The sequence below is a fragment of the Phyllostomus hastatus genome, unplaced genomic scaffold (genome assembly GCF_019186645.2).
Source record: "Phyllostomus hastatus isolate PE091 unplaced genomic scaffold, TTU_PhHast_1.1 phas_contig_86, whole genome shotgun sequence".
Taxonomy (NCBI): domain Eukaryota; kingdom Metazoa; phylum Chordata; class Mammalia; order Chiroptera; family Phyllostomidae; genus Phyllostomus; species Phyllostomus hastatus.
The window spans coordinates 76433181-76577359 of record NW_025333977.1 but is presented as its reverse complement, the minus strand read 5'-3'; the positions used below and the strand labels follow the sequence as shown (position 1 = coordinate 76577359).

At 38.1% G+C, this 144179-nt stretch overlaps 1 protein-coding gene across 1 annotated transcript; it reads left to right on the top strand.

The window, feature by feature from the left end:
• The first annotated feature begins 37187 nt into the window (after positions 1-37187).
• Positions 37188-111784, top strand: IFT57 (intraflagellar transport 57). Its single transcript, XM_045851374.1, has 11 exons — positions 37188-37499; positions 39911-40073; positions 40956-41074; positions 52190-52280; positions 56268-56336; positions 81309-81431; positions 106123-106194; positions 106963-107094; positions 108628-108690; positions 110363-110429; positions 111405-111784. Exons 1-11 carry the CDS (start codon positions 37288-37290, stop codon positions 111581-111583), a joined length of 1290 nt encoding a protein of 429 aa, XP_045707330.1. The 5' UTR covers positions 37188-37287; the 3' UTR covers positions 111584-111784.
• The last annotated feature ends 32395 nt before the right edge of the window (positions 111785-144179 follow it).

Sequence of the window (144179 nt, the reverse complement as noted above, 5' to 3'; positions counted from 1 at the left end):
GAATACTGTTACCACTGGAACAATTCGGGCACTTAAAAAATAACAGTAAGAACATATACAAGAAAAAGAGATTTGAATGGTTATTGCTAAGTTTTATTAGGAACTATAGAGGGGAAATGAGGCACTGCAGATTAGTTAGAAAGTTCCAAACCAAGTGGGAGAACTGGAGGGCCCATGTAGGAGCTTACAACGAATACTTTATGTTCTTCAGATGGAGAGCAAATACAAATGAGCGAAAACTGCAAACCTGATAGCCATGGTTTGAAAGGTTCAAAGACTATTGAAAGCTCATTGATGACAGGGTCTGCTACGGAGAGGACATGGCTGTGTTTGGGAAAGCATGGCAGAAGTGTGTCTGGATGCTTGTTCCTGAGGGCTGTGGCTCTGTGGACACCCTGAACCAGAGCCCAGAGCCCAGAAAGGTGGCAGCCTCCCTATTAAGGATAACAATGATCTTATACAGAAAGATAGTTTGAAGAGCTCTTCTTCACAGGATATCAGGAGTCCACATCAAGAAATGTCCCCCTTTTTGTCTCCTCGTTTTCAGACTGATTAATAGAGTTAATTCCCAGTGTAAGCCAGCTGGGGTTATGCCAGGCTTCTTAAGAGAGGATAGAGTTTAGATCCCAAAGGAGCTACAAGAATTAGCTAGCTTATACTGGCAGGAACAAGGGGAGTATACATCATAATAGATTATGAGGATGTTTAAGCAAGCATTCCAGACTGGATAAATGAAGGTTTATTGACCTGGCACACTTAATGGGATATGGCAAGGACCCTAGGATTGGAGTAAACACATTGCTAGGATGGTTCTTAGAAACCTAGGGTAGTGCTGATCCACACTTAGCAAAATAAAAGTAAATTCCTGACTTGCAGAGACACTGGATAAAGGGATTAAAAGAGAAAAAGGGAATAAAAGAGATGTGGGCTTGCTGGATTGGGTATATGAGGCCAGAATAGCTGCCACAGCATTATGTTCCACAGGAGGGCCCAGAAAATACTGTATTCAGCAGAGTCATTAGGAGCATGCTGCAGAGTGGGGTTCCAGCATCTCTAAGGAGTCCAGTGATTGCTCTCCTCATCAGGCCAGAGCCAGTAAGAGTACAAAAGGCTGTGTCTCCTTATATTCTTTGTCTCCTAATAACAGTGGGATTAATGGGGGACAGCAGAGGACAGGTCATCATGCTTAAATGCTGTAAACCAGAGGGCTAAAATTACCTTATAACAACCAGCAAGTTTGGAGGAGCAGCTAGGCTTGGGCTTCAGGGAGTTGCAGCCTATCTAGGAACAAAATAGACTATCAGTTTGTGAGAGCACTGCTTAATACTCATAAACAAAAAGCAAGAATGGAAGAGCAGAAGGGTTAAAGTGGTTTCCCATTTAAAACTTACATATTTTACTTAGTTCTTGCACTTGAACAATTTTAAGATCTGAAATTCATTGACTAAAGGGGAGGCTGAGCCCTCAGAGGAAGAAACTTTACAAAGCCATGGCAGGTATCTACTGTCATGATTCCATTAGTCCTTTCCCAACAAGACTGATGCCCATTTACATAGAAGGGGAACACCCAGGCATATCAAGGACTTCTGAAAATAGGTTCTTAATTGACATGGATACCCACAGAACAGAATCAAGGCTCCACTGTTAAAGCTGAGCATGAGAAGACCAGGTAATGAATGGATTCCACTGATTTACAACAGTAGATCCATCTGGTCTACAGAATGATATAGTCATCATTTTCCTAGTCCTCAAATGTTAATTAGGACTGATATACTTGCCAGTTAGCACAACCCTCACATTGAGTCCTTCTCCTATTAGTAGGGGATATCACAGTGGGGAAGACCAAGTGGAAGTTTCTGAAATATCCTCACTCCAGATATGATAGTACATATAAAACCATATCACATTCCAAATAAGATACGAGGATGGTAGTCCCTATCACATCTCCATTTAATATGCCACTCAGGTCCTAGGGAAACTGACTGGATCCTGGAAAATGAATGCAGACCACTGCAAGCTCAACCAACTAGTGGCCTCTGTCACAGCCACTGTGCTGAATGTGGTAGCATTGCTAGAGCAGATGAATAAGGCCTCAAGTACACGGTATGCAACCATGGATTTAATAGATATTTTCCATCCCAGTCAGGAATGAGAATCAGGAAACCTGCATTTACACAGAACAGACAAAAATCCTTTACAATCATGCCTTGAGGACAATTAATTCTCTAGCCCTCTGTCATAATACAGTCCAAAGAGATATGGACTGTCAGCTAGTAGTCATATCAGTTACAACCCTAGGACCAACTACAGTGACAAAGCTACGGTTATTCCCACCAACATCCTCCTCTGAGTCCCCACTCAGGAAGAGATGCCCATGGGAACCCTGAATGAGTGGCTTGCTGACTTTGTGAGAATGAATGAATAGTGCAAGTGTGGGCTGGGACAGCAATGAAATGTTCCATTAGGACCTCCTGTACAAAAAAAGCCTGCCACAAGGAATGCAGTTAGTGGACAACCTCCAAAGACTTGTGCTTCTGAGTTGTACAAGTGTACAAGGACACAATCTCCCAGGCAGACTGTGTCCAGTCACTTTGGTATAAGGTCCTGGCCATTTGTCCCAACATGGGACTTCCTTAAAGACAATCTTTGCTGTCGAGCTCCCTAATGGGTTGACCAAATGACTTTCTCTGAGATTTACCTCAGTTTGAGGTGCTTCTTTCTCCATTCCCCTTCTTTCTTATCTTTTACCAGTACCAGACCTGCATAAAGCTCTCACAACCTGACCACTCCTCTCTGTCTGTCTTTTATATTTCACAGGCTTATTGCTTCCAATAAAGCTCTTGCAATCTAACTTCTCGACATCTGTTTTTCCAGATATCCTGAATTAATAGAATTATCTTTATTTTATTGTTTAATTATATGTTATTGATTATGCTAATACAGTTGTCCCAATCCATCCCCCCTTTGCACCCCTCCACTCAATACCCCCTATTCCCTCAGGCGATCCCAACACCATTGTTCATGAACATGGGCAATGTGTATAAGTTCTTTGGCTACTCCATTTCCTATACTGTATTTACATCCCTATGGCTATTCTGTACACTTTATTCATACTTCTTAATCCCATCACCTCATTACCCATTCCCTTACACATTCCTCCTCTATGGCAACCATCAAAAACACTATGTATCCATGGTTCTGTCTCTGTACTTCTTGTACACTGAATTTAGTTTTTAGATTCAAGTGTTGATAGATATATATTTATTGCGATTTTATTGTTCATAGTTTTAAACTTCTTTTTCTTAAATAAGTCCCTTTAACATTTCATATAATAATGGTTTTGTGTGATGATGAACTCCTTTAGTTTTATCTTGTTTGGGAAGCTCTGTATCTGCCCTTCAATTCCAAATGATAGCTTTGCTGGGTAGAGCAATCTTGGATATAGGTCCCTGCTTCTCATGACTTTAAATATTTCTTGCCAATCCCTCCTAGCCTGCACAGTTTCTTTTGAGAAATCAGCTGACATTCTTATGGGAGCTCCCCTGCAGGTAACTAACAGCTTTTCTCTGACTGCTTTTAAGATTCCCTCTTTATCTTTAACCTTTGGCTTATAACTATAATGTGCCTTGGAGTGGACCTCTACATCCATCTTATGTGGGATTCTCTGTGCTTCTTGGACTTGCATGTCTATTTCCTTCACCAAATTAGGGAAGTTTTCTTTCACTATTTTTTCAAATAGATTTCCAATTTCTTTCTTTTTCTCTTTTCCTTCTGGCACCCCTATGGTGCAAACAATGGAATTCTTTAAGTGGTCCCAGGGGCTAATTACATTATACTCATTTTTTTTTGGATTCGTTTTGCTGCTTTGGATTTTGATTAGTTGTTTTTTTCTTCCTTATGTTCCAAACCATTTATTTGATTCTTGGCTTCATTGGCTCTACTGTTGTTTCACTGTAAGTTGTTCTTTACTTCAGTTTGTGTATCCTTCATTTCTGGCTGGATCTTTCTTATGCTGCTGAAGTCTTCACTAACTTCCTTGAGCACCCTTGTAACCAGTGTTTTGAACTCTGCTTCTGATGGATTGCTTATCTCTGTTTTGTCTAGTTCTTTTTCTGGAGTTGTGATCTGTTCTTTTATTTGGCTCATGTTCCTTTGTCTCCTCATTTTGTCAACCTCCCTGTGTTTGTTTCTATGTATTAGGTAGAGCTGCTATGACTCTCTCTTATCATGGCCTAATGTAGTAGGTGTCCTGTAAGGTCTAGTGGCACGGCCTCCCCTCTCACCCAAACTGGATACTCAAGGTGTGCCCTTCATGTGGGCTGAGTACACCATTTTCTTGTAGTTGAGCCTTGGTTGCTGTTGGCAGGTCAATGGGAGGGATTTACCCAGGCTAGTCAGCTGCAAGGACTGGCTGTGACCATTGACCACCAACCTCTGCCCTCCATGGGGGATAAGCTGTGCAAGGACAGGGTGGTGGTGCTCCAGTGTGGCCTGTAGCTGTGCACTGGGTGTACAGGTCAAGGTCAGCCCTCACTTGTGTTCTACCTGGAGCTACCTTGTATGAGCTATAAAGCAATCTTAGATGGCTGCTACTTTTGCTGAGTTTGGAGGTTCCCAGACAAAGCCAGGCTGTGAACCTAGGCTGACTGCTGCTAGTGCTGCACCTGGGCCCACTTAGCAAGAGGTACAGGGGCTGAGGGCTCACTGAGATCTGATGTTGCTCGTTTGAAAGGATTTGGTAAGTTTTGAATCGTGAGCCAAGATCAGCCATTCATATGGAAAAGCTACTGTTAACAATTGTAAGTTGGGTGGGATGGATCCTGGGCATCTACAGGACAAGGCAGCAAGTATAGCCATATTGATGGAATATCAGATATGGCACCGGCCTGCCAGCTCTGCAGTTCTGCCCACCTTCCCACCTGGGAGAAAGCTGTTCCCCAGCTCCCATCTTGATGCCAGACACTTTGGTTCCTCCCCGTATGCCATTGATGCCTTTCAGTCTGTTACCCCAGTGCTACAGCTCAGAGGGAGTGAGTCTGTGTAACTTCGTGTGTGGGTTCTTTAAGAGGAACTGCTTGGGACTCTAGAAGTTTCTTTCACCAGCTAATTTCCTACAGTGTTTTTGCAGCTAGAAGTCATGAGGACTTCTCTTCCCAGCACTGAAACCCTGGGCCATGGGTCCTGGTGTGAGGCAGGACTCCTCATTCCTGAGATATCCTTCCTGAATTTTTATCTCCCATACATGGATGTGGGACCAGCCCATTCTGTGTCTCCACCACTCCTACCAGGGTGGATGGATGTGTGTGTGTTTGTTTTTTTTTAATTTCATAGTTGTCAGACTTCCATTCAATTCAATTTCTGCTGGTTCTGAGTGATGGTTGTTCTATAATTTAGTTGCAATTTTGATGTTGTTGAGGAGGTGAGCCATATTTACTTATGCCACCATCATGCAATGCAATCATCTTTACATCTGATGGTATCACATCCAATACAGTTTCTATTGTTACTAAATATATTTAGCTATTTTCTGTTGAAGCTGAACTAATTATGAAATATTGTCATTTTCTCCTCTTCATATCCTTATCTACTGATTTAACATTCTTATACCAGCAACTGATGATTGCCCTTACCTAATGAAAGAAAATGTCATCATTCTTTTTCTATATTTCTATACTTTGAGAAGTGCCCATATGAGAACAGACATTTTGCACATGTTCATACCATATCCTGACTTTGTTATTGGTGGGTTTTATTTTAAAAGTGAAAATAATACCAAAATGGACATGCATAATTACTCTAAGACTCTCCAATAGAACCCATTCTCTTACCAGAAGCCAAACCAGTTTCAGTGGTTGAAGTCTGGGTCCCACGAAGAACAATGCTAACTTGTCAATAAACATAATGATAAAGACACACACACATACCCTGATCACTGGTATGTTTTTGGAGTTCATTAATAGCTCAGTAGATTGTGACTTCAAAATGTTATAGAAACACAAAGATTTTTATACCAAAAAAGTTGCTGTCATCAAGATAGAGGTCTATATATAATAAAAAAAAGGTGCCAATAGTAGGTCACCACACTAAATGGATTATTTGACTGAAATTAAAATGCAAATGCCTTCTTATGTAACAGAAAGGAAAAATCCAGAGAAGTTATAGAAGTCCATAATAGAAACATAAAATTTGCCCTTAAATTCTAGGCAAAATGGAAATTGTCAAGTTCTAAAATTAATCAGGAATCCTCCTGTCAAATCCAGGAGGGATGCCTGGTGTCATCAAATATCTTCAAATGGACCTTGCCTAACTGCTTCATGATACAATTTATTATTGGAACAGACTGCCTCTGATATTAAATATTAATGGGAAAACTTTTCTAGAATAAGAGAGGATATGCCCAGTTCATGCCCCATTTATAATTAACATAATGCTGAAAATACTGTAAAGGTGATACAGACCAAAACCATGAATGACAGAATTGGTTAAGCATCTCCAAATGCTGCCTCACAGGTGAATATGGGGTGGGGCAAACATAGGTTTACAGTTGAGTACACAAAAGAGTTTATTATTTTATTATTTTTTAATTATTGTACTGTTTTCCATACAATTATAAACCTACTTTTTCCTTACCCTGTGTAGTCTGTAGCCTGGTTTTGTATGACCCAGGAACTAAGAATGTTTTTTACATGTTTAAAGGGTTGTAAAAGAAAGTGGGGGAAGAGGAGAAGTAGAAGAAAAAGTAGGAGGAGGAGGACATGGGGAAAGAAGAGGAGGAAGTGTCAGAGGATAAAGATATTTTTAAAAAACATAATAGAAATCATATATGGACTGCAAAGCCTAAATATTCACTATCTGGTCCTATAAAGGAAAAGCTTGTCAACCCTGCTCTACATACAGAATTCATATGGTGACCTACATTTCTCTAATGCCATCACCTCCAATCATCTGCCAATCCTATGAAACTTGTTCTCTGGCACCCAGTGGACAGGAGGGTTTATGAGGAGCTTGAGTCTTCTTGATGCCAAATCAGTAGTGTGGTTAATCTGGTGTCATCTTCACCCTCCCTAACCTATCCAAATGTCTTTACTATCTTCATCCACCTGTTATGCCTTGCAATGCTGGATGGGTCTGAATCCTATTAACAAACTCTAAATATGAAACTGACATCAGCTCCCTCAAACTTTATAGAAGAGTCTGCTGCCTATCCCAACCCCCAGGGGACAGGAGCATTGTACATTTCTCTATTCCTCAAAATATGTACTACAATACATTAATGTCTAAAATTACTCAAGGATCCCTTGAAAGGACAAATCCTCAAACCTGCTGACTGGAAGTCCAAGCCCTTCCCAATTCCTTAAAAATTTCTGATCTTGCAAGCATATGTTGAGAAAAGACAGGGTATTACCAACTTATTGTTTATATCATTGTGAAAGGGTCAGGCAAGAAGGCAAACCATGTGAAGTATGTCCTCAGGATGGCCACAATTGTAGCAAAGGGTAAGAGAGATACTCGATATATTAGTTTTAGATAGTGTTTTAATTTTTTGTATTCATTTAATGGCACTTTAACATGCTATATTTGGTAACTGACTTAGAATATTAGACCTTAAAAGAAAATGAACCAATTAGCTGTCTTCTCCTTCTGAGTAACACAGGGGAATATAGTCCAGTGGCAGCAGGAGCTCACAGCTACCAGTTACATTAATTACTCATTTTAGAGAGAAGAACACTTGGATCATTACACATATAAGTGCTTAGAAAAGGAGGTGTCACCATAACAAAATTCTCAGGTTATTCGGTTTAGGGATTAGGTAGCAGGAAAATTTTGCAGGCTGGAAGAATAACAATGCATGTTAAACAGTTGTGAAAAATTTGGTAACATTGTAACCTGTGGCACTTTGGAAGGTATAAAACATATACGCTTTTACATTTGCATTTCTGAGGGAAGAGGTTGAAAAGAGAATTTCAATTACCACTGGTTATATTTGTCAACAAAAACAAATAGACCAAGTCAGCAAAGAGCTAGATGGTGTGCAAGCAAGAATGAAAGGGAACAGAAAAAATTCAGAAAGTCTAAGACTTGCAAGGTTGAGAGAGACACTGCTTCTTACCCCCAGTTAGTACAAGATAAAAAATGGATAGACTTTTTAGCAGAAAAGAAAAATAAGGCATACTTTTTAGCAGAAAAGAAAAATAAGGCATATTAGAATTCAGCCTAATAGCAAGAACCAAATCAAAGGCATGGCTGTAACTTAAAAATTCTGAATAGTTTAAGTTATCTCACAGCACAGATTTATTGTGATTAAGGTTATAGTACCCACTAATCAGGGGTGTCCAACCTGTTGCCTGTGGGCTGCATGGGTTGACTATGAATGCAGCCCAACACAAAATCCTATTAAACATTGTGAGATTTTTCTTTAATTACGTGTTGCAATGTATTTAATGTGTGGCCAAGATAACTCTTTTTCCAATGTGGCTCAGAGACTCAAAACGTTGGACACCCCTATTACATCATTTTAAGAGGAAAAAAATGGCTCGTTGAAGAGAGATAAAGGCTATGATTCTCCCACCAAATCCTTGTAGGTTCAAGCTAGGCACTTAAATAACCTTAGCCCAGCTAAGTTTAACCAAACAAATGAGAACCCAAAGAACCGTGTCGGCATAGTCCAAAGAACCACAAGACTAGGCCAAAATTTGGTGACTTTTTGAAACTTAAAATGATCTGTGGGCCCTCAAGAACAAGCTTAGAAATGCTCTCAAGCCCTAAGGAGGATATATTCTCCAAAACTGTTCCCATTTGGGAAGATAAGGGAGAAAGAAAAATCACCCCAAGGCTGATGTGAAGGACCTTGGAAAGGGATAGACTTGGAAGTCCAAGTCCTTCCCAAGAAGCAGAATTGAGTCTGACTTAGGAACTTCCTCTACCCACAGAATAAAGGACCCTCACCACAGGACCCTATTCCCAGGGTGGTTTTAAAATTGCTGTTGACTCCAAGTGTCTCATTCTTCCCAATCAGAACATTGTTTATCTCAGTTATCCTTTCCTTATTCCACCAAAGTACATTGGGTGTGTGAGAAACTAACAACTTGTCATCTTAATTCATAGGTTTCAGGTAATGAAGAATCACACTTGGACCTGATATAAAGAATTTTATTTACCACTCAGAGATGCTGGCATTTGAGTTTATTGCACTCCCTATGAAACCGGAAAAGACACTGGAGTTTGGGCTGCTGTCACTATCAAACCCAGTAAGCAGAGACAAGCACTGAATTTTTATGGGCGCTTTATTCAGATGGCCAGCGATCTGAGAAGATGGTGGGATCATACCCTAACAGACTATCTTGTCTTTTCTTTCTAGGCCAAGGTATTTATAGCAGGAAATAAACAAGGTGTGGTAAGGGGTTTTGAAATTTAGGGAAAAGTTAATTGGATTAAAAAAACTATTTCAGCATTCTCACCCTGGGTGGTGGGCTTAAGCTGTGCCCTAGGCGGTGGTCTTTAGCTGTGTCCTGGGTGGTGGTCATCTCACCCCGGAGTATGATGGCTCAGATATCATCTTGAATTGCTTGCAGTCCTCCTGAGGAACCAAGGTAGAACTGCTTATGGTCTCCTGGAGTCAGGGTGGGTCCTACCTTCAGTTCCTAGAACAAAAGCTTTTACATGAATTGATTACTAAGCTTACTAGCTACTACTTAAATTAAAATTTGCCAACTCTTAAGTCCCCTATCACCTGGAAGTGACTTTTGGGTTGTATCTACCAAGGAAGGTCAAAGTGTTTGAGCTATAGGAAAAAAAAAAGTGATGACCTGCATATTTGGTGGCCAGAAAGGCAGATATTCATGATTTTTGCTAACTATTTGCATCTCTCTTTCTGGTACAATGACTGGACTGTACTTCCTGGCCTCCTTGGAAATGGGTAAGACCCCATGACCACTCCTAACCAATGAGTTGGGAACAACAGGGGTCACTCCCAAGCCAAGCATTTGATAGTGTTAGACCCTCCAGAATTCTCTCTTTCCTTTTGTCTTAGCAACCAGCAACACTCAATGTGGTGACTGATCCATCAGTCCCTGAGCGACTGTGGCAAGCAGAACTGCATGGCTGATCCACATTTGACACATTCATTTCTCAAGGAGGCATGCTGCCTGGTTTTAAGCTTCAAAGATATGGGGGATGTTTAGCATTGCAACATAATCTAATCTATCTTGGCTGATAAAAGAACCAATAGGGAGGTTGGAGGGCAAGGTAATGGGCACAGTTTTCTTCTTGGCATACTATTCAATATCACCAAAAGATATGAAATTATGGGCTTCTAATTTTAGGGCCTGGATATTAAAAGTACTTAAATAAGTTCCTCCAAAGAAGTTTTCAGGACATGAGATTGAGTAAAAATACATATCTAGAGTATATGATACAGAGATAGGAACTACATGGGGGAAAAAATCTGTGTGCACGTGCTCTCTCTCTCTCTATACACACACACACACACACACAATGTATACGTGTGTGTGTGTATATATATATATATATATGGGGAGGCTCTGCCTGCAGGGCCCCCCAATCTGCCATGGATGAGAATAAGTCTACCAAGACATGATCTGCTTGGGGAAGAAAGGTGGCTGATCTCTCAAAGGAGAAGGGCCGGGAGCCTTTTCCTCAATAGGCTTTTATTGGGTTCAATTTGTATAGGAATACAGGTGAAGCTCATCAATCATTGTCAGGCAGTAATGATCAAATAGATAACATTCAAAGAACTATGAGGGCTTATCCTGAGTCAGGGTCAGCTAGCTAAAGGGCCATAAAACTTTTGGGGAAACAAACTCATACTGTGCTTGGACCCTTATCTTTTAAATTGAAGGTATTAGCAAAGCAAGTTTCATGGGATTTTATGCATTCTTTTTCAGGCCTGATTGCCCTGGGGAACCGGCTCTTTCCAGCACAGAGCTGCACCCACCTGCAGCATTGTTTCAGGCTTAGGTCAGGAGGAGAAGTAAGACAGCCAAGAGATTGGGAGACTTCTTGCAGACCGAATGAGGACTTGGGCTTTGTCAAAGCCAAGGGGCGAGGGTTCTTCAACCCCTTTAGCTGTAGGCCCCAAGTCCTTCCCTGAGGGCCCCTTCATGATCATAGCTGTCTTAGGTCGTCCCTCCCTTGAGGAATCCTACCAGTCACTGGCTAACCAGTCATCCGCCTGGGGCCAAGCAGGGTGAAGTAAAAGGGGGCAGAGCCGGTGCCACTACCAGGAAGATAACCTTTGTCTCCTTAGTGGCTTATGGTCTCGAGGTCTCTTACTCAGCTGTAGCCATGGGGGATTACAGCTTCTGAAACCAGACAGGGAGGTTCCCAACATCCCATACTGTATTTATGGAAGAGAAAAACACAGGCTAGACAGTATATAACAAAATGTTCCAACTCATTAGTAATCAAAGAATGTAAATTAAGAAAAGATATGACTTTATACCTATTAGTCTGAAGGAGAAAGCTAGATAATTTTCAAGTATTGGCAAGAATGTGGAAATATGGGAATCCTCAAGAATTGTTAATGGGAAAGTGACTAATAAAGTCTTTCCAGAAGATAACTGGTTATAACACAGTCAAATTAAAAATTCACAAAACTAGTTCACAGTGTAAAAGATATAAAACAGAGGATCTGGCACAAATAACACCCCCTTATTACAAAATCTTTTATTACAAAATCATAAGCATGTAATTCTGTAACAATATCACACTCAAACACACCATATAAACTTTAGGTGAAATGTTCAAATTAAGACTATAAATTATTACATCCACATTATTACCTACCAACCACACTCAAGCAGGCCTTACTTCTGCCAGACACTATAGAAAAAAATACCCAGAGTGAGACAAACTATCTCTGTAAGTTAATATATGTATGCAGAACAATATGCATTTTAGAAGGACATAGACATAAGTATAAACATTTTCTCAATTAGAATGTTTGTCAATGTCAACAGAGGGCAGTGGGAGTAAAGAATCAAGATAAATGGAAATAGTAAAGGCCTTAATGGTAATGATCCACAAACTGATTTACGTCACCATCTACACTAGAAATCTTTCCCCAAATAAGTAACTTTGTTACTTTCCTCATCCCAACTGAAAGTGGGTTATGACAGTGGATCAAATAATTTTTTCAGTAATTGGCAAATGGCCAGTGACTTTAAGCCTTAGGAAGATACCCTGAGACATTCAAGATCCTTTGAGCACCAATACTTGTCAATGACCATAATGGAACCATTTAATAACCTTTAAACAGCTGTATGCTAATAAATGTTTACAAGTTGGTTCTAGGATGGGGGAATAGGAGCTCATCTTGCAAGGTTTGCTGAGTTCTGTGATGTAAATGTTCCCTCACAGCTGATTCCAAACTATCAACCATTTAACAAACAGATGGCAAAACTCCTGTAAATTTAACAATTGGTCCTAATGAGCTGGTACACTGCCTTTGAGACTCCAGAATTAAAGCACAAGACCCACTGGTTTAAACATAGATCTTGCCAGGCGTGGTGCATAAACACTTGAAGGTTTTCTGTCCACAATCTCTTAAAAAGTAACTCATTTTACTGAATCTCCAGTCTGAGCTAAGAGGAATTTGTACCATCTTTCAATTTGAAGTTTTAATTATTACAGAAAAAAAGAACTCAAGTAATTAATGGGGATCTAGCTATAGCTAGACCTGAATCAAAAGGCTACAGTTTTGGTGGTATATTCTGTTCCTACTTAGGGGTAATTCTTCCCACTTGGACAAAAGACCTTCAGTCAGGTTGGGAGATACAGGGTTCCTGGACCTACCATTTCACAAAGACTTTCTATTTTTCCCGAAACATACATATCTTTCACCTAATGAACCTGCGCAACTATTTAACAGCATGAGAAAACCAATCTATTCCAACATCCAATTTTCTCCTTGTTCCTCTTTTCAGCAGATACTATTTTTCAACAGAGGTAAAAAAATTACATAATTTCTCGGGATCCCTGTTTCCCCTACTATGTGAGCACTGAACAAGAAGAATGCAACGTCCTCTGACTTTTTATGAAGATTAGACTTGGAAGTATCAATAGTGCCCTTGGCACACGATACATGCTTGCATATTGGTTTCCTTTTCTTCTTGGTGCCTGTGTCCTAATCCAGTTTTGTGCACTAATAACCAACAACAAATCAGGAGCAAAATGAGTGTCTGACCAAGCTTTCTTCTTTGCTTACAGTCAGTGTAGTCCTGAAGGGCATTTTTGCACCCACCTTTGCAATATCTGACATTTATCATTTCAACTCAGCTTGAAAACTCCCATTTCATGAAACACACGATGGCCTCTCCAGTCTCCAGGAAATCGTTACAGAAACTGTTTGTTCAGACTTCACTCTATAGGTTCCAGTAGCTGAAATGCACAATACTGCTCATAAAAGGGCCCAAACCATACACTTAGTTGAGGTTCTCAGCAAGGCAGGTACTATAGCCTAGCATACATCTTGGAAACATGGGAACATTTTTGCTTATCTGATGACTGGGGACAGAGACATGGAATCTCAGGCATCTGGTGGTTAGGGCCCAAGAGATGTTAAATATTCTAAAACACACGGGACAATCTCACAAGGGAAGTAGCTTCCTGAACAACTTTTTAATATCCCAGGGTGCCAGACTCACTACAAGTATAAATTAATAATACTTTAGTCGATGAGATACTGAAAAGATTTTACATATATTTATACAAAAAGTCAACATAATTTAAGAGGGAAAAGCTTAATGGGATAAAGACTATTTAAAAAACTATTGAATATTTGACTTTTCTTGACTTTCCATCCACTCAATACTGTATAGCATTTTCCAGTGTGCATTATTCAAAAGGGTGTCAGTGCAGAGGTGCAATTACAGTGCTGCAAAAATGACAAGGCAGACTGCAGCCACAAAATAGTTCTGGGATTCCTTTTGAGATATTTGATGTCAAATATTACTAAGTTAGCAGAACATATGGGCCTCACTACATTTCATTATAAAAAATGTATTTTAAATTTCACATTACTACCATGTTACATTATTTTTATAGTAGAAAGATAAAAACTTATGTTGTCAAAATAGCATTGTAATTATTTGGGGGTTGCCTGTTCTCAGCTCTTACTACAATATTGTCCCTAACCGGTCATCACAGTTTCTCTACAGCCTCTCATTTCATAGTTCCTTTCCCAATCCTTCCTAGAGTCCCTATTGCTTATTGAAGAACATGGCCTCCCAGGGCTTTCTAGCTACAACTGAACATATCCTCCAACATGTAATAGAATTTCAAAATAGAAGGCGATTGACACTTTGTTGCTATCATATCCTATGTCATAATACAGGAAATGTTAACACCATACTTGTAATGTTGAGCTCCTGTGCAAGAATCACATATCCCCCATTGTTTTCACTTCAATAATCTGTCATTTATTTTGGCATGTTATTCTATCTTCAAGTGGGGTTGTTCCCTCTCATCATATACAAAAGCATGCTCTCTCTCTCTTTCTCTCTTTTAGAAAAGAGAGGAAGGGAGAGACTGCCTGAGACTTCTGCTCAAAATGGTAACATAGGTAAACATGGCTCGCATCCTCTCATAACCAAATCAAAGTTACAACTATGCCACAGAACAACTATCACTCAGTACTGTTAGAAATTGAGCTGAATGGAAGTCTGACAACTACAGAATTAAAGAAACCACATCCATCTAGGCTGGCAGGAGTAACACAGACATGAAATGGGCTTGTCACACATCCACATGTGGTGGATCAAAATTCAGGAGGGATATCTTGGGATTGAGGAGTCTCAGCCCCACACCAGGACCCCCATACCAGAGTTCAAGTACCAGGAATATAAGTCCCCATAACTTCTGGTTGCAAAAACCAATGGGGATTGAGTCAGTTGAAGAAACTTCTAGAGTTCATGCAGTTCCTCTTAAAGAAACCACACACAGATTTACTCAGTCTCACTCCCTCTGAGCTTCAAGCACAAGTGGCATACAGGGAGGAAATGAGGTGTCTGAAATCAAGGCAAAAATGAGGGGACAGCTTTCACCCTGATAGAAAGGCAGGCAGAGGTCACTGTCCCTTGTCTGAACTCTCCCACACGGAGCCACACAGCCAGCAGGTGGGTGCCATGTCTGAGACTTCATCAACCTGGCTAACACTGTTTGGCCCTGCCCTGGAGATCTCCTGAGACTCTGTCCCTTCCAACGTATGGGCCCACAAAAGTTGTCAACAGTGACTCTTCCATATGAACGGTTGTTCTTGGCTCATGACTCAAACCATACTACATTCTCTCAAACAAGCAACAGCCAAACTCAGTGAGTCCCCAGGTCCCATATCTCTTGCTAAGCAGCTCAAAGCCTGGCACTAGCAATAGCCAGCCTAGGTTCACAGCCTGGCTTTGTCTGGGAACCTAACCTCCAAACCCAGCAAAAGTAGCAGCCATCTAAGATTGCTTTATAGCTCATACAAGGTAGCTCCAGGTAGAACACAAGTGAGGGCTGACCTTGGCCTGTACACCCAGTGCACAGCTACAGACCACACTGGAGCACCACCACCCTGTCCTTGCACAGCTTATCCCCCATGGAGGGCAGAGGTTGGTGGTCAATGGTCACAGCCAGTCCTTGCAGCTGACTAGCCTGGGTAAATCCCTCCCATTGACCTGCCAACAGCAACCAAGGCTCAACTACAAGAAAACGGTGTACTCAGCCCACATGAAGGGCACACCTTGAGTATCCAGTTTGGGTGAGAGGGGAGGCCGTGCCACTAGACCCTACAGAACACCTACTACATTAGGCCATGATAAGGGAGTCATAGCAGTTTTACCTAATACATAGAAACAAACACAGGGAGGTTGACAAAATGAGGAGACAAAGGAACATGAGCCAAATAAAAGAGCAGATCACAACTCCAGAAAAAGAACTAGACAAAACAGAGATAAGCAATCCATCAGAAGCAGAGTTCAAAACACTGGTTACAAGGATGCTCAAGGAAGTTAGTGAGGATCTCAACTGCATAAAGATCCAGCCAGAAATGAAGGATACACAAACTGAAATAAAGAACAACTTACAGTGAAACAACAGTAGAGCCAATGAAGCCAAGAACCAAATAAATGGTTTGGAACATAAGGAAGAAAAAAACAACTAATCAAAATCCAAAGCAGCAAAACGAATCCAAAAAAAATGAGTATAGTGTAATTAGCCCCTGGGACCACTTAAATAATTCCATTGTTTGTACCATAGGGGTGCCAGAAGGAAAAGAGAAAAAGAAAGAAATTGGAAATCTATTTGAAAAAATAATGAAAGAAAACTTCCCTAATTTGGTGAAGGAAATAGACATGCAAGTCCAAGAAGCACAGAGAATCCCACATAAGATGGATGTAGAGGTCCACTCCAAGGCACATTATAGTTATAAGCCAAAGGTTAAAGATAAAGAGGGAATCTTAAAAGCAGTCAGAGAAAAGCTGTTAGTTACCTGCAGGGGAGCTCCCATAAGAATGTCAGCTGATTTCTCAAAAGAAACTTTGCAGGCCAGGAGGGATTGGCAAGTCATGAGAAGCAGGGACCTATATCCAAGATTGCTCTACCCAGCAAAGCTATCATTTAGAATTGAAGTGCAGATACAGAGCTTTTCAGACAAGATAAAACTAAAGGAGTTCATCATCACCAAGCCTTTATTATATAAAATGTAAAAGGGACTTATTTAAGAAAAAAACAGAATATCAAAACTATGAACAATAAAATGGCAATACATACATACCTATCAACACTTGAATGTAAAAAACAAATTCAGTATACAAGAAGAACAGAGAGAGAACCATGGGTACACAGAGTGTTTTGATGGTTGCCAGATGGGAGAGGGTGAAGGAGAATGGGTGAGGAGGTGAGGAGATTAACAACTACTGATAGGTAGTTACAGAATAGCCACAGGGATGTAAGGTATAGCATAGGAAATGAAGCAGCCAAAGAACTTATATCCATGAACCATGGATATGAACAATGGTGTGACAATTGCCTGAGGGAGTGGGGGGTGCAGGGTGTAGAAGGGGCATAGGAGGAAAATTGGGACAACTGTAATAGCATAATCAATAAAACTTTAAAAGATTTTAAAAAGAAAGACCAGAAGAGAGAGAAACATCAATTGTTTGCCTCCAGTATGTGCCCTGACCAGGAGCTGAATCCGCAACTTTTATTCATGGGACGACACTCTCACCATTTGAGCCACATCAGCCAGGGTAAGCTCTCTTTCTCTTGTACATAAGTGCAGTACTAGACTTTATTCTAGTGTCTACTCTTATCACTGCTTCAATTTCCCTGTATGTCTTATATCAAATGACTCTGATCTTCTCACTTACTTATAGAAGAAGGTCTTAATACTTAACTATTTCATTATCTTTTAATGTAGTTATGACTGAATACTTTACATGATGCAATATATAATTAAAAAAAATTTTAAAATTATTCTTTAAGTAACAGGGCTTTATATTGATTTTTAAAAGTAGTTAATTACAGCACTGAATAATTTCATTTTAGCATAGACAGGAAAGTGTTGTAAATATCTGTTGTAAGGACAGGTGGGCTCTGATAAGGCTATGAACCATGAATCTAAGGGAATGTTTACAAAACTGGGTTCTCCTGGGTCTTCAAATTCCTTAGCAGTGAGGCCACTCTTCATTCTGTGAGGAGGAGACAACATCAATGGTTAGTAGCGTCTTTGAACAGTATCGTTGTTTTTAATTAATTCACCTGCATTGTAAAATAACCTACCTTCCAGTAAATTTTTGGAAAGAAAAGTATTTGATTGCTACACATCTGTTATAATGGCTAAAATTTTAAAAACTGACAAAATTGACGATACTAATTTCTGGTAAGGATACAGAGCAACAAGAACTCTCAACCACTGTGATGGGAACACAACAAGATGCAGTCCTTTAGAAGACAGTATGTTACTTTCTCATCATACAATTCAGCAATCACCTAGATATTTACTCAACAGATTTGAAAATGTAGGTCCACACAAAAATGTGCTCATGAATGCATACCGAACCTTTACTCATAGTCACAAAAAAACTGAAAACAACCAAGGTGTGCCTAAATAAGTGAATGGATAAACAGGCTGTGTACATTCATTCAATGGAATATTAGTCAGCTATAAAAAGGAAATGAGCTATCAAAATAAGAAAAGATTAATCTTAAATGCATATTACAAAGTGAAAGAAGACAGTCTAAAACGGCTACATAATGTATGATTCCAATTATATAACATTCTGGAAAAGACACAACTATATGGGTGATAAAGAGGTCAGTGGTTGACAGGGAGGAGGAGGAAGAGGGAAGGCTGAATAGGTGAGGTACATGCATTCTGTACTACAACGTAATTGTGGATACATGAAATTATGCATTTGGTAAAGCCCATAGAACTACATAGCACAAAGAGTAACTCATACTCCATACAAATTTAAAAACAATCACTCGGAAAGTCTGGGGATTCCCAGATGGAATGCAAAGTGACAAAACAATCTAATTGTACCTCAAATGTATAAAACAACTTCATTGAAGGGTGGAGAGGAAAAGGTACTGATTTCAATACCTCTGGAAATGAGCAGACAGAGTTTCTGACATTAAAGCAAAAGAAAGTGTAAATAAGGTTGTACTCTAATTAATAAAGTTGTTTCCCACTGGAGTAAAGATGAATAATTCTGCTACACCATGCATGTATACTGGAACTGGACAATTAAGTGAGTAGATGCCCATGATGGATGCCAGATTTCCCACTGTAGGGAATTTATAGACATGCAAAGGGAGGAAGCTAGAATAACTCATATGTTAATGGATTAGAGTCGGAGACATCACTATAAACTCAGATTTAACTTAATACAGATCTAGATGGTTAGATATAAAATATTTATAGATATGTACATGAAAATTTTAATGTGACACGTATTTCCACACTCTGTAGGCTGAGAAGCCTAAAATCAGTGACACTCCAGTAACAAATACAACTAGTACCCAGATCCCTGATTTCTAACACAATTCTCCAATAAAAGATTGACAGAATGAAAACTTATGTTTACATAAAAACCTGAAGAGTAATGTTCATAGCTGCTTTGTTTGTAATAGTCAAAAATAGGAAACAACCCTGATATTCTTGAGAGTGAATAAACAAACTGGTATATCTAGACCATAGAATACCACTCAGCAGCAAAAAGGAACTAACCAGTCATAAATTCATCAATCTGAATGATTCTCCAGAGAATTATGCTGAGTTTAAAAAGCCAAACCTATTTATATAATATTCTTGAAATGACAACTTGTATAAACAGACTACAGTTTAGTAGTTACCAGGGGTTATGTGGATAGAGAGGGAGGTGGACGTGGCTACAAAAGGTCAGCATGAGGGGTCTTTGTGCTCACCTATCTCATCTGTATCAATGTGAGTATCCTGGTGATATTGTATCATACTTTTGCAAAATGTTACCATTAGAGTTTACTAGGTAAAGGGTACATAGGATCTCTGCATCACTTCTTAAAATTGCATGTGAATCCACAATTATGTCAAAATAAAAAAAGTCTAAATTACAAATGTAATTGAAGGGCTGAGTAATGAAGTTTTATTGTATATTCAAATAATCCTGTTGGGGGCTGCTATATCATATAAGTGCTGTGGAAAAAGCATGGTAGCATTCACTATGTAACGGAGAGATTATGTGCTTTAGGCAAATATAGCTCAAACATAGTTGTGTGGCCTTGGACAATCTAAGCTTCTGTGTACTCATATATAAAATACCAGATTTCTTTTGAGGCTAAAGGAGATAGTGTATAAATTAGATGCATAAAACACAGTGTACTTCATATCCTTGGCACTATGCCTAGCACACAGTAAGTACTCAACTGCTAGCTAACATGAAGGAGAATCAGAAGTTTATGTAGCAAGCAACTGTTTCCTCTGTCCCTGTATTGTACTTGATAAGCGATTATTAAACAGATTCTGAAACAACATGTGAAAGTGATAGAGAACTCCAAAAAACAGTCCATCCATTAATAGAAGTACATGCATGATTTAAAAAATGGTCTAATAACAACTTTTCCTTATTTTTAAAGTAGCATATAATTATAGAGTCTTTGGAAAATTAACAAAGAAACAGATAATGCAATCATTACAAAATAATTTTTGTTAATATGATGATTAATCTTATTTTTGTTTGCATATATTTTTAGAATACTGGTATTATGCTTTGTATGCAAGTTTTCAAAACTCCTTTCTGACTACATAAGTATTTTCCCATGTCATTAAACATTTAAAAATATTTTTATGCTGCCTAAATTAGAGCCCAATATACAATGGAATATTTACTATATTAATAATAGACATGTCAGTTGATTCCATTTTTTCCTATTGTAGAAACTAGTAGAAATGCCATAAAACTGAGTTGACTATTGGTATAGGAATGTTTCCTACAGAGGGGATATTGAAAAAAAAACCTCTTGAATTGTCTGACAAATACTTCTGAAAAGATGGAGTAGGATTTTTAAGAAGCTACTTTTCTGGAAGAAAGTATTTGCTTCCCTTGAATTAATTTAACTCTGACTAACATAAATAATACTTTTTGAAGTAGAAGTAATAGAAACTTGGGGAGAAAGTGAAAACACCTCAGAATCTATTTCAGCCAAAGAAAAGAGCATCAAGTACATTGTGAAAAGTATGCCAAATATTAGGAAGGCTTATTTCAAAGCATTCAGAGAATAAATACCGGAAAATCTATCACTGTGAAGGACAGTTCAGGCCTAATGGGAGACTCAAACTAATCTCTGAATCATTTGGGAGGTAACAGAGGAAAGAAAAAGAGAAACATACATAAATTCAACAACTCAGATTACAGTTTCAGGGGACAGGCATATAATCAAAAACAGTAAAGGATTGTATCAGGAAGTCAAATTAAATTTGCAAAAGAAGAAAGCAATAAAGATAGGATAGACTCCACTGCTTGAGGATGATTTTTAAAAGAATCATTTGGATTAAAGAGGCCGAACTGTTTAATTTTGGTCTTATTTCTTATTCATAAAAGAAAAAAACTTCAATGTAAAGTAGAATAGTATTAATAGGAAGTTGAAGCCCAAGATGGATGGAGTGAAGTGATAACCAAGGGAGGAAAATTCACATTGCAAAATGTCACAGCATAGTGTGGTTAATTTGACAGGTGATATTTTGTGAAAAAGAAAGACGGTAGTACTGAATTTTAATCCATGGAAACCTGATTGAAGATGGAAGCAGTAACTTTCCTGGGAGGCTGATATAACTACTAGCTGCACTTCAGGTTCAACTGTGGAGATTGAATACATAGATGTACAGGCTGCATGAAATCACACTAAGTCAGAATGTCCCTGGTGAGGGATGGGTGTCTTATAGCGGCTGCTTAATTGCTGTTCAGTAACTAGTTTTTAATATAGAAGAATCATGTAGACCACATATTTAAGAAGATATCTCATCAGATGTTAGTTTTGGTACCTAAAAGGATTACTCCTCTCCCTGGCTGGGTTGCTCAATAGGTTGGAGCATTGTCCCATATACCAAAAGGTTGTCGGTTTGATCCCTGGCCAGGGCACATTTGGAAGGCGACTGATAGATATTTCTCTCACACAATGATGTTTCTCTCTCTCTCTCTCTCTCTCTCTCTCAAATCCTCAGGTGAGGATTTTTAAAAATAATAATAAAATAAAATAAACCTATCCTTGGGTGAGAATTAAAAATAATAAAATAAAATAAAGTATTAATCTTCAGTTATTTACCTTGACTTTATAGCCAGAAACTACCAATGATATATAGGTATCACAAAATACATCTCTTATTGATGTATATTGAATAATTATGTTCTCTTAAGACTCCTGTAAGTTTAATTAACTTCTCAAGCTGAAAGAATCTTCTCTTTAGTTTTGAAGCATTAATTGAGGTCACTTTCCCTTTCTCCAAACTCTTAGAATTGGTCTCTAATCAGCATATAGCTACATCAAATCTTTTTGGAGTCGTGATACTCTTCACTATTTTTTTCAGTTTTTAACTCAGTAGGGTTTATGCTAAAGCAAAGTTGAAGAGCAATCTCCCATCTCCACAGGTGTATTCTCTCTTCTGTCAGGCCTGCGGGAAGTGAGATGGGGAGAGCAGGGAGAAAGCAGTCCACTTTGCTCTACAAAAACCAAAGGGAATGCAAAAAAGATAAAGGTATAATCCTACCAATCTTCAAGAAAGACAGGCCCAGATTTACTAATTAGACTCTATACAATTCAAAGTAAACCTACCTCTTTATCAAATCAAAGATGAAAAGCCCAGATTGTCAGGAAAGCTGGTTTTCTAATTTCAATGGGTCTTTCTTTTCTCTTAAAAATTCTATAAATTCAAGTCACCAAGCTATGAAGATTGCAATAGGCAAAATAAAAGTTATAAATAAATGGTATTGCTGCACAGGAATGAAATAAAGATTTGATATTTACTGATAAGTAAAAGCCAAGTTTCCAATAAGGATTTCATTCATAATATAGCTTTGTATTGAGCTTTAGCCAGTCCCTGAGCCAATTTATTTTAAATGGTGGATTTTCTTATCTTTCCAACCCATTTTAGTTTGGAAAAATTGCCTTTATACTGACACCTCTGAGTTCTCCAAATAATATCACAAATTAGCTAGCTCCTCATGTATAAATCACATAGAGATTAAACAAACTCAAGAGTAATTTGACACACAGCCATAGTTGTATTTTGGTTTGATCTCATTCATTTCCCTCTTGCTTCTTCTGTTATTTTGCATTCAACCACTGTGCAGATAGAGTTGGAATACTTTATTTTATTATCTAATATTTTCATTTAATTTTTGGTAATATTTTTAAAGTAGGAAAAGGCTGAAGAATTGTTCTGAAAGTCCTTCAGGACAAAGTGCTGTCATTCCTCCTAATTCTCTTATAGTTTTGTTACAGAGATAAACATATTCATGGGAATAGACTGAGGGTATCCTTAAGAAGTCATTCATTACTTAATAAGGTCATTTTATTGCCTTTTGTTAAGAAGTCAGTTTCCTAATTTCAGGTTTAAAAGGCCATTTCAGGAAACAAGTTAGGATTTTATTATTTTGGAATTACACATCAGACTTTTCACTTGAAAGAATCCTGAAATAGTTCCCTATAGTTTATATGGATGTTGTTATCCAAATAAACTCATCAACCTGAATTTAATTCAGATGAGGAATAAAAGAAAACTCTTATACTACAACTCAAACCACATGAACTTGTAATTTTATTGCCCTACATTGTAACTATTTTATGTTAGTTTTGCTCCCAAAGTAGGTTTCAGGAAGGAATAGGTAATTGGATGCCTAGTCAGCACCTGTGTGCCAGGTGCAGGGGAACAAGAAGACTGAAACAGAAGTAAACAAGCAATTGCAATACAAATTGAAGAGTGTTATAAGGATAAATCCAGAAAGCTAGCAATGGCAATAAATCAAGCTGCAGGTTTTCAACCACCTTCTTTACAGAAACCATTTGACCAGTTGTGGTGGCTTAAAAAAAATGGCTAAAAAATTATGTTACTCTTCTCATCATAAGGTGTTGGGGGGGGGCGGTGTTGTTCCCTCCTCATAAGACTGGGTGGGCTTCTGGATGCTTTGAGCAATCCAGTACAGCAGAGGTTGGGTTATAAGAGGAAAGGTGGTCCTTGTTCACTGGAACGCTAACATTTGGAGCCCCAAGTCACCATGTGAGCAGTCTGACTACCCAAGAGTCATGTTGCAGAGGGGCCAGGATGCAGGGAGAGCCATGGTTCAGCACTCTGGCCTGCCCTGATCCTCACATCCTCCTGGTACAGGTGCCTGTTAGGAGTGAAAAACCTACTGTGATTGGTTATTTCTTTTCGGGTAGTTAACACTGTATACGTTTACTTATTTGTAGCTGATTGGCTAGGAAGCTGTAAGGCCATATGAAGAAAACTTAAGTTTCCTTTAATGTCAGAGTCAGCATTTTAGAGAAGTCAGGACAGTTTAAATTTTTGTTATGTGACTATGAATGTTTAGTTCAGGGGTGTATTCAAATTGTGGTCTCCAATTTGTTTTTTAACAGTACAAACGTAACAGAATGGTGTCAAGCTGCTGAGTTTTGGTGTATGTTGTTACGCATCAATAGTAACCAGAACACTGACTAAGCTGTGGTGGTCATGACAATGAGCCAAACTGACCAAAGGTTCCAACTGCTGCTATCTGAAAACCCAGTGCAGACACAAGGCTTCGGAAGGGCTGCTTCCAGGCCATGGCTGATTCCTATAGGAGACAAGGGACTCCTCGGATGGTTTGCCTTGGTTTGAGGACTTGATGGCCTTGTTGAGTGTCCCTTGAACTGTAACCACAAGCTTCCACTCACACTTCCTTCTATCTCTTCCTTGCTCAGGTCAGATTTGCCCATGTGTCAGCTCTTCTAGTCTGTTCCAGCTCCCTCATCATTTTTTACCCTACAGGCATTTTCTCTAATAAAATTATTTTATGTTTGGCAGTCTTGGTTTCTTATTCTCAGAGAACTCAAACAAATACCAGTGGTACCAGGAACGGTCTGAAAAACAGGCAGCAAAATGGGGAGTTAGTACTGGCTCACCTGCTACCAGGCAAACTGAGGACTCCGTCCTCTTTGGTAGGTAGAACACACACAGTTCTGGCAAAAGGTAATGACAAAATTGCTAGATTTCATGACCACTCACGTGTGTGTTCCCAATGGCCTTTGTGAATGGTGTACTCTCTGGACAACATTCCAGTGGGGGGTGAATATTGTGACATGTGAATATTGGCATTTGAAAAATATGATGAAAACAATGCTTACAAAGATAGGGGACCTGGCTGGTTAGCACCAAGTTGTATGGACACCCTGCAGAGGGATAATAGCCAATGAGGGCTATAAACAAACAGAAGATAAATATGAGGGCCAGAAAGCCTACGGAATAGCTGACAAAGAGGCCCATTTCCTGCTGAGAGGCCAGGCACAGTTGAACAATAGACTGAAGACTTGGTTGTTCAAGTCCCAGAGGTCCTGAAACATTTTAATTCTCAGCCAAGGAAGGTCAGTTGTGTGAAGGTCAGGGCCCTGGTGGGGAAAACCTGGAACCCTGAAACAGGATAGGGACATCTACTAGATGTCCTGAGGATATTGACTCTGTAAACTTCTAGACTCTCAAGGACTGCAAAAGTAGCATACCCTTTCCCAGTACGAACTAGCATTTCTGCAGCATCTCCCAGCACTGCAGGAGTTTTACCCTGATAAGGCAACACATGATACCCAGGAAGACCATCCCTACTACCTCTCTCCTGGCTGTGAGGCCAATAACTAGTGTTAAATCCCAGCTTAACACAGCTGGGGACATGCTGAGCCTTATAAGGAAGGAAAGGACTATGCACCTAAGGAATTATATAAATGAGCTGTCATGTATCAGCAGGAGTCAGGAAATTACTCCTGGAGGTGGATTTTGAAAGTGCTTGATCAATGGGACAGAATGTACAACTGAATAATCCTGAATTCATTGACTTGGAGATACTTTATTAGGCCCCAGGGTTTAACACCCTAGCAAAGACCCTAGAGGATAGGTAAACTCACAGCTGGGGTAACTCTTAGAAGCCTGGCTAACTCTCAATACAGCAGAAATGTCAAGTTGCCCTAGCAGAAGGCACATGAAAGAATTAAGTAGCTAAGGGAAGTGGGAATGTGGTGTGGATATATAAGGCCAGAAGCCCCACCAGAAGATTATGTTCCACAGGAGGAACACCATTCTCCAAGGCCATTGGGATGCACTGGTGAGAAGGGTACCAGCACCACTAAGGTGTTATATGATTGCTTTCTTCCCCAGACCAAGGATGTTGATACTAGAAGCAGACACATAGCTGGAATGGTTAATATCCTTGGAGATGATGGGGCATTGGAGTAATAGAGGCCAGATGGCAGCACCTGTCTGTCAGGAGCCAGGAGGCTATAATTGCCATGCCTAGAAAGGCCAGAGGGAAGTCAAGGTTGCCTGACCCACAGGGAATTGTAGAGATGGTTAATACAGCATGGTGTCTCTAGGGGCAAAACAGATGGGCAGCTAACAAGGGTGGTGTTGTTTAACATCACAACCAAAGAAAGAATGAAGGAGAAGGATGCTGAGAATGGTTGTCCAATCACTTGCTCAGTTCCCAGACCAGAACAAATTTTTACATCTGTAACTCATTAACTAAAGAAGGGGTTGGGGCCATAGGAGGAAAGACTCTGCTACACTATGGCAAGTATGTTCTATGACAACACTGTGTCTGGATACGTGATTTAAACTGATACACTTGGCAGCTGGGGCAACTCCACATTATGCCCCTGGACTCTGCAGTAAGAGCTATCATAATGGGAACAATCAAATGAAAACCTCCGAAACTGCCTCCAACAGGAGAGTAAATAAAATACATTATCAAATCCTGTGGAAAGGTGCAACAAAGACAAGTACCAGCATTAAATACTGGAAGGATGTAGCAATGGTGACCCCTATCATATCTTCACTTAATTTAATATTCTGGCCTCTTTAAAATCCAGGAGGATCCTGGAGAATTACTGTAGACTATCACAATGTCAGCCAAGATGTATCCTAATTGTAGCTACTATACCAGGCATAGTATTGTTGATAGAGCAAATTAATATAGCATCAGGTATACAATAATACAGCATTAATCTAGTGAATACATTCTATTCAGTCCCAACCCAGAAAGAGGATCAGAAACAGTTTCCATCCATATGGATGGATGACAGTATCCATTTATAATCTTCTGTCAGGGCTATGTTAACTCTTTTGTCCTCTGTTAGCCCAAAGAGATCTACACCTTTGGCACATCCCACAGAACGTCATACCTGTCTATCACATCCATGATATAATGGTGATTGATCAGAAGCAAGAGCAGGTTAACATGCTGGAGGCCTTGGTAAGTTGCATGCATGCTGGGACAGCCACAATTTAGATGTCAGTCCCTTTGGTGAAGCTTTGAGAATCCAGTGATCAGCGGTGTGCTGGGACATGCTCCAAAGTGAAAGATGAATAACTGTTATCTTGCACTCCTTATACAATAAAGGAAGTAAAGCATTTGGAAGGCCTCTGGAGGTGATATATTCCAAACCTGGGCATATTTATCCCACTCATATACTGGGTGTCATAAAGGCTTTGAGTGGGGTGCTGAGACTGCATGGCAATGTAGACTGAGCTCTTCCATCCCTTTATTCTTCACTTGGGGTCAGTCTTGCACCCCAGCCTTTGCAAGCTCCCTTCCCATTTTCCATCCCAGGCATGTAACCTAATACAATTCTGCATATCTAACCCCATTTTGGCCTCTGATTCTTGTAAGACTTGTACTAACACAAGTGCTTTGGAGAAGAGTTACCTAAAGAAAATATTACCGTCTTTAAAGAGGCTCTAGAGGAAACAAAAGAGAAGAACCAAATTTGTAAAGTAAGTAGAGAGAGAATGCTTACATAGGGTAAGAAAAAATGAAAAAGTATATGTGGCCATTCTTATTATTCTTCCCTCTCCAGTTTCAAGTAAGTAGAAACCAGGACACTGTCCGGTGTGAGCAAGTGTTACTCATAGGTGTCATTAGCATGACTTTGGTGGTGTTGACTACAAAGCCAGACAAAGGTATGAGAAATACAGAATTCAACCAGCCATTATTAAGATATCATTAAGAACTGTGGCTCCACCAGACAGGAAGACTGTTAAATAGGTATTTCAACCAGGTAGTTAGAATTAGTGAAGGAAGTTAGTTACTACCAGGTAAAGAGTTGCAGTCTCAAATCATGGTTACATAATTTAACTAACTTTATTTAATTTAGTAATTTAAGAGTCAACCAACCTAATCTGAAAACTATGGACTCAATATTCTCCTTATTGTAGTGACTATAAAAAGGTATCAACATGTCTGTTCCCATGTTGGAAAGAACCATCCTGGTCATAGGGAGCCACACGATTTTCTGTTCTTATCAGACATTTCTATACTAAAAGGGATCAGAATGTGCCATTTTGGCATAAGAATTTTTTTGGGCTGAAGACAATTGAGAAATAGCAGATATCCCCCACCCTGCAAAAAACACCTCTGTCCTCTTTTCAGCCAGAACTGCCATCTCCCAGTAATTCACCAAAATGACAAATACAAAGGGAAAGAGGAGAGACCCCCACTGTATGTTCTCCAGGCCCTTTTGGGAAACAGAGTTGTGCCTTTGGCCACATACGTGCGAACCTACAAGAAAGGTGATATTGTAGACATCAAGGGAGCGGGCAGTGTTCAAGAAGGAACGTCCCTCCAAAGTTCTTGTGGCAGAACCGGAAGGGTCTACAGTGTCACCCAGCATGCAGTGGGCATCCTTGTAATGTACTGAGCATGCTACGAGCCGAGATAGCTTCCTGAAACATGTGAAGGAAGTGATCAGTAAAAGAAGCAAGCCCAAGAGAAAGGTACCTGCACCCCCCAGAGAGGCACACTGTGTGAGAACCAACGGAAAGGGGCCTGAGCTGCTGGAGCCCATTCCCTATACATTGATGACATGATAAGTATACAAGAAATAAAAGACCTCTATACTGTTTTAAAAAACAAATAACTCTCTGCCCTCCCTCACATTTGTTTAAAATCAAACTTAGACTCTTAATCACCAGAGACTCTTGCCTGCCCAGAGACAGCACTGAGAGAAACCTATATAATATGCCTTCCCCAAACAATCTTTATCTTCCATTAGTTTCTCCTATATATTTACCTCAGAAGCCTAAAACCCTTTTCCTTTGTCTTATCACTACTCTACAAATGTATTGTTCTTAAGATGCTATGGTATATAAGCCCAAGTCCTAATCACCCTTTTGAGTGACTATGCATCACTGAGTATGCCTCCCATATAATCTCTCTGCAGTTGTTAATAAAGTGTTTTTCTCTTGTTAATCTGCCTTTTGTCAGTTTAATTTGCAGGGCCCCAGCTAGAAAATGTATAAAGTGTTTTGGGGTTTTTTTTTCAATTTCAGCAGGTCGGATACTTTATCCTGGTCATTATTTACTGACCCAGGAACCTTATCTCACTGGCAATAAAATAATTCCCTTAGTAGAGGCAGATATACCAGGAAATTAGTGAAAGTTATACTCCAAGGAGCCTCACTTGCATTGTCCTTTCACAGGCCCTGTAGCTGATTTTGCATTCAAAATTTTATATTTCTTCTTATTAAAAAGGACCCCCATGCCTAATTGAGTAAGTGCCAGGTCCCCCAAAGCCTGGGTCTATCCCTAGAGGTTTGTATAGCAGGATAAAAAAAAATTGGATGTTCTCTCAAATGATGTGTGTTGGGGAGGGGGTCCATATATGAATGTCGGGTAGGCCAATGATGTGTCCATATTTGCATTTTAGAAAGATTACTCTGGGAACAATGTAGATAAAAGTACAAAAGAGGACCAGATCTGTAGGGAAAACTCTAAGGAAGCTGTCACTGTACTCCAAGAGAAAAGGCCATTTTCTTTTTATCTCATAAAATGACTTGGTGTTTTCTTTGAAAGAGCAAGATCCTCTGGGGCAGTTCTAATTTTACTTACAGAAGTTCCCACCTCCCATTTTGGAAGTATTGTTCTTCCTCCAAGAGGCTGAAGAGATTCAAATCTTTTACAGTGTAATAATCTGTCCTTGCCTTCAGAAAGTAAAATATGGAATTTTCATACTCAACAGTGCTAATTTACTAGCATAAGAAAAATAGCAAGAGTTTGTTTTAAAATTTTCTGTCAAATTAAAAAATGAAAAGAGAACAATTTTTCAGAGTCCTTTTTACCCCAAAAAGAGATTCAGATAGAGTACATGCTATCCCTGGAGGGTAAACTCAATATTACAAAACGTATCCTAAGAGTACATGTTTTAACATTACATACATTCAGAGTTCTTCTGGAGGAACAAATATAATCAAGAAGATTGAGAGAATTAGAGAGGTGGTTGTTCTACATGAGAATAAATCTTATTTTAAAGCCATGCAAACAAAAATAATTTAACAGGCATGAGAATAAGCAAACAGAAGTTTGTTAAAGGTTGAAGTCTGGAAATGGTCCAGATAAGTATAAACATTTCACATTTATAGGGAAAGAATGTGCTGGTGGATAGTTAGTCACTTTTTCACAGCACCATACAGTGAAAGGAAAACCATCAATTCCTAGTCTCAGGGGGGACAGTGGGGACGATTTTCCCTTCTTCATGTGGGCTTAAGTCAACCACACTGTCTATGTACCAACAATTGTCTACTCTTCCTCAGAAAGTTACTTTGACAAATCCACACTCTGCCTTGGGATACTGGGGAGAATAAATCAAACTTTCACACAAAGTTTATGAATATTCCTCTGACCTCTGAAGCCACAATTTCAAAAAATGTATACAGGGCATACAGATCAAGCACAAAGACTTACTGAAAATGGCAATTTATTATGAAGTAGTAAAACAAGTTTTTAATTTATGCTCTTGATTTAGGACTATATTAGGGTGAATGTAATAAACACATTCTATCAAATTCTTAGTAGATGGCCCTCAGGTGCATATTCTTCTTCAGACTCTAGAAATATCTGACTATATATAAGGTCTGTCTGGAAAAATTCCAATCATTGTCAATATAATGAGAATGGTTTGTGCCATTCTCATCAATATAACCTGGCAGCTAACAAGAGTGGACTGGAATGTGCATTTGTGAACAATGATGACTTCACTGTCCTAGTCAGTGGGGGTGGTAGATGCTGTTGATACACAGCACATGTATTGTGTGGGCATTGCATTCAAAATGATTGAGTGATGAACTGCATCAAATTTTGCACTAAGCTTGAACATTGCTCTGTCAAAACTATTTGGGTGACTTACAAAGCTGCAGCGATGGGCAACTGATGATTGGCAGCTTCATGACAACAACCTGCCTGCTCATGAATCATGTCCTGTGTAGAGTTTTTTGGTGAAACATCCAACCACCCATAGGTGACTCAGCCCTGCTACAGCCCAGATTTGGGACCCTGTAACTTCTGGCTTTTCCCAAAACTGAAATCACCTTTGAAAGGGAAGAGATTTCAGACCGTTGATGAGATTCAGGGAATATATGACAGGGCAGCTTATGGCAATTGGGAGAGCTGTGTGAGGTCCCAAGGTGCCTACTTTGAAGGGGACTGAGGTGTCATTGTCCTCTGTACAATGTTTCTTGTATCTTTTTCAGTAAATGTTTTTCATAATATGTGGCTGGACACTTTATGGGCAGATCTGCTATGCAGACCCCTTGCTAAAGTTCCTAGGCAGAGAGATTTATTTAGCTCATGCCCCTGCATACTATGCAGAAAGCTAAGGGGAATCAGCCCTACATTTGATATAAAGAAGAGGAACCAACATCTTTGCTCTGAATCTTGGCTTTCCAGGCAAGAGACCTACCTTAATACAATAATATTGGTTCTCCTACTAATTTCCCCTAATTTTCCCAACCCTTCAGGCCCTCGGAGAACAAGGGGACCCAAGAAAGAGAATGTTATCAAGACTATGGGGGTACAGAAGAGGCACAAGCAACTCTGTCTTATGTAAGGGTAGGATAAAAGAAATCTAGAGAGCCTTCTTCCAAACACACTCTACTTCTCTACATCCTAGGTTGGACTTGCAGTTTACATGTATATCCTGCATTAGAATATATTTGAGCACAGACACCAGGCTCAAGCATAGTGCTGAACACATTAAATAGATTTAAATATTAGCTATGCAAAAAAAGTCTAGAAACTATTATGTGGCTGTCAAAAGCAAAACACTGATCTCCAAATCTATTAGTTTGGGCTTTCGCATTCACACTTTCAGAAAGAAAATAAGTTCTCTCATTGTCAAAATCTCACTAGATGCAAACAAAGGCAGGATGGTTTCCTTGTTCTATTCATGAAGCACAATGTAAGTATGGAGTACAAAATCATTTCCACTAAATAGCTAGGAATAAAAACAAGACATTTGAATTTAATGTTTTATTACCATGTAATGGTTTGGGCAACAAGTTCCAAAGCCTCAAGATAAGGTGCCAATAAGCATTTGGGTAACAGGCTGTCAGAAAGCCTGGTATACTGTGCTCTGAGATGCAAGGCTGTATCAGGAAAGTGTTTCATTGAGCAGATTTTGCTTTTGTTAGGTTCTAGGAAGCCCCATTAAAAAATCTTTTTCTTGTAACATTTATTGTTTACTTTCCATCTTGAATTTAATTCTCCTTTGGGGGGAAAATGCCATCCCAGACAGTGAAATAAATTGAATTTTTTGGTAATCTAGACCTTAAAGAATAAACCTATTTCTATTTAATCTTCAAAAGTCTGACAAATAAGATCAATTCTTGTTAGTACCTGATATGTATCAAATCAAAGTGTTACTAACATACAAGATGGAACAGACCTCATCCAGAAACTGGACTAAAGGTTTCAATATTTGCAGGTACTTATCTGCTATTTCCCCATCTGACATTTTGTGCAGTAACTGATGAATGGTTTATACTTTTACCAAACTTACTTTTTTTCCAAAAAGCTTATTTGAAGATCACCTTCATTACTTCAGCATACATCCCACATAAAGAAGTTTGGAAGTACTGCAGTTTAATGTCAGCTATTGTAGTGAAAGCTGCTGGTGCCCACCCAGATCCCTTTTTACCAGGCTGAGGTACCAGTTCCTCAGCTGCTATGAATACTGGCTGCTCAGTGTTCACAGCTGTATCCATCTCCCAGAAATTACCATTGGCCAACAGAAGCCACCTCACACAGAGCCATCCCACAGCCAATGACCAAGTCAGATGGGGAATAAGGGCTAGCTTTCTTTGTGGTGCCATCAGTGCTTCAGAGAACATCTCATGGTGCCCATCATGAAGTTCTGTTGAATTTCCTTCCTAATATCTATCATTTTTTTCACCATTCCAATTGCCACTATCCCAGTTAAGGACCATATCTCACCTGACTATTCAAATTGCCTTCTGAATCAATTTCCACATTATAGTCCTTTCTCTACAATACTGTCAGAACACACTAAGATACAAATTTAATAATCTTCCACTCTCCTCCCCAACTCACACACCCCTACTTGAAACCCTTCAATAACCATCTGGATCACTTACCAGTGGCAGTAAACTGAATTCAGCTCACACATGCACTTGGCTTCTCTCCTTTTTCAAAAAATGAGACCATGAAGCAAAGCAAAGCCTTGAAATAAGTACAATATAATTAGATGGCATTTATCTGCCATGAGTACTAGTTAGCTAAAGCAATTAACTATAATCTTAGTGGAGTTAGAAGACTTCCATTAGTAGAGAGGAACTACAAAACAAAGTAAACCCAGGAGAATGGGTTACAAAACCACTTTCCTTTCTAAGTTAAGGGGTTTGTTATAGCAAGTTAAGACTTAGTGGGTCTTATTAGTGTTTTTGGCAAGAATCTCTTCTACCTCTGGTCCAGGAATCTCTTGGTACATTGGATGGAAAACTTCACAGGTTCAGGTTGGGATGGTGATTGGTGTCCAGGTGGGTGACTACATTTTAATCCTGGAAAATTGTAACACTAAGTACAGTAATGATACAGTTGAACCCATAGTAGTCATAATTATGTTAAAGAATAATTGGTGCATATTTGATACTTAGCTATCTAATGTTTGAAAATTTGACCTATTAAAGAAGCAGACTGACTTGGAATACTTTATAATATGTAACTGAGTAACTGATTCGTTTTATATTGAGCTCTATGTTTACAAACAATGTTCGAATACTTAATAGAATTTACTCCTCTCTCCTCCCACCTTTTTTTTTAAGTCTTATATTAAGGAGACTAACAGCATCTGGAATGGTTTGTCAACAATATTAAAACAATTATAATAACCTTATGAACAGTTTAAAACCTCTATAGGAATTTAACTTGTAAATCCCACCCCCCAGCCCAAACTTGACTGTAACAACCTTACAACAGTTAAAAGTTTAATAAGCTTTTAACATAAAAAGAAAAGAACAAGGTTTCTCAAGTTTGAACTTCAGTATTTTAATAAATCAAATATCTTTAACAACTAAAGTAGCACCTGAAATAATATTTTCTGGGTAGAAATGTTACCCTCAAGAATGTTAGAATCTTACATTGATGTACAAATCTAGGTTTAAATCCTTACAAAATCATGACACATGACAACACTGGGCCGAATTCTTGCAATGGCAAAAATGTCCCCTCCTTGAGATGGTGCATAAATTTTCTAGTTCACCATAGTCACTCCCCACACCTCCCCACCCCCACCCACATGAGGGCAGTTACTCATTTACCTTTACATTCCTAGTCCTCATAAAGGCATTTGCAATGCATTTGAATCTAGTACAGTGATTCTCAACCAGCGGTAATAATGTCCCCAGGGGCCAGTTGGCAATGCCTGGAGATATTTTTGGTTGTTACAACTATGGATGGGTGCTATGGGCATCTAGTGGGTAAAGGCCAGGAATGCTGTTAAACATCCTACAATGCACAGAATAGACCCTAGCAACAAAAATTATTTAGCCTAAAATATCAATAGTGCTAATGTTAAGTAATGCTCATATAGAAAAACACATCTAAAATCCTTCAACATGGCACAGAGATCTTGCAATGACCTTCTACCTTTGTGTCCTGGAGAGTAATCCACTGGTATTTTATGGGTCACAAATAACTTCTTTTTTTATTGTTTATAGCACCCTCATTTGTACCTAAGTTCTTAAATCTGGTGAGTTTCTTTTCTTCAAAATGTGTTCTTTATTTCCTTCAAGAAATTCTTCCCTTTAAAATAATCTGTTTTGTTTCCTTCTAAATATCCTACCAGTATTTCACATTTATGTCTTCAATCCATCTGGAATTTATGTGCTTGAACTCAGAGATGACATTTGGTTTCCACACAAATAATCCATAGTTCTACTACTAACTAATAATACTAACTAAGGTCTTCTACTACTAATAATTCTCTAATAACTGATAACACCAACTTTGTCATATACTGATTTTTCATGTAAATTTTCATCTGTTTCTAGGCTATTTTCTGTTTATTCCTGTGATGTCATTCTAAGTTATACTTCTATCAGGAAAATTACCATATGACATGATTCCTTCCTCATGCTCCTTTAAATTTACTCTTACATATGAATTTCAGTAACAGCCCTCTTGGAATTTTAGTTGAAATTGCACTGAATTTACAGATCAGCTAAAGATAACTGACTTTTCTCACTCATGAACATTGTTTCCCTACTTGGATTTTTCCATGACTTTCAGGGAAGTTAAACACTTTCTCCACAATGATGACAGACTTATTCCTGGATGCTATATATGGTTTGTTTTGAGTTTTCTGTTTTTCTAGTAACTTTAATTTGTATTTCATATACAGCACACTTGCTGAGGTATCTTAACAGCTTGTCTGTAGATTTTCTTGTATTTTTACTTAATCTTATCACCTACAATATTTTCTTCTCCAATATTTATTCCTAATTTTTTGTCTCAGTGTACTGGCTCTGATCTCTAGTTCAATTTCAGAGTGCATGTCTTCACCTTATTCATGGCTTTATAAGGCATTGCCTCTATGCTTCACATTTAAATGACTTTTTTCTTTCTATATTTTTGGCAGATACTTTTTATTAGGTTAAGGAAGTTTTATTCAGTTAGTGGTTTTCTAAGTTTTTAATATACCAAATGTATGGTACTAAGCCATTTATAACAAAAAAAAGCAGCTTTCTTCTTTAAGCCTGTCCAGACTTCTTGGAGAACTTGTCCTTATATTTGGAAATGCAGCTGGAAAGCCTTCCTCCATCTTTGATTTGTAGTAGGCAAACAACATTATTTATTTAAAAAGTAATTCTCAATGACCTTCCCCTTTGGGTTGTTTCTATACAAATCAGTTATTTTATGTATTATTTCCTTTCCTTGGTAAATAGAAAAGTATTTGCCTGTCTTTTTTTTTCACTTTGATACCTTTGTTAGTATCAAAAATAAGTTAGGTCTAAACTGATAATGAAATGTGCTCGTCTGCCCATTTTTCTAACAAAAACCAAAAGATATTACAGATAAACTTCAAACCGGTTATGTAAAAAAATATGACTCTTCTACATTGCTTAGTAGCAGATATGAAATCAGAGATCCTTCAAAAATTACATTATAAACACAAACACATGCTCAACCTCTTACCCTAAGTTTTCTTCTCCCAGGAAACTTCCATGCAACTATCACTTACCTCATTTTTTATGTAGCTGTTACGTAAACCTCTTAATACACAAGACTTTTTTTTTTTTGGAAAGTCTGTGTTTTGTTTCCTTCCTTGCATTTTCCAGGTCAATAGCTGCAGAGCACAGTAATAATACTGTCTTTAGCCACACTATAGCGCAGGCAAATAAATCCTTCCAGATTGTCACCTTTGTTTTGATTTTAACAAGGAACCCCAAAACGTTATACTACATGTAATGGGCATGAAACAGATTATGAGCAGGATGTGAGTAGAATTCTTTTTTATGAGGCAGAACAGATCCTTCCCAATGCCTCCTTTTTGCTCATCCTCTACCATTCTTTTCCCCCACACCTTCCAAACAAACAACACCTTTTGTAGCCCTGGCGTAATAACAGGAAATTATAATACTTCTACTCCTATAGTAATACTGTTAAATCAAACACAGCATTTCCTAATCAAAGACTAAGTTTCAGGGGGACAAAAAGACCCTCCCTTTAGAAAGTTGCTGAGGTAAGGGGAAACCTCAGGATATTGACTGTCTTTACAACTGTGAAAACTTTCAAATTTGCGAAAAAAGATAAAAAGAAATCAGTAGGCTAGCGTAGCCTTCAATACTGCTCGTCTTCCTTCTTCCTTACTCTTGGAGGTTGCTAACAGCTGACTCAGAGGTCCCACTCAGGTGCCCCTAACAACCAACGGACCCAGCCCACCTCCGGTCAAAGACAAGCAGCGCACCCTCCTCCGCCTTTAAGCGGCGGCGGTAGGAGGGGCGGCCCAAGAGGGGCACGGGACGCCACGCCTCCAGGGTGGGCGGGGCTGTATCCCCTGAGGCAGGGGAAGGGGCGGGAACTATGACGTAATCCAAAAAGCCAGATCTGGTTGGAGGAAATTCTGGAGAGATTGGGGCGGGAAGGAGGCGGAGTCTAGTTTCCCTGGTGACCGGTTGCCTGGCGGTCGCCTGGTAACCGGTCGCGGCAGTCCTGGCAGTGGCAAAGCAGGGCGCGTAAATCTGGGGGCTGGACCCCACGTTGGGCTCTTTCTGTTTGTTCCGCGATGGCGGCCGCGGCGGCAGTGGTCACGCTGTCGGGTTTAGAGGATGGGGTGTCTCGGTCCCGTGGCGAAGGGGCTGGGGAGGTAGTCGTGGAGCGTGGCCCCGGCGCGGCCTACCACATGTTCGTAGTGATGGAGGACCTGGTGGAGAAGCTGAAGTTGCTCCGCTATGAGGAGGAACTCCTACGGAAGAACAACCTGAAGCCCCCGTCCAGGTGGGTGCACTAGTCCTCGGAGCCCGGGTGCCGGCTGAGCCCTGGGAAGATGCTTTCCTCCTGCCTCTCGGGGAACGCCGAGGGCGGGTTAGCAAGCACTTGCCTCCATCTACCTGTCCAGGAAAGGCCACTTGGCGACCGAGGGCTGCAGTGGAGCTCACAGAGTTTTGTCTTGGTATTTTAGTAAAGAGAATGAACTTTTGAAACAGCAGAAAGCACTGGAAGACAGCTTCCCTGGTCTTTAAAGCACTAACGCACTCACACAAATCACACACTTTTTTTCCCTTCTAATTATAAAAGTAATAAAATACTTATTGTAGAGAACTCAGAAAAGTACAAGAGAATGTGTAGAAAAATACTAAAATCACCCATAACCTTATTCCTAAAGATGAATGTCATTATCATTTTAGATTTATCTTCCAGTTTTTGTTTTCCTCTGCAAGAACCCGCTCCAGCATCAGGTAACCCTGGGTATCTCGGACCTTGCAGAGCACTTTATATGAAGTTAGTAAACTTGTTGACTAATTGCTATGTTTCAAAGGACTTTTGCCTTTGCAATAACAGTACTCAGATAAATTGAGAAATGGAAAAGACAAATGAAGTGACAACTGCTGGAATTGTTTGTATCATAGAACCTAAAGTTCTGCTCCTCTGGTGTGGAAAAGTTCATCATATCCCAAAGCCAGTGCCTCTTCTGTTGTTTGCTGTGTCGTGTAAGAAACAATGTAGGTTAAAAATCTGTAGTACTTTCTCTGGTTATAGCTAGGCTCAAATAGTTTCCCTCCACGGTTTTGATCTTATTCCCTGTTCTCTTTTTGTGACTTGAATTATAATATATGTAGGCTTTATGTAACTTGTCCATGTTGTTAAGTCAGTCCACAATAGGAGAAAAGTTAGAGGAGAAAGTAGTGTTGCTTGATCCATGATAGAAATTGCAGGATTGGGAGTTACTGCTTAAATGAACTGATCAGAATAATATAAACAAACAACATTTTCTATGTTAAAAAATGCATTTTTTCTAAATACATTTTTCAAATTAAAAGAAAATGACCTAAAGATTCTACTTATATAGCTTCTGTACTATTTCATCAGGAGCTTGGTAGAATACTTTGGATCATGGGTTTGGATGGAGATATCTTAGTTTAATGGTTTTTAAAGTGTGGTCATCAGCATCACCTGGAAACTTATTAAAAATGCAATCACAGGTCCCTTCCCTGGTCTACTGTATCAGAAATTCTATGGGTGGGACCTGGAAGTCTATCTTTTAACAAAACTACCAAGTGATTCTGATGCTTGCTGAAGTTTGAGATCCAATGTCATAGGTCTACAGAATGTGTCAGTATCCATTCCTCTGTCCTGGAGTTCTTAGTCATTAAGGAAAAGATAAGTTGTTATCACTATGTGCTTAAAGGGTTGTGAACATATACCTACAAGGACTTCATGGCCTTTATTTTGTCCCAGATTTCTGCTACCTTCCAGGACATTTATACTTATCCTGCAGGGAAAAACATGGGAAACATGGAGTGCTGATTTTTATTTAAAAATAGCTATGGCTATAATTATAAACATGATAATGGCTACACATAAAAGAGCAAAATAAAGTCTTTAATCAAACTGAATTGAATGTTATATTACTAGCAAATTTTATTCCTAACAAGTTTAGGTAAAAATCATATTCATCCTTCCTGATAGGACTATTTTTAGTAGCCTAGGGGATTTAGCAAAGGTCAACAAATGCAAATATTTGTTATACTGGGGGTGTGATATTCAGTAGTTCTCAATCCTGGCTGTATCTTAGATCTATCTAGGAAGATTTTGAAACATACTCATACTGGGGCTTCACTCCCAGAAGTTCTTATTTACTTCATGAGGGAAGAAATGTTGATCAGGTGGCAATAGTTTGATGAGTTCCTCAGGTGATTCAAATATGCAGCCAAGATGAGAACAACTGTTTAACATAGCTGATAGACTATAAACAGTAAGTAAAGATACCAGTGACTTTGTAAAAAAAATGTAAAGATGCATAATGAAAAATCAATACGGTCTTTTCTCTAACTTTTGAGAGTCTCAAATCCAAATTACCACTTTTAGAAAGTACTTTCTTATTTCTGATGCATAAATTATTTTGGCAAGAGTTTATATGCTCAGTTTTTTAACATATCCTGCATTTTCCAGGTGTAAGGTCTTTGATCTAATATTTCCTGTACAGTACTTATTGCCCTAATCCTGTTGATTAAAAACTTTCATGTGAGTGCTGCGGATTAGTAGAAACTTCAAACAGTGAATTATCAATGTCTTGTTGCTTTGAAGCTATTTTTACAAAAAGTCTTTTGGCAATTTTGGACTTAACTCTCAGTTACTATAGACTTTGCAATGCTTCATATTTCACCCTCCCCTCTTGTTTTGAACAGACACTATTTTGCACTGCCTACCAACCCTGGTGAACAGTTCTACATGTTTTGCACTCTTGCTGCTTGGTTGATTAACAAAGCAGGACGGCCCTTTGAGCAGCCTCAGGAATATGATGACCCTAATGCAACAATATCTAACATATTATCTGAGCTTCGATCATTTGTAAGTGTAAATAGCTCTCTTCTTTCTGTATGCTCTCAAGTTATGAATTTTAATATTGCTAATTAAACAACAGAAGTGCTAGCCTTTTAGATGAATCCACTGTTAATAACTATCTTTACATATATACACACATACACTTATACACACACATACATATATATATAAATATATATATATATTTATATATAAAACTACAATTATATCTGGGTTTATTTTAAGGTAAAACCTCAGAATGGTTGATATTTAACAATAATGCCACTTATAAAAATGCTTAGTGTACATTCTTTATATCCCAAACTAATACTTTTCTTAATCTTGATCTATTTCAGAGGTAAATTTGTGCATACTTAGTTTTCCTTCTTAAAAATGATATAAAAAAACTACAAAGCTGAAACACTATGTTGAAAGAGAACTTTGATTTAATACTTTCATGTGTGCCTGTTCCTGGGTACTTTTTATTTTTTATTTTTTCTGGAGATAGGCAGTAAGAATTTTTTGACACACATATTATGTATGTTTGACAAGCGAATCACTCTGTCCTTCATATGGTTATTTGAAAATACGATACCAAGCTAGTAGTTTTATTGGTTTTTACCCTAACAATATCAACAATTTGCTCTGCTGTCATGACATGTTATTTCTTTTTAACTTGATACTTTTGACAATAAAATGTCTTTATTTTCCATTTTCTTTAGCTTTTTATGCATCAATGAATTAAAAAAACTAGAGATAGACTTTTAAGAAGCAATGTAATTACTGTTATTTTAAATCTTATTTGAAAAGTAGAGAAGTGAATTTATTTAGCAGTACTTTGATTAAAATATTTTGACATTGGAATATAAATAACAAATAATAATACTATGTTTATCTTTTGTATTTCAGGGGAGAACTGCAGATTTCCCTCCTTCAAAATTAAAGTCAGGTTGTGGAGAGCATGTATGCTATGTTCTTGACTGTTTAGCTGAAGAAGCATTAAAATATATTGGTTTCACTTGGAAAAGGTAAAAATTACCCAACAATAGTAGTTTTATGTGTATAGCTTTTTCCTATATGGGTATGGAGCTATTTAATTGAACAGATAGGAAGTATTTCTTCTTGACTTTTCTAAACCGGAAGTACCACAAGTGATTAGAAAAGCCAGTATGGACAAAATTAGAATATCTGGGATCTTCAGAGCCAGTTTTGATATTAATCATCCCTTTCCAGTTCAAATATATAATTACTAAAAGTTAAATGGTGTTTATCCTTGTCAATTAGGAAATTTTTTAAAAGTCTGTTTGTGTATATGTATATATTTATATACACAAACATAATCTATACACGCAGATAACTGATAGCTGCAGATTTAAGGAAAAAAATGGAAAAATGGGATTTTTTTCCTTTGCTTAAAGTGACTGGGCAAGAAGAATACTGAAGAAGCCTGCTGACACTCTCTTAGACATTGTTCATTGCTTTCTTATCTGACTTGACAATGCCATGTTTATATTTCTATTATTTATCAAATGTGTTAAAGTCATTTGTTTACAGGTCTGGTTTTCTTGCTAGAAGTTATGAAATCTTACTGTGCACTCTGGCTGTTAGCATAGTATATTGGTGTATTATAGATGCTCAATAGATGGATGAAGAAATAAAGTATTCAGAAACTATTAATTTATGTAGGTTATATAGGTTATAATTAGAAAATACAAATTTGGTCCTTTGAAGATTGAGATTATTGATAGGCTGGAGACTGTAGAAGGTTTTATTCAGGTAAAACATGAGCAATAGTGATTTTGGTTAGAACTAGCTTCAGCAAATAGTTTAATGTGTATTCAGCTACATTCTCCCAGGTACATTATATATTCTGCATTAATAGGAACTTTTAAAAACTTACTTGACTTGGGAATGTGGTTGAACCATAAGAAATTACTGTTATTCGCTTATTTTAAACTAAAAAATGGCAATGTTAATGCTTCAACAAAAACATTACCACTTGTATGATATATAAAGAATGACTATGTAATCTACATTATTTCTTTATTAGATTCCAAGAAGTTACGTGTTGTGTTCCTCCATTGAGCACTTTTTGAAAGTATGAAATCTATTGCCCAGTATATTCTAAAGTCAACAGAAGCTATTGGTTTTCCAACCATAATTCAATTTTGTACTTCCTTTGCTTCTGGGCACATCTTATTCTTGGCCCTGTATTGTGATGTGGATAGTGTATAAGGACTGTATAGTATACATATGGAAAAGAAAAGGGGGAGAAATTGAAAATAGGCAGTAGAGAATATATCAGCTAGGTAATATGTAAATTATATAGAATTTACATATTTATAGATTATTTTATATATTTAAATCTAACAAAATAAATGCTAGATTTATTTTTATATAGATATTATCATGAGATATTATCTAATTCTAATTAATAAAAACGTAGGAAATTTATTCTTTTTTTCCCATTGCCATTTAGTCCCTTTGTACTCTCCTGCCTCCCACAATCAGCACACTGTTGTTCATGTCCATGCGTCCTTTTCCTTTTTGCTTGATCCTTCTATCCCCTAATTTCTCCACCAGAGCTGTCGTCTTGCTATCTATGAGTCGGTCTCTATTTTGCTTGTTAGTTCACTCTGTTCGTTAGATGCCACGTGTAAGTGAAATCATGTGGTATTTGTCTTTCTCTGACTGGCTTATTTCACTTAGCATAATGCTCTCCAGGTTTTTACAGTCGAGTAGTATTCCATTGTGTAAATGTCCCATAGTTGTTTCAGCCACTCATCTATTGAATGGACACTTTGGCAGCTACCAAACCTTGGCAGTTGAAAATAATGCTATAATGAACAAACAGTGCTTATGTACTTTCGAATTAGTGTTTTGGGTTTGGGTAAAAAGGCAGATCCATTTTTCATTTTTTGAGGTTTCTCTGTACTGCTTTCCACAGTGGTTGCACCAATCTACATTGCTACCAATGGTGCAAAAGGGTTCCCCATTCTCCACATCCTCACCAGCACTTGTTGTTTGTTTATTTATTGAGGATAGCCATCTGACAGGTGTGAGATAATATCTCACTGTGTTTTTAATTTTCATTTCTCTGATGATTAATGACATTGAGCATCTTTATTATCTATTTGGCATCTGTATGTCCTCTTTGGAGAAGTGTCTATTCAGGTCATTTGCCCATTTTTTAATTGGATTGTTTGATTTTTTGGTGTTGAGTTTTGTAAGTTCTTTATATTTTGGGCCCTGACTGGTGTAGCTCAGTGGATTGAGCACGGGCTGTGAACCAAAGGGTTATCAGTTCGATTCCCCGTCAGGGCACATGTCTGGGTTGTGGGCCAGGTCCCAGTGGGGGCCATGTGAGAGGCAATCACACATTGCTGTTTATCTCCCTTTCTTTCTCACTCCCTTCCTCTCTCTCTAAAAAAATAAAATCTTTAAAAATTTTTGGATAGTAACCTCTTATCATATGTATTGACAAGTATGTTCTCCCATTTTGTGAGTTGTCTTTTTATTTTGTTGATGGTTTCCTTTGCTGTGCAAAACCTTTTTAGTTTGATGTGGTCCCATTGTTTATTTTTTCTTTTGTTTCCCTTGCATAGGCAGATATAGCTGATAAAATATTGCTACAAGCAATATCCAAGATTTTACTGCCTATGTTTTCTTCTAGGATTTTTATGGTTTTGGGTCTAATATTTAAGTCTTTATTCCATGTTGAATTTATTCTTGTGTGTACTGTAAGAAGGTGGTCTAGTTTCATTTTTCTGCATGTATCTACCCAATTTTCCCAACACCATTTATTGAGTAAACTATCTTTAGCTCATTTTATGTGCTTGCTTCTCTGTCAAATATTAATTGACTATACAGGTGTGGGTTTATTTCTGGCCTCTATATTCTGTTCCATTGATATGTGTCTGTTTTTATGCCAATATCATGCTGATTTGATTACGGTGGCCTTATAGTGTAATTTGATATGGGTAGTGTAATTCCTCCAACTTTGTTCTTCTTCTCAGGATACTGTTGCTATGCAGGTCCATTTGTGGTTCCATATAAATTTTTGAGATATTTGTTCTAGTTCTGTGAAATACATCGTTGGAATCTTGATAGGAATTTTGCTGAATCTATAGATTGCTTTGGGTAGTACAGACATTTTAATGATGTTAGTTCTTCCTATCCATGAAGATAGTATGTACTTCCACTTATTTGTATCTTCTTCAATTTCTTTCTTTAGTGTCTTAGAATTTTTTGAGTACAGGTCTTTTTCATCCTTGATTAGATTTATATCTAGGTATTTTATTCCTTTTGAAGCAATTGTGAATGGGATTGTTTTCTTAAATTCTCTTTTTGTTCATTATGGGCATGTAAAAATGCAACGGATTTCTGGATATTAATTTTGTATCCTGCTACTTTGCTGAATTAAGTCATGAGTTCTGGTAGTTTCTTTGTGTAATCATTGGGGTTCTCTATATATAATACCATGAAATCTACAAATAAAGACAGTTTTACTTCTTCCTTTCCAATTTGGATGCCTTTTATTTCTTCTTCTTGTCTGAATGATATGGCTAAGATTTGTAGTAGTATGTTGAGTAAGAGAGGTAAAAGTAGACATCGCTGTCTTGTGCCCAGTCTTAAGGGGAATGCTTGTAGTTTTTGCCCACTGAGTATGATGCTGTCAGTGGGTTTGTCATATATGGCCTTTATTATGTTTAGGTATATTCCCTCTATTCCTGCTTTGCTGATGGTTTTTATCATAAATGGGTGCTAGATTTTATCAAATGCTTTTTCTGTATCTATTAATATGATCATGTGGTTTTTGTCCTTCATTTTGTTTATGTGGTGAATCACATTTATTGATTTGCAAATGTACCAACCTTGAATTCCCAGAATAAATCACACTTGATCATGGTGTATGATCTTTTGATGTATTGCTGTATTTGGTTTGCTAATATCTTGTTGAGGATTTTAGCATCTATGTTCATCAGGGATATTGGCCTATAATTTTCTTTTTTTGTAGTTTTGGTATCTGGTTTTGGAATTAGGATACTGCTGGTCTCATAAAATGAGCTTGGGAGCCTTCCTTCTTCTTAAATTTTTTGAGTAGTTTGAGAAGGAGAGGTGTTAGTTCTTCTCAGAAAGTTTGGTAAAATTCACCTGTGAAGCCATCCAGTCCAGGGCTTTTGTTTGTTGGGAATTTTTTGATTACTGCTTCACTTTCACTAGGTATAATCTGTCTCATCAGATTCTCTGATTCTTCCTGATTTAGTTTTATAAGATTATATGTTTCTAGGATTTATCCATTTCTTCAGGTTGTCCAGTTTGTTGGCATTTAGTTGTTCATGTTATTTTCTTACAATCCTTTGTATTTCTTTGGTGTCAGTTGTTATTTCACCTCTTTAATTTCTGGTTTTATTTATTAGGGTCCTCTCTCTTTTTCTTGATGTGTCTGGTTAAAGTATTGTCAATCTTGTTTATCTTTTCAGAGATCCAGCTCTTGGATTAATTGATCTTTTGTATCTTTTTTTTAAGTCTCTATTTCATTTATTTCTGTTCTGATCTTTGTATTTCCTTCCTTCAACTCACTTTGGGCTTTGTTCTTTTTCTAGTTCCTTTATATGTAAAGTTGGATTGTTTATTTAAACTTTTTGTTGTTTTTTTGAGATAGGCCTATAATGTTATGAATTTCCATCTTTGGATTGTTTTCCCAGTGTCCCACCAATTTTGGATTGTTGTGTCCTCGTTTTCATTTGTTTCATGGTATCTTTGATTTCTTCCTTGATCTCATTGTTGACTCATTCATTGGTTATAACATGTTATTTAGTTTCCATGTCTTTGTGTGTTTTTCAGTGTTCTTGTTATTGATTTCTAGTTTCATAGCACTGTGGTCAGAGAAAATGGTTGAAATGATTTCAGTCTTTTTAAATTTATTGTGACTTGATTTGTGTCCTAACATGTGGTCTATCCTAGAAAATGTTCCATGTGTACTTAAAAAGTATATGTATTCTGCTGCTTTGGGGTAAAATGCTCTGAAGACATCAATTAAATCCATTTGATCTAGTATGTTGTTTAAGGTTGCTGTCTCCTTGTTGACTTTCTGTCTAGAAGATCTATCCGTTGAAGTCAATGTGATATTAAAATCCCTGACTATCACTGTATTTATGTTACTCTCTCTTTTTGTGTCATTTAAGATTTGTTTCACATATTTAGGTGCCCCTATGTTTGATGCATAAATGTTTACTAGAGTTATATCCTTTTCTTGGATTCTTCCCTTTATCATTATGTAGTGTCTTTCTTTGTCTCTTCCTATAGCCTTGGTTTTAAAGTCTATTTTGTTGGATATAAGTACTGCTACCCCAGCTTTTTTTTTTCCATTTGCATGAAATATCTTTGTCCATCCCTTTAGTTTTAGTATGTGTGTATCTTTCAACCTGAGATGGGTCTTTGGAAGGCGGCATGTATACAGGTCTTGTTTTCTTATCCATTCAACTGCCCTCTGTCTTTTAATTGAAGCATTTACGCCGTTTATATTTAAGGCGATTATTGATAGATATATATTTAAACTATTTTCCTCTTTTTTCTTCTTTTTTTGTTTTCTTCATCTTCATCTTAAAGCAAGCTTTTTAACATTTGTGGCAGTACTACTGGTTTAGAATTAACAAACTCCTGTAGCTTTTTCTTGTCTGGGAAGCTCTGTATTTCTCCTTCAATTTTAAATGATAGCCTTACTGTGTAAAGTAGCCTTGTTTGTTGGTCCTTACTTTTCATCACTTTGAATATTTCATGCTAGTCCCTTCTGATCTGAAATGTTTCTGTTGAGATATTGGGTGACAGTCTAATCCACAGGTGGCAAACACAAGGCCTGTGGGCTGAATCTGGCCCTCCACTTTGTTTTATCCGGCCCAGCACCTTGTTTATACCCGCAGCAGCATCGAGCTCTCACTTAACTGTTAAGGAGTAGTTACATTTATACAGTCCTAAAATTACATTCAGCCCTTTGAAGACAACCACAAGGCTGATGTGTGGCCCCTGGTGAAAATGAGCTTGACACCCCTGGTCTAATTGGAGCTTCCTGCTTTTCTCTTGTACCTTTTAGGATTCTCTCCTTGTCTTTAAACTTTGTCATTTTAATTATGATTCTTGGTGTGGACCTCTTTGGATCCATTGTATTTGGAACCCTGTGTTTCCTGAATTTGTGTGTCTTTTTACTTCACCAGACTAGAATTTGGTCATTATCACTGTCCTTCTGGTATTCCCAGGATGTGGATGTTATTATGCTTCATGTTGTCCCAAATGTTTATTGAGCTCTCCTCATTTTTTTTAATTCTTTTTTCTTTTTGCTGCTGTGCCTGGGTGTTTTTTTCTGTCTTTTCTTCCAAAAGCTGATATAGTCCTCTGCTTTATCTGATTTACTGTTCCTTCCAGTCTATTATTTATCTTAGATATTCCATTCTTTCTTTATTTCTGACTGGTCTTTTTTTTATGGTTTCTATGTCTTTTTTTTTTTTCATGCTGGTGAGTATTCCTTATAATCATTACTCTAAACTCTCTATCTGATAAATGGGTTGCCTCCATTTCATTTAGTTCTTCTCTAGAATTCTCTTGTTCTTTCATCTGGGGCCTGTTTTTTTTTTCTTTTTCTTTCTTTTGTCTTCCCATTTTGGCTGCTTCTTTCTATTTATTTCTATTAGGTAGATCTGCACAGACTCTGGTGCAGACCTAGCCAGATGCTGACTGTGAGTGGCCTTGGGCAACTTCTTTGAAGCTATCAGTGATCCATAGTTTGTGGCTCCCTCTGCTGGGCCTGTTTGTGTGCTGAAAGAACCAGGCTGTGCACCAAGGCCTGCTTTTACCAGTACCTGGACCAGGGGAGGGTCAGAGCTCCCAGAGATCTGCCTCAGTTGTTATACTTAATCACTGAGATAACAACTTCCAGCTATATTCAGCAGCTTGTGGAGTCACAAGGAGGTGCTATTGCTTCCCTTCAGGCTGATGCCACTTGGAGGAGATTGTTCTGCCTGAGAAAGAGCTTATGCAGTATGTGGGATGACTCAGCACAGGGATCCTGGTGGCTCTTCCTCCAGTTCTCTCCCCAGAACTACCAACCCCAGACTCTCATGCATCACTAGTTCACTCTGCCCTCTGTCTGCCAGGGCCCAGGGTAAATGGCTGCAAATGAAATTTTGTGCATTAGCCCTTTAAGAGGCTCTCTGCTGCTCTAGCCATCTCACTCTGGCATACAGAAACCCTGCTGCTTTTCACAGCCAGATGTTATTTAGGTTCCTTTCCCAGTTCTGGTGCGGTAGGATGGGGACCCCACACTTCTCAGGGGAACCCCAAGCCACTGCAATATCCCTTCACAACTTCAGCTGTTGCCAGTGGGAGCCCAGCCAGCCCTCTCAAATCTCCCCCTCAGTCATGTTGTGGTGATGTAGTTTCTTCTGCCCATGGTTATAAGGCTTCTTTCCAGCTAATGTTCAATTGGTTATTTAAGATGATTTCTCTACAGATTGGTTGTAATTCCAGTTGGGTCCTGGGAGTAATTCTGTGCAACTTCCACTTGATCCTCCATCATCTTGTCCAATGTCAGAGATTTTTCTCTCCCTTCCTTCCTCCCTCCCCCTTTCTTTCCTTTCTTCTTTCTTTCTTTCTTTCTTTCTTTCTTTCTTTCTTTCTTTCTTTCTTTCTTTCTTTCATTCATTTCTACTCATCCTTATGCTACTACTTAACTTTGTGCTTTTTTAAAAGATTTTATTTTTAGAGAGAGGGGAATGGAAGGAGAAAGAGAGGGAGAGAAATAGCAATGTGTCGTTGTCTCTTGCTCACCCCCTACTGAGGACCTGGCAGGCAACCTAGGCATGTGGCCTGACTTGGAATCAAACCAGCAGCCCTTTGGTTCACAGGCCTGTGCTAATCCTCTGAGCCACACCAGCCAGGGCTGGAAATTTATTCTTTAAAAAAATTGATTTGGTTTGCATTAGTGTTCTTTCTTAATATTGAATGTTGATTTTCATATTTTGTTAACTCAGGTATGGGTGTTTTAAACAAGTTTCCAGAAATAAATTAAATACTTCTGGTATTTTTAATATGAGAAATATATATTCTTAATATTTTTTAAAATATATTTTATTGATTATGCTATTACAGTTGTCCCATTCCCCCCCCCTTTATTCCCTTTCTCCTGCACACATCCTCCCACCCATATTCCCGCCTTTAGTTCATGTCCATGGGTCATACATATAAGTTCTTTGGCTTCTACATTTCCCATACTGTTCCTAACCTCCCCTGTCTATTTTCTACCTACCATTTATGCTACTTATTCTCTGTACCTTTTCTCCCTCCTTCCCCCTCCCACTCCCACACTGATAACCCTCCATGTGATCTCCACTTCTGTGATTCTGTTCCTGTTCTAGTTGTTTGCTTAGTTCCTTTTTTTTGTTTTTGTTTTTGTTTTAGGTTTGGTTGTTAATAACTGTGAGTTTGTTGTCATTTTACTGTTCATGTTTTTGATCTTCTTTTTCTTGGATAAGTCCCTTTAACATTTTATATAATAAGGACTTGGTGATGATGAACTCCTTTAACTTCACCTTATTTGGGAAACACTTTATCTGTCCTTCCATTCTAAATGATAGCTTTGCTGGATAGAGTAATCTTGGATGTAGGTCCTAACCTTTCATGGCTTCAAATATTTCTTTCCAGCTCCTTCTTATGTGCAATGTTTCTTATCAGAAATTAGCTGATGGTCTTATGGGAACTCCTTTGTAGGTAACTGTCTCCATTTCTCTTGCTGCTTTTAAGATTCTGTCCTTCTCTTTAATCTTGGGTAATGTAATTATGATGTGCCTTTGTGTGTGCTTCCTTGTGTCTGACTTCTTTGGGACTCTCTGAGCTTCCTGTCTAGACTTCCTGGAAGTATATTTCCTTTACCAGATTGGAGAAGTTTTCCTTTATTATTTTTTCAAATAAATTATCCATTCCTTGCTCTTCCTCTTCTCCTTCTGACACCCCTATGATTCAGATGTTGGAATATTTAAAGATGTCCTGGAGGTTCCTAAGCCTCTCCTCGTTTTTTTGAATTCTTATTTCCTCATTCTGTTCTGGTTGAATGTTTCTTCCTTCTGGTCCAAACCATTGATTTGAGTCCTGGTTTCCTTCTCATCACTATTGGTTCCCTGTATGTTTTCCTTTATTTCATTTAGCATAGCCTTCATTTTTCCCTCTAATTTGCCATCATATTCAACCAGTCGTATGAGCATCCTGATTGCCAGTGTTTTGAACTATGCACCTGATAGGTTGGCTATCTCTTCATCACTTAGTTGTATTTTTTCTGGAGTTTTGATCTGTTCTTTCATTTGGGCCTTTTTTTTTTTTTTTGTCTCAGTGTGCCTGTTATGTAGTGAGGGGCAGAGTCTTAGATGTTCACCAGGGCGGGGCAACCCAAGTCACTGTGTTGTGACGCTGTATGTGGGGGAGAGGTCTGAGAGGGAACAGTGCCTCCTGCTCCACTCTCTGCCAGTTTCCAGTCACTTTACTTTACCCACAAGCAAATTGGGTGTTTCTGGTGTTGATTCCCGGGTGGGTAGGTTTGTATACATTCTAGGACCCTGTGGGTCTCTCCGATGGACTCTCCTGTGAGGCTGGGAGTTTCTTCCACTGCCTCAATACCCACAGGTGTTTTCAGTCAGAGGCTTTGAGTCTTTATGTCACCACTCTGTAACCCTGGGTTGCTCAGTTTATTTCACTCCTCAGTTGTTCCTCTCAGTTTATCTGCGTGAGAATGTGGGTCCACCCTATCCGAAATCTGCCTTGCCCTCCCCAGTCCTCCAGCCACTGCCTTGCCACCCGTCCTCACCCCATCTGGCTGCCTGTCTCTATCCCTCTTACTCATCTGGATGAATGTTTCTTCTTTAACTCCTTGAGTGTCGGACTTCCATACAGTTTGATTTTCTGTCAGTTCTGTTTTTTTGTTTTTAAATTTGTCATTGTCCTTCATTTGGTTGTGCAAGGAGGTAACGGTGTGTCTACCTGCATCTCTATCTTGGCCAGAAGACCACATGTTCTTAATCTTGATGGAGAAATGATTGTTCAATACTTAGTGTTAGGACCTCTGATTAGATTTTGGTAATTAGAATAAAGTTGGAGCTCTTCTTCTTACTTCTACAGAAATAAATTTCAGATTGATCAAAGATATAAATATGAAAAATGAAACTGTAGTAGTACTAAAAAGCCAAAGGGGTATGGGATATGTTGTATGATGTTAAAATTATGATGGATGCACGAAAAGGTTGTAAAATCAATGTAATAAAAATTGTAACAGTCCTGAATAGCCAAGATTATAAGTAATAAACTAGGAAATTATTTTTAACACAGGTTAGGCCAATTAGTTTTCTTAATATACAGAAGGCCAAAGAATGTAAATAGTCATTTTCCTGAAAAAGAAACACAGATAACTATTTAAAACATGAAAAGGTATTCAGTCAATTCCATGTGAAGGAAATACAGTTAAAACCAAAATTAAAAATTTTCATGTAAATGATTGGCAGACATTAAAGTTTGTATACCATATTGGTGAATATGTGGAAATGGAGTCAGTGTTGTTGGAAGTGTAACATAATAGAAGTTAGTTTTGGCAATATCTAGCAAAACAATAAAATGTACAAAGTTCTTGAACCAGCCATTGTAATGTTATACATAATGATAAATATTCAGTGATGACCTCTGTAATATTGTCTAGTAAAAATACTAGAAATAACCTCAATGTTCAGCCATAGGTTACTAGTTAAGTAATAGCATGATATTGTTGTTAAATGTAATGCATGCAGGTGATAAAGAGGGGAGAGATGTATGTATAGGTACTTAAATGTGGTCTATTAGTAAATGAAGAAAGTATATAGGGTAATATGCATGATATTAGCCTACTTATGTAAATTCATTCTTTAAATTTGGAGATAAATATTTTTGCTTCTTTATACAGAAAGTTTTAAGAATACATGAAACAGTTAACTGATTATCGAAGAGGGATGGAATAGGACAAGATCTGTTGTAGAGGAGATCCTTAATATTCACATCATATATACTTTTTTGTCCTACTAAAATGATTTGTTTTGTTTTCAACTGTAATCTCATATTAAGCTTTATTCTCTTAGACCAACATATCCAGTGGAAGAATTAGAAGAAGAAACTATTCCAGAAGATGATGCAGAATTAATGTTAAATAAAGTGGATGAAGAATTTGTGGTATGAGTATTACTGAATTTATTGTTGATTTTGACCTCTGGATTTTTTCCTTCTTTTAATTCTCCCAGACTTCCATTTTCTGGAATATTATTTATTGCATTATTCTAGAGATGAAAAGTTTTTAGAGTACCTACCATGTTCAGTTGTTAAACCTTCAGTTGAGTTAGTGCTCGTGTTCTATATATAATGATTGAGGTTTGGATTTTAGCAGAGATTCTTTAATTGTGGACAGGAGGTAGTAGATTACTACTTATATGAGCAAACATTTTATTAACAACTATTCATGACCTTAAATAGTCATAAATAATAAATAATTTAAAACAGAATAATAGAATTTAGGATTAAGGCATTCTGCTTCATAAGAACACCATTCATTTCTCAGGAACTACATTATGCTTCCAAACTGAGGATAAATACTAATTTTAAAACTTAAAAATTTTAAATGCAGGAACTTTAAAAATACTTGTAAACATCAGTATTATTTAAATTGTTTGGCAACATCTGAGCATTTTCCCGTTCTTAACGTTCTATCAATAGTGTAACTGTAAATGATCAAGTCTCAACAACAGATTAGACTAGTCAAATGGCAGAAACAGAGAGCTCTTTCTCAGAACCAGAGATGGATTAACCGTGGTGTTTTAGGAAGTATTGCTATGATCTGAAATCAAAATGACAGTGTATTTTACTCTCATAAGTCAGTTAAATTTTCCAGGTGATTTTAAAAATTAATGTAGAATAAGTACTATATTTCAGCTTAAAGTAATTTATTAAACTACTATATGATACAAAGACATTAATCACTACATTGTTTTATAGCAAGTACTGAAAATAACCATTAAGGAACTTACGCTATATTCAAGTAGTAGTGTATGGTATATCCATGAAAAATTGTTTTTTTAATAGTTGTTTGTAAGAAGTACACAGTTACATCTATAAGTTACAAGGGTGTAATGTACAACATAGAGAATATAGTGAATAATATCATAAATATATATGGTGACAGATGATTCCTAGACTTAATATGGTGATCACTTCCTAAGATATATGTTGAATCACTATGTCATTCATCTGAAACTAATATAATATTGTATGTCAACTATAATTAAAAATACATTTTAAAAAACTGACTGCCCCCCTACACCAAATATATACCACTGGGTACATATTGTCAAATTACTAGGTTTTAAAGTCATGGGAAATGAAATATTTCTTCATAGAATGACTATGCCACAAACCAAATATACATTTTTCTAATAAATAAATACTATTTAAGTGAAATAAAATTGTTGACAGAAAAATGTTAGTGACATGGGCATGGTAACATACTATATGCATAAACTCAGCTATGTAAAATGTTCAAAGAAAGAAAAATAATGTTAATATGTTAACATTAGTTATATATAGGTAGCAGGATTATGAATAATTGTTTTCTTTCCTATGCTTTGTATTTTCAAAATATTTAACATGTTTTACTGAAGGAAAAACACCATTGTAAAACAAATCAATTTAAAAGATTCTTTTTTGACAGAATATATATTTAAAGTTAAGGTAAAAATACATTCATTCATTCTATGTGTGTTTATTGAGCACCTGTTATGTAGCAGACAGTGGGTAAGACCCTGGTGGTACACAAGCTCTGAGGCAGAAAGGAACTTAGCATGATCAAGGAACTGAGAAAAAACCCTTGTGGTCAGATCTCCTGAGTGAGGAGGAAGGTGGCTTAAGATGAACTGGGAAGATAGGCCAGGTACTTACCATTTGGGGCATTTTAGGAATTTAGACATTATTCTTTGTGTAATAGATCTTTCCATTCAGGCTCAGAAAATTTTAAGATCTCACATTTTCCTAGGTGTTACTTCATTTTTTTTACTCAGATATATTTCTCATCTTGTCTTGATAATAGCTGTTTATTAGTTACTAGTTTATTGACAGATACCTGGTCCCAATGCATCAACATTTAGCTTTAAAGAGATATAACTTGAAACTGCCAGTTCAGAAAAAAAGTATAAAAACATACTAGTCAGAAAAATAACCCTATGAGGGCAGAAACAATTTTGTGCTTTTTTTTCATCTCCAGCTTATTGTTCAGGGCATGGTGCACAGTAGGTGTTTATTAAATATTTGGCCACAAAATCATCTGTCAGCATATTGCTGTGTAATTTTAGAAATTATAGCTAATTTTTTTCTGAGAACCTTTTAAAGTTGAAAGCAGCATTATGAGGCATGTAAATTAGAGAAATAAACTAGAAAGCAGTCTCATCACACATTTCTTCCCAACTGTGAGGTAAACACCTTCTACTCTCATAACACCAAACTCAAAGACCTTCCTCAAAAGGTTGCCTCTGAAGCTATTAGTTCCCTTAGTCATGTCTCAGGAGGTTTTTTCCTTCCTTTCTTTTCTTATTGTCATTATATTCTGAGGAGTCTTCTTACCTCTCCCATTGCTCAGGCTAAGGAGAACTGGATCTCCCATGATCAATGCTAAAAAGCATTTGGATGATTAGATATTACTTCGTTTTGTTGCCACAGTTTGTGGAGTGGCTCAAGGGTGGATGATAAAGATAATTTCTGACAAAGTTCTGCTATAATCATCTAGAAACTAGAAACCTTCAGTTTTAGACTGGCCAAATCATGATAGGATACAGTAACTGTCAAAAAAAAAGTAAGTATTGGTTCTGACAGAATATTCTCACCTGCTGTATTTAATCATGTCCTTAGTAATTGGCAGTAACAGAAGTATGAGGGTGCATATAAGGCAAAGAAATGATAGGAAATTGTTGAGTGCCTTCTAAATTACTGAGATTAGAATTCTCAATTTATTTTAAAACTTTTTTCCTCTAAGTCTGTTTATATTCAAATTCCTTTTGAATGCTCTCTTAATAATGTTTAGTAACTTAAATACTTATCCTAGTACCTACTATGAAAGCTTTTTGCCTATTAATGTTCAATCCAGTACAATTCAACAAGTATTTTATTGATCACCTATGTAAACAGTACTCATTAGGTTATTGCAAAAGCATTATAAACTTGTCTCTTCTCCCATGAGCATTTTTAGTCATTGACGTTTCAATCATTTACTCTCCTTGTTAAGTAGACTGTCATTAGTGCAAACACAGAATAGACCGAGCTACTTTTCAAATGTATGCATCTGCATATAGGCTTAGGATTTAAGATGTAAACAGATCAGTTTTGTCTGCAGTTCTATGCCCCACTGCCCTCTCCCTAAAAAAGTAAACATTAGCATAGTTCTCACATCTTGATCTAGTGGCCCCACCACCAGAGATTCTGAGTAGATCTAGGATGGAGCCATAGACTTTGCATTCTTACAGGCTCCCATGTCATGCTGATGATGTTCATCTTAAAACGACTTGGACTCTACCTGAACTGCTTTTTTAGATAGTTAATATCTAAGACACAAAGTTAATGTCTTAAATTATATATTTCATATCTTTAAATAGATTTGATATTTGCTATCTTTAAGTAGATTTAGGAACCATGGGCCAGGCACTACTGGTGACTTAACTTATTAGTTGATTAAACTTCAACATATAAGGTGAAATATCAAAAATATTCATTAATGTGATTGGTCTGTGGAGTATTCTGTCTGTCAACTTCTCATTTTTGTCTATTTTAGTCATGTTATTCAAAATTTGTTAACTTTTTCCACTATTTTAGATATGCTACTTGGGACTGTTTCTTGTTTTTTTGTTTATTTATCTGTAGATTTACAGTAATTGCACCTCCCTCCTTCCCTTCCCCACACCACCTTCTTTCAGTGACTGCTAAAAAAAGGCCTATTTTAAATGGCACCATCAAAACCTCAGAAAACAGATGAGCTGCTAATAAGTTTACACACATTACTAGGCTTTCAAATACCCTTTCCTGCATTAGTCTCTATATAGAACTTGTATATGTGAAAGTTGGAAATACATTTTTAAATGGTACCTTTTATAATTATTAACTTTTAAAACTCTTTATTTTTCTAAGGAAGAAGAGACAGACAATGAAGAAAACTTTATTGATCTTAATGTTTTAAAAGCCCAGACCTATCACTTGGTAAGTGGCATGGTATATACACAGGACCAACAAGCAATCGGTACACCTTTTCTGCTGGAAATTGAAACAAGTACCAACCATTGTTGGCCATTGCTTAGTGTGTCATTTGAAAAGTTGATTTCAAACTGCTTTTCTAGATATAAAATAAAATAGCAAATATAAAAATCCAAGGGTGCAAGTAGGGCAGTTAGCCTCCTGTCTATACCATGAAAATTAACACAGTGCTTCTCTGTAAACTGAAAATAATTTATTTGCCTTATGTCAGGGGTATTAAACTCATTTTCACTGGGGACCACATTAGTTTCATGGTTGACTCCAAAGGCCTGAATGTCATTTTAGGACTGTATACATGTAACTACTCCTTAACCTAGGAGCAAGGTGCTCTACATTTGGCCCTTTGAAAGCAGCTGCAAAGCTGAGGTGCCCCCCCCCCCCAGTGAAAATGAGTTTCACACCCGTGCCTTATGTCATTTTTTATTGTGGAAACACATACAAGGTCTGTCCAGAAAAGGTCCAGCCATTGTTAATATAACAAGAACAGTTTGTGCAGCATTGATGTAACTTTGCAGCCAAAGAGAGTGGATTAGAATATGCACAAGTAAACAATGACAACTTCACTGTACTAGTCACTGGGGGTGGTAGACGCCATTGAGTGAGCATGTGTACTGTGTTGCCATGGCATTAAAGTGACTGAGTGAGTAGAGCATGAATCTGCATCAATTTTGCATTCAGCTTGAACATTACTCCACTGAAACTATTCAGATGATTCAGAAGGCCTTCGGGGATGATGCAGTGTGTGCAGTGTGAACAAAAATGCACAAACACCTCAAAGATGGTCAAAAATCTGTTGAAAGTGATCCATGTTCTAGAAAGCCTGCAACAAGCAGAACACCTGAGAATGTTGAACGTATATGGCCTTCAGTCAACAAAGATTGGCGACTGACAGTGCAAGAACTTGAAACTGATCTAGGAATTCAAAAGCTACTGTTTCTGAGATTTTGACACAGGATCATGGCCTGAAACATGTCATGGCAAAATTTGTTCTGTGGCTTCTGCTACCAGAGCAGAAGGAACATCATGCAGTTGCTAATGACTTGATTCAAACTATTACCAATGAAAAAGATTTTCTCAAGAAGGTCATAACAAGAGATGAATTGTGGTCTACAGCTGTGATCCAGAAACAAAGGTTCAGTCATCCTAGTGGAAGTCGCCTGGTTCTCCACACCCAAACCAGACTCAGCGAAGTTGCAACAAGATCAAGATCACGTTAACTGTGTTTTTTGATTAGGAAGGTGTTGTCATCACAAGTTCGCCCCTGTTGGCCAGACAATAAGTAGTACAACCTCAATGTTCTTCGTCAGTTGAGAGATGCAATACAATGAAAATGGCCACAGATATGGGAAACGAGTGATTGGCAGGGTCATCACAACAATGTACCTGTTCATGCATCACATCTCATATAGATTTTTTTGGCAAAACATCAAATCACCCAGGTGACTCAACCCCTCTACAGCTCAAATTTGGTGCCCTCTGACTTCCGGCTTTTCCCAAGCTAAAACCACCTTTCAAAGGGAAGAGATTTCAGGACTTTGATGAAATTCAGGAAACTACAACAGGGCAGCAGATGGTGATTCCAACAAAGGATTTTGTAGAATGTTTTAAACAGTGGAAGAGACCCCGGAGAACTGTGTGAGGTCCCAAGGTACCTACTTTGAAGGGAACTGAGGTGTCATTGTCCTATGTACAGTGTTTCTTGTATCTTGGGTCTTCTTCAATAAATGTCTCTATCTTTTGTACTACATGGCTAGATACTTTCTGTACAGACCTCAGTATATTATTTGATTTCAACTTATTTTTCTTAATAATGGGCTAGTGCTGAAGTGTTCAGTGGTCTTGATCATGGGATAATGGCAATTGGTAATTAAATTAAATGATAATTCTCTGAAATAAATGGATTAAGATTGGTATGTGGATAGACAGGCATTGCTATAAGTCAGTTTTTGCTGTTTCAATTAGGAAATACAGTATTTTGCCATGTAATATGTTCCCATGTATCATACACCCCAATTTTTTACCCAAACTTACAGGAAAAAAATCTTTCTTTTCAATTTTCTAATTCAATTTTTATTTATTTATATTTAGATACTTGTTTTTTGTATTATAAAGGAATTTTATAACTTTTTGTATTATAATAGAATTTTAAAGGAGTTATACTTTTAACACATAAGCATAGATAAAAATTAAAAACATTTATATACTACCCATTTGTAATGTACACCCTATTTTTCTTTCACTCAAAAGTTTGGCCAAAAAAAATGTGCATTATACACAGCAAAATACAGTAAATCTAGTCCATAGAAGAGAACCCACTGAATGAGATATTTCCCAAGTTAATATGGGAAATATTTTTTGTATTTTTTTATATATGTGATATTTCAACAAGGTGGTACCTATTGCATGCTCAAAAATACATGCAGTAAATAATATTTGTATTTTTTTTTTGCTCTAAACTTTTCAAATGAGTTTGAATATAGTTTTGAGTTCATATCATAAAGACTTCGCCGGCCACCCCACCCCAGGATAATCTTTTCATTTATCACTTCCTCCTTTAGTATTTTTAGTCAGCATTAGTTACTATCAATGATATATGTACTTTTTCTGCCCACTTGAGGTACAATATAACTAAATAATACAGCTAACTTGCCTGAATCTGTGAGTTGACTCGAATACTTTTAATACTTAATAGGTGTCTGAACTTGCACAGGTTTCCATGCTTCTTGTACTTATCTTTCTCATCTGTAAAATGAGGATTAAAATATTCCCTTTTCACAGGGTTTTTACAGATTAAAAGAGTTACTATGTGTATAGTGTTTAGAATGATATCTGGCATCTAAAAAGTTCTGAAAAAGTATTGGCAGAAACCAAAACCATATCTCTCCCCAATTTCCCCTCTCTCATAACAGAGATAACTATCATTTTTTATTGTCTTCATAATGTAACACAGAAGATACTGAATAAATAATTCTTAAATGAATGAATATTTTTTATTGCTCAATTGAAAATTTTATCAGGAGAGAGGATCCAAGATGGAGGCATAGGTGGTCGCATTGTACCTCCTCGCGCAACCAAAACTAAGGACAACAAGAATTTACAAACAAAAAACAACCAGAACAGAGAGAAATGAACCGAACGGAAATCTGAATACCATAAATCCAGTCCGGTAAGGAGGGGTGGAATCAGAGGCCTACAGAGAGGGGTCGAGGGGTACCGGCAGGAAAAATCAGTGGCTAGCAGACATGTGCACGCAGGGCGCAGACCGCAGACTGAAGCTGATGGACTGGTGGCAAACGCTGGGCACGGGAGGCAACCAGCAGACCCAGTGAGGCGCGCAAGGCAGCTGGCTGTCCACAGCCGCACTTTCGTGTGCAGAACTTAGCGAAAACGAGTGGCGCAACACAGACGGCGCATCCCAGGGACCCAGCGCTGGGAAACAAAGCCTGAAGGCACCGATTGAAAACACCTGTGGAAGTTGAGGCTGGGCGATTCTCTCAGCCTCACAGGAGGCTCCTTGGAGAAACCCACAGAGTCTGAGAGAGTGCACAAGCCCACCCGCCCGGGAGCCAGCACCAGAGGGGACCAGTTTGCTTGTGGGAAGCGGCAAGGGGGACTGGAGTCCTGGTGAGAGCGGAGCAGGCGCCATTGTTCCCTCTCAGACCCCGCCCCCACATACAACGTCACAACCCAGTGACTGAGGTGACCCACCCTGGTGAACACCTAAGGCTCCTCCCCTCATATGTAACAGGTGCAACCTGACTAAAGGAAAAAAATAAAATTAAATTAAAAAGATGGCTCAAACAGAGTTAAAAGTCCTAGAGCCATTTTTTTTAAGTGACCGAGAAATAGCCAACCTATCAGATGCACAGTTCAAAGTACTGGTGATCAGGATGCTCACAGAATTGGTGGACTTTGGTCATAAATTAGATGAAAAAATGCAGATTACAATAAGTGAAATGAAAAATACACATGGAACCAATAGTGATGGAAAAAAAACTGGGTTTCAAATCAATAGAAGGGAACAGAAGGAGGAAAGGAACAACCAAACAGAAAAGAATGAAGAAACAAGAATTCAAAAAAATGAGGAGAGGCTTAGGGACCTCCAGGACACCTTTAAACATTCCAATATCCGAATTATAGGGGTACCAGAAGGGGAAGAGGAAACACAACAAGTGGAAAAGTTATTTGAACAAATAATAAAGGAGAACTTCCCCAATATGGCAAGGGAAATAGACTTCCAGGAAGTCCAGGAAGCTCAGAGAGTTCCAAAGAGGTTGGACCCAAGGAGGAACACACCAAGGCACATCATAATTACATTGCCCAAGATAAAAATGAAGGAGAGAATTCTAGAAGCAGCAAGAGATAAGGGGACAGTTACCTACAAAGGAGTTCCCATCAGAATGTCAGCTGATTTCTCAAAAGAGACCTTGCAGGCAAGAAGGGGCTGGAAAGAAATATTCCAAGTCATGAAAGGCAAGGACCTACATCCAAGAATACTCTATCCAGCAAAGCTTTCATTTAGAATGGAAGGGGAAATAAAGTGCTTCTCAGATAAGGCCAAGTTAAAGGAGTTCATCATCACCAAGCCCTTATTATATGAAATGTTAAAGAGACTTATCGAAGGAAAAGAAGATAAAAAATATGGACAGTAAAAAAAGACATCAAACTCAGAGTTAGTAACAAGCACACCTAAAACAAAAGCAAACTAAGCAAACAAAGAGAACAGGAGTGGAACCACAGAAATGGAGATCACATGGAGGGTTTGCAACAGGGAAGTGGGAGGAGGAGAAGGGGTGAAAAGATATAGAGAATAAGTAGCATAGACAATAGGTAGAAAATAGGGGGAGGGCAGGAATGGTATGGGAAATGTAGAAGTGAAAGAACTTATGACACATGGACATGAACTAAAGAGGGGGAATGTGGGTGGGAGGGGGTGGGCAGGGGGGAGGGGAGTGAAGGGGGAGAATGGGACAACTGTAATAGCATAATCAATAAAATATATTTAAAAATTTTTTATCAGAATAGTATGTTAACATTTACATCTAAAGAAACTCCAATTGTAACAATACACTTACAGATTGCTTTATAGTTTTCAAAGTAGTTTATTTACTAATTTTTTAATTGTTATTCTATTATAGTTTTCCCAATTTTTCCCCCTTTGCCCTCCTCTGCCCATCCCACCCCCTGCTCCCACAGTCAATTCCCATGCTGTTGTCCATGTCCATGGGTCATTCATGTTCTTTGGCTAGTCCCTTTCCCTATCCACTATTTTCCTCCCTCCCCTCTTCCCTCATTAACTACCCATCTGTTTCATATTTCCATGCCTCTGATTCTATTTTGCTCATTAGTTTATTTTGTTCATTAGATTCCTCTTATAGATGAAATCATATGGTATTAGTCTTTCACCAACTGGCCTATTTCACTTAGCATAATGTTCTGCAGTTCCATCCATGCTGTCATGAAAGGTAGGAGCTCCTTCTTTCTTTCTGCTGCATGGTATTCCATTATGTCAATGTACCATAGTTTTTTGATCCATTCATTTATTGTTAGGCGCCTAGTCTCTTTCCAGCACTTAGCTATTGTAAATGGCTATTGTAAATGGCTGTAAGTTCTTTTGAATTAGTGTTTCAGGATTCTTAGAGTATGATCCCAGCAGCAGAATCACTGAGTCAAAAGTTAGGTCCATTTTTAGCTTTTTGAGGAAATTCCATACTGTTGTCCATAGTGGTGCGCCAGTCTGCACTCCCACCAACAGTGCACTAGGGTTCCCTTTTCTTCACATCCTTGCCAGCACTTGTTTGTTGATTTATTAATGATGGCCATTCTGACAGGTGTGAGGTGATATCTTATTGTGGCTTTAATTTGCATCTCTCTGATGGCCAATGATGTTGAGCATTTTTTCATGTGTCTCTGAGCCATCTGTATGTCCTCCTTATAAAAGTGTGTATTTAAGACCTTTCCCATTTTTTAATTGGATTGTTTGTCTTTCTGGTGTTGAGCCAGGTGAGTTCTTATGTATTTTGGAAACTGAACCTTTGTCTGATATATCATTGGCAAATATGTTCTCCCATATGTTAGGTTCCCTTTTCATTTTTATGATTGTTTCTTTAGGCGTGCAGAAGCTTTTTAATTTAATGTATTCCCTTTTGCTTATTTTCTTTCCTTTAGTTCCCTTGCCCTAAAAGATATATCAGCAAAAATATTGCTACGTGGGATATCTGAGATTTTACTGCCTGTGTTTTCCTCTAGGACTTTTATGGTGTCACGACTTATATTTAAGTCTTTTATCCATTTTGAGTTTATTCTGGTTTATGGTGTAAGTTGGTAGTCTGGTGTCATTTTTTTTTTTTTTTTTGCATGTACCAGCCCAGTTCTCCTAACATCATTTATTAAAGAGGTTATTTTTAGTACATTGTATGCTCATGCCCCCTTCGTCAAATATTAATTGACCATGGAGACATGGCTTTATTTCTAGGCTCTCTGTTCTGTTCCATTGATCTATGTTTCTGTTCTTATGCCAGTACCAGACTGTTTTGATTATAGAGGCCCTAGGTATACTTTGATATCAGGTATTGTCATCCCTCCTACTTTGTTATTCTTTCTTAAGGTTGCTGAGGCTATTTGGGAACTTTTTTAGTTCCATATAAATTTTTGAAATACTTGTTCTAGATCTGTGAAACATGCCTTTAGTATTTTAGTAGGAATTGTATTGAATCTGTAGATTACTATGGGTAGTATGGACATTTTAATTATGTTACTTCTTCCAATCCATGAACACAGTTTGTGCTTCCATTTATTTGTATCTTCCTCAATTTTTGTCATCAGTATTCTATACTTTTCTGAGTACAGATCTTTTGCCTTCTTGGTTAGATTTATTCCTTGGTTAGGTTTGTTCCTAGGTACTTTATTTTTCTTCCTTTTTTTATAGTTTTTTTTTAAGATTTTATTTATTTTTAGAGAGAGGGGAAGGGAGAGAGAAAGAGAGGGAGAGAAACATCAATGTGTGGTTGCCCCCACGTGCCTCCCCACCGGGGACCTAGCCTGCAATCCAGGCATGTGCCTTGACTGGGAATCAAACCAGCAACCCTTTGCTTCACAGTCCAGTTCTCAATCCACTGAGCCACACCAGCCAGGGCTACTTTATTTTTCTTGTTGCTATAGTTAATGGGATTTTTTTCCCTAGTTTCTCTTTCTGATATTTCAATGTTGGTGTACAAAAATGCCCTTGATTTTTAATATTGACTTTGTATACTGCTATTTTGCCAAATTTATTTATTAGGTCAAGTCGTTTTTTGGTGGAGAGTATAGGATTTTTTATGTAGACTAGCATGTTATCTGCAGATGAGTTTTACTTCCTCCTTTCCAATTTGGATGCCTTTTTTTCTTTTTCTTGTCTGGTCACTGTGGGTAGAACTTCCAGTACTATGTTGAATAAGAGTGACGAAAGCAGATACTCATGTCTTGTTCCTGATCTTAAGGGGAAAGCTTTTTAGTTTTTGCCCATTGACCATGATGTTGGCTGTAGGTCTCTCATATATGGCCTTTATTATGTTGAGGTATGCTCCCTCTACCTCCACTTTGTTGTTTGTTTGTTCTTTAATCATAAATCAGTTCTGGATTTTTATCAAATGCTTTTCAACATCTGTTGATATGATCATGGGGTTGTTGTCCTTTATTTTGTCTTTGTGATGTGTTATATTTATTGATTTGTGAATATTGTATCATCATTGCATCCTTGGGATGAATCCCACTTCATCATGGTGTATGACCTTTTTAATGTATTGTTGTATCTGGATTGCCAATATTTTGTTGAGGATTCTGGCATCTACATTCATCAGAGGTATTGGCCTGTAGTTTTCTTTCTTTGTTGTATCTTTACCTAATTTTGGAATTAGGATGATACTGGCCTCATAAAAGAGTTTGGGAGTCTTTCCTGTGCTTGAATTTTTTTGAATAGTTTGAGAAGGATAGGGGTTAGTTCTCCTTTAAATGTTTGGTTAAATTTGCCTCAGAAGCCATCTGGTCCAGGGCTTTTGTGTGCCTGGAGTTTCTTGATTACTGCTTCAATTTCACTAATTAGTTTTCATCTCTTCAGGCTTTCTGCTTCTTCCTGATTCAGTTTTAGAAGATGGTATGTTTCTAGAAATTTGTTCATTTCTCCCAGGTTGTCCAATTTCTTGGCATATAGTTGTTCATAGTAATTTCTTACAATTCTCTATATTTCTGTGGTATCAGTTGTAACTTCTCCTCTTTTGTTTTTAATGTTATCTATTTGGGTCCTTTCTCTTTTTTTCTTGATGAGTCTGGTCAAAGGTTTGTCAGTTTTGTTTATCTTTTCTAGCTCTTGGATTCACTGATCCTTTGAATTGTTTTTTTAGTCTCTATGTCATTTAATTCTCTTATCTTGATTATTTATTTTCTTCTACTCACTGAGCCCTTGTTTGTTGTTCTTCTAGTTCTTGTAGATACAGGATTAGGTTGCTTATTTGTATCTTCTTTAGGTAGGCCTGTGTTGCTATGAACTTTCCTCTCAGGACTGCCTTTACTGGGTCTGATAGTTTTGGGGGTTGTTGTGTGTTTGTTTTCATTTGTTTCCAGATACTTTTTGATTTCTTCCTTGATCTTATTGTTAACCCATTCATTATTTAATAGCATGTTATTCAGTCTCCTTGAATTTGAATGTTTTTGAGTTATTTTTTTCTTGAGGTTGGTTTCTACTTTCAAGCCATTGTGATCCAAGAAGATGCTTGATATGATTTTAATTTTCTTGAGTTTGTTGAGGTTTGTTTTGTGTTCTACCATGTGGTCTATCTGAAAATGTCCCATGTGCATTTGAAAAGAATGTATATGTTGCTTCTTTGGGATGAAAGGTTCTGTATATAATCAATTCCATTTGACCAACAGTGTCATTCAGTGATACAATATTCTTACAATTCTTTATATTCTTTGCTTGAAAGATCTATCCATTGTTGACAGTGGGGTGTTAAAATCCCCTATGATGTCCTATGATGACTATGGTGCTGTTGATATCTTTCTTGAAGTCCTCCAAGATATTCCTTTTATATTTAGGTACTCCTATGTTGTGTGCATATATATTTATAAGGGTTATATCCTCTTGTTGGACTACTCCCTTGAATATTATGTAATGACCTTCTTTGTCTCTTGTTATGGCCTTTGTTTGAAGTCTATTTTTTCTAATGTAAGTATTGCTACCTCAGCTTTTCTTTCATGTCAATTTGCTTACAATATATTTTTCTATCCCTTCACTTTCAGCCTGTGTAGATTTTTTGTTCTGAGGTAGTATCTTTTAGAAAGCTTATATATTGATAGTGTTTTCTTATCCACTCAGCTATCCTGTGTCTTTTGATTGGAGCATTTAATCCATTCGCATTTAAGGTTATTATTCATAGGTACTTATTCATTGTCATTTTTTCCCTTTGTACCTGTGTTCCTCTCTCTCTCTTTTTCTTCATCTTCTTAAAACAGTCCCTTTAGCATGTCTTCCCATTCTGGTTTGATGGAGTTGTACTCCATTAGCCATTTTTTTTTTTGTCTGGGAATCTCCTTATTTCCCCTTCATTTTAATTGAGAGCCTTGCTGGGTAAATTAGCCTTTGTTGCAGGCCTTTGCTTTTCATTACTTGGATTATTTCATGCCATTCCCTTCTGGCTTTTACTGTTTCTGTTGAGAAATCAGCTGATAGCCTTAGTAGAGCTCTTTTATATGTTACTAGCTGTTTCTTCCTTTTTGCCTTTAAGATTCTCTCTTTGTCTTTAAATTTTACCATTTTAATTATGATATGCCTTAGAATGGGCCTCTTTCAGTTCATCATGATTGGGATCTTCTGTGCTTCCCGGACTTGCATGACTTTTTCCCTCACCAAGTTAGGGAAGTTTTCAGCCATTTTTCACTTGATCTTATCCAAAAGACCTAGAAGTGATAGCCATTACTTTTTCAAACAGATTTTCTATCCCTTCCTCCTTTTCTTCTCCCTCTGTTTTCCTATGATGCATATATGATTATGCTTCATATTATCCTGCAGCTCCCTTAAACTATCTTTTTTTGGTCTTTGTTTGTTTTGTTGCTCTGCCTAGGTATTTTTTTTTCCTACCCAGTCTTCCAACTTGCTGATTTAATCTTTTGCTTCATCTAGCCTGCTTTTAATTCCTTCTAGTGTATTCTTTAGTTCAGATATAGTATTCTGTATTTCCTCCTGGTTCTTATTCATAATTTCTATGTCCTTTTTCATGCTGATGTAGTTTCCACTAAGTTCCTTGTAGTTTCCATAGAGTTCCTTGTAGTTCTCCCTGAGTTTCTTGAGCATCCTTATAACCATTATTTTGAATTCTATGTCTGATAGATTGCTTGCCTCAATTTCATTTAGCACCCTTTTGAGGTATTTCTTCTTTTCTTTCAGTTGGGGGTGATTTCTTTATCTCCCTATTTTAGGTGGCTTTTTGTGTCTGTGTATTAGATTGATCTGCTTTGACTCCCTGTCTTTGTGGTGTGGCCTTCTGTGGTAGGAGACCTGTGGCACTCAGTGGTACAGTCTCCTTGATCTCCTGAGTTGGATGCTCTTGGGACGCCCTTTATGCCATTTATGTGGGCTCTCTTATTGTAATTGGATTTTGGTTTTTGTCCCATGATTCTTTGGTGGGCTCTTCTCTATGGCTGCCTGACTGAGAGTCACACCACGCACAACTTCTTATATACTGTTGTAGAGGTGCAGATGGTGCAGAGCATCCTCTATACTCCTTGGCTTCAAAAATTTGTATCAGCTGAGATGCTGTTGATTGTTCAGGTCACTTTTCGAAAGATAGCTGAAAGTTCATGCTGGGGGCACAAGCAAGTGGGCTCAGCTTCCACCTACTTGGCTGCTATCTTCTGAATCATTCAAGGTACTTTAAAACACATATTTCACTGACCTTGTAGGGTAGTTAGATAGACGTTATCTCCATTTCACATATACAAAAACTGAAAATTATAACCTTAGGACAGTTACTCTTTTAAAAAGCTAACAAATTAGAAAAGCTAAATTTGAACTCAGTTTCTTCAAACTCTCAAGTGTATTGTTTTTCCCCCCTTTACGTTGCAACAAGAGCTCAACAGGGTAAGTATGGTTTGATTCCTGACTTAAGCAAGGACATAGTGGCACTTGGTATTCGTGTGTGTGTGTGTGTGTGTGTGTGTGTGTGTTGAAGATGATGATGAGAAAGTTCTCCTAAAGTATGAGGGAGAAAAGAAAAGTAGAGATTCATACATAGTTATTCTCAGGAAGAAACTGGCATTTGTGTTATTTATTCTTATACTGATGACATAAAGGCTACCTGGAATTCACTTTGGACCAAGTAGTTTTGAGTGTTGGGAACAAAGTAATTTAATTTGCCTCTACCACTACTCTTAAGTCCCTATTAGTCCTAATTTCAATTTTTCACTTCAATTAAGCTACATAAGGAAAGGTTTTCCCTCTACCTGAACCTTGATAAATTAATTGTCTATGTATTATACTCTTTGGATAAAGATTATAAAACGTATATCCTTTCAAACTAAGACTATGGTTGCATTTTCACAAGAGGAAGTCTGAAAACCAGGTGTTTGTGAGTGGTCAGCCATGAAATACTAATGAGACAGAAAACCCCTTCATAGTTTAAAAAGTGTGGCAAGCTTTTGATGTTGCCCATAAAGGCATCTGCCTGAGACAGCTGTATCTGACCCTAGCTTATGATGGCTCAGGTTGCTCTTTCTCCAAGACAGAATTGCTGCTAGGTTAGTAACATAGATCTCAGATTTTATGTTACATGCAGCAGGTGGACTCACAATGCAGAAGAAATATTATTTTAGTAAAGTTGAATGTGATGAAGTCTTCACTAGAACAGGAATGATATGGACTGTCTAGGAAATTGATGTACTAAATGTACTCGTGCATGTGACTGTGCCGGCCCTGCAATGTATGGGTTACAGTAGTCCCTCTCCACCTGTGGTTTTGAAATAATAGATGCTGCTCCAGTCATTCTCTAGTCCCTCACCCTGCTTTATTTTTCTTCACAGGCCCTGGCATTATATTAATTTCTGATTTGTTTATTGTCTATTCGAACTACTAGAATGCAAACTCAAGAGTGGCAGCTTTTTAACTGCCTTTTCACCTGTGCCTGGTGTTTAGAAAGTGCTCAATATTGAAAAATACTGGATGAATACAAATATGCATGAATGCTATTTTGTATTTAGAATTTTATAGGCAAGCTGTAGTTTAATCTTCATGGAAAAAAGAAACCTCTTAATAATAATTTTAAGAAAAACCTACTTATATTCCTTTCTTTCATTAAAGTGAAGTCTGGACCCTGGAAAGTATGCTTTTAAGTATCATGATAATTCCAGAAAATGGGTATGCACAGGCATTTTTCTGAGATTTGTAGAAAATGGAGCAAGAGAGAATGTAAATGAAAAAGATGTATTGCAGATTGTGTTCTCTGGAAGTAGACACTGAGACAGAGTTTGGGGCGCGAGACATTTACTGTGATAGGAAGCAGGGAGGCAGTGGCATTGGGCCAAGGAAGAAGTCTAGCTGTGATTTGGGCCTGACAAACCCTAGGCCAATCTGGTAAGGAACTCTGGAGCAAGTGTTGCCTTCTTGGCTCAGTGGAGACTGCTCTAGGAAAGACATAGCTCGTAGGAAGGACAAGGTGGCTGTCTGCAAGTGAGGCAGAGCCTGAGGGGGCTGATGGCAGGAAGCTTTTTGCTGGCCACCTTTCCTGCAGCTGAGCAGGAAGTTCTTCCTTGAGAGGTGACCTGATGGTCTGTCTTCCTGACTTCCACAACATATTTAAAGCCTGTAACTGCTAATTTTAGCAATTTAAAGGGAGTGTGTGGCCATTGACTAAACTTCGTACTGTCTCCCTAACTGGATCCAGTTAGGAAGACACAGGCTTGTCTTCCTACTGGAAGCATTGACACAGCAGCGATGTGTCATGAATGTTGGAAACTGTGTCCTAAGAAAGTAGTTCCTTCCACCAATGGCGAATGCTTATAGTGATGAAATTGGTTTGTTTTGGAAGCAGGTGGTTTTCAGAACATTTATTTACTTTAAAAACTACAAGGTGGGGCAAAGGTAGGTTTACAGTTTTTTTGTTTGGAAATTAATACAATAATTAGTAAATAATAATACAACAATGAACTCTATGTTTTGCATACTCACAACTGTAAACCTACTTTTGCCCCACCTTGTATATTTAAAGCCATTCTCACTGTGTGCTTTCCCCCTCTTAACTCTCTTATCCCAGTTATGGTTTTACCAAATCTAGTTTTCAAGAAGATAATTCCTACAATTAGTAAGAGATTGTTTTATGTTCCAAATTTCATTTTCAGGTTAGTTATTCAAATTTCGATACAGCTTTTCTTAGAAGGAAAAAAATTATGGGTGGATATAAGGCTTTAAGGCTAGCCCACAAATTTTTACATTCTCTCTGTTCCTCTGATTCCTGGATGTTTTTGAAGTGTGAAATTTAGCCAAAGCCTCTCTCAGAGTGATCTTGGGGGAGGACACTGGTGCTGTATTAAAGTTCTGACAGTTGGGTGGGGCCCCTGATGGGTAGGGTGTCATAGAATGTTCAGAGATGTAAGGGGTGGGGGTAGGAAAGGGAGGACCTGGTGGCAAGGTGTTAGGGGGTGTTCTAGTCATTTCTGTTTCTATCTTGAGTGTGTCTACTGGAAACTGCCTGCATGTTTGTGGAAGTGATGCTGTGATTATGAGTGGTCTTTGTAGCTCCCCTCCATTCTGAAGCTCAATAGAATCACAGCAACAGTGTTCTGGCAGCATAACACAGATGCGTCATTCTCCTCCCCCAGTGAAAAAAGATGGGAGGGAAGCTGTGCACTCCCTGAATTCTATTTTTAAATGCCCATCACTTCATTTCAAAACATTTTTTAAGCATGCCATAGATACCATTCTTCCTTGAGGTGCTAAATTTGAGGTTTTAGAAACCAACTCCTGAGTTAGACAGCATAAAACCAACTATCTCAAAAGATTTGAACACAGTCAGTTTTTAATTACTTAGCAAAAATTTATTGTACCAAGAATGAGAGAATTTTTAGCTTAAAAAAGCAAAAGCTGTAAGGAAGTAAAAATCTGGGCTTAGATAAAGGTGTCATCATGGCAGGTCTGCAATGCTGTAATCAAAAGGGGGAAGAAGATGGATACTTTGGTTAATATCTTAAATACTTTAAATTTTCTTCATTTTACATATTACTTACAATTCTTAACAAAATGTCTTTTCCAAGTAATATAGGGGGAAAATACTGTTCTACAATATAACTTGCCCCATGTTACCACTGGTTCCGATTCCTGCTTGAGGAAAATGTTTTTTCTCCTCCTTTCCTAAAACATTTGAATGTTGGTCCTACTTTCTGTATTGGGACTATGAAAAGTCTATTATTTCACAGGAGAAACAATGAAAACACCACATGTTTAAGTGTGATGGAACACACACTGACTGAGTAAATGCTTTTATTTTCCTGGTAATTAACCTGCACCACCCTATCAGTTTTATATCTGGAGATGAATAGGAAGTGTAGGTTAGAGAAGAAAGCTGTACTGCTTCCTGCACAGAGGAGGCTCAAACAGCAGTTCTTGCTGGGTGTTAAAGAGAATTTTGCTTGATCTTTGTATAGTTTTGAACCTACACTTGAAATAAGATAGATCCTTATTTTCATCCTGGTATTATTGTGAGCCTATCAAGAAGTAGGGCAAGGACTTTTCAAGGTCCCTTCCAAATCTGAATCCATAACTTCAAAGTAGTTGCTGTGGCTGAAATAGCAGCCATAGGTAAAATCCAGACTGCACAGCTAGCCACATCACAATAGCAAATTAACCTCTCTGTGACTCTGCTTTCTTCTTTGTAAAATAGGGACACAATCCTTCCCAAGGTTGTTTTGAGATAACCATAACAACTTGTGCACAGCACCTAGCATGATGCTGGCATAGATTATGCCCTTGATGCATTTCTTAAAAATTTTTCACCATTCTTGGAGACTGGGATTAGTTACATTATTTATTATGTGCTGTATAGCAGAACAGAATAAAGAAGCCCTCATCTCTCAATACTTATTAGTTTTTAGGTTGCCATGAGTATTTTTGAGTAAGAAGCTTTGATGTAAATTAGTAAGCCCTGGTGATGTCATGGTTTTATTTCATAATCAGTAACATGGATTGTTATTGAAGACCCACTAGAGTGAATCTGCTGTCACATAAGGTCTCCCCTACAGAAATAACTAAGGATAATTTGAAGAAAAGTGATATAATGATTTTTCCAGCAATTATTTAAGAGTTATCATTTTATAAATAGATAGGTTATATTTCCTGAATCAACACAGTAGATATTTCTTATGTAATTTAATATACTAGATGGGTAACCAGACTATGTGCTTCTTTCAGTTCTTTATAAACCTATAATCTTGAAGCCCATGCATACCTGTTGCCACCCACCCCTACCAGTGTCAGTGCTTTGAATATGTGCCTGGTGGATGATTCATGTCCTCCATCCAGGACATCTAGTTAGTCACTGAGACCTGTGGATGCAGCCTTTACAATACCTCTCATACCCATCCCTTCAGCTGTCTGTCAGAGTCAGGCCCTCTTCCTCTCTGTCTGGACTGTGTGACAGTAACAGTCCTAAATGGTCTTTGGTCCTTATCCTTTAATCCCACCCCACCCTTTTTAAAAATAGTTTTACTATACTCTTCTATCTTACCAAAACATGACTTTTATCAGGTCATTCTGACTTCAGTAACTTTTGATAGCTTTTCAGTGTCTACAGGTTCATTTAGATAGATTATAAAATGGTAACTCTTACGTCTGGCCTTCAAGATCCTTCGCAGTTGGGTAACTGTTCACATAGCCAACCTTATGGTTTTCCACTGGTATAACTTTGTTCCAGGTAAACAGGTCCTCTCAGTTTCCAAACAACTCATGACCACATCGGCTTCCATCCATCATCCTCTTTTCCTTTGTCTTTTCTCTAAAATGCCTTGCCATCATCTTTCTACCTGACTTATAATGCTCAAGTTTTAGCTCAAATTCTGCCTCTTAAGTGATGTCTTACTTTATCACCCAACCCGTTTTAATTCTATGACCCACAAATTTTCATAAAACATCACTAGAATGTTCTTTTGTAAGGATTTTTATCATCTTATTCCCTCTTCCTAGAACAAAACAGTACCTGGCATATAGTAGGCACTAAATAAAGATCTTTTGGATAACAAAGTCATTGTACCTTGCTTGCAGCTCTTCTTTGCCTCCCCTCTGGCTTCGAGGACAATATTCACATTCTTTAGCCTAGCTATTAAGGCATTTCACAAGCTATTCAACTCTTTTTATTTTTCTATCCAGTTTCTCCTTTCTAAACCCTAGTCTCTCTGTGGTCTTCACAAGCCATGCTTATACGTATTTTATTGTTTTTGCTTATGATGCTTTCCTGCCTATAAATTATTGGCTTGTCTCTTTTCTAGTTATTTATATTCCGTGAATTTTTATGAGGTTAAACTGAAGCCTCACATTGCCATTAAAACACACTTCTGTCTTACTCAAACACCTATAGCATTTACCACCTGTAGTTTTTGGAAGTGAATCAAACTTATAATATTACCTGCTTTTATTGGAAAAAGTACAAAGAGATATGAAAATTTCTCCTAATCTCAGCATCCAGATGTGAACATTCTATCCCTTTATGCATAATTGTTCTAAGATTATGTAAGATGCTAATAATTAGTGAATCTGATGAAGGATGTGGGATTTTTTGTGCTATTTGTGTAATTTTTGTCAGTCTGAAAAAATTAAAAATAAATGAATGAAGTAATACAGAATTCACAATCCAAATATGTAGTGATATTAATATATGAAGCAATGCAAATCAGTGAGGAAAACTGAACTATTCAATTAAATGGTGAGAGGATAACAAGCTATTCATTTGGAGAAAAAAGGTGGACTCTTCCCTCATATCTTACACAGAAATAAAACCCCTGTGGATCAACAAATTAAAGAATGATGAGACACAAAAACAAAAACATGAGCGACAAGTGTTACTGTCATGGGTTGAAATGGGCATGATAAAGCATGACAAGAAACCTAAACACTGTAAAAGAAAAATTCTTATAAATCTGAATAACATAAAAATTGAAACCTTGTATATGTAGGGGTGAGTTGGGGTGGGGAACACCATAAAGTTAAAAGACAAGTGATAAACAAGGGGAATATAGTTGTAACCTATTGGACAAAGGATCAGTAGGCATACAGTAAGATGTTTCAGAGTTTGTGCTCTAGAGTAACATTGCCTGGGCCCTGACACTTACTAATGATGTGACATTGGGAAAATTCCCTAACTACTTTTGAGCTCACTTTATTCAATTGCAAAAATGGGAATAAGACACCCTGGGAATAATAACACCCTATGGTGTTATGATTGTGCATCTAACCCACGCTTGGCGTATAATGATGATAAGAATAACTGCTGTAATGTATGGGCAGCTAGCTTTGTATTAGGCACTGTGCAAGTCTTTTAAATGCATCATCTAACGTAATTCTCAGAGCAACTGTTCCATTGAGCGGTAACTGTCATTATCCCTATTTTACAGACAAAAACCCTGAAATTTAGGGAGGTTAAGTAACTTGACCGATGGCTAGTAAGTGACAGAGGTGGGGTTTGAGCAGAGATGGGACTCATCCTCTTACCCTTTACACCATAATGTGGCGATTTTCAATCCAACTTAGTTCCCTTTTCCTTGAGTCTTGGGACTACATATTCAATCTTGACAGTTAATTGGACGTTCATGCCCCTTTCAGAAGGTATATGAATTGAGCTCTTAAGAGGTATTTGGGCACTGATATATCCAAGAAGTTGCCATCTCAAAGAAAAGAAGTTTTATAGAAAGTCAGGCCATAAAGAATTAAACTTATTTTGCATAATCTATATCACCAAGATAATGTCTATAGTAGTTTCTCCATATATACTTCTTAGAGTACTTTCTTTTGGTTTTATTTTGAGAAAAGTAAAAGTTCAGAGATGATTTTACCTTACCACAGAATGTACATTAAAGTAGCTAAAGTAGTAGCAAAGTTAGGTGTCTGATATATTAAATAGAAATAATACTGGAAGTTGAAGTCTCATTCAACAATAATTTGACATTCTCATTCAAAAATAATTATTGGAAAATTAATTTTGTGTGAATTTGGGGAGGTTTTTTTTTTTTTTTTACTTTTTAAAAAATTTGACCCTGGCTGGCGTAGCTCAGTGGATTGAGCGCGGGCTGCGAACCAAAGTGTCTCAGGTTCGATTCCCAGCCAGGGTACATGCCTGGGTTGCTGGCCATAACCCCCAGCAACCTCACATTGATGTTTCTCTTTCTCTCTCTATCTCCCTCCCTTCCCTCTCTAAAAATAAATAAATAAAATCTTTAAAAAAATTTGTAGGAGTATAATTTTTGCAAATCTTAGTTCACATTATAAGTCAGGATACAATTTTTTGATAATCTTAAGATTGAACTTAAAAAATGAACTTCATACAAGGGGAGACCTCCAAAAACCCAGAATTATCTTCTGGAGGGTGGGTCCTTTGTTGTACAACAGGCTTCCCCCACTGGGTGAATGTTCCAGGAACCCATCTGTATCAATCTACCAGCTGGTGTTGTGAGAGTGTGTGTTGCGCTTCAGTGAATTTTTTTTTAAAGATTTTTAAAATTTATTTTTAGAGAAAGGGGAAGGGGAGGGAGAAAGTAAGGGGGAGAAACATCAGTTTGTGGTTGCCTCTCACATGCCACATTTTGGGCTGCAACCCAGGCATGTGTCCTGATTGGGAATTGAACTGTTGACCCTGTAGTTCACAGGCCAGCACTCAATCCACTGAACCACAGCAGCCAGGCTGAAGACTTGGTGTATTTTCCCATTTCATGATGGGTGATTTACAAGCACACCTGCCCACATGGGGCTGAGTGTTCAGTAGTTTTTGACCAAAAAATATCATGACCCCCATGTCCCACCCTTCCTATTCAACCAATCTCACCCCCAGCGACTTTTTGTTTGTTTGTTTGTTTCCCTGATGAAAAAAGACCTCAAAGGTAAACGTTTTACTGATGTGGAAGAGGTGAAACAAAAAAACAGCAGAAGCACTAAAAGGCATCAAAATTGGCAAGTTCAAAAACTGTTTTGAGCAGTGGAAAAAATGTCTTGATAGGTGTATGGCATCAAATGGAGAGCACTTTGAAGGTGACTGAAGTTTAAACATGTAAGAGTACATACACAATCTTTTATAAATAAATGCTGGTTTTGGGGGGATGTATTTATTTTAGTAGATTATAGCCAAGGTTTAATTTAGTTATTCAGAACAAATGTGAAAATACTTTTTGTATGGTATTAAACATTTTTCTTTATAGTAATGTGTTAAATCATGTAAAACCTAATTTGGAAAGATTGAATGAATCACACTCATGAGTTACGCTCCTTTAATCATGAAGTAGAATTGACTTGTAGGGACATGAAAGGATTTAACTCTCTGCCTTAACTATGATTTGTTCAAGTCATTGGATTTTGAGGGAACACTCTCCTTGATTAAAATAACTTATTATTTATCCCTCTAGCTTTTCGTTTATTGATAGATGGTAAAGAAAGAGGAGCACTAGATACCCTTAAGAGAAACACCTGTTGATTAAGGTAGCACCATCCATATTATATTTACTACTTAGTTTTTTGTCCATCTAGCCTATCTTGAACAAAGCATCAAATGAGGAAAGGTCTAAAAAACAATGCCTGTGAGCAACCAAAATAAATATAACCACTTCCATTTTTTAAAATGTTTATGAAGAATCTCAACCTCACACCCTCTGCCCCCAGTGCTCTCACTTTTTTCCTCCTGGATTCTTAATTTACCTAAATTCTAACAAGCCTGGGTGTTAGGGTTCTAAACCCACAGCTCTTTAGGAAGAGGAAGAGTTACTCTGCAGGCAAGCAAGGAAACATCCAAAGGTGATCCCTTGGCATCTTGGTAACAGGAAAAGCTACTGGAACACTTTAAAAGCAGACAAGAATGGAAAAAGTTGTAGCCATCTGGTGTCATTTAGTGTGAGATCAGTCATACTTAGATTTCTGAGCCCTGAGGATGTCATTGTATTACAGAATGGTACAGCAAGAGACATCAAAAAAAGGTGGTATTATGGTCAGTAAATGTCGGCCTTTACCAGCGTCCAGTATCCAGTCTGACAGTGATGCCTCATCCTTTCAAGACACGGGATTTGACTTGGTAGTTGAAAACAAGCATCTCCACTTACGCTTGCTTCATTGCTGGTTTAGTACTGGGATCGTCTGGCCCTCTCTTCATATCCCATTTTCACTTGTAAGTCTGTGAATTCAGTTTCTGCCCTGGACATTGTGATCTAAGTTCTACTGGCCAGGTTCCCACCTGAACTTGTGATCTCTCCTTAACTTCTAATTTGGGGCCTCCATGTCCAAGCAAATGTCTTCTCATGGATGCTTGAGCCTTTGAGCTTCACTCTTGGATTCGTCCATGCAGCCGTGTATGTTCCTTTTTCTAGACAAGGTGTTTCTCAGTGATCAAGGGAAGTATTATAGGGTATTCATAATTAGACAAGTTTTGGAAATACTTTCATTTACATATTCACACACACACAGACCCAGAACATAGTATTTCTTCAGATGTTTAATCATCCCATTGATTACCTGGGAAAAGGAGGGATTACTTACTAGAAAGAATTCTGAGCAGACTATTAACACCACATGTTTGTTCCTTGAACAGGCTTTCGTGGTATGTCCCTCTATGGAAGTCCAGGATTGTTAAGGAATGGTTTAGACTGGTATCTTTCGTTTTCCCTTTGGCAATGTCAGAGTCAGTTCTCATGAGTCTCTTTTATCGTAGGACCAATTTTTACCCCCATTAACTAGCCTCAGACTCTTCCTAATCGGCTGTAAACTCTTTGCAGACTTGGATTAAATCCTTTTATCTTTCCACACTGAGCACAATACCTGGATTCTCACCTCACATCTTATGGAAGCTAAACAAATGGCTTATTGGTAAACTAATTAATTGTAAATGAGACTTCTGGATAGCCTGTGTATTATTGAGCTTCTAATTGTTTTTTCAGCAGCATTAACTGAAAAACACAATTTCCCAAGAGCTATGCTTTATCTTAGTTAATCTTGTCTCAGAGAGGGACTATGTCATGATGAGAGAAAATTTTGATTAAATGGAAACAACAGTTTATTTCTCTTTTACTAATAGCTCCACATAAAATACCATTTGTTAAATAGAGAAACAATGGGAAAGGAAAGTTTTTCTCAAAGTACTATAACCAAGGCATGGTATAGTTTTAAAATAATTTGTACTCTGTATATAGAGCCTGCTCAGTTAATGTATCCACTTATTGGGCCTTTGGAAATTTTGAGTGAGGACCGAGGTTATGAAATAGATGTGTAAACATGGAAGTAGAAAGAGACTCTATAGTTTGAATGAGTTAATGCTGCTCTATCAAGCCTAATGTTCTCTTTTTGCCTTGTCTTCATTTAGTAACTGGGCCATTTCCCCCAGTATATTGACTGTGGCCCAGGAGTAAGTGAAAACTTTTGAGCATTAAAACATTTTAGAACATTAGGAATAGGAGTTAGCAAATCATCGCTTAAGGGGACCAAATAATAAGCTAAGAAGGATAAATGCAACTTACTGAAGGGCCCTGAATAAAAACAAATAGCTTATGCACTGAGATACCTTAATGGAGTGTTTGATCTCCATGTACCCTACTCTTAGATTATGAGTCTGATTCAAACAGGGCCACTGCTAACCCATCTGCATTTGAGAAAGTTAGAGAAATGTGCCCTTCTTTGAGTAAAAGTTTTGAGTATGTTATGTACAACTTGAACACCTCTATGTTCAGGCCTGAAGAAAGTGAGAATCTGCATGGGTACCCTCTCTGGCCTAATTTGGGGATTGCTACTCCACCCTCCTGTAAGGAATGACACAGAAGGATGAGTGGGAAAGAGGGGACAGGATTGTGAGTATTGCTAAGGAGTTAATCAGTAGCATCCAGCTTCAAGTCACCCAAACAGTGGTTCCATAAATCAGATTTATTTTTAAATCAGTGACCAGCATATCTACCTTCTGTTAAGATTCATGCAGAACTGCTGCTCAGAGGATATGCCCCTTTGGCTCTGCCTGGCTCTGTGCAATTGGAATATGGGGGCTCATAACTGCAGGAACAAACTCATGTGTATACCACCCACATGCCCCAAATGTCAGGGCTCACGTACCACTAGCAACGCATACATCCTCCCACTCTCAACCCCATAAGTCTTCCTTGTTTTCTGTGGAAAGTGAGCTAGTCACAATTGGGCCTACTAGAGCCAGAACAAGTAAAGGGATGTACCATAAGTTGCATTACCTGGCTCCTCCAAGTATATGCGTGTTAAGGGTGTCCATGTGGAGTTGCATGACAAAGAGCTTTTGCCATGACTCTAGGTTTTAACTGGAAGACCCAGTATCTCTTTTCCTGCCATCACATACATTCATATAACTTCACGTATGTCTACTTTGTGAATGCTGCCGTCCTTTCCTAGCTGTGGTGTTCTTATGCTACCCTGGATTCAATTTGTAGGGATTCACATAGTATTCTAATAAGTACTCAAAAGAATGCAATGTTTCTCTATTCAAAGGAGTGCTGGAATGTTTAAAAGATTATCTCGAACATTTTTACTTAGAATTTCCACATTTTACTTCTCTTAAATTAACACTTATATTTTTTTAATACTCTGGTTGTTTAAATAGTATGTAACAATGAATTCAGACCACATATTATAAAATATAAAAGCATGTATTAGTTGTCCGTCTTTAATTGTGTGATTAGAACTATAAAGACCCCTGAGTTTCTGAACAAAAAGCAATATATGTTCCTTTTAAGGCTCTAAGTCCACTCAGGACTTGCTAATGTGAGCTAGGAGGTGGGAGAAGAAAGGCTTTATGTCAGCAGTGCCCTGGAGACTCAATTGGGAGTGAGTTCAAAGCTCCTAAAGACCTCAGGCTCCCTTTAAAATACAAATGCCAATATAAGGTTATTCTTTTTCTATTTATTTATTTTTTTATTTTTAATCATTGTAAGGTTATTCTTGTACTTAGTGTTAGACTAAATTGGAGAGATTAGTCAATGAGCGTTCATCTAAGAAAATGTCTTTTAATGATGTAAGTTAACATTGAAAATATAATTTACCATGAGGTTGTTTATACAGTGTATAGTCTTTTATTTTTAAATTTTATATTATGGAATATTTTAAACATGTACCAAATTAGAGAGAACATGGTAATGAACCCTTATGCAGCAGTACCCTGTTGCAGTGGCTAACATCTGGACAACTGTGTTTCCCCTAGAGCACCCCCCCGCCTGTATTTGCCCTGTAATGTTAAGTTTCAGACATCATGTCAACTCATCTGGAATATTTCAGCATTTATCTCTAATTTATAAGGGCTTCTTAAAAGTATAACCACCATGTCATTATCATATCTATAAAATTAATAGTTCCTTAATATCATCTTATACTCTTCCACATTCAGATTTCTCTGATGGTCTCAACAACATCTTTTTGTAGATCATTTGTTCAAATTAGAATCTATATAATTTGGCTGCTTATGTCTCTTGGCTTTCTTTTTTTTTCTGTATTATTGTACAATAATAAATTTTATATTTTTCCTTACATTTTCCTGTAATTTATCAAGGTAACTAAATAGAAAAAATTGCTACTGAAGTTAATGCTTTAGACTTTATTTTAAATCATTGATTTATATATTTTTTACATTTTCAGATTTATATATACTCAGTGCTGAAATGTGAAGGGCTGAGAAAATGGTGGGTGGGGGAGAAAGGTTCCCTTTTTTATTCAAAAACAGGTATAAATTGACTTTGTTACTCGACAGCAGAAGCCAAGTGAAGAAATTTGGTCCCCACTCTGTTTGAGTTCAGATAGGTCTACATTAAATTACATTTTTAAGCTATGTTATATTTTACCCTAACCAGAATATCACTTTAATTATGAGTATAAAAATCTATAAATGATAAGCCCTTTGTTTTTAGGATCTTATCTTTTTTTTTGTTAGTGGTCACATTTCTTTTATTTATTTTTTATTTTATTTTAATTGTTCAAGTACAATTTTCTATCTTTTACTCCCATCCCAGCCCACCTACCCAGCCCTCCCCACCTCCCTCTCATTTCCACCGCCCCTAGTTTTTGTCCATGTGTCCTTTATACTTGCTCTTGTAAACCTTTCCCCTTTTCCCCTGAAATTCCCCTGAAATTCCCTCCCCTCTCCCCTCTGGACACTGTCAGCCTGTTCTTTATTTCAGTGTCTTTGGTTATATTTTGCTTGTTTGTTTGTTTTGTTGTTTAGGTTCCTGTTAAAGATGAGATCATATGGTAGGTGAAAGACAAATACCATATGATCTTATCTTTTTTGCCTTTCAGATTGGGGGTTTGTATTGTCAGTAAGAAAATGTTTTCATATCAAACGTGTGTATCTTCTCTACTGTTACCAAGTGACACACAAAAATGGCTTCTCCATTTGATAGTATTCCCATTGAATGCACTATGGTATCTCAAAAATATAAAAATAGTTAAATGGTAATGGGAAAACTACAATAAAATTTATTTAAAAATAGTTGAATCATGTATTTGCTTCTTTTAAAAAATATACTTATTTTGCTGTTCTACCAAGTTGGTGCATTATTTTCTTTCAACATGGATGAGGACAGAAAAGAATTTCTGCTGTCACTATAATTTTAACACTACCATGCTTGGTATAAATTGTGTAGTCCTGCTAAAATGCCTCACAATTTTACTACTTCTTTTTATAAACTCACCATCTTGTGATATCTTTCCTTTCTTAGGATATGAACGAGTCTGCCAAACAAGAAGATATTTTAGAATCCACAACAGATGCTGCAGAATGGAGTCTAGAAGTGGAACGTGTACTACCACAACTGAAAGTCACGATTAGGACTGACAATAAGGTATGGAAGAGAGAACACATTTTGTTCAAATAGACTTTTATAAGGCAAATTCAGGGTCAAGGGCACTCTCATACCAGTGATTTAAGAAGGATGTTAGGGTTCAGTTTCCAGTTACTGTGTTATTGCAGACTCAATAAATTGACATTGAATGAATAAATAATGTAATATGGTCAAAAAAACAAAACAAGGAATAGATCTTTAAAATGTTTTGCACCACTTCATGTTTCCCTGGAATTGAAAGGTATTTTCTCAGTATATTTTGATATATATTTTTTGTGATTGTATTTTTGTTTAGGTGAATAGTGAATAAAATTGAAATTCCATGACTGCATACCAACTGAGTAGACTTAGTAGATGATTAAGAACTCTGCTGAATGGTAAAATAGACAACTTCCTGGAAGCTGCCTTATATTATCTATTAACTACATATGATTAGAAGTTAAATATTAAGAAAATAACTAAGAAATTATGTGCAGTAAGATTTGGGGATTAAGCCAGGTGAACTGGCCCATTTAATCAAGTTTCTACTTTCCTTTTACCTACAATTTATAAGTAAGAACTTCAGAATGAGTTAATAAGTGACTAGACAATGTTATTCTCATTAGTACTATAATACAGTATTCTTTACAGAAAGGGTTAGAGAGACATCTAGTTAAAGAAATTAAAGGATTTTCATCCTTGCAGGCTGGAGACAAGCCTCAGCATTATGGAACAATGTTCTAGGGAAGGGTGTCACTCTGAAAACAAGGTCCTGTGTCTGCCCCCTAAGTAGAAGCCCTACAAAAATTCCTGTTTTCAGAGTGCCCTGGAAGCTGATTTATTCTTAGTATGTCTGGACTTGGATTTGTGGAACAGTATCCTGGAGCAAGTAATAGGTAGCCTAGACTCCTGGGTCAGTTGTAGAACAGGATAAGGAGAATGAAGGTATTACTAGACTGTGAATAGCTGTGAAACAAACTTTATACAAGTAAGTGGGAAAATTCTACAGGCTGCTTACCATACATTCAATCATTGTGGAGGACAGCTATTATTTGTCTATGCTGAGAGTGAATTCACTGTTTACGTATCCCTTATCTATAAATACTCACTAGTAAGAATTTCTTTACTGATTGGATCTGTGTTGAAAGTTATAAGCTGCAAAAATATTTTTTTCTAAAAATCACATTTTTGTTAGAACAAAGTCTCTTCCTAAAATTAAAAATGACTATTGTGAATTAGAATGACATGTTAAAATAATTGTGTGGTGGAGAACTCTCAAGTACATCTTAATCCCACAAGGAAGCAAGTTTAATTTGTTTCCTTTAAAACTAAGTAAACTCTTGAAATCAAACATTTCATTTAGAACCCAATACGATAACAAGAGTGTTATTTTATTTGTTAGTAAACACTGTCATTAATTTCCACATAATAGAAGTAACTGAATAAAGAAGACATATAAATGTAACTGCTAACATGTACATTTTTACAAAATTAAGTGCAGGTCAGACTCTATTACAAACCAGTATCATAGTAATCAAAATTGTGGGTTCATAGAGAACAGTGTTCTGCTTGAGGAAGAATTAACCAGTTGAAAGTTGGACTCTTAGTCTCATGCCATACATGACTAGCCTTGATCTTATGAGAATACACTGTGGCAAATTCACTGCAATCAGGCTTTATAGGCAACATTTCAAAATGTCAGATAAAGTTTTGGGTATTTTTTATAGCATTTTTTACAGTATGTGAATATCACTTTGAATTTAGATTTTTGTGCTAAAACATACTGACCTAAAGTCATATTTGATTGAGACTTATCATTGGATCTTTGTGTCCAGTATTTCAAAACCTTTTCTTTTGTCTAAGTATGTCAAGTGTAGCAAATGGGAAATACAGCTTTATGGGCAACTTTGTATTCAGCTTCTTTAAGGAAAATAAGATTATACACTGAGTTGAGAAAATACCATATTAGTGAGTAGAGAAATGTTTTTTATGTATCAGAAATACAAAGAACCTGGTTACATATGAGGTGTCTCAGACTCATTATCCTCCTTCATCAGAGCTGACACTGATCCATGGTAGTGGATCCCATTCTTCCTCAATCCTTGCCTCTACCAAAACCAAAACCTCACCTTTATTTTGGCCAAAAAAATAACCTTCACTCAAATGAGGCTATTTTGGACATTTAGAGGTTTTAACTTGGTGTTTGAGGGGAGAAAATGAATTATTTTCAGATCAGTATATTTTACTAATCACTGTTAGATTAATTTTTAAGGAGCATAGATATGTGGGAGATAAATTATAAAGGGCTTCCATTATTTAAATCCAATATAAATTTCTTTTAAATGATCTTGTGTTAGTAGTAAGTAAGCCCATATTTATTTGGCACTGAATCAAATGTTTGTTTTACTTTTAAGTTCAGTTTATTCCTTGTATGCTTCTTAGCAGAGAATTACAAAAAAGTAAATCTCCTTTTCTGTTCTTTTTGCATATTACATTATGTATGTTTTGATGAGATCCTATAATATATCAATATTTTACTTTCTATATTCTTCATGAGGTTGCGATCAGATTTTTATTGCAGGCTAGCTTGTCCCTGTTTCTGGCATCGCTTGTTACTGTTGCTAGTTCTCAAGAATATAAACATATTTTATATTAGCTTAAACAAATTACAGTTAGGAAAATAAGTATATTGTCCAAAATACAAGTAGTATGTACCACAATGGGGATAAAAGATTTTTGTCATATGCTAGCTTGAATGGACTTTGTTAATTGTTCCCTTTTTAGAGTTGGTTATAGAGGATGCTCCTGGTGGTCACTTGTAGAGTCATTATACACCCAGAGACCCAACTCAAATCTGCCCAAACCAGGAATAACGTGGCTAAAGGTAGAAAAAGAAGTTTTGTTATGAGCGTCAATAGATTCAGCCAAATCCTAGATCATTCCACTCTTAGTTAATACCTCATTTATGATTAAGTGAGTAAGGTTCAGGAATTAATTCCTTAGAAGGGCTGTCTGAGGACATCTACTAGAGCAGATGTCAGTATCACCTAACATTATAAAATCATCTACAAGTATTGTTGTTTCACTGTGACTCTGTATCTTTTACTTTTGTTCTCTCTTTATTTTTTTCTGTTTATTTCTCTTACACTTTTCTTTGCTGGTGTGTTTTTATCTTTTGGATTGTTCTCTATTAGACCCAATAGTACCCACAAGTGTTACATTACTACTCTGGTGGAATTTAAAACTAAAAGTAAACATGTGTGATTATTATCAGAATAGATTTAAATCTATAACTAGTCAAGAATTATTCTAATCTCTGAATCTTTTTAAAGTACAATTTTGTTTTTGATTATAAAAATAATATGAAAACAATATTTCAAGGGGAGAGGGGGCAATCAGCATGCTGTGAATTAGAAGGTAGCAATCAGCCCTGACCCATGTGACTCGGTGGGGCTTCACTCTGCAAAGCGAAAGGTTGCTGGTTTGATTCCCGGCTAGGGCACATACCCTGGCTTGTGGGTTTTGCCCCCAGTCAGGGCACAAGAAGGAACCGATCAATATTTCTCTCCCTCTCTTTGCCTCTCTGTATTTGTAAAATAAATAAATTCACCTCAATTTGTATTTGTAAAATAAAGAAATACAAATTTTTAGAAGGTAGAGATCACACATTTAGTCAGTTTCTCATTTATTCAACAAAAGTTTCAGAAACTTAGTGGAACTATGCTAGCCATAAAGACCCAGAAAAAAATGGAGCCTATCTCACACATCTTCCCTTGGTACCCAGGATTTATATTTATACGACTTACTAGTCATGTGACACAGGGCAAGGTGCTATATACCTCTCTATTCCTCCTTTGCCTCATCTGTAAAATTGGACTAATTATATTACTTACCTTACAGAGTTATTATAAAGCATCAGGTTCAGTGTCTGACACAAGTCAATACCTAATAAATGTTTATTATTATATAACAATATTGCTATGATGATGTTATTGTTTTCTATCATAGCCCTTTTATATTCAGCGTCTATATCAGTATTTAGGAAGAATTCACAAAATTTCATATGCTTTCATCACTTAAAGGAATATCTAGAAACATCAGTCTTATATTCTTACATGTGAATATAATCAGATTCATGTAGGTGTCATTTTGGTAAATCTTCCTAATATGATGATAATAATAGTAACTGATACTTACTAAGTGTTCACTGTGTGCCAAGTGCTCTTCTTAGCACTTCACATATAGTAACTCCTTTAGTTCTTTCCACAGCCCTATGAGATGCAGGTACCTGTACTACAGATGAAGAAACAGAAACAGAGAAGTAACTTGCTTTTGCCTCCTAATAAGTGACAGGTACAACCTACTCCAGGCTTTTACCAATTTGATTAGCAACAATATACCATACTGGCTAAAAGCACAAATTCTGAATACAGTTTGCTTGAGTACAAATCCTGGCTTTAGCTCTTAACTTCTGGGCACTGTGGGCAAGTTACTCAAACACTCTGTGCCTCATCTGTAAAATGAGGTTCATTATAAAACCTGCTTCAAAGAGTTATTAAAAGGATTAAATGAATTAACATATGTAAACGACTTACACTTGTGCCAGAAAAATTACTTAAAATATTTTGAACATTATTTCTAGCCCTGGCTGGCATAGCTCAGTGGATTGAGCGCGGGCTGCGAACCAAAGTGTCGCAGGTTCGATTCCCAGCCAGGGTACATGCCTGGGTTGCAGGCCGTAACCCCCAGCAACCGCACATTGATGTTTCTTTCTCTCTCTCTCTATCTCCCTCCCTTCCCTCTCTAAAAATAAATAAATAGAATCTTTAAAAAAAAACAAACATTATTTCTGTGTACTTTTGTGTATATAGTTGAAATTATACCTCCTTTTTTTTTAACATAACATCTTGGGTATTTGCACATACCCTTAAGAATTATAACCATAACTTTAGTGGTTATCTGTAATGCTGAAAGATTACCATGAATCTCTAGCCGAGTACCAGGTAGCAGACATGGCTTGGTCAAGCTCAGCAGATCAGGGTCAAAACAAGAGGTCCATGGTCTGGGTGGGGGAATGACAGGGCGAAGTCATGCAAGAGCTGGTGGTTACAATATGGGCAAACATAGAAACCATAAGATCTAAGAACACAATGCAATGGCAAGAAATGGAATGTCATTGAGTCATTTTTGAGAAACAAATGGTTGTTGAAGTTACAAGTCCAGTTAAAAGGTATCACGTGGAGAGCAGGACACAGAAACGAAGAAATGAAGATTAAAAGAAAATTAGATTTGGAAATCTTGTGTAATTACTTATCACTGCAGGAGTGTACAGTCAGATCCGCCGGTAGGTTGTAGCTGCCGTTACTTTTTTTCAACTGTGTGAGGGCCTCTTCTCCAGGGTATTTTATGACAGTTATTGAAAGATAATATTTTCCTACATAATTGAAATATTTTTAACTCTTTAATAGTATATTTTTTTAACTTTTAAGTGAATAATTGACAGTTAATAAGTTGATGAATAATAGTAGTTGAAACTGAGCTGCCAAAGAATTCCTCATGTCTCATGTTTCTGGGGCAGTAGAAAATGTGGAATTATACACACATACACACACACACACATATATATTTCACTTTTTGTGTTTTTGATTAATTTTGAATCACTAAATACTTAATACTATTTCTTGAAGAAAATTATTCTATCTCTTTGAGTTTTCTTTTTACTATAAAAAAGGAAGCCTTTATTTGACCTTGTGGAAATAGAGACCACCTAAATGAGAACTAGCAAAGGCTATTTATTCAGAGCTTGCTCTATAGCAAGGGAGCCATCCACCATCACTTGCATTTGGCAGAGATTCAAAGGCAGGCAGGAGAATTTCTGGTGGGGAAAGGGGAGGCTTCATGTATGTTTAAGTGACTAGAAATTTGGAGGCAGGCTATCTAGTAGCAGTGCCTCCTATGTGATTGGTTAGGGAGTATATTTGCCCTTGTCTGATTGGTTTTACATTGGAAGTGGTCTGGGGGAAGGAGAAAGCTGGCATTTATTAAGCCTTGATCATTTGGGGCCTATTGCTACAGAGCTTGGCTTTCTGGACTAGTTGCTACAGATTGTGGATCAGAATTCTATTTTGTATAATGATCTGGCTGTTGTCTTTTATCCATTTGTGTATAGTCATGTGCAATGTTTCAGTCAGTGACAAAGTACATAAGTGATGGTGGTCCCATAAGATTACAATGGAGCTAAAATATTTCTATGGCCTGGTGACTTCGTAGATGTCATTAATAGAGAGGTATGTTCGTGGTATATTATCTGCTTACAAGCAAATATATGATGAGAAGAAAAAAACAAACCAAATCACCATGGACATATTTCTGAAAAAAGTGATGCCTCCTTTGGAAGAGCCTCAGGTTGCTCCTTCAGAAGGTCTTCCAGTAAAGGGCATTGTTATCATAAGAGCTGACAGCTCCATGTTTGCCATTGCCATCTTCCGGTGGGACAATATGTGGAGGTGTAGGTCAGTGATATTGATGATCTTGACCCCGTGTAGGCCCTAGGCTAGTGTGTGTCTTAGTTTTTTTTTTTAACAAAAAAGTTTAAAAAGCTAAAAAAACTAAGTAATTAAAAAATGCTTATAGAATAAGGATTTTTATTTTAAAATGTTTTTGTGTAGTTTTACTATGTTTGTCTTTTAAGCTGCATTATTTCAATAATTGAAAAGTTAAAAAAATTAAAACATTTGTAAAGTAAAAAGTTTGTATAGTAAGCTTAGTTTACTGTAAAGAAAAATATACTTTTTATAAATTTAGTGTTGCCTAATCATACAGTGTTTATAGTTTGCTGTAAAACAGTATGTTGTGTTACATCAACAGTGGCCTCATACATCTTGTTCTTGATTTAATCTCATGCTGTTTTGTAAATTTAGTGTATCTTAAGTGTACAGTGTTCATACAATCTACAGTAGTGTCCAAGTAATGTACAATAATGTCTTCGCCTTCACATTCATTCACCACTCACTCACTGATTTACCTAGAGCAACTTCCAGTTCTGCAAGCTGCATTTATGTGTCCTGTACAGGTAAATAATTTTTATCTTTTATACTGTATTTTTACTGTACACTTTCTATATTTAGATACACAGTACTCACCATTTTGTTATAGCTGCTTACAGTATTCAGTACGGTAACATGCGCCATACAACTTTGTAGCCCAGGAAGCAACAGGAGATAGCATATAGCCTAGGTGTGCAGTAGGCTCTACCATCTAGGTTTGTGTAGTGCACTCTGTGACGTTCGCACAACAATGAAATAGCCTAACAACACATTTCAACGTATTCAGGTCATTAAGCAACACATGACTATATTCAGTTTTCAACTTCATTCATTGAACCGAGGAACAGTGGCTTCTGAAAATGGTTAGTCTTTATTAGTCTTCATCAGGAGAACAGTTTTCTTCAAGTCAAGTGTTTTTATCTTAACAGAAACTAAGTAAACAGTAATAAATATTTTTCTTCCCCAGACATAAGAGCAGAAAGTGCGAAATCAGTTTTCAACTAAACCTTACCTTTTTCTTCAATTATACAATATTTAGTCCTAAAAGATTGTGTAATGATTTAACATTAGGTATTTAATGCAATGAACAAATGTTCTATCATGCTTTAATGCCTTGTAGATATTGTAATTAAAATTTTGATTAATGGCTTAGATTTTTTTCACATTGTAATTAAATGTTTCCTGCTTTGTTGTTTTAAAAGATAGTTGGCTAGGTACTTCCTCCATTTCACTAAAAACTAAGTCATTATGTAAATCTTTAGCTTCATTACAAGGGATTTAAATAGAGGGTTTTGCTGGGTTTTTTTAAGGCTTTGGAAGTACTACAACATGTGTTTCTAATTATTTCAAGCCTTTGATTCACTGAACTGCTTTTTTATTTATATGTATATATACACACACACACATATATATATATACACACACACAAATATATAAAGATATATAAGGATATATAAGGATATATATATATATATATCCTTACCTGTTCTTCAGTGTCTGCCTTTCTCAGAGTACAATTGTAAAAAGAACCTTAAACTTTAAATTTCAACTCCAAGCAATCGGATCTTTTTTTAACATAAATGAAACATAGGTGGTACCTTAGGTGATTCACAGGAAGAAACCTTATGGGAAGAGTCATTGCACTAAGGGAGGAATCATTGCAGTAGTCCTGAGCCTGTGGGCTCTCTAGTCACTTTGAGAGCTAAAACCTGGGAGGGAGAAGCAAGGCCATCATTAATCAGCAGGTGGAATTCCATTTGAATGAACCTGGAGGGACCGCAAAATTGCCATATTAGATCTAAGTCTCTTCAAATTGGAAGCCAAATCCTGCAGAAATGTACAATGGTAGACACATCTGTATCTGGAAGCAATAGAGGGTATTTTTCTCATCCCAGAGCAGTGGAAAGACTAATTTACTTTGACCTTCTGCCACCACGGTGTTTGGATGCAGTGTAAGAAGAGTGTTAATAAAATCTAGCTTTCTTAATATTCCTGACTTGTAGTGATTTATAAATTGTTATAGTTTGGGAATAAAGAACATTTCTTAAGATTTGTACTCTGGTTGTTAAATTTAGTCTATATTGACAGGATTCTTGTATACATGAGCAAAAAAGTATAATATATTCTGTGGGCTAGGATATAGGAATGCATTTTATGTATATATTAGTCATTAAAATGAGATTCTGCTATGTGAATAATGGAGAGACTACATTTATAATTCTTGTAGATTTTCTGGTGGACCTTTCATTGAGAAATAAAAGACAATTTTTAAAAAATAAGGCACAAATTTTTAAAAATCAACTTTTACAATTACCAGTAACAAATGTAAATACAGAGGGCAATAAGTTGGTCTCCATGAGACTTCATGCAGGAGTAATAGCTCCAATTACTACCATAAATGTCTGTAATTTTATCTATTGCTGCCAGGCAATAAATGCTTTTTAATATAGTAAGGCCATAAATGTACCTGCTGCTGTTGTTTAAACAAAATACAATTTCCAGCAAATTTATCCTTGAAACACCTGCTATAATCAAAAAGAGGTGAATGCTATCAAAATAAACTGCCTAAATTAACTAGACACATACATTTTTAGAGCAGCCTGCATGATTACTCAACTGCCACATCGTCTCAGAGAATGAGGAGAAATATTCACTGATGGACTTGTACAGACAAGCTTTCTTTGAAGGAGAACAAAAACAAAACAAAATACTGTTTTGGATTTTTAAAATTATTTTTAAAACATGGTGTCATATTGTGGACTTAAAGTTGTATTCACAAAGTCAGTCGTTTTTTCTTTGTAGCGTGTGGGTCAAGGACAGATACCAGGGTTGTAGGGGAAAAATACTATGCTTAAAATTATACATATAAAAATACTGCAAAGGGGTGGAGAAAAACCCAGCCATCCTTAAGCAATTGGAAAGGTTTTTTAGCTGCTTCTGTCACAGTCTTGTTGAACATTCACAATATTCTGTGTTTAAACATAGTTGATGATGCCTTCCTTCTTATTTACCCTGAGTGTGATAAATGTTTCAAATGGATCAGGGAAAGGTTTCATTTATCACAGTGGAAACAGAACAAGTGTTTGTGCTTCAGAGATTACTATCAGCTCTATAAAGAACATCAACAATAGTAGCAGATTTTAAGGAAATAACCAATAAAGACTGCATGCTATGTATAAGTACTGCAGAGGGAAGTTACTAATGCCTCACAGCAGATATGCCTCAAATAGACATTTGTGATTGAGAGCAGTGAATTAATACATATTGATTATAATTAAAATTTCTAGACTGCCTAAATATTTTATTATTGCAAAGTATGATTTAATGTTTCCTTTAAATTACTTAATATAAAATATGAGTTGAAGCAGAAACCATTTGTCATTGGACTTCCCTATAAAATGTACTTATTAATTGGCTTGACTCATTTTTCCAGTCTATGATATTAGAGTAGTTGTCACTATCACTGTGTTTTATTACAAATTTCTTACTATTTGGACAAATTTTACTCCCATCATCTTTATTCCATTATATTTGTTAACTTATGCCAAGGTTAAACACATGTTTTTTGTTTTTTCAAGTATACAGATGACTTTTGTATTTTCAGGTTTTTATTTGTTTTTGAATATCAGTATGAGATCAAAGTTTTGATTAGTAGATTCCTAAAGTGGGAGGAGCTGTCAAGGTCATGCCTTCCAACTGCCCGCCATGGTCATTCAGTGTCCTGTGAAAGAACTGCATTCTGGGTTGTGCTGCATTCTCAGCAGGAAGGGCCCCATCACTCCCTGGCTGCCTTGCCAAATCTCTTCTCTGGGCGTGTGGTTCCTCCTAAAGTCTAGAAATCCTCACTCAGATTTGTGGTCATATAAAAGGGGTATGGGTAGAATAAACATGAATAACAACTCTGGATGTACGTGTGAAAATGCTTTAGTAACAGGTGGTAATCAGTAAAGATGATCTCTGAGCACACATTAGAACTGTATCTAATGAACAAGGTATTTTACTTAGAGACCATGGATTTCCAGTTTCGGTTCAATTATAGGCAGATTTGAGAATACCAGTGATTGTCGTGATGGCCTTCGCTCATAACTCTGTGCACACTGTCTTATTTTCCTCTATAATAGGAATATCTAGAAAACAGGAACTTCCTGAAGGAACATGTATTTCCAACAATTATGATTCCTACACCCCCTGCAACAAATACACACATACAGCATACACCACACATACATACTCAACTCTTCGTAAATCATATGTTTAGTTCTTTGAACATTTAAAAAGAAAAATGCTTTCACACCACAAACGTATATCACAGAAGTCTCTAAGCTACTGGCAATGAAAGAAAAATGTCTCATTTAAAAATTCAGGAAAGCCACAATCTGTAATTATCCCACAACCTAATGGTCATTTTTCATTAAGAAAGTAATTCAATCTCATGAAAAGGTTATTTACTTTAATGGGCCATCTCATTCTTTTTCTTTCTCTCACACATATACATACAAATGCGCAAATGTAAGCAGTGTTGAAGCTGAAAATGAATAGAACAAGAAGAGACTGCGAAACTGCAAAAAGAGAATACAGATAATGTTCTGTTACTAGGAAAGGGAGTGTTCTCCATGGAAAAGGGAAATGTGTACATTATCCATACAGGATAAGTTATTAACCAATCCCAGAAATAGTTGCTACAGTGAAATTAGACATATTCTACTTCTGTCAAACTGTCTTCTCTGCCTCTTTCACTTAACCTGATTTCCTGCTATCAGATTTCCAAAGAATTTTATTACTTTTAAAAAATATATTTTATTGGTGATGCTATTACAGTTCCAATTATTCCCTCTTTGCTCCCCTCTGCTTGGCACCCCCATCCCTCCAGCAATCCCCAACCTCAGTTCATGTCCATGGGTCATGCATGTAAGTTCTTTGGCTTCTGCATGTCCTATACTATTTTTTTAAAGATTTTATTTATTTCTTTTACAGATGGGGTGGGGAAGAAGAAAGAGAGGGAGAGAAACATCAGTGTGTGATTGCCTCTAATGAGCTCCATTTTGGGGACCTGGCCTGCAACCCACGCATGTGCCTTAACTGAGAATCAAACAAGAAACCTTTTGGTCCACAGGCCAGTGCTCAATCCACTGAGCCATACCAGCCAGGGTCCTATACTATTTTTAACTTCCCCCTGTCTATTTTGTGCCTACCAATTATGCTTCTTAATCCATGCACCTTTTCCCTCTCCCAGCTGTTAACCCTCCAAATGATCTCCATATCTATGATTCTGTTCCTGTTCTGCTTCTTTGCTTTGTTTGTTTTTTTAGATTCAGTGGTTGATAGTTGTGAATTTGTTGCCATTTTAATGTTTGTAGTTTAGATCTTTAACATTTCATGTAATAATGTCTTGGTGATGATGAACTCCTCTAGCTTTGTCTTGTCTGGGAAGCACTTTATCTGTCCTTCCATTCTTAATCATAACTTTTCTGGATAGAGTAATCTAGGTTGTAGGTCCTTGCTTTTCATCACTTTGAATACTTCTTGCCAGTCCTTCTTGCCTGCAAAGTTTCTTTTGAGAAATCAGCTGATAGCCTTATGGGAACTCCTGTGTAGGTAACTCTCTGCTTCTCTCTTGCTGCTTTTAAGATTCTCTTTATCTTTAACCTTTGGCATTTTAATTATGATGTGTCTTGGTGTGTGCCTCTTTGGGTCCAACTTCTTTGGGACTTGCCGTGCTTCCTGGACTCAATATGTCTATTTCCTTCACCAAATTAGGGAAGTTTTCTTTCATTATTTTTTCAAGTAAGTTTTCAGTTTCTTTTGCTTTCTCTTCTCCTTCTGGCATCCCTATGATTCAGATATTGGTATGTTTGGAGACATCCCAGAGGGTTCTTATACTATCCTCGTTTTTTTTTTTTATTCTGTTTCCTTGTTGCTGTTCTAGTTGAATGCTTATTTCTTCCTTATGTTCCAAATTGTTGATTTGAATCCAAGCTTCCTCCCCTCCATTGATGGGAAATTTTTCTTTATTTCACTTAGTGTGACCTTCTTTTCATTCCTTTATGCTGTTGCCATACTCAGTGATTTCTTTGGGCAGCCTGATAACCAGTGTTTCGAACTCTACATGATAGGTTGTTTATCTCCATTTTGTTTAGTTCTTTTTCAGGGGCTTTGTTCTGTTCTTTCATTTGAGCCATATTTCTTTGTCTCCTTAATTTGCCAGCCTCCCTTGCTGGTTTCTATATATTAGGTAGAGCTACTTTGACTCCCTGTCTTAGTAGCATGGTGTATTGTAGAAAAGTCACCTGTAAATTTTGCGTGGCAGAATCTTCAGTAATTGCCCTGGCTTTACCTGCTTTACCACTTTGTGGCTCTGTGTGGTGGGGAGGGCTCAGAAGAGGGAAAGTGCTGCTGCTTGGAGGCTTACCACATATTCACCACATTTCCAGTCACTTCATCTACTTTCTGTATGTGACTGGCACCCATCCAGCTGTTGCCCTGGTGGTGAATTCCAGAATGGGTGGGTTTGTATACGCTCTAAGTTCATGTGGGCCCTTTAAATGGAATATCCTGAAAAATCTCCTGAATCCAGCAGTCTCTTCCCACTGCCCAAATCCTCCCTGTTTTTTTACAGCCAAAAATTATAGGGATTTATCTTCCTGGCACTGGAACCCTGGGCTATTTGGTCTGGCCTGGGGCTGGGATTGCTCTCTCCCGAGATATCTGTCCTGATTTTTGTCCACCATATGTGAATGTGGGACTGTCCCTTCTGCCACCACCACTGCCTCTCCTGCCTCTCCACTAGTCTCGGTGACTCCACCCCCCTACCAGTCTGGATGAATGTGGCTTCTTTAAATCCTTGGTTGTTGGACTTCATGCAGCTCAATTTTCTAACGATTCTGAGTATTACTTGTTTGATCTAGCAATTTTCTCTATGATTGCACAAGGAGGCAAAGCATGTCCACTTACACCTCTATCTTGACTGGAAGTCCCAAAGAATTTTTCATTGGCCACAGATGGGGTATTAAACATGTCATGGGAACAACAGTGTTCTTCATTGAAATCTTGAGGGTGATCATTTTTGGACTGCAGCTCATACCTGGCCCTACCTCTCTATCACTGCATCTACAGTTATAATTTTAACCACTGGTTGAAACACATGAACTGTACAGATACCCTTATAAGCAAGGACTTGCTGTCCAGCCATAGTATGGTCAATAGACAACCTCCAGCTCTCTGCTCCTGCAGTAGCAGAGAGCTGCCTAACCCCAGGTCATGTCCTTCCAGAGTAGCCTGCATCTGGACTTATATGAAGTTTGGAACTATTATAAATAATACTGCTTTGAAAATTCTTGGGCATGTCTCTTGATAAACATGTACATTTTGAATTGTTAGGTCAGAGTATAATGTGTATGTTCAGCTTTGGCAGACCCTGCCAAATAGTTTTCAAAGTGGTTATATAAATTTATTCTCCTTCTAGCAGTGTATGAAGTTCCATTTGCTCCACGTCTTTATCAACATTAAGGGTTGTTTTAGTCTTTTTTATTTTAGTCATTATAGTAAATATATTGTAAGAGGTCTTATTTTCATTTTAATTTGCATCTTCCTAATGACCAATGATGTTGAGCCCCTTTCCATATATTTATTTGGCATTTGAATATCCCTTTGGTCTTTTATTATTGGATTATCTACTTTTTATTTTGATTTATAGAAGTTCTTTATATATCCTGAGTATGAGTCCTTTGATATATATATTGCAAATATCTACTCTTTAGCTTCCTTCCCTTTTCACTGTTATTGGTACATTATGATAAATAGTGGCTTGATTTTAATGTACTCAAAATGATCTTTTGGGAGGAGGGGATTATAGCTAATATTTGTTTTATTTAAGAATCTTTGTTTATCCCAATGTTATGAAGATATCTTCTTATGTTTTCTTTTTGAATCTTTGTTTTTTTACCTTTTACATTGAGATCTGCAACCCACCTAGCATTGATTCTTATGTATGGTGTGAGGTAGAACTTAAGATTTATTTGGTTTTCATCTGTATATGCAATTGACCCAGTTCACAGAAAAGGTTATCCTCTCACCAGTGTACAGCTTTGTCATAAAAAGTAAGCATGTACGTGTGGGGCTGTATCAGGACACTACTTTATTGCATTGGTATCTTTGTTGTTAGTTTATGCTGTTGAATATAGTATCTTTTTTAGTTATTCCCTGTTTATTTGTGGCTTATACAATTCTGTGTGCCTGTGTGTGTGTAGTATACATACACACATCAACATAATTGCTAAATTCACTTATTGTAAGAGTAGGTTTATAGATTCTTTTGCATTTTCTGTATGTATGATTGTAGCATCTGCACATAAATAATATCAATCTTCTTTATACACCTTTTATTTATTTTATCTGATAGTTCACTTAAGCACTCTATACTGGAATTAAGTGGTATTAATTCCAATACCACTTAATTCCAGGAGGAAAACTTTCGGTATTCCAATTTGCCATTGTAATGATGTTAGCTTTATGACTTTTATAAATATCTTTTAATTACTTAAGGAACTTCCCTTTTGTTTCTAGTTTGCTAAAAGTCATTATGAATGGATGTTAAGTTTTTCAAGTGACAGTTTTTCTCAATCTGTTGAGGTGATCATATGGTTTATCTTCTTTTTTTCTCTCTTGCTATGGTGAATTATATTGATTGATTTTTGAGTAACTAACCATGCATTTTGGAATAAATGCAAGTTACTCATGACATATTATGATTTTTATATATTACTAGTTTCAGTTTTCTGGTATTTTTTGAGAATTTATGTATCTATTTTACAAAAGATATTGATCTGGGATTTTTCTTGGGTTTGTTTGGGGTTTTTTTGGTGTCTTTGTCAGGTTTCAGTGGCAGGCTCATAAAACAAGTTGGCAATTGCTTTCCTTTTTTTTCTGTTTTCTGATAGAATTTGTTCACGCTATCTTTTCTTAAATATTTGGGAAATTGCACTGATGGAGCCATTTAGGTCTGGATATTTCTCTGTGAGAAAGTTTTTAATTACATGTTTATCTTTAAAATGTCTTAAATTCATTTTCATTATATAATTGATATAAAAATTCATTATTGCAAAAATTCAAATATTACAGATAAAAACTAAAGCTCCTTTAATCATTAAATTAAAAGTTAAATTAGAATTTGAGTCCCTTTCAAATTTTTAGCTACACTTTACTGCATTTCATCAGGGAAATGACATGGTACGGCATAGCAGACTTGAGCTCTGCCACGCATCTGCCTGTGTGAGCCAGGGCTTTGCCTCAATTTCTTCATCTTAATAGGGTTTCAGAGAGAATTGTATGTGACGATGTTTGGATAGTGCTTCTTAGCCTTGAATATCAACACTGAAGTTATTACTGTTAAATTTAAAAAGGTCTCAGAAGGATATGACTACTGGGAATCACTGTACACCCAAAGTAGGAGCTAGAGAAGGGCTTCTGGTAGCCAGATAGTTATCACAAAAAACTCCCTACTAAAGCTCACGCATTTTATTTGTAGGAAAGTCCTCCTGTAAATCCTTATTTGGAGCATACGTATACTTGTTTTAAAGATTATTCTGACAAGTTTCGCTATCCAGATTGTTCATCCACAGAAGATTAGAAGCAGCAAATTTCTGTAGTATCTATGCTTCAGCAAAACAACCAAGCTAAGAAACATGTATTTAATGTGCAGACTTGAACTGGGAGTGGTCAGAGTTTCTCGTGCTTCTCACTGAAATTGGGTGGCAAAGTTAGGAGACAAAAGCAGCAATTGTACAATGGAAAGTGTGTAAGTGCGAGAATGGACAATAGGGTTCCAGTTTATTTTGTGATGGATAGTGTAAAAATCACACAATCTCAGTTTGTTACCCAGTCTATGAAATGGACTATCTCCCCAGAGTGGTCTTGAAAATTCCTAGAGAAAGTAAATTCAGAGTTGAAACAAAAGCCTAATAAGAAAAATGGAGTTAAGCACCTTAAATGGAGGGAGCCCATAAAAGCCCTTGTAAATATTTATATATTCACTAAAATAAGACTGTAAAAACAGAACATTGAATTAAGATTTCATTAGTGTTGCGCGGGTCCCCGGCCAGCAGTGACTATGGAACGCTGTGGATGGCTCAACGATAAACACGTGAGAAAAAACAACATGCACAGAGACAAACTAGTTTCTGTGGGGAAGTAGGGACAAAATGGCCACTCCCCCGCCCCCAGTGGGGAGCTCGCTGATTTACAGTCCATACCTGCTTTTATTGGGCTCATTTTGCATAATAATTCAGGTAAAGTACAGTACTCATTAGGGGGAAGTATGGAACTATAGAAAACAAGGAACTCTGCCGGTCTATTTTGAGTCAGGGTAAAAGAGCTGTAAGACTTTGAGGAACAAACTAACTTCCTCTTTGGACCCTCTCATTCAACTGAGAGCATTCTAAACAAAGAAGGTTTCACAGTAATTTACATGTTCTTTCTTAGGCCTGATCACCCCGGGGAATCCGCCTTTTTCAGCACAGAGCTGCACCACCCTGTCATTGTTTCAGGCTTAGGTGGAGCAAGGGAACTAAGGCAACCGAGAGACAAGGAGGTTTTCTCCCAGACGATGAGGACTCAGGCTGTCAAAGCCGAGGAGCGAGGGTCCATCACCCCCTTTTGCTGCAGTCCCCCAAGTCCTTCTTTTGGGGGGCCTCCCAAAGTGATCGTGCCTGTCTTAGGTCGTTCCCCCCTTGGGGAATCTTACCTGTCTTTGGCTAACCGACCAAGCTTTTTGGGGTTCAGTTATGAATAAAGCAGCAGAAGCAGCATTCCTGCCAGGGAGATAAGCTTTTGTCTCCTTGCTGGCGTACGGTTCCAAGGGCGTTCCCTTAGCCTTAGCCTAGGCAGGGGTTTCAGCTTCTGATACCAGGCAGGGCGGTTCCCAACACATTAGTAATTACTCATAACAGAATTGAGGAAGGAGCAGTAAGAATAGAGGAGAAAGGTAGAATAGATGGCAGAAGTAATATTTTGTGATATAAGCAATTCAAGACACATCAGAGCTGCGGGTCCCAGCTCGCGGGAGCTGGAGCAGAAGAGGCCAGTAGACCTGAAACCGATACAGTCAGCTGTGCTCCAGTGTGGACTTCTGAGCCCAAGAAGAAACATCCCAGTACACACAAAGGTGCCTTTTTCTCCCAAATGTCCTTTGACACTTTGCCTCTGCACACATAGAAGAGGCTCAAACTGGGGTAAAAAACACTGACAGTGTGACATTTCACAGGTTGTAAATTGCTGAAATGTATGCATATATATAAGTTCCATTTGCCATCCCTCGTTCATGTTTCAGCCTCTTTCCCTGCAGATTTGGAGAAAAACTTTGAGTCTTAAGTTGGTGATTTGGATAAAGAAACAAAATGTCTCTGCTTATGCAAAGGAAATCATTCAGGCATTATTCTGTTAAAGTAAAACCCAGAGAGCCATATAGTTTTGCCAGTCACCTTAACAGCTGCAAGTAGACTTCATACATTTTGATTTTATGGTATACTGTGAATCATCATCTGCAGATACATCATCTCAATCCTCCAGTTTCTGAAAAAGGGAGATAATATAATTTGGTTCTTAAGAATTTGGACTGGGGAGGGGATTGTGGTTATGTTACCTTTGCCATCTACCTCACAAGTGACAGAGAGAATTATACATGAGAATTTTTATGAAAGGACTTTGAAAAAAAGAAAGTCTGAAGAAAGGATATTCAGTGTTATTAGTCTTCTCATTACCATGGAGAGAGGTGAATAACTCATCTTTGATAGAGAGGAAAAATGATGCTTAATAAACACACTTTGATCACTTTAGAATAGGTGGCCAGTAAACTCCAGTGACCAATGGGAACTCACCTGATGTATAACAAAAAGAATTCTTGGTTTACCTTAGATACACTTTGGTAATTCATTTGATCACAAAGAATGGCAGCATATAATATGTGGAAAATGCAATAGTTTGGGGATGCTTTCTATTTTCCAGACATGAAACTTTGGAAAGGTCATTTAACCTATCTGATCCTTGGTTTTCCTCCTATAAAGTTTGTACATATATTCAGCTTCTCTGTATCACAAAGAACTCCCAAATTACAGTGGTTTATGATAATAACATTATTTTCACTTAAGATACCTGTCTGTTGATGTGTGGCTCAGCTGCCATTCCACTCCAGCAGTGTTCCATATTTATTTATTCCCAGGCCCAGGCTAAAAAGACAACCCTTATGTGGGACATGGCTGTTATCATAGCTGAAAGAAAGGGCAGGAGAGCTGATGGATGCCTCCTGTAGCTTCTGCATAGTCTTGGCATAGGTCATGGCCTATGTCACCATAATTCCACTCACCAAAGAATCATGTGGCCAAGGTCAGCATTATTGGAGCCGGGAAGTTATGTGTACTCCTCATACAACCAGCCAGCAAATCACACAATCCTCTTAGAGAGAAAGGATGGGGGAAAAGAAGCATGGTATTGACAGGACAGACACATAGACCAGTGGAACGGAATTGAGAGCCCAGAAAGAAACCCACATATACATGGCAAATAATTTTTGACAAAAGAGCCAAACACATGCAGTACAGAAAAGAAAGCCTCTTCAATAAATGGTACTGAGAAAATTGGAAAGCCACATGCAAAAGAATGAAACTAGACTAATATTTCACCATATAAAAAATTAACTCAAAATGGATCACAGACCTAAATATAAGACTGGAAACAATAAAATACATACAAGAAAACATAGATACCAAATTTAGACCTTAGTCTTAGAGGGAATTTAATGAATTTGACCTCAAAGGCAAAGAAAGGAAAAGCAACAATAAATGAATAGGACTATATCAAAATATAAAGTTTCTGCACAGCAAAAGAAACCATCATCCAAACAAAAAGGCAACCAAAGGAATGGGAGAAGATATTTCCAAACAACACCTTTGATAAGGGGCTAATATCCAAAATATGTAAAGAACACAACAACTCAACAACAACAACAACAAAAAACAAGCAATCCAATTAAAATGTGTAGAGGATCTAAACAGGCACTTCTCCCAAGAAGACATACAAATTGCCAATAGATATATGAAACCATGCTCAACTTCAGTAGCTATTAGGGAAATGCAAACCAAAACCACAATGAGAGACCACCTCACAACTGTTAGAATTGATTTTATCAACAAGACAAGTAATTACAAGTGTTGGAGAGGTTGTGGAGAAAAAGGAATCTTCATTTGTGGCTGGTGGGAATGTAAACTGTTACAGCTGCTGTAAAAAATGGTATGGAGGTTCCTCAAAAAATTAAGAATAGAGTTACCCCTCTTCTCAGTATCTACCTAAAAATTCAAAAATATTTATTTATAAAGATATATGCGGCAGGGCCCAAAAAACAATTTATAAAAATTGTGTATTTATTATTACATGTTTAAACATCAGTTGCCCTCAAAGTATTCTCCATATGATACCATACACCTACCGAGATGTGTTTTCCACTGCTTAAAAGTTTTTAATTTTGTCAGTTTTAATGCCTTTTAGTGCTTCTGCCATCTTTTGTTTTACCTCTTCCACATTGGCAAAACATTTCCCTTTGAGACTTTTTTTCATCTGGGGAAACGAAAAGAGCTGCGAAAAAAGAGCTAAGAAATGGTGAAATTGGGTGAGTAGGGAGAGTAGGGCATGGGGGTTGTGCTGTTGTTGGTCAAAACCTGCTGAACACTCAATGCATTGTGGGCAGATGTACTCATAAATCACCCAGCATGAAATGGGCAAGTGTGTTGAGTCTTCAAAAAAATTCACTGAAGCCAAATGCAGCTTCTCACAAGGCCAGCTGGTACACTGATACAGATGGGTTCCCAGAACTCTTACTAGTGGGAGAAGCCTGTACTACAAGGGGCCTGCTCTCCAGAAGATAATGTCATTATTTTTTTGAAGGGGGATCCCTCTTGTATGTTCCACTATGTTCATTGCAGCATTATTCACAGTGGCCAAGACAGAAACAAGCAAAATGTCCTTCAATAGATGATTGGATAAAGAAGATGTGGTACATATATACAATAGTATACCACCTAGCCATCAGAAAAGAAATACTGCCATTTGCAACAACATGGATGGAACTTAAGAATGTCATGTTAAGCAAAATAAGTCAGAAAAAGTCAAGAACCGTAGGATTCACTTATGTGGTATATAAAACTGAAAGCAAAAGATAACAACACAAACAAAAACTCACAGATTCAGACAACAGTATGGTGGTCACCAGTGGGAAAGGGGGGTTGAATGGAAGGTAGAAAAGGGTAAAGGGGGTCAACTAGATGATAGAAGGAGACTTGACTTTGGGTGTTGAACACACAATGCAGTGTACAGATGATGTATTATATATAGAATTGTACACTTGAAACCTATATAATTTTAGTAAGCAGTGTTACCCTAATATATTTAATAAAATTTAAAATAAATTTAAAAAGAAAAGAAAAAAAAGGACGCAAATACCTACTTAGTGATCCAAACCTTTGTGAGTGTCAGATAAGGAAAAGTATATAAAAGTATGTTGTAACCTAATGGATTGTCCACTAACATAAGGCTGTCATTGCTGAACAGTTGCTTTTGCTATTACTTACTTGGGGGATCAGTTCCTTAGATATCATTAAAACCCATCACCTCCTCATTCTTACCACCAACCTTTAGAAAGTTTGTAACCATTTCAGTTGTAGTTTTTTAAAAGCTATGTATTTTGCCTTTTTGTAGTCATGTTTTTAAAATGTTATAAGTATAATCATTTATATTTTCCACTATATTAAACCCCTTTGAAGAACTTCTTAGACATCCAAAAGTTTGTTGACTTTTTTCCCTTCTGACTAAAGTAATAAAATTCTTTTGTAGGAAATTAGGAAAAATAAAGAAGTTGTTTAAAACACTAGTATTCAAATATCTGTCATAATACACACATACAGACAGACATACAAATATACACAAAGACTAATTTTTATTAAATTGACCACTTCATGAATACTCTTCTTTGGGATTTGTTTTTACTTTACTATATGCTGGTTAAAACATATATTTTACATTTTAATATATAATATTAATGTATATTATATGTAATACATCTATAATTATTAAGCCCAGTAATAAAGCATGCTCTCACAAACCCACTACGCTACCCAACTTGAGAACTAGGCAATTATGACACCTTAAAGTCACCTCTGTGCTCCTTGACTGAGGCCCTTTCCACCTGTGGGTAACCACTGTCCTCAAGTTTGTGTATTGTCAACAGCTTTTTTTTTAAGTGTGTGCATATATATAATTTTTCTACAAACAGTATATTGCTGTGTGTTGCTTAGTTTAGAGCTTTATAAGAATGGTATTATATTGTATTATTTTTAGTGGTAAAATGAATATTGCAAAATTAGTTTAAACTTTTACTGTTAGATATTTAGAGGTTTTTTCTACTATTTTACCTTTACAAAGAGGTTGTTCAATCTTTGTGTGTATACCCAATTATTTTCTTGGGAATAATTTGTAGAGATAAAATTGCTGGGTTAAAGGTTAAGAATACTTTTAAGGTTTTTTTTTAATAACTATACATCAGAAAATGTGTCCATCTTGAAGATTTTAATAAAACAAGCATTGAGATTTACCTGGCAGATAATTATAAATCATTACTATCTTTCCATTTTAAAAGGCAATAAGAAACACAAATGTCTCAGTATCTTATTAAATTAAAAAATCCAAAACAAAATTCCTCAATATGTCTGACTCCCTGAAATCTATTCTGTTCCATCACAGGGTGATATTATTATCCCCTTAGTTCCTAAGGCTAGAAACCTTAAAGACACCTCTCTCTTCCCCACCTGCACTTCAGCTTCCTTCAGTCAGTCCTCAAGTCCCACTGGTTCTGTCTCCCCCCTGCCCCAGGAACCCACCCCTTCCCTTCCATTCTCACAAGCACTGCTCTAATCCAAACCTGCTGATGTGTCATGTGGATCATTATGCAGCCTCTTCACTGCTCTCACCTGTCTTTAGTCTCCTGCCTCTCCAAGCATTCCTTCATGCTGTGACTTTTCTCAAAACATAGACTTGTCTTAGAAACTAACAAGGAAAGAATCCTTGATAGCTCTCCATTATCCACATGATAAGATCCACACTTCTTAGTTAAAGCCCTTGATCTAATTTAACCTCCATCTCCAGCTTTGCTTCCCTGTAATTCATCCTCCCCACTCTCCACTCACCCCTGTCCAATCCCAAGAACTCTGTGTTTTATATTCTAGACAGCCTGGGCTACTTGCTCCCTATATATTTTCCTATTTTTCCATGTACTTGTTACTCCTTCAGCCTGCAATACTCCTCTTCTACCCTCCTGGATGAAGTGCTACTCTTGCTCCAGGGTTCCACTGCAATGCCAACTCCCCCATGTAGTTTAACATCAGTGTAAGCTATTGTAGTTACGTATAGATGAGTCAGGCGTATTTGCATCTCTTGAAGTACTTTGAATGTCAAAACATGAAAAAAAATGCTGAGTAGAATAAGCAGAACACAAACTATTTTAAACATCAATTATAATACAACTATATGTAATATGTATATATCTGTATATATGTGTGTTTATACGTATATGAGGACAGACACAGAGACTGATAGGAACACCTGAGCTGAAATTCTTTTTGGAATTAGGCAGATTGAATACTTTTTTATAAAATTAATTATAAAATGATACTTGTTAGGTTTATTTTCATTAAGGAAGATGTATGCTTGGGCTTAAACAGGTATCCATTTTGAGGCTTACCCCATATTTGGTCCAGCTGCAGGAGACCAGCCAGTTGCTTCTCCTCCCTGTTCCAGTGTGGACTGGCTGGGTGGGAGGGGCCTGTTTCCTGGCCAGATCTGTCAAGTCAAAGACACCAGGTGGTGAACAGTCCCCTCAATTGTAAAATGCAAACATTGCACTAGAACACTGTTAAATGGATGCGTAGATGATCTGTAAGGCCCTTTCCAGTTCTCATATTCTGGGATGTCTTTGGTTCATGAGACAGAACAATGCTTAAGAAGAAAGGAAAGTGCTGATTTATCTCTGTTCTAGCACCTTCACTGGTGTCAAGTAGCCGGTTGCTCCTTTCATCACCTGTGAACTGCCCAAAATGTGTTGTGTGGGAAGTTGTACATTTGGCCTCTGACCAAAGTGTACTACTCACTACCTGTGTGGCTTTGGGTGTGTCCCTTTCTGTCACCAGGTCTCTGTTTGCTTATCCGAGAAATGATAAAGGTGAGACTAGATGCTCTGTGAGGTTCTTTGCAGCTTTCCTGTGATTTTATAATTGATGTGTGTGAAAATACCCAAGGATTTTTTACTCTGTTCACTATCTCATGTTTCAGAGTCAGGAAATCAGGAGCATGGGACTACTCACAAAATATTTTTCTCATCACAAAACACTGCACATAGCAAAGTGGAGCATCAGGGTTTGCAAATTGATACATGTGATAGAGGAATGTCTCGGCTCCGTCACTTACTTCAACATGCCATAATATTTGCCCTCTTTTACTGGGTATTTCTCCAGTCTTAAAATGATAATCTTTGGTAATGTAAACTAAAACATTTTGAAGATATCTTATAGGAAATTAAGATGTTGAAGTAGGTTTCAAATATGCACACTAATTCAGATCAGTCTAGTAGTAGTACAGTATATCTCAAAATATATGAACTCCAAAAATCATTGTAGACATCCTTTTTCAGAAAGAGACTCCAAAGTTTTACTGAAGAAGAGGGCTCCATTTTAATTTCTAAGGGACAAATTCATATTTTATATATGAGACTGATTCCAAAGTTGCTTCTGGCAGACATAACTGTTAGTGCTTAAACAAGTATTTCTTTTCCAGTAATTAGATTTTTTTTCATTTTGATAGTCATAAATATTAACCACCAGCAGTGCAGGAATCATTTATATTCAAATTGTCATACATCACTTTGTGAACACATAAAATAATTTACATTTATTTAGAACCTTTTATCCTAAAGTGCTCTACATGTATTTCTTTATAACCTGCTTGCCAGTTATATGTAGGACTTCCACCTGAAATAGGGGAGCAACCAAAGTAATTAAAGTATAAAACTTCAAAAAAATAGAGGAAAGAAGGAAATGTAGTTTTTTACTTGTTCTTATGTACTCTTATAACTATAGGATTGGAGAATCCATGTTGACCAAATGCACCAGCACAGAAGTGGAATCGAATCTGCTTTAAAAGATACCAAGGTATGTGAATTACTTCAAATGAATCAATGTACATTTACTCATCTGCAGAACACCTGTTAGGGAGAACATGAAGAGCTTACTAATTGGAATGTATCATATTATATTTCAGCAGCCCTGACACTTAAACCAACTAAAGAAAGGTAACTTTATATAAAAGCAGTACAGTATATATTATATATATTAGAGGTGTATCTAATATATGTATATATGTGTATAGCAAGAGGAGCATTTAATCATTCTTTCCTCCAAGGGATAACAGAGCACCAGGCCAGCAATACCTAGAATCCACAGCTTCCCCAGGCTTGCTGCCTTGCCAGAAATACGGACTTTGGAGGAGAGCACAAAGAAGCAGAATTGGAATGAGAATTTGCGGGTCTCAGGCTAGAGCTATGTATTTAATGATCTCCTTCCAACTGGAATATTCCAGCCATGCTTGAATTGTGCTAGAAGAAAGTCATGTTATTCCCTTACCTACTTTAATTGTGAACTTCACATAAAGCAAATTTCACTCACATCTATTTTGGATATGCATAAAATGAATGAGTTAACTAACACTGCCAGGTGCTATTTTATTTTAACATTCTGCAAAGTGACTAAACTACTTCTCATCACAGACTTCTTATGCTATTAAAAATTTTAAACTGTCTTGCTTTCACAAGTGGTTGAGAATTTGTGGGATGACTGAAGGTAGACTTAACCCATTTTAAATTATTTTTGAAAAATATATTTGTGAATTTTTTATGTACTAAAATGTCATGGAATTTCTAGGGATTTTTGGACAAACTCCATAATGAAATTGGTAGGACTCTGGAAAAGATCGGCAGCCGAGAAAAGTACATCAACAATCAGCTTGAGCACTTGGTTCAAGAATACCGTGCAGCTCAAGCTCAGCTGAGTGAGGTAACTTAAGAATGCTGTCCAGGGATTTATTCCAATGACCCTAACCCCAAAACTTGACACAGCACTTTCATTGGAGAACTGTGAAATGTGTTTCACAAACAGCAATACAGTGTGTCCACACTTAACATTGTTGACAGCTGTTTGGAAAATGTAATTTTTAACAAAATGACATATAAATGAAACTAATTTTTTTACCATAGGCTAATTGATATACAGAAATATGCCATAGAAACGTAACTCTTGTTTTTATCAGTTAGCTATGATAGAATTGCTTAAAGTTGTAGAGAACCTATCGACAAATGACATCAAGTGAGAACTTACTGTATATTGATTCTCTGCCCACTTTAGAAAGTCAAGTGAGGCAATAAAACTTGTTTCCATTTTACATGTGATAGAAATGATCTCCTAGAAGTCTTTACATGCATTTCTTCATTCGATTTAAATAAATGAAGGCATATGTTTTTGGGGATCAGGGCTTGGAACAGGAACAGGGTGTCAGGACCCCTTGTTTTGTTCCCACCTGCTGGGTGAGTAGGAGGAAGAAGAGTATGCGTTCAACATGTGTTAGGGGGAAAGACACCCTTGCCGTAGTGGCTCACTACCATGTAATGGGGAATGTGAAAACAAGACACATTCAAAGACAAGCAGTTTAATTAAATGAACAAATATTTTAATCCTTCCAAAGTTTTAGAATTTCAACCAAAAAAAATAAAACTTCCAGCCTTGGAAAGAGCAATTCCTGTCCCAGCGGTAGGGATCTAAAGGCTTTTCTTTGAGACTCATGCCCCCTCTTTCCGCATATTGAAGACGACCAGTAAGAACATTTACAAGTGTCAGTTGAAGACATTTGGTTGGTTGTTGTGTTTTTTTTTTTGTCAGAAGAAGAAAAAAATGGAAATAAACTTAAGAAACTAATGTATTTTCAGAAGTTCTCAAAAACCAAAAGTAAAATAATTTTCATTTTTTTAGTTATTTGTTTAATTATTTCCTCATATGCATATTTATTCATGGATATTTTTACTTTTAAAATGCTGTAAAAATCTGATTAAAGACACACTGTATCTCTCAAACTTTGCTATTAAATAATTGATTATTCGATCAATTATTTAATAGCATACTGTCATACTGTTTGTTAATCCTTATTAATTGCTATCCTGATGCTCTATTATGATTGATTTTTTAAAACTGGTTTTGTCTGCATAGCACACAAATTAGATCGACCGAGAGCCACTCTCCTAAACTGTATAATAATGGCTGAGGACAGTTTTTATTGTGAACCATGCCCATGTGAGTTACAGTCAGTATATGAAGGTTAAAGTAGTTCATCCTTTTATAGTGTTTTAGTTAAATACATGGTGCCTATTAGGGAAATAAAATAGCTACAGTTAAATGTCACTTTCCCAGATGTGTTCACAAGTGAGGAGGGAGGTTGTCATAAAATGATATGCACAAATTGCAAACACAAAGAGGTCATATTTAAGTAATCTGCTTCTGTGGTGAATTTGTCATTAAATAAAATGTTTTCTCCCTCAGGCAAGGGAGCGATACCAGCAAGGAAATGGTGGAGTGACTGAAAGGACGAGACTACTGTCTGAGGTGCCCACCATGTGCTCTTGCAGACCTCTCACTTGTCAGCTGGACCCTGGTTCTGAGCCTGGATGATTTAGTGCTGCTGCACTGTGGGTTGTACCAGGCATTGTTTCCTTTGAATCCTTTTCTTTAGAAGAAGATCCCTATTTTCTTATCAGTGAATCAGTTATGTGTGTGTATTCTATTTGTTTCCATAAAATGCCTGAAGTTCTATTAAATTGAACGTAAAACTGGTAATAACATTAGCAAATTCATAACCTTAATTTTCTTAAACATAATAATTATAATTGATATGTAGAAGAGTAGGTAAAGCACTGGCTTAATTTTCTGTAAAAATTTTAATATTAGTCTGCAAGATATAAGATTTGTTTTAGTGATTATTGGTAACTTGTATGTAGTACTATTTCTCTGTCTGCAAATTGGGAGTGGCTTAGAACCCTTTCCTTCTGAGAACTTCTAGAATATTTACATATATTGTTGTATTCATGTTCATCATTTTGAAAGAGAAGTAAGATCTAATATGCATTCCCATTTTTTCACTGAAAAGCTGAGAGAAAAAATACCTTTATTAAGGTCAGTAGCCAATGTGGGACTAAAATCCAAGATTATCTTTGATTACAATCCAGTATAATTGTTACAAATTTTTCTGTATAATACAATTAAGCTTCTTTTATAGAAATTATTTGAGGAGTAAATAGTTATTTTAAAATATGAAAAATATAACTTTAAAAATATTTAGCATTTAATCCTGTGGTTCTTCTAGGCAAATAAAACATTATATAGGAATAAATTGCTCACTTAGGTTGAATAAATTAACACTCGAGGGGAGTCCAGGGAACCATTTAGTTCTTTTGGAGCAGGTAGTTATCCTCAGTTGTAACATTTCAGGTGCTTGAAAAAAATTAATTTGCTTTACTTGGATGAGCACTTTATTCCCAAGGAAGTTTTTACTCACCAGTTTGCTAAAAAATAAAGCCAACTAAGTTGTAATAATTACCGCTTAGTTCTAGATCATAACAAAAATTTTCATTTTTATAAAAGATGGTATTTCCCTACATATATTAACTCTGGCTTGAAATTTTGTTAATAATGGTCATATAAATTTGAGGGTGTAATTTTATAATTTTGAGTGTCATGTGGAGTACAGATAAGAACCAGTCCAATACCAGTGTGCCTCTTGGAGTTAATGGTTGGGATAGAGCAGTTAGAATATTTTCATATATGGCCCTATGGTATAAACATTATTTTAGTGTGCTGTAAAGATAAAACTATAATATTAAGAAAGACATCTAGTAAGCCTGTAGAAATCCTAGGTAGACTCTAGGGTGTTCACACCATGTTAGTGAATAACTAACTGATTGTTAAAGACTGGCCTGGGAGCCACTGTGGGACAACTGAGTGTCTGAACCTACAAGGGCAGAGTTTCTGTCTGTCATGTGACCACCTGGTACCGCTGATGAGGAAGTGCTTTGGGGAAGTTCGACCTTAGGGGCACTCTCAGGAGATAAAAAGCTTTGTATGGCTGCATATTTTATTATTCAAATTATGTCCCAAGTACTCCTAGTATCTCTAATTCTTTATGCATGTATTGTTTCCAAATTAATTTTAATACATCATTCAAAAACTTAGAAAGTTTATTAAAATTCAGTGCTCATGAAAACATTTTTTTTAATGAAAGGTTACCGAAGAACTAGAAAAGGTAAAGCAGGAAATGGAAGAAAAAGGTAGCAGTATGACTGATGGTGGTAAGTACACCCCCATTTTAAGGAGAAAATCAGCAAGAGAAGAATATTTCCTTGAGAAATCTACTTAACAAAATGGTATTAAAATGGGGAGTTTGCTTTTTAACATGAATTTGTTGAGGAGAGTTGCATGGTGCCAAAATGATGTCTGATAATCCGTATACAGTTTTCCTTATAAATTAGCTGGGAAGAGCCATTTTTTTTAGCTATAATTTAGGATTTTTTATATTCAAATGGAGTGAGAAATATGTATGCACTCTGTTGTGCCAATTTAAAAAAGTATTTCATTCTTTTTTCATCAAATGAGCTTCATTATCCCATTTTATGTACCAAAGAGCACTAAGTATGATGCCCAAATGACACGAAGGCCGTGATCTGATGGCCTCTTGAGTCTTCCCTCTGCCCCGGTTGACCTGACTGGTCAGAGGTCAAATAGAGAAGAATTAATAATCCTTCGGTAATCATCCTCCATCATGAGCTAGTTATTTTGACATGACCCAGTGGTGACTGCCTAAAGCCCTTCTGTGTTCTGGAAAGATTTTCTAATGGTATATACTGAGCCATCTTTCGAAAGGGACATGTAGGGGTTTTGCAGTAGCATTGAATGAGCCCATTGTGTATATCTCAAAGATAATTCTTTCTTTTCTTTTTCTCCCAGTGTATTCCCTTTCCCTTCAGACAAATGTACCAGCCCATAAAAATATATTGAAGACACCCCTAAACTACCTCTTTAAAACTCTTTCCCTAGAAAAGTCAGGAAGTTCAGCCTCAGTACTTCAAATGCTGTGTCATTGCCCATCCTAAAAATCTCAGGAGGTTAAATGCCACAGCAAAAGCGGTATGAATGTCAGTAAGTTGTTGGCTGTGTTTTTAACCCTATTTTTGGCTGACGGCAAAGTGAGGAAAATGTTATACAATTCTGTAATAGGATGCTACTCCAAATAAACATTTTTACTCCATGTTATTTTCATTTGGTAGCTCCTTTGGTGAAGATTAAACAGAGCTTAACAAAGCTGAAGCAAGAAACCGTTCAGATGGACATCAGAATCGGCGTTGTGGAGCACACACTGCTCCAGTCGAAGCTGAAGGAGAAGTCCAACATGACTAGGGACATGCATGCGACAGTCATTCCAGAGTCTGCAATGGGTGCTTATTAAAACATACTGGGTGTTTGTGTGTGCTTCTGGTTAGCTGGTTTTTTATGTCAAATCATATTTCATGTTGCACATTTCAAAGCACAATTATACCTCTAAACGCATGTTCAATGGGTATTTTTATATACACAACATATTGTATCATGGTGATTATGAATGGTTAAAACCTTTACATGAATATAATATTTAATAAAGTAATTAAAAATTCTCACTTTTAAAGAAGCTTTCACTAATCATTACATACGTTAAATGTAAGGTTAACCCCTACCTGGTTGTTCCTTTTTCTTCTTGTTCTTTTTTTTTTAAGATTTTATTTATTTTATTTTTAGAGAGGGAAGGGAGGGAGAAAGAGAGAAAGAAACATCAATGTGCGGTTGCTGGGGGCCATGGCCTGCAACCCAGGCATGTGCCCTGACTGGGAATCAAACCTGTGATGCTTTGGTTTGCAGCCCACGCTCAATCCACTGAGCTACGCCAGCCAGGGCTCTTCTTATGTAAGCCCGTGTGTGACCCCTGCTGTCTGTAAGTTAGTCAGCTGCTCTCACCATGTGGACCTTTGACACAGGCCCGGCCACCTTTGGTTCAGTCCACTCTGCAGGGCCCACAGGCAGCTAGCTGTGGCTGCAGATTCCTTCCAAGAACCCGCACTACCACTGCATCAGCTTTATGGTCACCTGAAATTACATTTTAAAAAAAGAAAACTTCACTGTCCTTATCAACATTTGAAGTTTTATTATTTATCATGAGTATTTCATGACTAAAGTGACTTTATATTTTCTGTGATTTAAGGCCAGCTAATAAGTAAATAAACAAATATTTCAGTCATGTGCACTTAGCTCCTGTAGTGACAAGAAGGTATATACATGTCACAGTTCTACTTTTTTCTGTGCCTTTGATAATACGAAGGAATCCTTTTGTAGCTAAAGGAGGGAGAGCAAGTCCATTTAAACCAGCATCCTGGTACTGGTGATGGGTGCATGCCCATCTCACTGCGCAGCTCTGTGGACCCAGATTTCTGAATGATAAAATATGAAACATTACAGAGAGCAGATTTACGACTAAGGGAATATGGTGCAGGAGCACTAACCAGAAGACAGTCTACATTTACTTTTGTATAAGTTTGGTGGTAAATTTTGATAAGGATATTATATATAGAACAACAAAAATAATAAAATCCCTTTCTCATTTTTAGCCTAATATTCTCTACTTCAAGTTTTTTTCTTAGCCTTTACTCTCTAGACATATACTCTAACACACAATTTTTTTCTTCAAGCTCTCTTAAGTTTAGATAAAAGGAGATCTATGATTAAACTACTCTGTTACTCAAGAGGGTGGCAATGAATACAATGGCAAATAGGATGGTTTATCTAATTTATAAAGAAGAGGGGGAAATCCACCATGCGATTATAGGCAGTTTGGAAAAGTCCAAACTTTTCCTTTACGGTCATTGGGAGGAGCTGAATAGAGTGAAACCTAACGTTGGTCCCACAAGCTAATAGTGATGCCCCTGGAGTTTACTTACATAAGTGTTGTCAGAGCTGAGCAGTGTTTTTTGTTGTTGTTGCTGGGTTGTTTTTTGTTTTTTTTTTTTTTATGAATTCAATCAGTGTCAAGAACCCTTCTCAATAAATCAGAGCTCTCCATAAAATGTATTTTCACTCAGAAGAAAAGTACACTCTCCAGTTCATGCAAACACGCAGTAATCTAAGCACCTTTCCAATGAGTAGTGTGAGCAGCTTGTTTGCCTTCTCTGAAACAATCCAGTTTGCTCTGGGTGCCCTTCCTCTCTGTTCCCAGGGAGCACTGTGAATACCTCTAATGTAGGATTTCCTGTACTGCGTTAGAATTTTCTTTTTCTACCCTCTCTAGATGTAGCTTCTTGAGGACAGGGAGAAAGTCATTTTCATTTCCATATTTGTAGTCAAGTACCTAGCACATAGAGTGTGAGTTAGTGAGTGAATTGTGTGGATGACTGGCCTTGTGCAATTCCAGAGTTTCAAAAGCATGGCATATTTAGTGACTATGAGTTTGACACAGTTTCATCGAAGTAATTATAAATGATGGATTTTCCTCTGTGGCATTGCATTGACATTGGAAGCATCAGTGTGAACTCATGGTTTTTTCATACATATAGGTTAATAGAAATAACTAGACATGCATGCATATTTACTTATTTGGTCCTCTGAGAGGGCCTAGAAGCAGTGATATCCCAGAAATAATAATACCTGCCATTCAGATCTTGGTTTCTAAATTTTCTACTAAAAAAAAGCTTATTAAAAAATTACTGCTTCCTGGCCTGGAGCAGAGAAAGGACAAAAATGAGCCTGAAATATCTTGCTGTCAGAAAGCAAAGAAGTGCTCAAAGAATGATGGGAAAATGGCAAAAGGACACAAAGATTGAGGGGTATCCCTCCAGCCAAGTTGGGACAATTGAGCATGAAAGTAAATGATTATAGTGATGAATCTAACCCATATAATAAAATAAGAAACCATGAGTCTATAAAGATAGAAATAAACGAATCAAAGGAGAAAAGTCTTCTTTACAATAGAATAACAGCTAATGTAAAAGCAATACTATATTTAGAAATCACCATCTGGCAACTACCATAGTGGTAATTTTGGGGGGCAAGAATCAGCAATGGATGCTAAAACTAATAGGTAAAAGTTCAATAAGAAACTGAATATTAACATTGTCTCAAAGTAAATTGTAACTGTAGAGATCAAAAGTTAACATCACTCGTAGTGGAGCAAACAAACATCATGTGTCTCCTGACAAGGGCACGCACACCCTTGTGCCATTGCTGCTGAAAGCGCAGAACCTGAGTCTCACGGGGGAAGGGTCAGGTAAATTCAGGGGGATGAACATGGTAGAAAATGGCCTGTATTCTTCAAAAATTATAGTAAGGTCATGAAAGAACAAGAACACAGAAATTCTCCCAAATTAAAGGAAACTAAAGGGACATTATTAGATGTCCTGGGCCAGGACAAAAGTTTTTTTGTTATAAAGGACATAACTGGGATGACAGGTAAAATTTTAGTAAGGTCTATAGATGAATAGATTTAACAGTATTAAATCAATGTTCATTATTTGATATTTGTACTGCGGTTACATAAGGAAATGTCATTGCTTTTAGCAATGCATACAGAAGTATTTGGATATAAAGAAGAATGTCAGCAATTTACTCTCAGATTGTTCAGAGAAAAAAATACGTGTTTGTGTGTGTGTGTGTTTACTGTGTATCTAGAGAAGGAGAATGATAATGAAAATGAATTGTTAACATTTTAGAGAATCTGGACAAAGATATATAGAAATCTATTATACATTTTAAAATATTTTCTATAAATCTGAAATTATTTCAAAGTGTAAAGCTTAAAAATAATGGTTCTTAGAAATTACACACTCAATATAGAAGTTAGCCTCCTCTGAATCAAATAATCAACTTGAAATCATATGACCTTCCAAATAAAATTATATGGCCCATTGAATACATCTTAAACTCACAATTTTATTATCATTGATTTATTGATTATAAAACCAAGTAGGAACAATTTTTTGACAACTCTAAGGAAGTTTTTTTCTGTTGCCCTCTAATTTATTTCAGCGTTTCCCATGACTTTGACAAAAAAGCTAAAGTTCCTATAACTGTCAAATCTTAGAAATGTTAAACAAGTTTCATTTTCTTCACGTCTTCCCAACTACACTGTAAATCTAAAGGCAGCAGATGTAGTTCCATTTTTCACAAATATGTAATCACAGACCTTTTTTTAAAACCTTACCCAAGGACATTTTTTCATTGCTTTTAGAGAGGAAGGGGGAGAGGGTTAAGAGGGGGAGAGAGGAAGAGAAACTGATATGACACAGAACCATCGTTTGGTTGCTTTCTGTGCACACCCAACAAGGGTCCAAACCTGCAACCCAGGCGTGTGTCCAGACCAGGAATCAAACCTGTGACCTTTCAGTCTGCAGAATAACGCCCAACTAACTGAGCCACACCATCCAAAGCCACAGACCCCTTTAACAACCGAACACACTTTGAGAAAGCAAATTTAGGTAAATGAGCATGTGAAAATCAGTGTACAAATTTGAGATTATTTTCCAACCTTTTATTAGAACCAGCCAACCTATGTAAGAAAATAAGAGATATGCTACACTGATTCATAACTTTCCTGCCTGGATGGCTAACAAGCATGTGATGCTCTTTGGATGTTAATAAACTTCAAAGATGTGGGAAACTTCATAAAGAACCTAGGATTACATGACCAAACGTTTTTCTTCTTAAAACTCATCTGTAGCCCTGGCTGGTATGGTTCAGTGGACTGAGCACCAGACTGCAAACCAAAGTGTTGCCAGTTCAATTCCCAGTCAGGGCACATGCCTGGGTTGCGGGCCAGGTCCTCAGTAGGGGGCGTGCTAGAGGCACCCACACATTGATGTTTCCCTCTTTCTCCCTTCCCCTCTGCCTTAAAAAAAATCTTTTTAAAAATTTCTTCTGTGCAAGTTCAAAAAATTGTTTAAAGCAGTCTTTATTATAACAATGCAATTAAATGTAGTTAGAATATACTGCCCTACTGTGTGGTCAGATAGCATTGTCATCGCTGTAGATTTTTGTAAACTTAATGTGACTAACAACCAAGTCATAAATCCACAATTTTTCTGCTTAAAAAGGAGGAATGGTATTTTAAGGGGTAAAAACAATATTGGATTCACTAGATTTGGAGGAACTTTTTTTTGATGAGGCTTTTCTTTTAAAAAAATGAAAAATACAGGAGAGGAGACGAAGAACTATGCTCATCTTAATGTATTATAAATTACACATCTCACGTTAGATTTTCATAATTAAGTGTTTTTAATAACAGACTTGCAAAACTCAAATCTGATTCTCTGACTTACCATCACGTTTCAGGCCCTCCTTAGGCCCCTCATACTTTGTTCTTGCATTGCTAAGTGCTACAAGGACACTTCCAGTTGATGACCAGATAGTACCCTGTGGCCCACCACCTGCTTCTTCCCACACCCTACTTGAGAAGCTATCAGAAAGGCTTCAAGCTCTCCATACATAGCCCCTCCATATATGGGGCAGTTGTTAACAACTAGTTAACCACTTTCTTACCCTGCAAAGCATTCTCTAGACTAGCAACCTACCAAGTTCCTAACTATGTTTGGGCATCTAACTCAAATAGGAAACTTTTTAAAAAGTACCCAATTTCTGAGCCCTCTTCCCCTCAATTCTTAGTAACTAGGTTCTGGGTGGAACTGGGGGGTGAGAAACTTCAAAAAGCTTCTCTAGTGATTGGTCCAGCTAATCTAAGAATTACTGTGGGGTCCTACCCCTCCAGAAATTTTCCCTGCCTGTAAGTACATAAAACATCTTAGATCTAAAAAGTTACTTAAAGAGGATCAAAATTAAACTGTGGCCTATATACTATCTTAACAGCCCCACCTGCGGTCATTTTTAATAATTACCCTAGATTATTTAATATATGCTAGAGTTTGAGACATATTAATAGTAAAACTGATGCACACACAAAAATCATTAAAATGTGCCCCAAAAGGTTAAGGGGACTGCTTACATACAAATCAAGATTATAAACTGCAGTTTTCTACATGGTTCTCAGTGCCATCTGTGGCAGCTCTGTGGGACTTCACGGTCACAGCACTTGTCCCCCATCCCCACCCATCGCATCCCAGAGCCGTATTGTACAGCCATGTCTCCGCTCCTGCCCACCGCCTGTTTTTTCTCTATTCCCTGTGTAAAGGCTTTTGCATGGAAGAGTACATGGGGAGTCCAGACACTGATTCCTCCCAAACCTGCCGGTAACTTTCTGCACGACTATGAGGACCTCCCATCTCCTCAATGTTGAGATTTTTCTCCTGCAGAGTTGGGGGAAGGGCTCAAATATGCTGAATGCTTCTGGCCCTAAAATGCATGATTTTAAATCTTTAGCAGGCTCTCCTCCACTGTTCATAACTAGCAATGGTGTACCAGCTCCGAATTGCTGATCATCAGATATCTGGAAACTTTAAGAGCAGTTGTTAAACTGTTGGTAGCTTAGAACCAGCCCATAATGCGGATATTTACCCATGAAATAGGAAAACACTAAGAATTAGGGTTTTAAAAAGCAAAACCAAACTAAACAGAGAGCTGGTTTACCAACACACCACTGATAGTAAGTATACCAGAACCAAATGCAGTAAATATATAACAGAATGTTCCACCATATTTTAAGGTAGATTTTTACAGTACTAATTGAATCACATCAGATTTGTAGATTGTTCTCAAAAATCATTAAGTTTCCATAAAGCTACTCAGTGTGTCAAATGTGCATCCCCTGTACCATTTTATTGATGTTACTTTACTGCCTGCACAACTAAACCCAGGCCGTTTTAGTGCTTCTCAAATCAATAGGCTAAAGCAGCCTAAGCATCTTCCTACACAATGGATTCAAAGACCATGCTTGTATGACTGAAAAAATGGGGAATGCACAACTAGTTCAATTACCTGACTATAAAAAAACAACTAATTCAGTTCACTGCATCATTGATCCCTTTAATTGTATAGCAGCTTCCTATTGATAACAGGAAATGTCCCTGAGCCAACCATGCTGAAACTGAAACTGGCCGGTTTTCCACAACCATAAATTTTAATAAGGATTCTATTATGCATAATACGCAGAGACTAAGAATCACAGCCGGAGCTTATTAGATTTTTAAAAAATTTCACTGACCTATTTCCCCTGCATATGACCCAATTTCTCTTCTGCTTCCTGGACTTTGTTAGTCATTAAATGTTAGCCTCTACTTATGTGCATGCCTGGATACTTTATTTCATATAGAGGTTGTGATAATTTTAAACCATCTATCTATTTGGTTTTTGGAAACCATTCAGCCACCCATGAGCTTTACAGAAGGTTCTGCTGACCTAGAAGTGATAACTTCAGTCACATTCTGACCTCTTGATTTAGGCAGATGCTATAAATGTGTATTTTTTGTAGTAAAAATACAACAAAAATGTGATGGCTAGCTACTGTATCTTGAGCACAGTATTAGGTACTTAGGGAAACAACTATGAATAAGCTATAATCCCCCCTTCCAAGAGCTCACAGCCTAATGGGAAAATGTGTGCATGACAATCAAAGGTTACAGTGGTAAGTTCCATATCACAGGATAGGCAATGTTATTGGAGCTTGGTGAGCAAAGAATTCCAACTTGGAGAAAACAAGAATTCATAGAGGGATGAGTACGACTCCAGTAGCAAAGGAAAATGGGAAGCACCATTTCAGGCACAGGGAAGGGACACAAACCAAGTTACGGAGAAGGGTGGTAAGGGATCTGGGGGTCAAGAGAAAGAGTTAGAGGAATGCTGGGAGAAAAAAACAAGGATGGAGGGGTTTTGTTTTTCATGGCAATACTTATATTTATTTTTGCAATACCTCAGGTAAACCATTTAAGCAATGTTGGGTAAGGTGTTATTTTCACAAAAACATCTTTCAAAACAAAAGTATTTCTATTTTCCACAAGAATTAAAATTACATGCTAAAACAGAATTAAGTGCTGAGATAACATGAAACAGTATCAGGAGACTTAAGGAATAAGAAGACCAAGTAATGAACTTTATCATTAAATAATGACACAGAACTAGAAAACTGATCCAGCAGTAAAATATAAAAATCTACAATTACAAATATAAATTTGGCTCATGGAGACACTAGAGCAGTGTTTACAGTATCAGACTGTTTCCTACTCGAGGTGAATACTGCAGTTGTAGAGTGTTGAACATCATAGGGAACAGCATTTTATTTACCCGATCATCACTACAAATACAGCTAAAATCTCAACACTAAAAACAAATGTGTTTTCTGTTGTTGGGAGTTCCTTTTATCTATAAATTGAAAAATTCTGTTAAAATAAATATAAAAACTCATAACTCCATTCTTAGAAATGCTATAAAACTCACTCATTTCAGTTGAAACACACTAAGTAAATTACAAAATGTTTTGCACAGATTGTTAATGATATAAATTCGGCAGCAGAATCCTATGTCACAGAAGTCACTGTCAGTTGATGGGGGAAAAGCAGGTATCGAAGGCTGGACTGATTCTCCAGTCTCATTTTAGAAAGAGAAAAACAATGCTCAAATACAGACTTTCCTCTCCCTTCTGAGAGTGTAACAACTCTCAGCTCTCAGCTGTATTTTCATCAGGCAACGCTGCTCCATTACCATCCAGAGAGGTGGACGGATTCTCTTCTTGCTCACAAGGTGAGGAGCGTTGTATAGAGAAGCTGATGTTGCTTGATGTCAGCAAAGACTCCTGGCCTCATCAAATTAATCAACATCCATGGAATTGTCTTTTTCTAGTTGGAACAAAGGGTTGTCAGAGCACAGAAAGTTCATGGGCCCACCCATGCCAGAAGCTTCTACTTTGATAATACTTAGAAGTTCAGAAGTTTTACTGACGGGGCTACTTGGGTTTGGCCATTTGAAACACTGGAAATGTCTCTCTTCAAGTACATAATCATCCGTGATACAAGAGGCATTGGTGTATTCTGTGCCTTCCCCACTCAGGGATGAAACGCCACCCCTTGACCTTTCCACAGGGATGATGGAAGGAGTTCTGTTCTTTTCCCTGTTGCATTGCTCTAGGGCTGTGGAATAATCACTCCTCTGTATGTTTGACTGACTCAGCAGTTTGAATTGTTTCTCTAGCTTTGTTTTTCCTGCCAGTCCAGGAATGAAGAGCGTGTTGCCATAGGCGTGAATATGACTGTCTGGCACCTCAGACTCTTCACTAAGTATGGCCTCCATCAGTGCATCATACTATTTCTCAGTTTGCACCAAATAGTTTCTTTGCAAACGAATGTGTTTTAAGAAGCCAAACATGTTGACAGTGCCTTCGTGCTGAATTTGCAACATACTGTCTAGCACAATGTATGTTCCTATTCTTCCAACTGCAGCACTGCAGTGGGCAATGCTTGGTGCTGAACATGGGACATCTTTCTCTGGAAAGTCAGCACTGGTGGCCAGTAGTGTGGCTCTCCTGTGTCAGGCCACTGCATGTGGTGGCACTGCATGCCCATGCCCACTGGGTTTTCCTTTCTGGGAGATCTTTTTTTTTATCTTTGTGTTTCTTTCTTCTTTTAATCCTCACCTGAGGATATGTTTTTATTGATTTTAGAGAGAAAGGAAGGGAGAGTGAGAGAGAGAGAGAGAAGAGAGAAAACCATCGATGTGAGAGAGAAACATTGATTGGTTGTCTACCATACATGCTCCAACCAGGGATCAAACCTACAACCAAGGTAGGTGCCGTGAATGGAAATTGAACCTGTGAATTTTTGGTGTATGGGATGACGTTCCAACCAACTGAACCACCTGGCCTGGGCTATCTTTGTGTTTCTTAGAGTAAAATTCCTCACAGTACAACAGGAAAACATTTGAAGACTCTTCTGAGTGACCGGAAAGTTCCCATACTCTTCACTATTATTGGCAGGCCAATGCTAGTCACATTGCCTTCTTCCTTTCTCCATGAGGTCTGTGGTCATGACGGTTACCTCCACATTGTGTTCCTGTATCATCCTCCAGAGATTTTCGGCTGTGGATTTTAGTGGGCCTGGGTCAGCAATGCAAGCTTTTGGCCTGTTGTAACCATCAACATAACTGGCACTGATATCATCAGTCAGTTTGCCACCTTTTCAGCAAGTTAGTGAGTTTAACCCTACTATGATTACCTGGTAAAACTCTTTTAGTGTCTCAATTCTTCAGGAAAACCACTGTTTGCATGTAAGTCTGCAATGTGCTTTGGAAAGTGCTTGATTGGAATTGCTCCAACAGCATCTGAAATTGGAAAGATAGGTGTTGGAGCTGAGGATATTACTTGAGGGGAAATAGTGTCCTCCAGATAGAAAGAAGTATTCAGTCTACCAGCATTTCCCTGAGCTCCAGCAAAGGGAGGACAGAGGGGACTAGAGTGGTGGGAGGAGAGTCTGGGGTTGGTGGCTCTGGGGAGAGAGCTGAAGGGTCAGCCACAGATCCCTGTGCTGAGTCATTCCCCATACCGAGGAAGCCATCTTTCTCGGGTCAGAATGGTATATTTTGAATGGAAGGATAGGGTCAAGCAGGAAAAGTGGTACATCAAATGTGCACAGTACAATAAAATATAATAATGGGCCTGGGTGCAGTGAAGCACAGTTGAGGAAATATGACTCCAGTGAAGGGAAAGGGTGTTTCAACCAGGTCTTCTAGGACTTTGCAAAATGGGAGAGAGGAGAAACAGCACTCCAAGAAGGACTGACATGAACAAAGTCACAGAGACAATGGTGATGATCATTATTACTGTGTGTGCCAGGCCCTGTGCTGAGCACTCTATCTGTATTATCACACTTTATTTTGCAGTTGAGTGTAGGAGGTATTATTTTCATTTCACAGACATGAAACTGGGATCCAGAAGAGCTAAGTAACATGCCCAAGGCCACGTAACAGTGGAGTCAGGATTTAAACTCACTATGTAACAAAATCTTTAATCTGAAAAAAAAGTGAAGATACGTGATGTAAGAGCACAACAGTCAAGTTACGGTATAATATCTAGTATATTACATATACTTACATATGTATACACACACACCAGGGGGACCAAAAGAACATAAATTATTTATGAAAATTGTGTTTATTCACACACTTTTAAACTTCAGTCACCTTCAAAGTACTCTCCGTTTGATGCAATACATCTGTAGAGACATTTTTTTGTACTGCTCAAAACAGTTTTTCAACTCATTGATTTTGATGCCTTTTAATGCTTCTACTATTTTTGTTTCACCTTTTCCACATTGGCAAAACTTTTCCCTTTGAGGACTTTCTCCATTGGGGAAACAAAAGAAAGTCGCTCAGGGTGAGATTGGGTGGGTAGGGAGGGCTGAGCATGGGGGTCATGCCGCTTTTGTTCAAAAACTGCTGGACACTCAGCACAGTGTGTGCAGCTGCTCTCATAAATCACCCATCATGAAATGGGCAAACACATTGGAAGAGACTTCAAAAAAATTTACTGAAGCTGAATGCAGCCTCTCACAACAACACCAGCTAGTGCAGTGATACAGATGGGTTCCTAGAACACTCACCTGGCACGGGAAGCCTGTACTACAAGGGGCCCATCTGCTAGAGGATAATTCCAGTTTTGGGGGGTGGTCCTTAACATGTAATCATTTTTAAAGCTTGTAATAACCCTTTACTGAGCAGCTACTGTTTTTGCAAGAAAGTTAATTTAGGTATTAAATCATCACACAACAGCTTGATGAAAGTCACCAGTTAGTGGCAAAGCTAGAGATTCTTGCCACACAGAAAGGACAGAGGGGGCTGAGGAAGAGGGAGAGAGGATGACAGTGACAACTTTCCAGGGAGGTATCAGTGGAGAAAAAATAAGGAAGTTTCAGCTGTTATGAATGACAACTACGCTATCCTAATTCTGCTGCCATTCACTCTTCTTCCTTAATACACATAGAGAAGGAATGAGGGTCTCTACAGAGAGACCTTACTTGATTTAAACATTGCTGAATTTGAAATATGACCAAAACATCCATGTGGATACACTCAAATAGCCACAAATACTCGTGGTCAAGATTTGGTATGAGATATCTTGCAATGGAAGGTGGTGGAGGAAGCCATCCAGAATCTCAAATAGACTACAAGAAAATAGATCAGCTTCTGTTTTCTTGGACAGGGCCAGTATGGCAAAGATCAAGTCTGCCCAGGGATGTCACAATTTAGTCCAACTTGGAACGGGAGCTAGCAATCCTGGAGTTTCAGTCCAGGGGCAACTGGCCAGGGATTGGAGCATTGTTGGTATGATGCCACGTGCTAAACTAGGTGAGGATGTCAGGTGGTGCAGAATGAGAGTAACATCTGGCCTTCCCAGGGCCTGAGGCCAGTAAAGAAATGGGGTAGAGGTAGGAACACTGAATGCGGTTCCCCCTGCAGTGACTATACTTTAGAAGGGGTCCAGAAATCCAGGACACCAGAACACTGCATGGCCCTTAGAAACTATTCGACAGCCCCCATTGTTTTCAGGAGGTGTTGTTGATGCAAAAGTGCCCCTTTTGGTTAGATTTCTGATCTCTTCTTGGTTTAGACAGATGTTATTTAGTCCTGATCTCACTGGAATTCTGAAAGGAACTGAAGTGACTCTGGTCTGACACACACCACTGACCATGATCACTGCAGCTCCACTCACTGATGTGTACAGGTGGCAAGCCGGGAGCCGGCCAGGCAGACACAGTTCTGGAATGTAGGACAGAAATGGGCAGAGATGGAAGTCATCTATCAGTAGGCTGGGCCTCAAGCCTGCCATGTGTAAAATCATTCAGAAGCACAGACTGGAAAAAGGACCAGAGATTGGAAATGCTTACCTTTAAGGACCAGTCAGAGAAAGGACACTAAGAAAGATTAATCAGATAAGTTAAAGACAAGTGAGAATAATGTAACTTCTAATTTTCCCTTCTTTTCATTCTTCCCTCATTTCCTGTGTGACACTTTTATTTTCTACTATGATTTGTAATTGGAACAAGGCTTCAAAAAGAAAACTCGCTTCATGGCAACAGGGTAGTAACGGTTCCTCCCGCTGGGGTTGTGATGAGTATTAACTGGGATAATAATGCACATGACTGAGTCTATTGGGGACTCCACACGTGTAGATTCTCACCACCACTGGCTGCTGCCCACCCTCCCCCTTCCCTGGGGTTACAGGGCTTAGCTTCTAAGTCTTTTGATTTCACCATGAAAATTGAAACAGCTGTGATTAAATTAGGTGTGGTCGATTTCTTCATGCAGGCTTCCCAGTGAGAGAAAAGGAAAGAATCAAGCTTTGGTTTCCATCATGTTTTCAAAGCTTTTCTTTGGCTATCCCGTTTCATGGGTGAGAAAATTGAAACAATCATCTGAACAGAAGTGCCTTCTCCAAATTCATAGCTATAGTCTGTGCCCTGGCAGACACTTTCCTGTTGGTTGCTTAGCATTTGGAAAATTTCACAATTCGAAAGAAGCATGGCAATGAATCATTTGGTAGTACTTATCCTTCCAATTCTGAAGCACACCAGTTCCCCAGAATCATCTTATAGGTGGTCTATGGCTTAGCTATTACATTTCAGCTCTGCCATTTTCTAAGTGCAAAGGTGATAATCTGTTACCTTTCCCCTTGTTAGGAAGAAGTAGCCGGTGTTTATGATTATATGGGTCACCATTAGTTCCACTCCCTGAACCCACATTTCCCGTATGGTCACACAGTTTATCTTAGAAACTCACACAGATTTCAAAACATAGTTCCATTGTCTACACAGTAGCTCCTTTATAGGCTGCGGGACCTGTGATCTTTGAGAAATGAAATGGAGAACCTAAAACAAACAGTTCCAACATAGTCTTCCGGAACTGCTCAACCCAGGAAATTGATAGATGTTTGCTTCGCGGTCCAGAAGCTTCTCCACCTCCGCTCTGGAGGTCCGGCAGGGCTCCAGGAGAAAACTCGTGCTGGCTTATAATTGGCTCTTCCTCCTGCCTATGACACCCTCCCCTCTCCACCACCTGAGGGTTCAAGGACTCCGGGGATAATTTGTCTAACCTAGTGACCTGTGCATGTATGTGTGAGTATGTGCGTAGACACACCGACATTCAAAAATGGGGGGACTGCACATAAAACGCAAACTTAGACCTCGGCTAAAAGTCAGAGAACAAGGCCACAAAACAAGGCCTGCACTTCCATGGCGACAGGCTGAGTGGAGTAGTGCTCTTCAAAGATCGCGCCTCCGATCCCACCACTACTGGTGGTGTTCCCAAAATACATCGGTTGCTGTCCCTAATGCTAAATATGATGACACTAGATTTTAAGAAAGCTTATCTTTACCATTTCACTCTTTTGCACTACCTGCTGAGCTCAGGAGATACTTCCGGGAAGGTGGTGCATTCCCGCTGCCAGTTAGTCTCCAACCACCAGCACATCGACCCGCCGGTCATCTCCAGGCCCCACTAGGCTGTCCGCTTCCTGGAGGGGTGGGGGAGTGGAATCAACAGCGTCCCCCTCCTCCCACCGCCCCCCAGTCTCCAGAGCTCTTGGAACAGAATCTGTCCATACTCCTGAGGTCATCCAAAGGCCCCGGGACAGCTCCCAGGGCTGGAACGCATGGCGGCAGGATTCAGAGTTTGGCACTGGGCTCCTCCGACACATCCTAGCTCCTCCAGCTCCCCTCCTAGAACAGTTCAATGTGAGCCAACTGAAAGAAAGGCTTGTTGTTGTTGGAAGGTTGATACTTCTATATTTTATATCCATATATGCATATTTCACATATATACATATGCATATTGTACATATACATAGGCATGTGTGATTTTGATACATCACAGTAGAAAATTTAGGTGTGTTATTGATCTATAGTTCAGTTGAGGTGGGGAAGGCCTGGCCTGGAGTGTGTGGACGGTGTTTCCTGATATATCCAATTTCTTTCTAATTTGAGAAAGTACCCTGTATAGACACTAATGCTTATATTACTCTTTCATGAGCCTTATTCTGCTGAACAACTTGTACATCCATTCTCGCTTACTGTCCTTCCCCGTTCATCCTCAGAGATGCACAGGGTAGAAATCATTACCCTGCATAATGAAAAGGAAAGCCACGCGCAGGTGAAGCAAGCTGCTGGCAGCCAGCAGCTGCATGGGGTAGAGTCAGGGAAAAGCCCACCTCCCAGCCGGCAGCCCAGAGCTCTTTCTGAGACGGATGCCTCCATCAGGATCCAGTGCACATTTAAAGCATACCTGTGATTGAATAAACTATCCACAGTCCTAGGCATTTAGCACATAGAAAGATAAAGCAGAATATGAAAAAGACATATGCACTGTACTGGAAGTTTCTAGCCATTGTATTGTAGTAAGAGGCTTAGAGCAGCTGTCAAGTTACTCTGTAATGAAAAATGGTCATGGTTGGAATATGCTCCTTTATCTCACTAATTCTATAACCCATTTTTTTTATCAAGGACCTCAAGCCTGAAGAACTCAAACTGCGTTTTGAAGCTTATCTCATTAATATGCACCACCATACCCTCAAAGGATGTGGGCCTGTATCATTATCTTCACGTTTCAGATGAAACATGGCCGTGGAGAGAAGCCCAGCCATACATGTCTGGGTGAAGGATTCAGAGATGGCTTCCTGGTATCTCCATTTATCCACGTCTGATCTGGCTTTGCCCTCGCTTGTAAGAAACAACACTGCGATAAACCAAGTGGAATGCTGCCATTTCAGCCTGACGTGCCCGGTGTCACAGTCTGACCAGCACGACGAGATCAGAGCCCTACGGCCGTGGTGAGGACGGGAGGCTGTGCGGAATCCAGGCGGGCAAAGAAGCCATTATGCAGTGGCCTGGGTCCTCACATGTCTTTGGAAAAATATGAAAAACAAAGATGTGAATTATTAAACAGTGACAGTTAAAACCGACATCTCACAGGGAAAACAGCCAGCTCAGAGATCCAAGCAGAGGCTATGCCAGAGCTGGTTTTGAGATCTGAGTCCAGCATGATCTCTCACACGGCACAGTCTTGGGCATTTGTGTGTGATTTTATGGCTTCCAACACTTCTCACCATTTCTCATTCTGCAGATCTCTCTGCATTTTTTTAAAAAAGCAGGCCAAAGACACTTGCCATTAGTAACTCAATGACCACTAAAAAGAACATGAGCAATGTCATACTGGGAATACCAGTGGTCCATCTGACCAAGAATTCTGTCACCATTACCTGAGACACTGTGGGGAGATGTGATGCTAACAGCAATTACCTGTTGGGAGAGGCAAGGACTGGACAGATGTGGGACAGATGCAAGGAAAAGAAAGCAAGTTTTCACTGGATGACCTTTTGTAACAGCGTACAGCCAAAGGGGGCACCCCACCCCAAGGGGGATTTGTAATGGGGTCCAGAACTTGATGTCCAGGAAATATTAGGAAAAAAATATGTATATGATGTCCTCATCCCCACAAGTCTGAGCTCGGAGATGGGATACATGGAGCAGGGCCATTGAGAAGAGCTTGGAGATGACTGGCTCCACACCACAGGGCCACACCTGCCTGGACTTAGTATGGCAGCCCAGTAAAGCTGGAAAAATATGGGAATGCTGGCAACTGTGGCCAATTGTGGGAGGAGTCAGAAATGGTGCAGCAGAGGAAGATTGGCGCTGGGATTTAAACCCAGGTGTGGCAGCCATATGACATCTTTTTGGGACCACGCAGCTAGGGCAGAGAAGAACCATGGACTTCTACCTCTTTTTCTGAGATACAGTACCCCAGAATGGGCAGAGGGGGGAGGAAGGACTGTGCATTTGTGGGTATTCTAAAGGGCTTGGGATCTCAATGAAGACATTAAGTTATTACTTTTAAGTTTGTATAACTCTTTAAATAAATAATCCTTTTCCTTTCACCACTCTCTGGCATTGAGAGACATCTTTCCCTGGTGGCAGACAAGGTGAACCTAGCACAGGGGTGGCGGGGGGGAGACCCTGGAGCACAAGGGTGGGTCCATGAGGCAATAGAATATAGTTCACCCCACCCCAGGTCTGTTCTGTGACACTTTCATATCTTCTAAACAGTTAAATCAAATAAAATACAAATTAAAAAAAAAAAACAGAAAAATCTTAAGTGTTTTTTCTTATTAATCTGATTGATTTTCACTCACTAATTTATCCAAACCTGTCTTTGACCCTTTTACCTATTTAGCCAAAGTATTACACTCCAGGACATGACATCTTTCATATACTTACTCACTTGAGGAATTTAAATAAAATACCATTCTTTTTTGTTTATCCTATAGGCATTTTGCTCTTGGTTGCAAAACTCCCCTTTCATCTAATATTCTGATATTAAATGAATATATTTACCCTTATTATCCTCAAACCATTCATTAACCTATAAGCATTAATGAAATCTCCCCATTATCTTCGCTTTTTCTCACTGGAGTTCTCATTTCTGTTAATAAATTTCTTATTTCCATTCTGCTTGCAACATAAGCCAGCTTCTTGACTTTTAATTAAGGTGATTAGAACTCTATTTCTTTCCCTATTAGTACCACCAGCCACCAGCCTCTCCACTCCCATGACTAGCTTTCACCTTCATTTTTATCCATGAATTCCTTTCCCTCAGGAAACATCCAAAAATGAGCATTTCAGAACACTTTATTTTTAAACAATTTCTAACAGTAAATTCCTCTCTTTCTGTCCCCCCCACTTTTCTCTAACTCCCAGTTTTCCACGTGTCCGTCATTCCCTTCACACCCTCATCCACAGGTGACTCTGCTGTGCGCCATTGTTGAGTTTCATGTTCCAGCCCAGCTCCTAGTCCCACCAGTGTGCCCTCTGACCCTCTCCTCTCACCCACGCCTCTAACTGCCAAAATAAAAGGTGTTTCTCCAGTTTGATCATCCTCAGACCTTTTCCAGTGTTTGAGACCCTTGAAAACATTCATACCTATCATAGGTCACAGGCTGTTACATTAAAATTCTCGCTGGCTGCTTATTGACCACCAGTATCCCTGGCCTCTTATAAGAGACACCCCTGGACAGTGCTATGAACCCTACTCACTCCAGCTTGTGGTGGGGGCAGTCCTGCACCCACCACAGCAGATACTGTCATGTCCTACCCAGGTCCCCGGGGGTCCCTTTTTAGAGTGACCAGCTGTTCAGTTTGTCCAGAACTAAGCAGCTTCCCAGGATGTTGGACTTTCCATTTTAAATATGAACAGCCCCTAGCAAATTGGAATGAACTGGTCACCCTATATTTACTATCTTACCCGTACAGCTTCTTTGTGCATCCTGACCCCCAAATTTCAGCACCTGTATCTCCTATCAGGGGGCTGCTGCTAGCATCCCCTACACCCAATTTCCCAGAGAGCCAGAAGTGACAAGGAGTTTGAGCATCCCTGGGGACGCCCTTAACCAAGACTGAAGGGTAAACCCTGACAGGACCAATACTGAGTTATGACTTACACTGTATCCAGAGCTCCTTACAGAATCAGGTCACACTTACCATCCACAGCACTTTGTTTGGATGTCTTCCCTTTGGTGTCTCAGCTCCCCACGCCACTTCTTGCTTTTCCTGGGAACACGTCCTAATAAGTCACTTTCTAATTTCAGAGTCTGTTTATGGGGAGCCCAAATGTTCTAGTTATCTATTGCTAAGTAGAAAACTACCCCCAATGTAGTAGTTTAAAAAAAAAAAGCTTTACTACTGCACAATTTGGTGGGTTGACTGGACTCTGCTGGGTGACTGGCTCTTCTGTTCCATGTGGTGACAACCAGGGCTGCAGTAACCTAGGGCTTTACTGATCTGGGATGTTCAAGGTATCCCACACCATGGACATTCAGGTGCCCAGGGCCCCTTGGCAGTTCTGCTTGTCTCACTGGGGGTCTCTTGGGTGGCAGACAGCAGCTGAGGCTCAAGTCATCTGGGTGATCAACCTTGAATACCGAATAACTAACTAGTCTTCATTCTCTCTCCACATAGTTTCAAGGCCTCTCCTCTTGAATGAGTTTTCTAGAGTTGCCATAACAAAAAACCACAAAACAATGGTTTAAAACAACTGGAGGTTGCTGCAAATCCTTGACATTCCTTGGTTTGCAGCTGCACTACTAAAACTCTGCTCTGCTATTACATGGCCTTCTCCCTATGTGCATCTGTATTTTTATATGGTCTCCTTATAAGGACACCAGTCATGGGGTTTAGGTTCCATCTAATCCAGCATGACCTCAGTTTCACTTGCTTACATCTACAAAGAACCTCTTTCCAAGTAAGGTCTCATTCACAGGTTCTTATGCGCATGCAATCCCTCCCTCAGAATAGCTGGACTTCTTATAGGCAGCTCAGAGTTCCCAGAAACAAAAAGTAGAAGCTCCTAGGCCTTCTTAAGACTTACCAAGTACTCGCAATATGCCTAGCACTGTTTTAAATGCTAAGGTTACAGTGGAAAACAAGACAGACCAGTACCTGGATCACACAATTTCCATTAGAGTAGAGAGAATATCGTTGACCATTCCCATTGCCTAGAACACTGAGTTAACAAGTTATGATGAGGTGGGAGGAATACTGAACTCCACCTGACACGTGGACTCCAGCTATACTTTGGGTTGCAGACACAATAGGAGATAATGTAGCCTATCTGCTGGCTGATTCACATAATGTCACTGGGCTGCCATTTCCTCATCTACACAACAAAGGTTTTGAATCATAGACTCTCAGGACCTTCCAACTGAGGTCTCCACCATTTATACCATTGCTTCCCTTTGCTTTAACAACTTATAACTTTCTTCCCCTTCATAAAGTCTTTAGAAGTAGCTAATGCTTTGGGGATGAGTAAAGAAGGGATGAGAACTTGTGAACAGGATGAATGAAAATGAGGTTCCCAGACAGTTGAAAGCTTCCTCTCGAGCCCCACAAGATATATTCCATATTCTTATATTCTTTCTTTTAAATTTTGACACTTCTCTAAATTATTAATACACATCTGCTCAAATTGTGGTTGCCATCTCAACTGGTCCATTTGGCAAGAGTGACAGGCTGCAAATTGTGATCTGGGCCAATGTCATATGATTTTTTAGCATTGCTATCTCAAGCATGCACCTGTTACAGAGAACTCCAGGTGTTAGACAACAGATGTTCTTGGGATTCACAAAGAAAAACAGGTAACTGCTCCTCCATGCTTGTTAGCGTAAAGACACAATGATATCCATTAATATACTTTGATGGAAGGGACCAGAGGGTCAGCCCACGTGGTGGCCTCTGTGTATCTTGTTCCAAGCCAGTCAGTAGTGCCGGGAATACAGGTTTGTTTTGGCATTTTTGTTTTTGTTTACAGAATAAGTATTAACATTGCTCTGAATTAAAGGTGCTGCTATGCCAGTGTTTTTATCAAAGTGCAGTACAGGAAACACATGCTTCAAAATGACTTGGGCTGCATATTAAAATGCAGATTTCTGGGCCAATTTTGGAAACTCAGAGTTAGAAGGCCTGGCACTTAATCATTGCCCCAAAACACACTGAAAATAAGGAATGCTGCTGACATCTTTTTATGCAACTCCCACCACTCCCTGTGCTTCCTGCTAGGCAGCTTAGATTCCAGATCAGATATTCACAAGTTCCCCTCCTGGTAGTGACCATAAATTGGAACAACCATCACTATCACCACCACCCCATCACCTCCATCCACTACCACCCCCATTTCCTACTCCTGCTAAAGCTGTGGGGACAAAAACTCCAAGGGTATAACAAAAAGTAGACTCTACAGAGTCACCCCAACCAAGGCCTGCAATGGGCTCTGACTTGAAGGAAAGGTGGCTGGGAAGTCCAAGGCCGGAGTCGAGTGGGAGCGTGGTGAGCATGGCAGAAGGGGCGGCCAGGCCCGGGGCCCGGGGCCCGGGGCAGCATGCTCTGGCTGGCACAGCCACAATGGGGCCAGTTTCAGGACCCGGGGGTGGGTTTCCAGACCAGGTCACACACTTTTGTGATATTTCACTGAGAAAATTAAAAGGATTATACACTGAGATATTCAGGGTGTTGAGAATCTTATAGTAGAAGATGGAAGTTTTGAATAAAAAAATGTAACTATCTTAAAATTTAATATATGATCTATCACTCAACAGAAATGTAGTTTCTACCACTTAATCTGTTACTTATAAAATTAATTCTGTTGTGTTTTTAGATTGATTCATCTTAATCATTCAATGAATATTTATCAGTGCCTGCAGAGATACAATGTTCAGCAAAAACTGACTTGGTCTCCACCCTTATGGAGTGTATTTTATTCCACTGGGGAAGAGAGTTATTGAATAAATAATCACGTGACAAAAGGCATAATTACAAACTGAACTAAGTGTTATGACAGTGAGGTTCATGATGTTACACGGTTGTATTACAGGAGAACCTGCCACAGTCTTGGGGTAAGGGGTAGGGCTGGCGTCTCTGAAGAATGACATGTGACTTAAGAACTGAAGAATGAGTAAAAGTTATCTAGACTTGGTCTGCATGAGGGAGAGTCAGGGAAAAGAGAGCATTTCAGACAGAGGGAATAGCGCCTCTGCGCAAGAGCCCCACCGTGGGCTGAAGTTGCCCAGATGAAAGAAGGCTGGCGCCCTGAGTACAGAGAACAGGGAGACAGGATTCATATTAGGCTGGAGCTTCAGGCAGAGGCCAGCCTTTGCAGGTCCTTGCCGGTCTGCTAAGTAGATAATTCTTTGTCTGACAGTTCTTTATCTGAGAACAGGAAAGAGCTTAAGCAGGAGATGATATGGTCTGATTTGCATTTTGAAAAGGCCACCTTGACAGCAGAGTCAAGAGAAGATGAGAAGGGCCATGGCTAGACGTGAGGAGCTCAGTCAGAGGCCTATGGCTCTAGGTCAGATGAATGACAGCAGGGCTTGGGTGGAGGGGGTAGCTGTGGAGGTGGAGATAGGGGATTGCTCTGACACATGTATCAGTGGCATCAGTGGCAGTGCTTAACGGTGTACTGGACACAGGATTGAAGGATAGGAGAGGAATGAATCCAAGATGATGCCCACGTGTTTGGGCTGTTTTTCTAAATAGAGGACTGCAGGGAACCGATGTAGTCCTACACTTAAGGGGACTGTGTTGGGGGTGGGAAGGATAATTGAATTAACTTTTGTCTGTGTTTAGATTGAAGTGTCTTTGAGATATTGTAATGAAGACCTTGAGTAGGTAACTGAAGTTTGGAAATCATCAATGCTTCAATAGTAATTGAACTCGTAAGTGTGGATGTGATCACCTAGAGGTTCCATATAAACCGATGGCAATGCACAGCAGTGCTTGAAGACAGGGTTCTTAGAGTAAAGCTACCTGGATTTTCAGCCCAGCTGCGCTACTTGCTAGCTGTGCAACCATGAGGAAATTACTCATACACTCTAAACAAAGTATTCCTATCTGTAAGACAGAGACAACAGTATTTCAGACTTTATAACCCTGCTGGGAATATGAAACGGCATGATACATTTAAAAGTCTTAGCATGGTTCTCAAAATCTAATAACTGTACTATCAACCAGCCCATAGATGTGGGCCTCCCTTCTTCCAGAGAGCACACAAAGTTAGCAAGCAGGGTCTTAAGCCTTGAAGAAATCCGATGCTCAGTGGCTAGATAAAGAAGGGTGAGGGAACAGCCAAGTTATGGTCTGAAACTGTTCTGTGCAAATCCAACCACCAGAAAAACCAGGTCAGCATCTGTGTCTGGAGCTTCCTAAGGTGGGTTATCCCTTTTAAAGCCACTAGAAAGGGAGTCAGGAGTCCTTGAAGAGAACCCAAATCAAAGGTCTGATCCAAGGAATAAAGGGAGACAGAGAGTAGGGGACAATAAAGCTGAGTCAGGAGCAACCTGGAAATAGGCTAGAAGCAGGTGAGAAACCAGCGAGATAGGGGCTGGGAAACACCTATTAACTGCAGGATGCCCACCCAGATCATCCTAATAAAGGTCAGGGGGCGGGGAACAGGATGGAAGAAGCCAGAAAATTTCATCACATTGTTGGCTGATGCCTGCTGTTCAAAATCACTGACTCTAGAAATATTTAGAATTGTTCTGTATATAAACAAGGAAATAGCAGAATTTGGTAGTCTTTCTACTTACAGAGTTTAACAGTATCCTATGTTATATTAGTTTAGTCGTACAGCATCAGATTTTGATACATAACACATTATGTTAATTCAATATGTTACTTTTAATTATATATCTCCTCTGGTATTCTTAATTAGTGTTATTGTTTGTAGATGGAACATACCAGGCAGGAAGTATTTACTTTATCTAAAGCACAGTTGATGGCTGCATTTAAATGTTCACTGATACGATAATGACGGTACAATGGCGGTGTTGCCAATGTTTCCAGTGACAACAGGATCTGGTCAGATGTGACACCTGTGCTATGAAAAAAAGCACAGGCATCACATGTGTGGCGAGAGAGAGAGAGAAGCATACAAAGGCAAGAAAACTTAATTAAAAGAAAATTTGGACTGAGACTGAATATGTAGCTATAGAATTTGCATTATTAAAGTATTGGTATTGGCTCAAACTCCTAGAACTCTATTCTCATTATTTCAATAGCTTCTATTTCTCCCATTAGACTGATGAATTGCTAAGGAAGCAAAAAGTGAATTTGTCTCAGTAAGTAAAAATTGTTTCACTGAGCACGAATTTCTCTTGGTCCAGCCTCAGTACTAACGTAGTCACAGGTTGAATATTAAATGGTGTTTAGCCCAGACTATTCTCAGTCAAAGGCAAACATACACTGCTTGTTCAAAGAAAGGAACATTATTACCTGAAATTTAACAAAGATCTCGGGAAATATTTAAATAAACTAAATTTACCTTTATTTTTTCCCCCTGAGTAGCAATGTTGTTCTGAAAGGTCTTTGGGCTGACATGGCCTGCTTACTTATTGATTGCAAATTTCCTACAGTGCCAATAGCATTATAGTCCCTGGGGTCACTTTTGAATGCAGCTTTTTAAAATTAGGGCATCGTAATGTATTAGAGGCAGGCAGAAAGTGAAAAGTACCTATCCCTCCACACACCCATACACACACATCCACCTTAACAACAATCTCTCACCCCTGGCCTACACCCCCAGTCTTCCTCTTGCTGCCCTTGGTTCCTATTGGAATTTGGAGGCAGGGTAAAAATCACTCATTCAATCATCGCCTTCCAATTCCACACAGTTAAGAAGTTGGCAAATAGAGCAAGCAGAGAGAGGATGAAAGCACGACATCGGCTTTACCATCAGTAAGGCTGGATCGAGTAACACTGTGTGATCCAAGCCCAGGATCAACTTGATGTTATGGGCCAGAGAGCACAGGGTGCTCTGTTTGACTGTGGGGAAATACAGCCGGGCCTACCAATACTTCTGTGCTCCATGTCTGCATGTGGACCCCCACCGAACCCTGACATGTCACCCAGCTTCAAGGAGAGAAATGAGAACAAGAGCCTTAGCAGGGCCCACCAGTGACAAGCTAACCACCTGGAGACTTGAGATGGGCATATGCAGCCTCTAGGAGCATTTGGGTCTAAAAGACCAAGAGAAAAAGAGCAATGACCTATCAAAACCTACCTTTGCCCAGTAAAGAGATGTGGCCACGTAGGTGGCATGCTGTCCCCAGTCTCACCAGTCAGAAAAATCATCTTCATCTCAAGATTGAGCCAGAAAGGGCAGGTCAATAGGACTTTTCCTAAGGTAGCCACTGACCATTCTAGATGCACATAGAGAAACTATTATATTTCATTACTTCTCCAATGGAAAGAATACACTATTTTTCCCTTTTCATATCAATAACTGGTTATAGGTGACCCAGAAATCCAAGAACAGAAAGGACTTTATGGAGGTAAAATTTAATTACTCATGTTCACCATTTGGGTGATTATTAACCTTCTTCAACTGGAAGCAAAGGAATTCTAGAGATCAGTTCACTCTCCTTCTCTGAAGAAGCAGATGCAGTTTGTTGTAAATGTCTTTTGCTTCACAGACAATAGTGCTGTGATGGAATGCTTAGTCCATGAGTCTGAATAAATGAATAAATCACATACCTGTTAAACTGTGTGCTGCACATAATGAAAGGGTTGTGATGTGTGTACATGTTTAAAGCAAAATGTGGCTTCTCTCCATTTGCTTCTCTTGAGCAATTTCTAAATGCCATGTCTTGTGTAACTCCCCTTTTAATGAAGCTCAGGGTACTTCGTGGTGTTTGTATATATGAATTATAGCTCTATTTATTCTCCTTATCAATTCTCAGAATTGCAAATAAACACTGCAATTTGGCATATGAGCAAATTAAAATATATTAACATCCTGCCCTGGCTGGTGTGGCTCAGTGGACTGAATGTGGCCTGTGAACCAAAGGGCCACTGGTTCGATTCCCAGTTAGGGCATGTGCCTGGGTTGCGGGCCAGATACTCAGCTGGGGGGCACACAAAAGACATGTACACATTGATGTTTCTCTCCCTCCCTTCTCCTCTCTCTAAAAATAAATAAATAAAATCTTTTAAAAAATAAAATAAAATAATAAAATGTATCAATATCCTGTACCAGTTTATAAGTCAAATATAGAAAAGTGGGAACAACAGATTCTGAACTGGTGCTATGATCATGCCGTTCACCTGGGTGGGCACCCTATGGAAAGGTATAAGGTATATAGGATCCTGGAGGAGCCCTCCTAAGCCTTGGGCCTCAGGCACAAATTCAGACACACTCACCGTAGATGAACTCTCCATGCCAGGTGTATGGCCATTGAGTTCATCACCAGGCCAGGCCAAGTGAAGAGAAAAAACCATGAAGTTGCTGGGTTTTAAAACTCGTGCACGGATAGCTTCTGAGTTTTTGGTTGTGTTTCGTAGCCTTGACACTCCTCTTCAACTGTAAGGAAATGTACTCCATTATGAACAGAGGCATTATGTCTTTATCTAAGCTAAACAATAATTACAAGGTTGATTTTGTCCCACTTCATAGCTATTATCTTCCAAGATAGATGAGGAAAAAAGTATAAGCTTTGGAACCAGACAATTTAGCTTTAAATTCATGATCCACATTCAATTTTTATTGGCCAAGGTACTTAACTTACCTGAATTTGTTTGCTCAACTAAAATATGTGCATGCAAATATTATAGTGTAGGGCTGTTAGGGAAATTAAATGAGATTGTGTGTGTGTGTGTGTGTGTGTGTGTGTGTGTGAAAATAACACATGTAACAAACTCAGATTGAAATAGATCTGTAAAAATTAGATATTTTCACAGGATTTGGTCACTTTACATAGTCTACCTGGTCCATATATATTTATCTGTAACAATATCAAAAGAGGTTCTTTAACTTGAAATGTCATAAAGACAGAGGAAGATGGGAGAGAAAGAAAGAGAGATGGGAGAGAGAGAGGAAAAAGAGAAAGAAAAAAGGAAGAGAACTGAATGTGACTGAATGCTGCATTACTAAGAACTACATACAGTTGATTTGGCTACATTTGCTTTGATAAACTGCATGTTATAAACAGTGCAGTTCTGATATAACTTACGATTCTGCCTCACTAGGAGCTTAAGAAGACACCCACCGTAAAGATTAATAGAGCAGTCTCTGCTCTGGAATAAACCTCCCCTATTTTATATGAATTTAGCTGAGCCTCTTCTGCATGTGCTGAGAGGCTACGTTCTAGCTCTTCTCAGTGTTTTCTCATTTACTTTCTCCAAGTTCACTTTATTCTGAAAAGAGCTCTATCACTGTGTTGCTAAGGGGGGTCTTGTGCGCTAGTAACTGAGTCAAAATGCTAGCCACTACTTACTTGGAATGTCATTGAAACACTTCTCTTTTTATTATTTTTTTTCCTGAAGCCCCCTGTCTGTTTTTCACTGAACGTTCTGTCATACTGTAAAGATGGGGAGATTTTACTTTAGTTTTGTTTTTGTTTTTGTTTTTGTTTTTCATTCTCTCATGCTGTGAGTGGGAGGAGTAATTTCTATATTAGGTTCCACATGAACAACAGATTCCCTCACTAAGTGAAACATGGGTACCATGGCACTGTCTATATAACTTCTGTGCATTAAAGGTTCTCGTGGCTGCGGTATGTCAAGGCTATACTCCTGAACTATTTATATCCAATGCTGGGTAGGTTTCTAAAGGATTTAAAGTGATATTTAAATCTGTACCTGTTTTCTTCAAGTGACATTTTCAAGGGTTGTCAGCATGGTCTTCTAGCCTTATAAAATAACTAAATAGGAGGCATTAATGAAAGCCACCTGGCCTCCAAAATACCACTTTCTATTCCCACACCCTGTCACTTTTCCACGGGTCCTGAAATTCTCAGCATTTTTTATTTATTCTTCAGTCCACAAGTATTTACTAAGGTACTTCAAGTATTCCATCTCAGACCTAGATGGGGGGAATCGACATGTGTACGCACACACACGAGGCTGTGCGCACGCAGAGCTCACAGTCCACCTGGAAGGGGTGTTGTTTTGCAACCTCAGGAGCTTCCTGGGTGAGACCAAAGAAAGAGGCAAATCACTCCAGATTGGTAGGTGGCAGTTTTGGTAAGCAAGAGAACTGGCATACAAGACTTGCCCTGGATGGCTGCAAGATCAGCCGAGCTCCACAACCTCCCACCAGAATCTTTAGATTTTATACAGAGGCCTTAACAGGATTCAGTCACGTATTCCGTCCAGATGGTTCCAACAATGCATTGCTCTCTCAAGGCTGTGTCATTTATGTGGCTCCTGGTGCAAGGAAAATGGGCACATGGGGGAGTGAGGAGCCTCTGATTGCCTAGGTTCAGGCAGCGGGTCAACCAGTGGCCACGTCCTGTTGATGGCCACCTCCAATAGAGGGACAGCTAAACAAGTGATCTCACTGATGCGTGCTACATGCCATAACAGGAAAAGTGTCCTTTACTTAGGAGCCTTACTAGGAACTTCTAACTTAGAGGGGTAGAGTGAGGCTGGAGGAAGCAGGATTTTAACAATCCCATGGTGCCATTCTTTTGAACTAAGGCATTTTTTTTTATCTCTGTTAAAATTCAAACCACTTATTTAGAAGAATAACACTTTTAGATCATAAGAACTGTGTTATAAGCACAGATAAATGTCCCAAAACTGGAACCATTTGGAGATAAATATTAGAATTGTTACTTTTTAGATGGCAGCAAAAGGAGAATGAAGCCCTGGGCACTGTTTAAAGAGCAAAGAGACAGTTCTGTGGGTGATTTTGTATCTGCAGAGATTTGGGGTGCCCAGGGGCGAGATTAGGGTTTAGACTCAAGTCATTGAAACAAAATTCAGCTACAACAATAATTTGCTCCCACATTACAGTTTTGCCTAAAGCCTACTCTACTCTCAAGCTAGTCCCTACAAGTCCCACTCATCAAAGAAAATGCCTCAACTTGGCTTTTAGGTAGTGAAAAGGAAGTGTGAGAGGGAAAATACCTTTATAAAATCTGACAATATGTCTAAAGCAGTTATGTACCAGCACAAGTTTGACTGGTAAAATCTACGTTGTTTTACTACAGGTTCTCTCTGTGACCCGCCTTTTATGTGAATTATTTATGACTGTAAGCTTCTGTACTCAATGAAAAAATTGGTCATTTGTTATTTCATTGCATTACATAAACATACGCCGACACCTACACTTCCTCATTCCTATAGCATTTCAAAAGTGCCGGTAAATGAGTTTCCTGTTTATTATTATCTAGAAAATTTGAACTAAACATCAGTGCAACATAATTTACATAAGTGTTCAGGATGAAATAAAAATCTCTAACTCTAATCTCAACCTGTGATCTTTTTAAATCTAATTCAAAACATGTGTCAATGCTTTGGTTCCTTCTCCTAAGCAAAGAATAGAAAGTGTTTTCTTGTGAAAATGAATAAATAACCAAAATAAGTAATAAGTAACCAAAAGTTTGTTGAATAAGTAATAAGTAACCAGAGGTTTTGTGGTGAATCCCCTCCCTGCTGTGAGAGATGTGAACTCTGTGAACCAAATTTCCTGCTTCCCCTCCTTACCCTGACTGTGTGGGGGTGTGTATTTGCATGTGTGCACATGTCCTCACATGTTTAGAATGAGAAGAAATTAAGCTTAAAGTTCCCCCCTTTGCTGTGGGACAAAGATCTGTCCCTGGTGTTTGAACATGGAAGTGTGGAAATGGCGCATGTTTCATGGAAATGATAATAAAGATCTGAATAACATTTTACAGTTTTGATTTGATTTTATCCTAACAACACACCCATGAAGAAGATGGATTAGTTACAGTCACTCCTCTGCTCATCCACTTTCACCCTATGACCACTCACAGATGAACACGAAGCTCCCCTGTGAAAACACTCTGCACGGTTCCAGTAGATGATGCTGGGATAGTTGCTGCTGGCTTTTTCCTCTCAAACTGTGTCATTCGCCATCAGTGCATTTTGCTTTGTGTTTGTTTTAAGATGTTTCTCCAGCAATATTAACCACAGAAGGTCCAATAAGTCCAAAAGCACTGAGAGTTTTAAAAGTTCTTGTCAGAATGCACAATTACCATGGGAACAGAAGAGATTTTTTAATTTTTGAAGTGGTGATAAAAGGAAGAATGCTCATGTGAATATAGAATGAACTATTGAGGAGTAGAAAAAATTCTGGAAAACAAAGAACAAATCACGTAACATATAAAGGTGTGCCCACACCAACGGACAATATCAACAAGACAATGAATGAGACACGCCGTGGAACCATTTGTAGGCACGCAGCTAGATACTAGGTGGGTAGGAACCTTATGTTAATTCTAGGCATTGGAAAAGTTTAAGAGTTAGCAGAGGGTCCTGCTTCTGAATCTTCAGTCTCTAGCAAAAGAGAAAAGCCTCTTCCAACCTGGATTACATCCACACACAAAGGTGAGGTTGTGAGAGTGGAGACTGTCTTCTAAGGGACAGCCCAGGACATCCCGAGGAGGGCGGTTATCTGCCTCCACAGATTCCCAGGAGGCACAAACAAAGATGATTTGGGGAAAAGATGTCATTCGCTCATTCAAAAAATATATATTCAATACCAAACATTATTCTTTCAGGTAGGTATACCTGGAATAGGACATGTATGAGCAAGAACACTAGCCTTAATAAAAGGTTTGAAAATGGATTCATGCTCCTACTCTTGGGAATTGTGGCTGCAAGCTTAGTCTTTAAACTTTCCAACAAATAGATTCACTCACACCCTGATTGTAAGTCGAGTTTCTATGTTATTGTTTTCAGTCTGTTGATGAGGAAAGTAAGCTTTGGAGAGGTTACATGGTGTGCCCCAAGTAGTCCGAGGTGGAATAAAAATTTAAATTCAGCTGTTGATTTCAAAGTAGTGCTCTCTTCTACTGCATCTTAACTCCTTAAAATGTGGTCCAACATATTATGCAAAAATTGATGAAAAACTGATTCGCCAAATTGTCTTCCTTCAGTTCTTGGAAGCAAACATGTAATGCCTTAGGTTTTCTTTTTTACACATGTTTTCTAGTAACCTACAAAGTATGTTACTAAGGATTACTAAAACACGGTATCATCATCTGAAATTGACACATTATTAGAGTTACCAAGGATTTCATTCTATATTTTACTAAGGAGATTGAATAACACCAAAGGATTGTCACTTTGGCATGTGACCTGCTTAAAGACGCGGAGACAGTTCCGGGCCTTCTGTAGCTGTCAGTGAGCATGCTGCACATTTGCATCATTGTTATCATGAGTGGGCTGGAAATTTCACCTTCTGTCATTCTCACCTTCAATTACAATTCATCGTTAGTTTAATTTTAAATTTTTCATTTTCATTTGTGGTGAGTCATTGGGTTAATACTATAGCAAACAGGAATGTATAGCAGTATTTTGGCTCAAAATTATCCAATGACTAGGTTTGGAGACATGGGTCCTTTGAAGCTTAAAGTAAATTTCATTTTGCTAAAGCACATACAGGTAGAATCCACCTTCACCCAGGAAATATACTTGTACAGAGACACTTCATTTTTTTATCAAGTAATTTTTTATTGGAAAGTGGGAGTGAGGAGAAGAGGAAACAGAGTATTTTGCACCTGTGCTCAAAAACATCTGAGGGTCACTTTAACCTCTGGAATCCATTACTACCATCCTTTATATGTAAGTGTAAATCCTTCACTACCTTTGCTTCACTACTGATTAGCTATTTAAGAGCTGCTCCCCATTCTTTCTCTCTTGCTGCCTCCCACCATGGAGGCTAAAAAGCAAAAGACCTGCTTTTCCCCATTTTTCTTGAAGCTAGAGATAATCACGTGATCCTGTCAAAACCATGAGAAATAAACGGAAGTCTTCGGGGGGAGGTGACTAAAGAGCTTGTTCTCTTCTTATGAATAGGGACAACCCCACTTCCAAATTCTTCTGGCATGGAAGGCAATGCTTGGAACAACAGCCATTCTGTAACTATGAGGAAAGCAGCAACAGAATCACAGGATGCATTGGTAAAACCCTGAACCTCTGCGTACAGTTGCCTGTGTACAAACTTCTTATTATAGGAGAAAACATAAACTCCTATTGATGGGGTCCATGAGCATTGGTTTTTTTGCTGTTGTTGTTAGGATCTAAAAGCATTTTCAATGGGATTTGTGAATACACAATACAATGCACAGATGATATATAAAAGAATTGTAAAACTGAAATATATGTAATTATACCAACCAATGTCACCTCAATAAATTCGATAAAATTAGAAAGAAAGAAAGAAAGAAAGAAAGAGAGAGAGAAAGAAAGAAAGAGAGAAAGAAAGAATTTTCACTAACACTTATGTATGGGAAACTAAGTTTTTAAATGCTTATGCTTATGTAAAACTGAAATATATGTAATTATACCAACCAATGTCACCTCAATAAATTCGATAAAATTAGAAAGAAAGAAAGAAAGAAAGAAAGAAAGAAAGAAAGAAAGAGAGAAAGAAAGAAAGAGAGAAAGAAAGAATTTTCACTAACACTTATGTATGGGAAACTAAGTTTTTAAATGCTTATGTTTATGTGTAATTCTTATTCATAACATTATTTCAAGGCAGGAGTGGGGTGGTATTCAGGGTTCAAACAGACATAAATTTTAAAAAATTTTGAAACATAGCTCCTGTAGGGGAAGTCAGAGATGTAATATGGCTCCCCAGCAAAGGCATCTGGGAAATGGTGGACTCTCTGTTTAACCTTCTGTGACTTTAACTTTCTGTAGCCTCAGGCTTGGCTGACTACCCTGAGAGCCTGAAGGCCACCCACAGATAAATGTCGTGCCTCCAGAAAGGAGGTTAAGGAATCTACAGAGTGTGATATCTGCCTGATGTTATCGGTTAGCTTTGGAACGCATTGTGCTTTCTGGTGGTCTACGTGACCACCCACCATATCGTTTTACCACTAACCCCGTCTAGAAAGGGTCCTTGTCCTGGAAGGGGTGTGGATTCCTCCCGCCGGCCACCATAGGGAGTAGCTGCTTTGCCCTCCTGTGTAAGTTCTTCCTATTAAATCTTACAAATTTGAATAAGGCTACATGTTAGTTCTTTGGAATCCATCCAGAATTTAGACTTTTGGGGCTCTCCCCCAACAGCTCCCTAACTGATAAATTCAAGTGTTCATTTTTGTTATATTTCTCTCAACTCCACACTCTTGTTGGCACTCACACACACGTTTGTGCACACACACCAGCTCAGAGACCTACATTTGCCCCTATTATCTAGTATTGGGATGATAAATTGCTTTCATCTCAGGCAGTAACACTGATAGATTGGAGTGGCTGCCTGGATCACTATGCCGAGAATAATTTTGAGGCAGACAACACAGCTCATGAGGAAGAGTGTTGTGATCAATCGGCCACATCTGCCATGAATGTGCAAAATGGGAGTGGCAGCACTTGCGTTTTTGTAACAGTTGACCTATTCCAGTCTATCAGGTTTTAAGCACTCAACCTACTGTAATCCCCCCTTCCCTTCACCTTATAGGCAGGAATTTCATATTTTCAGATTGGGACATTTACCCCTTATGTTGGCTAGAATTTACTAACTAGAAAGTCAGGATATGCTAAATAAAACAATATCCAGCTAGGATACTTAGGTTGGGATTGTAGAGA

Excerpts from the sequence above, each read along its gene's own strand:
- IFT57 (XM_045851374.1), top strand. The coding sequence starts at position 37,288 with ATGGCGGCCGCGGCGGCAGTGGTCACGCTGTCGGGTTTAGAGGATGGG. Across the intron at positions 56,337-81,308 it reads AAGCCCAGACCTATCACTTG|GATATGAACGAGTCTGCCAA; the intron begins GTAAGTGGCATG and ends TTCCTTTCTTAG. Across the intron at positions 108,691-110,362 it reads GGACGAGACTACTGTCTGAG|GTTACCGAAGAACTAGAAAA; the intron begins GTGCCCACCATG and ends TTTTAATGAAAG.